At 41.9% G+C, this 123886-nt stretch overlaps 1 protein-coding gene and 1 pseudogene across 2 annotated transcripts; one reads left to right on the forward strand and one right to left on the reverse strand.

The window, feature by feature from the left end:
- Window positions 1–14798: 14798 nt before the first annotated feature.
- Window positions 14799–68315, forward strand: LOC307094698 (nicotinamide phosphoribosyltransferase-like; annotated as a pseudogene). The gene is made up of 6 exons: window positions 14799–14811; window positions 15449–16192; window positions 63994–64007; window positions 66240–66960; window positions 67141–67742; window positions 68137–68315. The product of its transcript is annotated as a nicotinamide phosphoribosyltransferase-like (transcript).
- A 20036-nt stretch (window positions 68316–88351) lies between these two features.
- LOC307094699 (putative coiled-coil domain-containing protein 144C) lies at window positions 88352–121012 on the reverse strand (the record flags this gene model as incomplete). Its single annotated transcript, XM_079763752.1, has 8 exons — window positions 88352–88567; window positions 89146–89391; window positions 100994–101920; window positions 105421–105558; window positions 106070–106247; window positions 110445–110605; window positions 110702–110878; window positions 120077–121012. The coding sequence occupies 8 exons, from the start codon at window positions 121010–121012 to the stop codon at window positions 88352–88354; spliced, it is 2979 nt and encodes a 992-aa protein (XP_079619878.1).
- Window positions 121013–123886: the final 2874 nt, after the last annotated feature.

The following is a 123886-nucleotide window of genomic DNA, read 5'->3' on the forward strand; positions in this document are numbered from 1 at the left end:
GATTGCTTTTTTAGTCTCTCTTTCTGTAAGTTCACTATTGGTGTATAGAAATGCCATAGGTTTCTTGGCGTTAATTTTGTATCCTGCTACCCTACTGAATTCATTTATTACGTCTAATAATTTTTTGATGGAGTCTTTAGGGTTTTCTATGTACAGTATCATGTCATCTGCGAATAAGGACAGTTGTACTTCTTTTTTTCCGATTTGGATTCCTTTTATTTCTTTTTCTTGTCTGATAGCAATGGCTAGTACTTCCAGTACTAGGTTTAACAGGAGTGGTAAGAGTAGGCATCCCTGTCTTGTTCTTGTTCTTAGGGGAAATGGTTTTAGTTTTTGCTCAATGAGAATGATGTTAGCTGTGGGTTTTTCATATATGGATTTTATGATGTTGAGGTATGATCCTTCTATTCCCACCTTGCTGATAGTTTTTATCCAAAATGGGTGTTGGATTTTGTCAAATGCATTTTCTTCATCAATTGATAGGACTATGTGATTTTTATCCCTCAATTTGTTTATGTGATGTACCACGTTTATTGTTTTATGGATATTGTACCATCCTTGCATCCCTGGAATAAATCCTGCTTGGTCATGGTGTATGATCTTTCTGATGTACTGCTGGATCTGATTTGCTAGAATTTTGTTGAGGATTTTGGCATCCATGTTCATGAGTGATATTGGCCTGTAATTCTCTTTTATTGTTTTGTCTTTATCTGGTTTTGGTATTAGGGTGATGCTGGCTTCATAGAATTAGCTCGGAAGTGTTCCTTCCTTGTGAATTTTTTGGAATAGTCTGAGGAGGGTAGGTTTTAGTTCTTCCTTGAATGTTTGGTATAACTCTCCTGTGAAGCCGTCTGGCCCTGGGCTTTTGTTTGCTGGAAGCTTTTTGATGACTGCTTCAATTTCTTTCCTAGTTATAGGGCTATTGAGATTTTTAGATTCTTCCTGATTGAGTTTTGGAAGGTTGTATTTTTCTAGGAATATGTCCATTTCCTCAAGGTTGTCTAGTTTGTTGGAATAGAGTTGTTCATACTATTTTTAAACAATCCTTTGTATTTCTGTGGGGTCTATTGTTATTTCAATTCTATCATTTCTGATTTTGTTTATTTGAGTCCTCTCTCTTTGCTTCTAGGTGAGCCTGGCTAGATGTTCATCAATCTTGTTTGTCCTTTCAAACAACCAGCTCTTGGTTTCATTGATCTATTGTATTTTTTGGTCTCTATCTCATTTATTTCTGCTCCAATCTTTATTATCCCCTTCTTTCTGCTCACTCTGGGATTTTCTTGTTGCTCTCTTTCTAATTCTTTGAGTTGTAGAATTAGATGATTTACTACCAGTTTTTCTTGTTTTTGAGCTAAGCCCGTAGAGCTATAAACTTCCCTCGTAGGGTTACTTTCATTGTGTCCCATAGGTTTTGGATTATTGTGTTTTTATTGTCGTTAGTTTCCAGGATGTTTTTAATTTCTTTGATCTCATTGGTAACTCAATCAATATTTAATAACATACTATTCAGCTTTCAGGTGTTTGAGTGTTTTGTATTGTTTTTATTGTAGTTTATTTCTAATATTATGCCATTGTGGTCTGAGAAAATGCTTGGTATGATTTCAATCTTCTTGAATTTGGGGAGACTTTGTTGTGACCCAGTATGTGGTCTATTTTTGAAAATGTCCCATGTGCACTTGAAAAGAATGTATATTCTGTGGGTTTGGGGTGAAATGTTCTGAAGATGTCACTTAAGTCCATCTGATCTAGTGAGTCATTTAGGATTGCTATATCTTTGTTGATTTTTTGTCTAGAGCAGTGGTCGGCGAACTCAAATATCAACAGTACAACAGTTGAAATTTCTTTTCTGAGCCAAAATTTTTAAACTTAAACTTCTTCTAACGCCACTTCTTCAAAATAGACTCACCCAGGCCATAGTATTTTGTGGAAGATCCACACTCAAGGGGCCAAAGTGCTGCATGTGGCTTACGAGCCGCAGTTTGCCGACCACTGTTCTATAGGATTTCTTCAGTGAAGTCAGTGGTGTATTAAAGTCCCCTACTGTGATTGTATTTTTGTCGATCTCTCCCTTGATATCTTCCAGGAGGTTTTTTTTTTTTTTTTATGTATTTGGGTGCTCCTGCATTGGGTGCACATATGTTTATCAGGGTTATATCCTCTTGTTGTATTGACTTCTTTAGCATTATGAAGTGGCCTTCCTTATGTCTTATTATGGCCTTCACTTTGAGGTCTATTTTGTCTGAGATAAGTATTGCTACCCCAGCTTTTTTTTTTTTTTTCATTTCCATTTTCCCTGAAGATATTTTTCCATCTGTTCACTTTCAGTGAGTCCCTTGTTTTGAAGTGGGTCTCTTGTAGACAGCATATATATAGGTCATGTTTTTTTATCCATTCAGCCACTAGAGGTCTTTTGATTGGAGCATTTAATCCATTTACGTTTAAAGTTATTATTGAAAGGTACTTGTTTGAAGACATTTTTATTTTTTTGAGCCTGTGTTCCTTCTTACCTTTTAATTTCTTCTTTTTACAGCAATCCCTTTAGCATTTCTTGCATTGCTGGCTTGGTAGTGATAAACTCCCTTAGCCTTTTTTTGTATGCGAAGCTCCTGATTTCCCCTTCAATTTTGATTGATAGTCTTGCTGGATAGAGTATTCTTGGATTCAGATCCTTGCTTTGCATCACTTTTTATATCTCTTTCCATACCCTTCTAGCTTGATGTGTTTCTGTTGAGAAATTATTTGATAATCTTATGGGGGATCCTTTGTAGATATCTCTCTGACTCTCTCTTGCAGCCTTTAAGATTCTCTCTTTGTGATTAACATTTGCCATTGTAATTATGGTGTGTCTTGGTGTGTGTCTTTTGGGATTGATCTTCCTTGGGACTCTCTGTACTTGTGTAACTTTTTTCTTCCCCATAACAGGGAAGTTTTCTGTCATTATTTCTTCAAATAAATTTTCTAATCCTTGCTGCTCATCTTGTCCTTCTGGCAGCCATATTATACGTATGTTATTTTGTTTTGCATTGTCCAAAGCTCCCTTAGGCTCTCCTGCTTTTTAATTTTTTTCTCTAGTTGCTGTTCAGATTGGGCTTGTTTTTGTACTTTATTTCCTAATTCACTAATTCAGTTCTCTGCTTCTTCCAGTCTACTGTGGAAGCCTTCCATGGTGTTTTTGATTGTAGCTATATCATTTTTCATTTCTTCTTGATGTTTGCATAGGTTGTTGATATTCTCATCCATCCGGTGTATGAACTGTATGACCATTACTCTGCATTCTTTTTCTGTCATGTAGTATGCTTCCATTTCACTTATTTCCTTTCTTGGTGATTCCTCCTTTTCTTTCCTCTGGGGATTGTTTCGTTGTCTCCCCATTTTGACTATCACCAGAGGGTTCAAATGTCAAGTTGCGGGGGCCTGGGCCATGTGCAGTGGGGGTTTTGCACCCCCAAGTGTCACTGAAGACCTCTGACACCACAACATGTGCCTGCTATGGGGTGGTGGGAGCCACACTCGCCCTGGGTCAGAGTCAAAGGCGCTTAGTGTGGCCCGTGTGTGCACTTAGAATCTGGGACCCTGCCGGCATCACGTTGAAACAGAGAACCTGCTGAGCTGTGCAAAAAATTAAAGTTCCCTAGTGCGTGTCAGGAGTCAGATGTTCCCTGTGTCCCCGTTGAGAATCGAGTATCAGAGTCTCTGTTACTTGGTGCTACCTCGCACAGAAAATCAGGGTCCCTGTGTGTGCAAACAGAGTCTAGTCACTGGTGCTCATTGCTGCCTCTTGCATGGAGATTCAGGGTCCTCGATCTGCTTGGGAGACCAGGTTGCACAGTTGCACTGTGTTGGCAGGATGTCCACTCTTGCCCTGTGGTAAATAGTCTCTGTGTGTGCTTGCCCTGAATCAAAGTCGGGTGGCACTGCCGCTCAGTGTGGGTGTGGGATATGGTCCTGTGGGTGTGTACTGTGGGAAACAAACTCCCCGTGTCCATGCACCCAGGCTGAAATTCAGTGCTGCTCCCTTATGTGTGCACAGGTCTGGTCTTGGGGAATAAATTCCCCAAGTTCTCACGTTCAGGTTCAGATTCAGTGCATTCTCCCTGCTTGGGTGCAGGGTCTGGTCTTGGGAAACAAACTCCCTGGGTTCACACCCCTAGGCTCAAATTCAGCACTGTCTCCCCCTGAGGGTGCGGGATTTGGTCACAGAAAACAATTTCCCCAAGGTTGCATACCTCTGCTCAAATTCAGCCCATCCTCCCTGCCTGGGTGAGGGAAACAAACTTTCTTGGTTCGCATGTCTAGGTTCAAATTCAGCGCAGCCTCTCTGCTAGGGAGCAGGGTCTGGTCGTGAGAAACAAACTCCCTGGGTTTGCACCCCCAGGCTCAAATTCAGCACTGTCTCCCTGCGTGGGTGCAGGATCTGGTCGCAGAAAACACTCTCCCCAAGGTCACGCACCTATGCTCAAATTCAGCACAGCATCCCTGCCTGGGCATGGAGCCTAGTTGCGGGAAATAAATTCCCCTATTTTGCACATCCAGGCTCAAATTCAGCACTGTTTCCCTGCTCCGCATGGGCACGGGATCTGGTGGTAGCAAACAATCTCCCCAAAGATGCACACTTAGGGTCAAATTCAGCAGTCTCCCTGCCTTGGCACAGATACTGCTTGTGGTAAACAAACTTCCCGTGTTCGACACCAAGACTTAAAGTCAGGTAGAGCTGCCCCTGCTGTGTGTGTGCAGAAAGCCCTATTGTTAGTCTGGGGTCTGGCAGTTCCTATCCGCTGCTGCGGGGGTGGAGGTGGAGGGGTGTTGGCTTTGTGACTCACAGAAATCTGAAGCCGGGGTTCCTGGAGTCTTGGTGTCTGCAGCTGTGGTCGCAGGTCTCCTACCAAAGTGGCTGTATGGTCCCAGTTTGCTACCAAGACCAGAATGGGTGGTGGTGAGGCTAGGATCCTAGTCTCAAGCAGTTCTGGTTTTCAAGATGGCATGGTTTCTGTGCCGCCAGATACATGTTTTACAAATTGATTCTATTAGCTTCTTAGATAAAGGAAGACAGGCATCACCTGAGTTCAAATGATTTAAGACAACTGTTTTAAAGGATGGCTCTATATTTAATGCTATGTTCTTCAAAATTCAATACCTTATTTTTTTCTTTTTTAATCTTCAGCCAAGGATATGTTTATTGATTTTTGAGAAAGAAGAAGAGATAGAGAGAGAAAGGAAACAATGATGTGAGAGGAACATGGATCACTTGCTCCCTGTACATGCTCTGACTAGGGATCAAATTCACAATCTTTTTGGAGGGTAGCGTGTTATGAGATGATGTGAGCTTGGACACCCAGGAACATTGGGATGAGGAGAGAAAATTAGGCCTTGTGCTCTCTTCAACCAGCTGAGCCAGGAAACACTTTAATTCTTAATGTTTCCTTCAAACAGTGTATTAGTAGGACTCAGCATTTGAAAGTTTCTGTTGCATGTGTGGGTATTGGTTGTATATGTGAATTTGCTGCTACTTTGTGTGTGCCTGATTGTATATGTGTGTGTTTTTATTCTCTTTGTGTCACTCTTCTGTCTCCATGTATATCTCTTCTTGTGTGTGCCTGTGTGTGTCCACTGTGTGTGTTGGTGTGCCTTGTGACCTTGTCTTGGTGGCCCCATGTGTTTTTATCTGTGTGTTTGTGTGTGTTTCCCTCAAAGCGATATCCGAGTCTGTAGTCTGAGTCTGTGTGAGCCTGGGCACAAGCTCATCACCTGAGAGCCAGTCTTTGCCTGGGGGTGTTCTATACCTGTGTGTTTCTCTGCTTATGGTGTCTGTATGTTCCCTGTGAGATTGTGTATGTGTGCACCCCAACAACAGGCAAATGCATAGGCAATCTCCAAAGGGTTGATTTAGAGGATAATATGTTCATCTTCCTTGCTTCCCAGGCTGAGCCCCTTTTTCACCTGATCTTCCAAGCCTCTGTTTTACCCCTTTGGGTCCCATGTCAGGCTTATGGATGGATGAAGTGAAGGGTCATAGAACCCCAGGCTGAACAAAGGTGGGGAATTTGGGAAGACTGATGGCAGAAAGAAGGTATATAATATGGAGGTGCTGTTTTGGAAGGTCTCTAAGCCTTCGGGGATGATCGGGGAGATCTTGGATCCTTGGAAAGGAATCATTGGATGCATGTATATGGGGGGAAGAATTCTAGGTCCCTGATTCCCGCCTAGGAATGAGTAACTGGATACCCCTGGAGAGGCATAGGGGAGTTGAGTGGTCCTCCTAGTCCCTGATGAGCAGGTCAATCCCTTGCCCATGTGTAAGCTAGGCTGACACTGAATAGGGAATGTGCCTGGGGCTGCTCAGAGCATCAATTTCTGACATCTGGGCTCTCATAATTTACTAGGTGAGCTTGGACACCCAGGAACATTGGGATGAGGAGAGAAAATTAGGCCTTGTGCTCTCTTCAATGGGGATGGAGAGAACCATGGAGCGGCCACATTTAGCACAAGTTCAGGCATGGAATGAATGGATACCTAGTATCAACATTGGTGTTAATGTCACCATTTTGACAGTTAGCTCCACCTGAGGGAGCACTCACCAGGCCAATGCAAAAGATAGAGACTTGTAGGTAGAGTAGTGACTGATGTTGATTTTAAAGAACATGGATACTGGAATGCTTCAAGTCCTGTATCCTTCCCAATCAACATTCTTAATATGTGGGTCTTCACTTCAGCAATAATGGGGGAAGCGAGACAGCCAGGAATTTATCAAAGGTCACGCTCAGAAATGGGTTCTGAGTTTGCTGCCAATGATGCTAACCAGTCTCCTTTTATTGAAGTTCACTCCTTTGAATCTTGACAGTGATGGTTTTGGGCAGCACTCGGCCAAAGTCCACGTGGATGAAGAAAGAGAGAACCATACTGGCTGATTTCCACTGTCACTTCCTACCAAAACCCACCCATTTCCTTTGCCTCTGCACAGCTCCAAAAGAGGTGGTCACATGTGATCACATAAATGAGGCCCATCAAGTAAGTCAAGTTCTCATCCTGACCCCCTGAATTTGGATGCAGTCCTGTGATGTGCTTTGATCAATGAAATATGCTGGGAGTGAAGCTGTCATTTCTAACAGAAAAATCTGGAAGCACTGAGAGTGGCCACTGTCACTGTCCATCTATAAGTATGTAGGAGGTATGTACATGGTGGGTTCCTTTTATACCAGTCCCAGGAGAACCAGGGAGGATATGTAGCATGATCAAGAAAGATACCTTCTTTAGTTTGTTATTCACAATAATATCTAGCCCATCCTATTGGTTATACATTGCTAACTCTACTCTCTAGGAGGCAGCAGAGCCTAACATTAGAAGCCAGAGCTCTGTTGTTAGAGACACATGGGTTTGACTTCTAGCCCTTCCTTTTATTAAACTACACAAGCAGTCGATTTACCTTGGACTTGCATGGTTTTTTTCTTGCCAATATCAGGAAAGTTTTCTGTCATTATTTCTTCAAACAGGTTTTCTATTCCTTGCTTTTTTCTTCCTCTCCTCTGGTACCCCAATTAAGCGAATATTGTTTCGTTTTGTGGTGTCACAAAGCTCCCTTAGGCTCTCCTCTTGCTTTTTAAGTCTTCTTTCCAGTTGCTACTGTGTTTGTGAATTTTTTCCTACTTTGTCTTCTAATTTGCTGATTCGGCCCTCAGCTTCTTCTATTCTACTTTTAAGCCTTCCACTGTGTTCTTTATTGCAGCTATGTCATTCTTCATCTCCTCTTTGTTCTTTTTCATGCTGGCGACATTCTCATTCAGCTCCTTATAGTTCTCATTGAGTTGTGTGTATTTGTCATTGAGTTGTGTGTATTTGTCATCCGTCCGTTTAAACATCCTTATAACCATTACTCTGAATTCTTTTTCTGATAAGCTGCTGGCCTCAATATCATTTAACTCTCTTTCTGGTGATTCCTCTTTCTCGTTCCTTTGGGGATTGCCTTTTTGTCTTCCCATGTTTTTCTGTAATGTTTTAGTTGTAGATCTGCTTGCTTTGCTACCCAGGTTCTTTTGGGGATGGTGCTACTGGTGTAATCTCTCAGTTCTCCTGGACCTGGTAATCTAATGTAGCTCCCTACTTGAGCTATTTGGGTTCTCTTGATGGAGGACTGCAAGCTTGAGAGGCACAACTGTGGTGTCTAGAAGTCAGCAGCTTTGGAGGGGAGTGTCCCAGTTTTTGCTGTTTTGCACCCTTAGTTGAAATCGCGCGTGTCCAGTGGGGACTCACAGTGGCACCCAGGAACCGTCTGTTGGGAGAGCTCACAGTGTGTCCCACTAGCGCCCTGAGTGTAGATGGGCTCAGGGTGCCTGCCTGTTGGAAATTCACTTCTGTGGAGGTGTGTTTGCAGGCGCAGAGCTCTGATGCACTCTGAGGGGTCCTGGCATTGAGGTTGATCAGCTAGGGTGAATGTGGCCTGTTATTCAGGAAGAGGGGTTTTGGAATTTCTGCTGCGGGGCAGCGCGACCTTGTCTGTACAGAATCACACCCAGCAGGGGCTTGAAGCAGCTCCCCAGAGGTCCCTGTGGATATATGGGCTCAGGGTGCCTTCCGTTGTCTGTGACCATGAGTTTGTCGGCTTTGGAAGTGTGCGCACGAACTGGTGGTGCATTTGCCTGCGCAGAGCTCTGACGCACTCTGAGAGGCCCTGGCACTGATGTTAAACAGCTAGGGTGTATGTGGGAAGTTATTCAGGAGAAAAGAGTTCAGAGTTTCTGCTGTGTGAAAGCGCATCCTTGTCTGTACAGAATCACACCCAGCAGGGGCTCAAAGCAGCTCCCCAGAGGACCCTGTGGATATATGGGCTCAGGGTGCCTTCCGTTGTCTGTGACCATGAGTTTGCCGGCTTTGGAAGTGTGCGCACGAACTGGTGGTGCGTTTGCCTGCGGAGAGCTCTGACGCACTCTGAGGGGCCCTGGCACTGAAGTTGCACACCCAGGGTGTCCATGGGCAGTTATTCAGGAAGAGGCAGTTCAGAAATTCTACGGCAGGGCTGCACGCCCTTGTCTGTGCAGAATCACACACTTGGGGGCTCTCAGTGGTTCCCAAGCACTGCCTGGATAGTGGAGTGCCCGGGTGCCTATGGGCTGGGAACTCGGCGAATCCTGAGTTCTGGCGCTGGGGAGGGGGAGGTTGTACTTACTGCTTTCAGCGGCGCACTTTTGGAGGTGAAGGTCTCAGGGTCCACACGTCTGCAGCTGGGGTGGCAGGTCTTCTACCAGAGTGGCTGTAGTGTCCTGGTTTGCTTCGGAGACCAGACTGGGTGGTGGTGAGGCTAGGATTCTAGTCTCAAGCAGTTCTGTTCTTCAAGATGGCGGGGTCTCTGTGCCACTGGTGTCCTCCCTGCAGTGTTTGCAGCAGCCGCGGGGTTTTACCAACCAAGACTGCCTGGATTGGAAGCCCCCTGGAAGAACTGCAGGGTCTAAGTGTCCCTATTTCACTCACACACACACCCACACACATCCACACACACCTGTATCACTCCTTCACTCGATCACACACTCTCCCTCCCTACCTTCCTGCCGGTCACCATCCAGCACTTCAGCAAGCAGTTGATTTACCGTGAAATAATAATGCAAGTGAAGCATTGAATCCAGGGCTTGGCACATGTAGTAAACATTCAGTAACTCTTAACTCCATAGCTTCACAATGTGTACTGACTACAAACATGTAGACAATGTAGGAAATGTCAACTTGTTCACCTATGTATGTTTACAAATTTTGTTTTTAAACAAATAGGATAGGATTGTGTATATTTTATCTTAATAATGTGATATTTTTTGTTAAAACTAAAAAAATGTGACAACTGGAGTATGTCTCTGGTTGAGCATAGTCCCATGAACAGAAAGGCTATCAGTTTGATTTCTGGAGAGGCACAAACCAGGCTTTCTTTGTGGATTCCCAGGATGTGGGAGGGGCCATGCCGGAGGCACAAATTAGTGTTTCTATCTTTTCCTTTCCCTTCTACTCTCTATACTGAAAATCAAATAAAAAACGTAAAAACAATATATCCATTCAGATTTGTGGTCTTGAGGAATAATTGAAATAATGTTTTTCACCTCAGTGAGCATTCTAAAATGCTCATGGAATCTGAAATAATATCTCCAAATAAGAGATCAGTTGCACTTCCCAGAAACCTGGGACCAGCCACCAAATCCTAATGTTATCATTTCCCAGTGCCACTGGGGCACCCCAATACCAATGTTTGCAATGATCAGTCAGTGACTGGGATCTTGATGCCACCTGTTGGGCCAGAAAAACTAAGTTACCCAAAGGGCAAGGCGCCCAATGATGGCTGTGTTTAGCCAATGAAAGCTCAGGACAGGTGTATTTACCCGTGGTGATTGGCTTGGGTATTACTTTCAGCTTCTTTCTCAAGGTGGGCATTTTGAGCAATTTGTTCTGTTAACATATTCTTAAGCTCCAGTGCTGGATCACAAGAGGATGAGGCATCAGAGGCAGAGCCCCCCTTGTGCAGTGGTTTGTCTATAGCTTGTTGAGCAGCCACAGCTAGTATTGAGGCCTATGTGCCTCTCTGACTCTGTTTTTCTTGCAGAGTTCTATTCATCCTCATTCCATTTACCCTCCATCCTTGGGTTCCTGTCAGGTCCTGAAGCCCAGATCACAACATCCAGAATAGTGAGTCACTTGTAGGTGATACATAGTGTGATGGATGAAAGAGGGTGACAGGCTGCATGCAATGCCCCCCTGTAAGGTTTCGGTTGGTGCAGCTGAGCTGAAAGAATTCAAGAATCCTGAGCTTGTTTTGTATCTAAAGGCAAACAAACAAACAAAAGAAAAAAAAGTGAAATATTGTGTGAGAAGTTTTAGTTTCATTCTCAGGAACCTAGGGCCATTGATGGTGGAGAATAAAAGAGGGACATTATCTGAAGTAGGGTTCTAAACTTCCCAAATCCTCAGAGGAAGAAGAAACTAGAAGGAAGAGGATACCAGTAGGGGTCAGGAATGAGAAGTCCTTTGAAAGATAGCAAACTAGGCAAGAGTGTGCCTTTAGGACTGAGGCCCTGATGTAATGTGGTCATCTCTGGGTCATCTGGCCCTGGGTCTAGGGAAAGGTACTGAGCGGCCAGAGCCCATGGATCTGGCAGTGTTTGCAAGGCTCTCAACAGACCTTTGCTTTCCACAAATTCCTGCAAATGTAACATCGCTTAGGGGTACTGGTTTGTAGAGCTTATTTCAGGGCCTCACACTCTTGTGGCCTCTGAGTTAGTGGAGTCCTGGGACTCTCCTGCCACTCTTCCAGCCTTTGAGCCTGGGAAGCTTGAACAAACACTAAGCCCAGATCCTAAGTTCAGGTCTAGGGTTGTATGAAGTGCTCCCTGATTTTGGCAATTGAATGAGATGTGAGAGGTCCTCCCAGAATGTGTAAACACATAGAGTAAAGATCAAACCAGTTCAGAGACTTGCAGGCATCCTCTTTTTAAAAAGAGTTAGGTAGCCCTAACCAGGTTGGCTCAGTGGATAGAGTGTCGGCCTGCAGACTGAAGAGTCCCAGGTTCGATTCTGGTCAAGGGTGTGTACTTTGGTTGTGGGCACATCCCCAAAGGGACTGTGCAGGAGGCAGTTGATCGATGTTTCTCTCATTGATGTTTCTAAACTCTCTATCCCTTCCCTTCCTCTCGGTAAAAAATCAATAAAATATATAAAAAAGGAAGTTTTTAAAAAATAAAATTAATAAAAGAGGGAATTATTAAAAATGGGAGAAAATCAGATCTAGAGGAGCTTTGTGACAACTTTGGAGTCTGCTCTGCAGGTGATGGGAGTATGGCAGATTTGCAGCAGTGGTGGCAGGTGTTCTGAACCAGGTCTCATTAGACTCCTGGTGGCTGCAGCATGATTAACAATATGCCTGTGAGGGAGTAGGTAGAAAAAAAAAGGAAGGAAGCAGCTGTGATAGATTGGGTGCATGTGATGATAACTGGCTCACGATTGTGGCTGTGGAGATAGAAGTCGCAGTTGCATTCTGGATTGGTGATTTAGGTGTGGCCACCTGGATTTTCTAATGTTGGGGTTGAGAGAGACAGAGAGGTAATAGTCAGAATTGAAAGTAAGGCTTGGATTTAGCACCTGAATGTATGGAAACATCATCAACTCAGATGGAGAAATTCATAGTAGGAAGTGTTATGTTCATAGGAGATACAAAAACTTTTATTTTCTGGCCTGTTAGGGTATTTCAGAGAGCAGTTCAAGAGTATCTAGAATTTTGATGGGCAGTTCAATAGGAAGACTTTCTTAAATGTAGTGGAAAATGTATAGACCACATAGGAGTTGTAGATCACCTTTTTTGTTTGTTTGTTTGTTTGTTTTGAATTGGATGCCGAAGAGTATTTCAAAGAAGATGAGACTGTGGTTGGTGCTTATTTTCTTCTCTAAACACTTACCAGTTTTTTTTTTTGTTGTTGTTTTTTTTTTTACCATTGCTGTGGCTGGGTTGTTGCAGTCAGTTTAGTGCAGTGGTCGGCAAACTCATTAGTCAACAGAGCCAAATATCAACAGTACAACGATTGAAATTTCTTTGGAGAGCCAAATTTTTTAAACTTAAACTACATAGGTAGGTACGTTGTTATTAACTTAATTAGGGTACTCCTAAGCTGGCCTTTGCTAAAACTCAAGGGGCCAAAGAGCCGCATGTGGCTTGCAAGCCGTAGTTTACCTACCGTTGGTTTAGTGGAATAGCTTAGGGGCATGAGTGGTCATCTCTGAGCTCACTGGGCATGGGGTAGAGGGCCACAAGTGATCGGATGTAAGTGATGAAAGGCTGAGACTGGTGAAGAGACATCAAGTGCAGTAACAGTGAAGGTGGGCTCTGAATATCTAAGATCTGATGTGGTTCACATTAGGTGAGGTGGGAGGGAAAGAAAACAATCAAGGATGGAGACCTTCAGAGCAGCACACAACACTTCCTCTATGGTTGTGAACTATGATATTATGGGAGTATATCACCCAGTTTGAATTTTCTAGGCATTCTTGGGTTGTACCTGCTCAATAATGAGTATGAGGCCAAGGAGATGACTATGGGTGCTTAGGATATGGGAGTGTAGGTGTGAGACAGGTGTGGTAGAAAAAAATGTTATGCACTTGGAGAGGGTATGTGAATTCATGGCTGCAGGGCCCTGACATTGACATAAGAATGAAAGAAGGGTGAGTCCGTTTCTGTTGGGGACTGGATGGTATGACATGGGGAATTTAAGGGTAATTCCTGAAAAGAGAAGTTGTTGTGGTTCTACATGCCAGATGAAGAGCTCACATTACACACACACACACACACACACACACACACACACACACACTCAACTGCCATTTCTTGTTGAGGGCTTCCTCAGTGATGAATAGGAATGAGATAGCATACATCAGTGTCACCTGAGCTTGAAAACCTCCACTGACATGAGCAAGGGAGACGATAAGAGGGAAATACATTATAGAGGTGATAAATTAGAATTTTGAAAGAAGAAGCTAATTAGGAAACAACCTGTCCTTGTCACAGCATTTTCGTATTTCCAGTGAGTTTGTGCCTCTTGGAATGAAGCTGCATGAGAGGAGTGTGGTTCAAAGAATTATGTGACGAAAAATGATGTAGTGAAATGTATTGGCCTCAGCAATCTGGGTTTGGAGTCAGAAGGGTGAAGTGTGATGCCATGTTTTTTGGTGTCTTGGAGGGAAATTGAGAGAAAACAAGCATATTACCCAACAAGACCAGTGCCAAATCACTCACACTCCCTTTATGTGCAACAGCTCTTTTTACCCTAAGTTCCTAACACCCACTGTTATTGAGAAGGAACAGTGTTCAGATTGAGGCCCAGAGCACAGGTATCTTCTATCTGCTCAACTTCCATTATTGTTGTTGGAATACACAGCATCAGTAGAAATATAAGGAAAGATTGACTTTGATGGGACCAAGGCCTGGTATCTTCTCTGATGTGGGGAGTAGCCCTCTACCGATGGATGTGGTGAGTTAAGAATATGACAGAATTGGAATATTAGAAGAGAATCTGATCATGGCTGTACTGTCCCCATTATGACAGGATATGCACTTTGAGGATGTGGTCATTGCCTTCTCTCAGGAGGAGTGGGTGCTCCTTGATGAGGCTCAGAGACTTCTGTACTGCGATGTGATGCTGGAAGTGTTTGCACTTGTTGCATCTGTAGGTAAGACCTTCACATCTCTCCTAGTGTCCTGAGGGGATGGTCTCTCTTACTTTATTCTCCAGGCATAGACTCTCTCTCTCACAACCAGTCCATGGGTTCTGCAAATATTCCTGTCTTTTCAAATGTGGTATCGCTGCCAGTGCTGAGCACTGTGGAAAGCCCTGAGCAATAGACTCTACAAACTTCTCTTACAACATTTGCTTCAGTAAGTGCTTGAAGTTTCTGGGAGTAAGGGGGTCTTACAGACAGCTTAATTGATCCCACCTGCTGTTTCTACCTGGGACAGTGACTATATTCAGATCCATGGCTTCCATTTCTACCCCTATAGCTAAATTCCTGGGTGACTATCTGTGCCAGATTATAGTCTTTACTTTCATGAACCATGCACTGTTCTTTTTTTAAAAAAATATATTTTATTGATTTTTTACAGAGAGGAAGAGAGAGGGATAGAGAGCTAGAAACATCGATGAGAGAGAAACATCGATCAGCTGCCTCCTGCACACCCCGTACCGGGGATGTGCCCGCAACCAAGGTACATGCCCTTGACCAGAATCGAACCTGGGACCCTTGAGTCCGCAGGCCGATGCTCTATCCACTGAGCCAAACCGGTTTCGGCCATGCACTGTTCTTGTAAGACCTTCCTTCATACCAGGTACCAGTTCTTTTCCATCAGTGTTCAGATGCAGGTGCCACTGGCTACACCACATTTCTACCTTATCTTTTACCTACTTTACTCTTTCTGACATGTCATTTCACCTGTGAGTTCCTGGCTTTAGGCTATGTTAACCTTTATGGCATTTTTACATCATCTGCTCCTCGGCATTGCTGCCTCTGCTGTATTCTTTAACACTGAATTACACATGTGTTATGAATTCCCCATACATGCTTAAGTAGGTTTCAAACACCAGCTACTCGTTTATTGAATTTTTCTGGAAATAAGACATAAGCAAAATTCTGCAGAGCTTGCTTATGTCACCTGCAGCAAGCCCTGCTGAATACTCTTAGCCCAAGGAAGGGCTGGAAGTCTTACCTCTCTTCCAGGTGGTGCTTCCCATCTTAGTGTCATATTCCTGGTGTGGTCTTCCTTCCTTTATGATATGCAGAGGCCCAGAAATTCACAGAAGAATCTTATTAATGCTTCCTTCACATCTCTTCTTATCTGAAAATTGCATGGAGCCCAGGTGTCATGAGCGACACACTTTTGTAATGGAACTTCCCCCTGTCACCACAGTCCTCATTCATTTCCTCACCTTTTTTCTGTTTTCAGGTTTTGGGCATAAAAAGGATGAGGAGGAGGCCTGTTCTGATCAGGGTGTATCTGTACAAGGAGAGTCACCCGTCAGGGCTTCTCAGACAGCTCCAGCAATCCAGAAGTTGCATTCCTATAAGCGGTGTTTCACAGTGTTGAAAGATATTTTGCACCTGACTGAGTTACAAGCAGAATACTTTGAGCACAAATGCTTCTTCAGTGACTCATGTGTGAGAGACCTCTGTTTCAGTGAAAACCCTCACCAGCAACAGAAGGATGTCAGTGGAGAGACCTCCTGGAAAGAAGCTATGGACAGTCCCTCATTTGTTACCAGGTGTAGCTTCTATTTATCAGAGGTTCCTTCAAACAACAGGAAGGTTAGGGAAGATGTCCATTCTTCCTCAGAGCTTCTCCAGCCCCAGACCTCTCAGAACACTGAGGAGCCACATAGTGGCAGTGAGGTTTCTCAAGAATATCTCAGTGGAAATAGTGATCACCAGTGGGCTGAATGTGAAAAAGCTGCCAGCAAGAAACAGAAAGTTGTTGAATGTCACGGTGTCTGTTCTGGAGAACTTATTTATGATTGTGACAATTGTAGGAACGTTTTCAGAGGAATCTTTAACCTCAATCAACATAAGAGAGTTCACACTGAAGAAAAGCCATATGAGTGTACAGATTGTGGCAAGTCCTTCAGTCAGAGTTCTAAACTGATTCAACATCAGAGAATTCACACTGTGGAAAAGCCTTACAAGTGTAGTGAATGTGGGAAGTCCTTCAGATATAAGTCTTATTTCAATAGACACCAGCGAGTTCACACTGGAGAAAAGCCATATGAGTGTACAGGTTGTGGGAAGTCCTTCAGTGAGAGTTCTAAACTGATTCAACATCAGAAAATTCACACTGGAGAAAAGCCTTATAAGTGCAGTGAATGTGGGAAGTCCTTCAGAAGTAATTCTGAGGTCAATAAACACCAGCGAGTTCACACTGGAGAAAAGCCATTTCGGTGTACATATTGTGGGAAGTCCTTCAGTTAGAGTTCTAAACTCATTCAACATCAGAGAATGCACACTGGAGAAAAACCTTATAAGTGTAGTGAATGTGAGAAGTCCTTCAGATATAAGTGTGATGTCAATAGACACCAGAGAGTTCACACTGGAGAAAAGCTATATGAGTGTACAGCTTGTGGGAAGTCCTTCAGTCATAGTTCTAAACTCATTCACCATCAGAGAGTTCACACTGGGGAAAAGCCTTATAAGTGTAGTGAATGTGAGAAGTCCTTCAGATATAAGTGTGATGTCAATAAACACCAGCGAGTTCACAATGGAGAAAAGCCATATGAGTGTACAGGTTGTCGGAATTCCTTCAGCAAGAGTTCTAAACTTATCCAACATCAGAGAATTCACACTGGAGAAAAGTGTTATAAGTGTAGTGATTGTGGGAAGTCCTTCAGAAGTAACTCTAATGTTAATAAATATCAGCAAGTTCACACTGGGTAAAAGGCTTATGAGTGTACAGATTGTGGGAAATCTTTTGCCAAATAATGTAGCCTTAGACACCTGAGACTTCACAGTGGAGATAGGCCTTAAATGTGTAGGGAATGTTTCCTTTTTCTTACCCAGAATAACAGCACTTAGGGAGAATCTATTATACACTTTTATCTTAATCTGATCCCTTTTTATCAGGACATACACTCTGCTAGATTCCCCAAGTTTCAGGTACGAGTGAGGCTTTCAGGAGCTGCCTACACTGGCTTTCCTGCCCAGGTCTACTATGTGATTGATGTCACTGTGAGGTTTATGGCTGAAGTGATTTCTCCTCTACCACCTGGCTCACCTGATCAGTGTGAATCAATCACAAACCCTGCATGCTCTTTTGTGCTTGAGTAAATTCTCAATACTCTGAACACACCCTAGGAAGTTTGGCACAGTGGATAAAGTGTTGGCCTGCAGGCAGAAGGGTCCTGGGTTTGATTCTAGTCAAGGGCACATGCTGGGGTTGTGGGCTTGATCCCCAGTGGGGTGCATCGAGGAGGCAGCTGATCAATGATTGCCTCTCATCATTGGTGTTCCTATCTCTACCTCTCCCTTCTTCTCTGAAATAAATAAAATTCTTTTTTATAAAGGAACAACTGGCAAAATTTAAAGTCACAGATTTGCAAATAAGTAAATACATAAATAAATACAAAAAGAAATACTCTGAACTCTTGGCAGGATATTCATTCCTTCCTCTCTGACCAGGAATGAGCCTGACTCAGGGTTTGTCCAGAATACTCATCTACAGCAAAGAAATAGTCTCTCTTAAGGTGGTTCTCACATTGTGCTGTGATGATTGACTTATGTTCTAGTTCACCAATCTGAACCCCACTGGCTCTGGTTTATGATATTTCAGTAAAGGTGTTTTTTCTGTTGTACCTTTCCTTGTGTTGGTTCTATTTACTGCATGCCATGATTTGAAAGCACTGTTGTGATCTGTCAGCATGTAGATGTGAACAGATATTGTGGGGACGTCAAATCTTCACTGCTTCTGAAGGGAGAGCATGATGGCAGAAAATCACTCTTTGTCCACAACCTGCTTATCTTGTGTTGCTGCCCAAGGCCTTGAAAGAAAGAAAGCATGGCTTTGTAGTTTTAATTTACATCCCAGTACCTTGGTTGTTGGTGAGGTCAGTGGTCACCCAGAAGAGGAGGATTTTGCTGTCCTTCTGTTCACAAAAGGAATTATGTTCTGTTCACAGTATGTGTTGCATACGTATCAGCAGTGTTTAGGGCAGTGATGGGCAACCTTTTGAGTTTGGTGTGTCAAACTTCGACAAAAAACTGAGCATAACTCGGGTAGTGTGTCACTTTGAGGAAAAAAACTAACTCCAAGACTCTAGTCGCAAATGTTTCATCCTCAGGAGCAGCAAATGTTTCATCCTCAGCATGTGGCTGCGTGTCATCAGAAATGGCTATGCGTGTCAGTGCTGACACGCATGTCATAGGTTCACCATCACTGGTTTAGAGGAACTCCTCCCCACGGACTGCAAAGGAGCCATGTGCCATATAGTACAAAATTTCATAGTCTTGTGATATTTGTTTTAAGACTCTGAGGTTAAACTACTATTGAGACAGAAACACTATATTCATAGTGATGGGAGGGACTGCAGTAAATTAGATCGAAAATGTCTCTTGAACGTAAATCCAAAAATATTCCTGTGCCTATAGCTGTGTCCTTTGTGTAAAGACATTCTTAGCACCTCCAAAACTTTTCCTGTAGCTGAAGTCATTGGCAGAGAAAATAATTTAATTGTTTTGAGGATTCCCCTGGTTTCTATAAGGTGTTCCCCTCAAGGTCATTTCTCAATATGTAAGAACTCAAGGCTGGAGGAAGGATAATCCTGTAATCAGTCCCAGGATGTGTCTTTTGTAACCAGTCAGCATTCCTGTTGATTCCATGGCAGTAGTGTTCACTGTTTGGCACTATTTATTGCCATTGAGGCAAAGCTGTTCCTCTCAGGAAATGAGCACTGACATGCAAGAAAGTTAACTTTTCTAATGTGTGTTATTTTGTCAGCCTTGACCTAGAAATAAAGCTTTGAAACCACAACAGGTGAAATCTGTCACTGTATTCAAGGAGTGGCAAAAGTAGACTTTCAGTTGTGAGTACACAAACAACACCGCTTATGCTTTTAAAAAATATTAAAAATACCATCTATTTATTTATTTATTTCTAGGAAAAGAGGAGGGAAGGGGGAGAGTGAGAGATAAACATACGTGAGCTCTCCCTGCACTACACTTACTGGTGACCCAGGAGGAGCTGTGCACTGACCTGGAATTGAACCAGGATGTTTCAGTGCACTGGATGACACCCACCCAGCTGAGGTGCCCAGTGGAAGCAGAGTTTATTCTGATATTTTTACATATTAATTATTTTTTTATACCAACAACTCTACTCCTACATTTCCTACACTTTACATTTTCCTTCTGTCCTTTTATAATCTCTCTTTCTGACTTTCCCAGTCTTCCATGCAATCATTCATTTTCCATCCTTTAGATTATTTCATATTTTTCATAATTTTATATGCAGTATAAGCTGTATACTTTTTTACAAATACTGATTTCCTTAATGCCACAGATATTTTGAGATCAAATACAAATGCTTATGTGACGATTGAATTTGTTTTGTTGCTGAGTAGTATTGTATTCTATTGATAAGCACTTATCTACTGATCTCTCTATAAAATTGGTTAGTTCCAGATTTGGGGTATTATAAATAAATCTGGAATATTTGTGTTCATTTATTTTTATAGATCTTTACTAATCAAACATTTGCAGTCTAGGTTAATATTTTACATTTTTTAAAAAAACTTTTATATACGTATATTTTTTATTGATTTCAGAGAGGAAGAGAGAGGGAGAAAGAGAGAAACATCAATGATGAGAGAGACTCATTGATCGGTTGCTTCCTGCACTCCTCCCACTGGGGATCAAGAAAGCAACTCAGGCATGTGCAATTGACTGGGATTGATCCCAGGACTCTTGATTCCGCAGGTCGACTCTCTATTCACTGAGCCAAATCGGCTAGGGCTAATGTTTCACATTTTAACATTTGCAGAACTCTGATCTAAAATGCTCATGCACTTTGCCTTCCCACCCAGGCAGTATATAAAAATTCACTCCAGAGTTTTGTTCAACTCTGGCATCACATGTGATGGTTAATCTTTTAAAACTAGAGGCCAGTTGCACGAACAGATTCGTGCAATAGGCCTTCCTTCCCTTGGCTTCCAGCACCGGTTTCCCTACGACACCTGGGACCAGGCCTTTGCTTCTTTGCTTATATGCAGTATAAGCCACAGATATTTTGTCTGCCACCTTTGCTGCAGACTCCGGCCAGGGTCTGCCTTCTTCATCTTCGCTGCAGAGTCTGGCGAGAGTCTGCCATCTTCACTGCAGACTCAGACCAGAGTCTGCCATCTTCGTCTGTGCTGCGGCCGGAATGCCGCTCCTCTAGATCCCTTCACCCCTCCCCCCCGCCCTCTCTCTCATAGCAGGTGTCTTGCCCTGCCTGGCCACTCGGTGCCTGGTGCAGCTGGGTGGAGGCCATCTTTGTTCTTCTGATTTGCATACTCCTGATTGGCTGGTGGGTGTAGCGGAGTGATGGTCAATTTGCATGTTTCTCTTTTAGTGTAGATAGGAGGCCTGGAATCGCCTATATGTGAAATTGCTTTTCTTTTAATTCTGTTCCATTAGAATTTTTGATGGTGAACATTTTTTCATGCATTTATTTATATTGTTTTATCTCCTTTGTTAAAATGTTGGCTCAGAATTTTTGCCTATTTTAAAATAATTTATTTAACCAATATGAGGACAGTTCACAATCTGAGATATATATTTGAATTTCATTCATTCCTCTATAACTCAACTGACTTCTTTGCTATATGGAACGATAAGTTTTGAATACTCTACAGAAAACTGGTTTTCTCAATTTTTATTCTATGTACTATTTAAACCCACATGTACCTTATACTTACAGGTTTTACATGCATGGTTAACATTCTACACCACTCTTTTATAAGTCTAAGCATTCAATAATACATTAAATGAAGTCTAAGTTCATAATTTTTGTTAATTTCCCTCATGTAAATACCCTTATTGTGGTTAGTTTCAAACTGCCAAAATGATGGCACTGAACAAGGATATGATAAGATATTTCAGTAGCAAATGATTATGTTCAACTAGAGGCCCAATTCATGAAATGTGTGTATGGGGCAGGGGTGGGGGGTGGGTCCCTCAGCCCAGCCTGCACCCTCTCACAATCTGGAACCCCTCGGGGGATGTCTCACTGCCAGTAAGGTCAAATTGTGCCTAAACTGGTGGTCAGGCATCCCTATTTCAATTCAGGACTGCTGGCTGCTAACTGCTCACCTGCCTGCCTGATTGCCCCTAGCCACTCTGCCTGCCTGCCTGAAATTATGACCTCTGAAATTGTGGTGTCCTGGGACTGTCTTACATCTGTTCTAGTCCTTGGACCCGGGGACACTGGAACCTCTTATTAATCTTTCCTGCATGCTGCTTACTTTCAGACAATTGCATGGAAACAGTGTGTTATGTAGAATACATGTTTCTATCAGATCATCCCCATGGTACCATCGACAACATTCATTTCCTTATCATGCTGTGTTTTTAGGTTTTTGTCATACAATGGAATAAAAGGTGGCAACTTCTGAGCAGAGTGTATCTGTGGAAGGAGAGGCACAGATCAGGGCTTCTAAGACAGCTCCAGCAAGCCAGAAGGCCCTTCTGTTGTAAGCATTGTTTCTCAGTGTTAAAATATATCCTGCACCTGACTTAGTTACAAGCAGAATTTGTTATACAGAAAGCATTCTTTGGGGATTCATGTGTGAAAATCTTCTCTTTCAGTGAAAATCCTCACCAGCATTCAACACCACCGAAATCATATGGGAGAAAAGCCATATCAATGTAGTGACTGTGGGGCATTCTTTAGACAAAAAGTTACCCTCATTCAGCACTACAGAGTTCACACTGGAGAAAAGCCTTAGGAGTGTAGTGATTGTGCAAAGTCCTTTAGACAACGTTCTGCCCTCAGTCAACACCGCAGAGTTCACTCTGGAGAAAAGCCTTAGGAATGTAGTGATTGTGGGAAGTACTTCAGTGATAGCTCTAACCCCATTAAACACCATAGAGTTCACACAGGAGAAAAGCTTTAATTGGGCAGGGAGTATTTTATCTTTCTCACTCAGGATAACAACACCGAAGGAGAAGGTTTTAGACACATTTATCTGAATATATAAGCCCCTTTTTGTCAGCACATACCCTCTGCTAGAGTCCTCATAAGTTTCAGGTACAAGTGGGGCTCTAAGGAGCTGCATTGCCTACAAGCCTACTGATGTCACTGGGAGTATTTGTGCAGAAGCTATTTCACCTCTACCAACTGCCTCACCTGAAGAGTATGTAGCATTTACAACCCCTGCATGTTCAGGAGTTGTGCTTCAGAAAAGTACGAATACTCTGCGCTCCTGGCTGGATCTTCATTCCTTTCTCTATGACTGGAGGATTGATCTGAACCAGGTTTCATCCAGGGCACCTGTCCTAAGTCAAGAAGTGCTTCATCTGTTAGGGAAACTGTGCTTTTCACATCATGTTGTGATGAATTGTTTTAGGTTCCAATCCACTAACATGCAAACCTCTTGCTGTCCTTTGCTCTGGTTTATGATCTTTTTGTAAAGGTGTTTTGTTTTGTTTTTCCTTTTGTATCATTAGTTTTGTTGGTTCTATTCACTCCTTGGGATGATTGTGAAGCATAGTAACCTCCATCTTGTATAAAAACTGCTGTTTGAAATTCTCTGCTATTGTTACATAGTCCCTTGTCCTGTAAACTCTGTCATTATAAACTATGTCCCTTTAAGACAGTCTCTTATTCTATTAAATGACTTTGTTTTTAGTTGGAATAATATAAAAAGATAAACTTAAGTGTCTAACCTTGCAATGTAACAGACTAATACTGACAATCCCATATTCTTACACCAAGTACTAACTCATTATGTATTCAAGGTTACAACTGTCTGTAACAATAACATACACAGAGCCCTTTGTAAAATCTCCAGATAGAGAAACTCAAAAGGTATAAATGTGAAAAACCTCATGTGTGACTTCACTCAGAGATCTGGACGTAACACCTCCCTCTGGGCCGAGCACAATAAACACATCCTAATTAATTGGCTAATTAAGGCGTCTTGTGTCTCACTCACTGGTTTACGATACAACAATTGAAAGAAAACTTGTGATCTGTCAGCATGTAGAAGTAAACAAATATGGTGAGCTCCCAAACTTTCTGTGCTTTGGAAGGCACAGCATGATAGCAGGAAATTCCTCTTTGTCAAATGTTAGCTTCTTTTGTATTGCTGCCCAAGGTCTTGAGAGAAAGACTGCATTACTTTGTGGTTATAATTTGCAATCTGGTGCCTCTTTTATTGGTGAGGTCAATGTTTTCCATGAAGAGGAGGACTTTGCTGTCGTTCTGTGAACAATGTGACTTGTATTCTCTGTCACAGTATTTATTATATATTTCTAATAATGTTTAGCAGAAATCCTCCCCACATATTGGAAAGGTGCCATGTGCCATGATGTACAGAATTTCATATGCTGGTATCATTTGTTGTGAAACTCTGATGTTTAGATGGAACCAGCATTAGAACAGAAACATAGTATTCATAGTGAGTGGAAAAACTACAGACTTCGATGAAAAGTGCTTCTTATGAACGTTTTCCACAAATGATCAAAGGTCTGTGGCTTGTGTGATCTTTGTGTACAGACATTCTCAGGACCTCCATACCTGTTTCCTGTGGCTGAAGTCATTGGCAGGAAAACATAATCTAACAGTTTTTTGTGTTTTTATTCCCCTGGCCCTTCTAGTTTGTTCATCTCAAAATTTACTCAACAGTGAAGACCTCAAAGCTAGAGGAAGGATAATCCTGTAATCAGTCTCAGAATATGTATTTTGTAGCCAGTCAGAATTCCTGTTGGTTCTGATAGCAGTAGTCTTTACTGCTTGCCAGTATTTGCTGCCACTGAGGCAAGACTCTTCCGCCCAGGAATGAGAATTGACATGCAACAAAGGGCACTTTTCTAACGCATACTACTTGGTGAGCTTTGACATAAGGATAAAACTGAAACTGTCACACATGAAATACGATTATGTGTCACCAATACACCGGGGTGGGGTAGGGGGAGACAAAAGCTGACTTATAGTTCTGAGTACACTACTAAACACAGAACTGAAGACTGGTCCTGGGGCGGAGAGTAAGAACAGCTGAGATTCGCACGGGGAGTGTCTGTTAGCAAGCTAAGGGACAGCTAAACTCCGGGAGAAGGTGGAGGAGTGCTAGGCAGGGTTTCCACTAACCTTGCAGCACCCACAGCGGCTGGGTTCCCTCCCAGAGCTGCGGGCTCAGAGGAGTAAACCTCGCCATCTTGCAAAGGAAGAAGGGTTTTATTGGAGGCCTGACTTTCTGTGACAACGGCAAACACTGAACAGCTGTGAGCACCAGAACTCCGGTCCCTAATCTGCGCAAACACGCGGATTCAAAGGAACTCTTCACCGCACCAAGAAAAGGTCAGATTTTGCGGGGATAAGGTGAGGTTTCTCCTCCCGGCGGCGGGAGAGGGAAATGCGTGAACGGTGGGAACTGCAGGACCAGGGAAGTCTGTGCCTAAAAAAATCCGCGGCTGTTGGAGCTGCCGTGACCCGTGAATGTGGAAGGGGGTCCTCTGAGCTGATAACAGAAGGGATCTCTAAAAAGAAACCCACTTTGATCTGACAAGGAGGGTCAGACTAAGAATTTTTCAAAGGAGTGTAGGCTGCTTAGTCTTGCGCGGAGATCCACTGTCCGCACACTTGGGCTTTTTCTGATTCTGATTACTAGGCCCTATACATAGGAAAACCCAGTTGGGGAATACCCTGAGAGACTGCAGGGGGAAGTTGTTTCTCCGGAACCTGGGGAGCGGAGCTGGGAGTGACCATCAGAGAGGCAGCTCTGAGGCGCACACTTCCACAAACCGGTAGTGAGTGCCAAAGGAAAAAAAAAAAAGCTAGAGAGGCCCAGAAGTAAATCCAGAAACACTGCCACCCAGGGGCTGAAACACAAATTGTCTCTGGTTTAATAAAAAATAATTACGAGAAATTAAGACACCACCTGCTTAAAAATCAGGACTGGCTTACAACACTGCAGTGGAACGAAGGGAACTGCAATACAGCCCGGAATGGGAAACAGGCATACCAAACAGAACAATAGAGGAAGTGAATGACCTCCGCTACTGCACATTTTATTCTTATTTTTTATTTTAAATGTTTTTTTTAATTTTTTAATTTTAATGTTTTATTTTTTATTTTTTGCATCTTTTACTTAAGAAACTAAATTTTTTTTCTTTTTCCCCACTCGAATTTCACCTTTTTAATTATTACATTTTTATTTTATTTTTTCAATGTAAATATATTTTATTTTTTTTTCTTTTCAATTTTTTTTATTAAGGTATTATATGTGTACATATCTTACCATTGCCCCCCCCACCCCACTCCCATATATGCCCTCACCCCCCAGAGTTTTGCGTCCATTGGTTATGCTTATATGCATGCATACAAGTCCTTTGATTGATCTCTTATCTCCCCCATCTCTCCCTAACCTTCCCCCTGTAATTTGACAGTCTGTTTGATGCTTTACTGTCTCTGTATCTATCTTTTTGTTCAATTTTATAATGTTCTTTATTATCCATAAATGAGTGAGATCATGTGGTATTTTTCTTTCATTGACTGACTTATTTCACTTAACATAATGTTCTCCAATTCCATCCAGGTTGCTGCAAATGATGAGAATTCCTTCTTTTTTATGGCAGCATAGTATTCCGTTGTGTAGATGTACCACAGTTTTCTGATCCAGTCATCTGCTGATGGGCACCTAGGCTGTTTCCAAATCTTAGCTATGGTGAATTGTGCTGCTATGAACATAGGGGTGCATATATCCTTTCTGATTGGTGTTTCTAGTTTCTTCGGATATATTCCCAGGAGTGGGATTACTGGGTCAAATGGGAGTTCCATTTTCAGTTTTTTGAGGAAACTCCATACTGTTCTCCACAGTGGCTGCACCAATCTGCATTCCCACCAGCAGTGCACGAGGGTTCCTTTTTCTCCGCATCGTCGCCAACACTTGTCGTTTGTTGATTTGTTGATGATAGCCATTCTGACAGGTGTAAGATGGTACCGCATTGTTGTTTTGATTTGCATCTCTCGGATAATTAGTGACGTTGAGCATGTTTTCATGTGTCTCTTGGCCTTCCTTCTGTCTTCTTTTGAAAAGATTCTATTTAGGTCTGTTGCCCATTTTTTTATTGGATCATTTATCTTCCTTTTATTAAGTTGCATAAGCTGCCTGTAGATGTTGGAGATTAAACCTTTATCAGTGGTGCCATTTGCAATGTTCTCCCATGTAGTGGGCCTTCTTGTTGTTTTGTTGATGGTTTTTTTTTGCTGTGAAAAAGCTTTTTATTTTTATGTAGTCCCATTTGTTAATTTTCTCTTTAGCTTCCACTGCCCTAGGAGCAGTGTCAGTGAAGAATTTCTTTTGGCATATGTCTGAGATTTTGCTGCCTGTGGACTGCTCTAGTATTTTTATGGTTTCCCGTCTTATGTTTAAGTCCTGTATCCATTTTGAGTTTATTTTTGTGTATGGCGTAAGTTGGTGATCAAGCTTCATTTTTTTGCATGTATCTGTCCAATTTTCCCAACACCATTTATTGAAGAGACTGTCTTTATTCCATTGTATGTTCATGCCTCCTTTGTCAAATATTAATTGAGCATAGTGGTTTGGGTCAATATCTGGATTCTCTATTCTGTTCCATTGATCTATATGTCTATTCTTGTGCCAGTACCAGGCTGTTTTGAGAACAGTGGCTTTGTAATACAGCTTGAAATCTGGTATTGAGATCCCTCCTACTTTATTTTTCTTTCTCAGGATTGCTGTGGCTATTCGGGGTCTTTTTTTATTCCAGATGAATTTTTGGAGAGTTCTTTCAAGGTCTGTGAAATATGCCATTGGTATTTTAATGGGGAGTGCATTGAATCTATAGATTGCTTTGGGTAGTATGGACATTTTAATGATGTTGATTCTACCAATCCATGAACATGGTATGTTCTTCCATCTGTTTATGTCTTCCTCTATCTCTTTTTTCAGTGTCCTGTAGTTTTCCGTGTATAGGTCTTTTACCTCCTTAGTTAAGTTTATTCCTAGGTATCTTAATTTTTTTGGCGCGATGGTAAATGGGATTGCCTTTTTAGTCTCTCTGTCTGTAAGTTCACTATTGGTGTATAGAAAGGCCATAGATTTCTTGGCGTTAATTTTGTATCCTGCTACATTGCCGAATTCCTTTATTAAGTCTATTAGTTTTTTGACGGAGTCTTTTGGATTTTTTATGTACAATATCATGTCGTCTGCAAATAAAGACAGCTTTACTTGTTCTTTTCCAATTTGGATGCCTTTTATTTCTTCTTCTTGTCTAATTGCAATGGCTAATACTTCCAGTACTATGTCAAACAGGAGTGGTGAGAGTGGGCATCCCTGTCTTGTTCCTGTTCTTAGGGGAAATGGTTTTAGTTTTTGTCCATTGAGTATGATGTTTGCTGTGGGTTTATCATATATAGCTTGTATTATGTTGAGGTATGATCCTTTTATTCCCATCTTGTTGAGAGTTTTTATCAAGAAAGGGTGTTGGATTTTGTCAAATGCTTTTTCTGCATCAATTGATATGACTATGTGATTTTTATCTTTCAATTTGTTTATGTGATGTATCACGTTTATTGATTTGCGGATATTGTACCATCCTTGCATTCCTGGGATAAATCCTACTTGGTCATGGTGTATGATCTTTCTTATGTACTGCTGGAGCCGATTTGCTAGAATTTTGTTGAGGATTTTGGCATCTATGTTCATGAGGGATATTGTTCTGTAATTCTCTTTCATTGTGTTGTCTTTATCTGGTTTTGGTATTAGGGTGATGCTGGCTTCATAGAAGGAGCTTGGAAGTGTTCCTTCCACTTGAATTTTTTTGGAATAGTCTGAGGAGGATAGGTTTTAGTTCTTCCTTGAATGTTTGGTAAAACTCTCCTGTGAAGCCATCAGGCCCCGGGCTTTTGTTTGCCGGAAGCTTTTTGATGACTGCTTCAATTTCGTCCATAGTTATTGGCCTGTTGAGCTGTTTAGATTCTTCTTGATTGATTTTTGGAAGGTTATATTTTTCTAGGAATATGTCCATTTCCTCCAGGTTGTCCAGTTTGATGGAATAGAGTTGTTCGTAGTATTTTGTAACAATCCTTTGTATCTCAGCGGGGTCTGTTGTTATTTCACCTCTTTCATTTCTGATTTTGTTTATTTGGGTCCTCTCTCTTTGCTTCTTGGTGAGCCTGGCTAGAGGTCCATCAATCTTGTTTATCCTTTCAAAGAACCAGCTCTTGGTTTTGTTGATCTTATGTATTGTTTCTTTGGTCTCTATGTCATTTATCTCCTCTCTGATCTTTGTTATTTCCTTCCTTCTGGTTACACTGGGCTTTTCTTGCTGCTCTTTTTCTAGCTCTTTGAGTTGTAGGGTTAAGTAATTTATTACCATTGTTTCTTGTTTTTTGCAATAGGCTTGTAGAGCTATGAACTTCCCTCGCAAGACTGATTTCGCTGTGTCCCATAGATTTTGGATTGTTGTGTTTTCATTGTCATTTGTTGCCATGATGTTTTTTATTTCTTCCTTGATCTCTCTGGTGACCCAGTCCTTGTTTAATAGCATGCTGTTTAGTCTCCATGTGTTTGATTTCTTTGGATTGTATTTATTGTAGTTGATTTCCAGTTTTATGCCACTGTGATCTGAGAAGATACTTGATATAATTTCTATCTTCTTGAATTTGAAGAGATTTTGCCTGTGACCCAGCATATGGTCTATCTTTGAAAATGACCCATGTGCACTTGAGAAGAATGTATATTCTGTGGCTTTGGGGTGAAATGTTCTGAAGATGTCAATTAATTCCATCTGGTCTAGTGAGTCATTTAAGATTGCTGTTTCTTTGCTGATTTTTTGTTTAGAGGATTTGTCCAGTGGTGATAGTGGGGTATTAAAGTCTCCTAGTATGATTGTATTGCTATTAATCTCTCCCTTGATATCCTCCAGGAGTTTTTTTATGTATTTGGGTGCTCCTATATTGGGAGCGTATATGTTTACCAGAATTATTTCTTCTTGTTGGATTTCTCCCTTTAGTATTATGAAGTGGCCTTCCTTATCTCTTGTTATGGCATTTACTTTGAGGTCTATTTTGTCAGATATAAGTATTGCTACCCCTGCTTTTTTTTCATTTCCATTTGCCTGAAAGATATTTTTCCATCCCTTCACTTTCAATCTGTGTGAGTCTCTTGTTCTGAGGTGGGTCTCTTGTAGACAGCATATACATGGGTCGTGTTTTTTTATCCATTCAGCTACTCGATGTCTTTTGATTGGAGCATTTAAACCGTTTACATTTAAAGTTATTACTGAAAGGTATTTGTTTGCAGTCATATCTATTTTTGTGTCTGTATTCCTTCTTACCTGTTTATTTCTTCTTTTTACAGTATTCCCTTTAGCAATTCTTGCATTGCTGGTTTGGTGGTGATAAACTCCCTGAGGCTTTTTTTGTCTGCAAAGCTCCTGATTTCCCCTTCAATTTTGATTGATAGTCTTGCTGGATATAGTATTCTTGGATTCAGTCCTTTGCTTTGCAACACTTTGTATACCTCCTTCCATTCACTTCTAGCTTGTTGTGTTTCTGATGAGTAATCATTTGACAATCTGATGGGTGTTCCTTTGTAGGTAACTCTCTGTCTCTCTCTTGCCGCCTTTAGGATTCTCTCTTTATCATTTATATTTGCCATTGAAATTATGACATGTCTTGGTGTGGGTCTTTTGGGGTTGATCCTGCTTGGGACTCTCTTTACTTGCGTAACTTTTATCTTTCCCATATCCGGAAAGTTTTCTGTCATTATTTCTTCAAATAGATTTTCTAATCCCTGCTGCTCTTCTTGTCCTTCTGGCAGCCCTATTATACGCATGTTACTTTGTTTCATGTTGTCCCGAAGCTCCCTTAGGCTTTCCTCCTGCTTTTTAATTTTTTTCTCCAATTGCTGTTCAGCTTGAGCTTGTTTCTGTACCTGATCTTCTAACTCACTAATTCGGTCCTCTGCTTCTTGTAGTCTACTGTTGAAACTTTCCATGGTGTTTTTGATTGTAGCTATATCACTTTTCATTTCTTCCTGATTCTTGCATAAGTTGTTGATTTTCTCATCCATCCATTGTATAAATTCCACGACCATTACTCTGAACTCCTTTTCGGTCATGTTGCAAGCTTCAGTTTCACTAATTTCCTTTCTTGGCGACTCCACATTTTCTTTCCTCTGTGAGATATTTCGTTTCCGCATTCTGGCTATTACCAGAAAGCTCAAGTTTCCGTTTGCGTGGACCTGGGCCGTGTGCTGTGGGGACTTCGCTCCACCCGAGTTTCACTGGAGTGCTCTGACACTAGGACGTGTGGCTGCCTTTGGTTGGTGGGAACCAGACTTGCCCAGGGTCAGTGTCCCCAGTGTTCTGTGTGGTCTAGTGTGCACACTTGGAATCAGGGGCCCTGTCTGCACCACATTGTTGGTATGCGCCGAAAATGAGATCCTTAGGATGTGCCAGGAGTCAGAGTTTCCCTGTGTCTGCACCAAGACTCGAGTGTCAAAGTCTCTGTTGCCTTGTGAGGTTTCTCGTTGAGAATCAGGGTCCCTGTGTATGCACGTACCAACAATTGGGGTCGCTGGCTCTTAGTGTGAATGCGCTGTGAGTCAGGGATCCCCGGCAGCTGTGTCCGGCGTGCCAAATTCCCTGAAGTGGAGCTGCATCCTGTGTGTGCTCTCTCTACTGAGCCAAACCGGCTAGAGCGCACATTCTTAAAATCCTGAAGGTGAGCTGACTCCGTGGTGCACTCTCCCAAAGTCCCGGAAGGGGGGCGGAGTCCGTCCTGCGCGCCAACTTCCCCGAAGGGAAGCCCTTCTGTGCACGCTCTAAGATTCCCAGAAGGGGAAGCTGTCACCCGCAAGCCAAATTCCCAGAAGGGGAGCCCTCTGTGCGCACTGACAGATTTCCCCGACCGGGAGCTGCTTCTGTCCCGTGCCGCGCCAAATTCCCTAGTGGGGAGCGCGTCCCTGCCCAAAGCTTGGCAGCTTGGGGGAGGGGCGGGTCTATCAGTTACTATGGCGCTCGCGCGCCTGCTGGGAGTGGGGTAGGCTCTTTGACTCAGGGAATTCTGCTGAGAAGTCTGGATTCTTGTTTGTTGGTCTGAAGCTGTGATAGCAGTTCTCTGTGCCCAGTGGCTGCAGGGTCCTTGTTTGTGTCAGAAGCCAGGATCCGTGTCTCAGGCAGCTCTGTTTCCCAAGATGGCGTGGTCTCCGCGTCCGCACCAGCCGCTGAGAAGTGTCCACTTTGTGCGCGGGGCTGCGCCGTCTAGGACTGCCCAGTTAGGGAGCCCCTTGGAAGACGTGCAGAATCTAACTGACCCTAGCTCACACACACACACACACCACACACGTCTACACTCTCCTCTATGGGTTCCTCACTCGCACTCTCTCCCTACCTTCCAGCCGGTCGCCATCTTTCCACAGCCAAAAACCTGTAAATATATTTTAAACAAAACACTAAAGGGACGGCCCTTCTGGAAGTGGGGTAAAAAAGAATGGAGTCCCTTGCTGCAAAAATGATTTCTCTCATTGATTCTTGTCATCTCTTTTTGACATTTTTCTTCTTTCTTTGAACAGATGACCCTAAAGCCATTATTGCTAACCTCACGGTCTACATTTTTATTTTCAATCAGCATTATATTACTATTATTTTACTTTTTTTTTTTAAGTGTCATTTAATTTTCTCTCTGTTATTTTGGGATTAGTGTCCTACAGTCTATTTGCATCTTTCCTTTAGTATCGTTTTACCCTATCTCAACGCTAACTTTATGCCATCACTCTCTTCCTAACCTTTTCCCTTTTGGTCTCCTGTTTATCTTAACCCTTTCTGGCTTTAGATTTTCCCTACTCTTTCGGTTTACCCTCTGCTAAAATTTCACCCTACTTATATATCTAATTTCCAACCCCCTGCTCCAAGTCCATACACACCTCTCTCTATGCTACCTTAAGAAAAAAATAATTTCTCTCTGGCCTTTTGTTGTTGTTTGCTTAAATGTTGATTAGATTGAATTTGTATGCTTTTTTATGAGATTGTTTTGCTTATTCTTTTTTTGTTTGTTTGGTTCTTTTGCTTGCTTTGTTTTTGTTTGTATTTTACTTCTGTTTTCCCTTGCCTCACTTGATATTAGTTGGTGTTGTAGTTTGTATTAATCTCCAGGGTCATGTAGCTGGCATTTGCTGGGATTAGTGGTTGTTCGATTGGAGTTTACTCACCATATTTATAGTTTGTTCCCCTTTTCTCTCTTAGTATCGTTCTTGTCTCTCTTATTTTTTCTTTTCTTTTTTTCTTCTCTTTTCCCAAGTTCATTTTCACACTCCTTTTTTGTTCTTTCTTTTTACTCTTCCTATTCCTTTCCTATCCCCTAATTTGTCTTTCTCTGGGGGACACCTTTATTGGAGGTTATTACTATTGTGAATACAATTCTGTTCAGTGCCTTGTGTGTTGTACCTGGTTGTGTTGTATTTTGTACCTTTAAATCAACGCAGGAGAGAGAGAACTATATAACCAGACACCCGGAGAAGAGAGACCCTAGGGAGACAAAGAAACAGCCCCCATAGGAAAGAAAAGCAGGCATCACCAGAAAAGGAAGTAAACAAAATGGAGGCAAGCAACATGTCAGAGAAAGAATTCAGAGAAATGGTCATAAGGTGGCTAAAAGAATGGAAGACAAATTCGACAATATGAGTAAGAACCAAGAGGAAATGAAGAAGAACCAAGAAGAAATGAGAAATGACATCGCTGCTGTAAAGAACTCAATAGAAAGTATCAAGAGTAGACTAGAAGAAGCAGAGGACCGCATAAGTGAGCTAGAAGACAAGATGGAAAAAAATACCCAAATAGAACAGCTCCTAGGAAAAAAAATTAGAAAGCATGAGGAGAGCCTAAGGGAACTTCGGGACAACACGAAACAAAACAACATCCAAATAATAGGGGTACCAGAAGGAATGGAAACTGAGCAAGGAATAGAAAACCTGTTTGAAGAATAATAACAGAAAACTTCCCTGATATAGGGAAGAAAAACCCCACACAAATCCAAGAAGCTCACAGAGTCCCAAGCAAAATGAATCCCAAAAGACCGACGCCAAGGCACATTATAATTAAGTTGGCAAACACCAACGACAAAATAAGAATCTTAAAAGCGGCCAGAGAGAGACAAAAAGTTACATACAAAGGAACCCCCATCAGACTAGCAACTGATTTCTCAACAGAAACTCATCAGGCCAGAAGGGAATGGAATGAAATATACAAAGTCATGCAAAGGAAGGGTCTCAATTCAAGAATACTGTACCCAGCAAGGCTATCAATCAAAATTGAAGGTGAAATCAGGAGCTTCACAGACAAAAAAGGACTAAGGGAGGTTAGCACCACCAAACCAGCAATGCAAGAAATGCTAAAGGATCTGCTGTAAAAAAAAAAAAAAAAAAAAAAAAAAAAAAAAAAAAAAAAAAGAAAAGAACTAGAAAGCGAAGAAGAAACACAGGAGTATAGAATAAAAATGGCGACAAATAAGTGCCTATGAATAATAACTTTAAATGTAAATGGATTGAATGCCCCAATCAAAAGACACAGGGTAACTGATTGGATAAGAAAAGAACACCCATATATCTGCTGTCTACGGAAACCCATCTCAGAAAAAAAGACGCATACAGACTGAGAATGAAGGGATGGAAAAAGGTTTTCCAGGCGAATGGAAATGAAAAACAAGCTGGGGTAGCAATTCTTATATCCGACAAATTAGATCTCAAAGTGAAGGACATAACAAGAGATAACGAAGTCCACTTCATAATACTAAAGGGAGCAATCCAACAAGAAGAAATAACTCTTGTAAACATATACGCACCCAATACAGGAGCACCCAAATACATAAAAAAACTCCTGGAAGATATCAAAGGAGAGATTGACAGCAATACAATCATAGTAGGAGACTTTAATACCCCACTATCACTATTGGACAAATCCTCTAAACAAAAAATCAGCAAAGAAACATCAATCCTAAATGACTCACTAGACCAGATGGAATTAATCGACATCTTCAGAACATTTCACCACAAAGCCACAGAATATACATTCTTCTCAAGTGCACATGGGTCATTTTCAAAGATAGACCATATGTTAGGACATAGGCAAAGTCTCTCCAAATCCAAGAAGATAGAAATCATATCAAGTATCTTCTCAGATCACAGTGGCATAAAACTGGAAATCAACTACAATAAATACAATCCAAAGAAATCAAACACATGGAGACTAAACTGCATGCTATTAAACAAGGACTGGGTCACCAGAGAGATCAAGGAAGAAATAAAAAACATCATGGCAACAAATGACAATGAAAACACAACAATCCAAAATCTATGGGACACAGCGAAAGCAGTCTTGAGAGGGAAGTTCATAGCTCTACAAGCCTATTGCAAAAAACAAGAAACAATGGTAATAAATTACTTAACCCTACAACTCAAAGAGCTAGAAAAAGAGCAGCAAGAAAAGCCCAGTGTAACCAGAAGGAAGGAAATAACAAAGATCAGAGCGGAGATAAATGACATAGAGACCAAAGAAACAATACATAAGATCAACAAAACCAAGAGTTGGTTCTTTGAAAGGATAAACAAGATTGATGAACCTCTAGCCAGGCTCACCAAGAAGCAAAGAGAGAGGACCCAAATAAACAAAATCAGAAATGAAAGAGGTGAAATAACAACAGACCCGGCCGAAATACAAAGGATTGTTACAAAATACTATAAACAACTCTATTCCAACAAACTGGATAACCTGGAGGAAATGGACATATTCCTAGAAAAATATAACCTTCCAAAACTCAACCAGGAAGAATCTAAACAGCTCAACAGGCCAGTAACTATGGAAGAAATTGAAGCAGTCATCAAAAAGCTTCCGGCAAACAAAAGCCCGGGGCCTGATGGCTTCACAGGAGAGTTTTACCAAACATTCAAGGAAGAACTAAAACCTATCCTCCTCAGACTATTCCAAAAAATTGAAGAGGAAGGAACACTTCCAGGCTCCTTCTATGAAGCCAGCATCACCCTAATACCAAAACCAGATAAAGACAACACAATGAAAGAGAATTACAGAACAATATCCCTCATGAACATAGATGCCAAAATCCTCAACACAATCGTAGCAAACCAGCTCCAGCAGTACATAAGAAAGATCATACACCATGACCAAGTAGGATTTATCCCAGGAATGCAAGGATGGTACAATATCTGCAAATCAATAAACATGATAAATTACATAAACAAATTGAGAGAAAAAAATCACATAGTCATATCAATAGATGCAGAAAAAGCATTTGACAAAATCCAACACCCTTTCTTGATACAAACTCTCAACAAGGTGGGAATAGAAGGAGCATACCTCAACATAATAAAAGCTATATATGATAAACCCACAGCAAACATCATACTCAATGGGCAAAAAGTAAAACCATTTCCCCTAAGAACAGGAACAAGACAGGGATGCCCACTATCACCACTCCTGTTTGACATAGTACTGGAAGTATTAGCCAGTGCAATTAGACAAGAAGAAGAAACAAGAGGCATCCAAATTGGAAAAGAAGAAGTAATCTGTCCTTATTTGCAGATACATGATATTGTACATAAAAAACCCAAAAGTCTCCATCAAAAAACTAATAAACTTAATAAATGAATTTGGCAATGTAGCAGGATACAAAATTAACGCCAAGAAATCTATGGCATTTCTATACACCAATAGTGAACTTACAGAAAGAGGGACTAAAAAAGCAATCCCATTTACCATCGCACCAAAAAAATTAAGATACCTAGGAATAAACTTAACTAAGGAGGTAAAAGACCTATACACTGAAAACTACAGGACACTGAAAAAAGAGATAGAGGAAGACGTAAACAGATGGAAGAACATACCATGTTCATGGATTGGTAGAATCAACATCATTAAAATGTCCTTACTACCCAAAGCAATCTACAGATTCAATGCACTCCCCATCAAAATACCAACAGCATATTTCACGGACCTTGAAAGAACTCTCCAAAAATTCATCTGGAATAAAAAAAGACCCCGAATAGCCACAGCAATCCTGAGAAAGAAGAATAAATAGGAGGGATCTCAATACCAGATTTCAAGCTGTATTACAAAGCCACTGTTCTCAAAACAGCCTGGTACTGGCACAAGAACAGACATATAGATCAATGGAACAGAATAGAGAATCCAGATATTGACCCAAACCACTATGCTCAATTAATATTTGACAAAGGAGGCATGAACATACAATGGAGTCAAGGCAGTCTTTTCAATAAATGGTGTTGGGAAAATTGGACAGATTCATGCAAAAAAATGAAGCTTGATCACCAACTTACGCCATACACAAAAATAAACTCAAAATGGATACAGGACTTAAACATAAGACGGGAAACCATAAAAATACTAGAGCAGTCCACAGGCAGCAAAATCTCAGACATATGCCAAAAGAAATTCTTCACTGACACTGCTCCTAGGGCAGTGGAAGCTAAAGAGAAAATTAACAAATGGGACTACATAAAAATAAAAAGCTTTTTTACAGCAAAAGAAACCATCAACAAAACAACAAGAAAGCCCACTGTATGGGAGAACATATTTGCAAATGCTATCACTGATAAAGGTTTAATCTCCAACATCTACAGGCAGCTTATGCAACTTAATAAAAGGAAGATAAATAATCCAATAAAAAAATGGGCAACGGACCTAAATAGCATCTTTTCAAAAGAAGACAGAAGGAAAGCCGAGACACATGAAAACATGCTCAAAGTCACTAATTATCCAAGAGATGCAAATCAAAACAACAATGCGGTACCATCTCACACCTGTCAGAATGGCTATCATCAACAAATCAACAAACGACAAGTGTTGGCGAGGATGCGGAGAAAAAGGAACCCTCGTGCACTGCTGGTGGGAATGCAGACTGGTGCAGCCACTGTGGAGAACAGTATGGAGTTTCCTCAAAAAACTGAAAATAGAACTCCCATTTGACCCAGTAATCCCACTCCTGGGAATATATCCGAAGAAACTAGAAACACCAATCAGAAAGGATATATGCACCCCTATGTTCATAGCAGCACAATTTACAATAGCTAAGATTTGGAAACAACCTTGGTGCCCGTCAGCAGATGACTGGATCAGAAAACTGTGGTACATTTACACAATGGAATACTATGCTGCCATAAAAAAGAAGGAATTCTCATCATTTGCAGCAACCTGGATGGAATTGGAGAACATTATGCTAAGTGAAATAAGCCAGTCAATGAAAGAAAAATAACACATGATCTCACTCATTTATGGATAATAAAGAACATTATAAAGTGATGAACAAAAATATCGATACAAAGTCAGTAAAGCATCAAACAGAAAGTCAAATTATAGGGGGAAGGTTAGGGAGAGGTGGGGGAGATAAGAGATCAACCGAAGGACTTGAATGCATGCATATAAGCATAACCAATGGACACAAAACTCTGGGGGGTGAGGGCATGTATGGGTGTGGGGTTTGGGGGGGGGACAATGGTAAGATATGTACACATATAATACCTTAATAAAAAAAGTGTGGAAAGATTAATAAAAATAAAAATAAACACAGAACTTATTATTTTTTAAAAAATATTTTAAAAATTACTTTTATTGATTTTTTTTGGGGGGGGGGACTGGGAATAAAAAGGATGAGGGAGATACATTGTTCTCTTGCCTCTTCCCTGCCCTCTACCAGAGAGGAAATGGGCATGTGCCCTGACCTGGAATGGAACCAACGACCTTACAGTGAATGGGATAACGTGCAATCAGCTGAGCCATACTGGCCAAAGCAGAGTATATTCATGTATTATTATTTATTAATTATATTTTTATACCATCAAATCTAAATCTACTTTTGATACCTCCTGCCCTTTTACAATCTCTTTCTGTTTTCCTCAGCCCTCAATGAAGTCATTGATACTCCTTCCTATACAATAGATTGGTTCATATTTTTCATAATTTTATAGGCACTATCAGGTGTGTTATTTAACAAATAGTGGTTTTCTTCATTCAGTGCAGTTATTTTGAGATTCAACACTTATCCTACATCTTCTTGGAATATTTGTGTTCAGTTATCTCTATTTATGTAAATGTTTTACTTATCAAACTGTTGTTGTGAACGTGAATGTTTCACACGTTAAGATATGTGGAAATGTGGCCCAAAATAGTCATTGCTTTTTTCTTCCACAAAACCACCTTATAAAATAAATCCAGTTTTATACAACTCTGCCAGGACATTCAATGGTTAATTTTTTTTTTTAAAGAGCACCCAGAATTGAGTCTAGTGTTAACTCACTTTTGTTTTAATTCTATTTACCTAAGAGTTTTTGATGGTGAACAGTTTTTCACACATTTATTTACACTGTCTTTATCTCCTTTGTTAAAAACGTCAGTTCATAATCTCTTTCATATTATTTAAATAAATTCATTATTTTAACCTGAAGGAGGACTGTGTAGCATCTAAGACATATGTTTGAATTTCACTCATTCCTCAATGACTCAAGTGACTTCTTTGCCATATGGAACCATAGGTTTTGAATACTGGAAGGAAACTTCTTCATTTTTATCCTATGTTCAACTTAAGCCAACTTGTAGCATATACTTATACATTTAATATGCATTGTTTACATTCTCCAGTACCCTTTTTTTTTTAAAGTTTAAGCACTAAATAATACATTAAGTGAAGTCTAGATTTATAATATTTGTTACTCTTCCTGGTGTAAATACTCTCATCATTGTCAGTTTTAAACTACTAAAATGATGGCACTGAACATAGACATATTAAGCTATATCAGTAGCACATTATTATATTTTATTTAAATATGCTGATATAGTAGGTACGAATATGCTCAAGAACTCTCATAATAAAAGAAATTATTTGGAACTTTCAATTTTTTATACTTTCTTAAAGTTCCATGTAAGTATATTTGATTTAAAGTATATATTGTTACGCATATACTTTTATGTTTCCATGCATTCCTGCATGGCTGAAACCAAGATCCCCCTGCCATTATCAGTGCTTCATTCATGGCATATAAAAGAACTGATGCAAAAATACAGCCTGTCTTAGAAATAGCTTACTCGTAATATATCCATGTAAATAGACACTTATGAAACCTCATGAATCCTATCTTGCTTTCCACCACTCTCTGTCATCATGAGGTTTTTGTATCTATCTATTCATAAATGATTGGGTATTTTACATAAAGTGCTGCATATGTCTTGTCATGTCCAAATAGCTCAGTGGGCCGGAGAATCATCTCAATACACCCAGGTTGCAAGTTCCATCACCGACCAGGGCAATTACAAGAATCAACCGCTGAAGGTATGACAGTAATGGAACAAAAGAACTGCTGTGTGTGTGTGTGTGTCTCTATCCCCATTTTCCTCTCACTCTAAAATCAATATATGTGCCCTAGCTTGTTTGGCTGAGTGGATAGAGCCTTGGCCTGCAGACTGAAGGGTCACAGGTTCGATTCTGGCCCAGGGCACATGCCCGGGTTGTGGGCTTGATCCCCAGTAGGGGGCGTGCAGGAGGCAGCCAATCAATGATTCTCTCTCATCATTGATGTTTCTATCTCTTTATCCCTCTCCCTTCCTCTCTGAAATCAATAAAGAAATATATTTAAAAAATAAAAAACAAGATAAATATATGTATTTATTCACCAGGCAGTCCACACACGTGTGAACACCAGCACAGCCCAGGGGGCCTGTGGTGACCAGCAGTCAGGGTTCTCATGAGGGTAGAGCAGGCAATGGTCCAGAGAACAGTATGGGAGGTGCTGTTGCTGTAATTGTGGCAGGTGGGGAACCTGGGCTGAGCTGCACCATCACCCACAGGGGATGATGGCATCCCTGGGACTAAAAGCAAAGAAGCTGGATGAAGCTTTGAGCTAGGACCTGCCCCTGTGGTCTCTGCACATTACAGTCAGGTTTAGGCTGAGTTATTGCACACTCAGATGGTTGAGAAGCCCAGATTCCTCTCAGGTGGCAAGGCTGGGAGCAGCAATGTTAGCTGGGCAGGTGTGTGTGTGTGGGCAGGCAAAGCCCAGGACAGTTGCAGGGAGAATTGGTGCTGGGCCATGTGTGTGGCTCTGAGGCCCTCCCTAGTCACAGTCCAGGCTGATGGTCTCTGTTCTTTGGGACCATGGTTAGTGGTAAATGGAGCAAGCTCTGCTGCAGGAGTTCCTGGGGGGTCATGACTTGGGAGTCACAATATGCTCCAGGCAGGGCCAACCTAGTCTACTGTAATCAATAGCTCCATCCATTGCCCTGCCCAGGGAGGGAGAGGAGCTGTCTCTGCAGAGGCGATTCCCTATCTGCCCAGCAGGAGGGTTGCAGGCTGCTGAGCCAGGTCCTGTCCTGGTTTACAAGTGTCTTAAAGTTTAGCCACTAAAAGAGGTTCTAGATGTTTATCACTCTAGAGAGAGAAAGTGGCCCTGATCTTTCCTTCATGGGTAAACATCCACCTTGCTGGACTGAGGCTGGTCTACTGCTTGCACAGCCCACCCCTCTACACTCTTTCCTGGCTGTGCCTGGGATGTTCCTACTGAAGGTGAGACATGCTCCTCAACTAAGTTGATGGACCCTGAACTCTGGGCATAGTGTGCTGCTGGGGTGTGTGGGTGAAGGAGCAGAGAGGTTGAGGTCTGGGACAGGGCTGGAGAGGGGCAGGGTCCTTGAGAGGGTGGGCTGAGGGAAGGCTCTAGGAGTGAAAATTGGAAACAGACTGGATGCAGAGACAACAGCCAACGGCGGGCACATCTGAGACCTGTAAGGACTGAGGGCATGGACAATGTTCACCCAACTGTTCCAGACTCCGGAGATACAGGGTTCCCTCCCCTTAGGAGCTGGTGTCCTAGTGCAGGACAGCCCACAGACAATGAACTGGATAGCTGTGACAGTTGATAGGAGCTCAGGCATAAGGTGAAGTCTGTGGTGGTCAGTGTGGGCCTCCCTGAGAAAATCTGAGAAGGCATGGTAGAGTCTAGTTGGAAGGCCTGCTTGGAGTGTGCCTTCCCTCTCCCCATTTGGGAGATGAAGAGAGGTCACTGTGGCTGCTTTGGACAACTGAAATTAGAAAGGGGGGTCCTGGGTGCATGTGGGGGCTGTGGCAGGACTTGACCTTCTCCTCAGGAGGCCTCACAGTTTGCCTCCAGCCCCAGGCTGCCTTCAGAAGGCTGATGGGCAGTCCCTTCAGAAAAATCATTGCCAAAGGGAAATTTACAGTCCTGAAGGCACATAAAGAATCCAGGGGCTAAAACATGTTTGCTTATTTATGAGTAAAAGTATCTGTAAGGTGCTTTAGTTTACTCACCACAAGGATAGTTCTCCAGAGGAAAATGACAAACACAGAAATGTACAAGGAGACAGTAATGATGGTAAGCTTCCACAGAAGTTCAAAAAAGGGCTGGAGAACACAGTAATGGGGCAGGATATGCAATAGATGGAATACTATTTGAGATTATGAGGATCCTTTGACATTTACAATACATGTGTCTCAACAAACCATCTTTCAAGAAACCATCAACAAAATGGCAAGTAAGCCCACTGCATGGGAGAACATATTTGTCAATGATATTTTTGATAAGGGTTTAATCTCCCAAATTTATAGGTAACTCACAAAACTTAACAAATGATCCAATAAAAAAAATGGGTACAGGATCTAAATAGACACTAAATCAAAAGAGGACATACAGAAGGCCCAGAGACACATGAAAACATGCTCAAAGTCACTACTCATCAGAGACATGCAAATCAAAACAACAATGAGATACCATCTCACACCTGTCAGAATGGCTATCACCAACAAATCAACAAACGACAAGTGCTGCCAAGGATGTGGAGAAAAAGGAACCCTCCACTGCTGGAGGTAATGCAGACTGGAGCAGCCACTGTAGAAGACAGTATAGAGTTTCCTCAAAAAGTTAAAAATGGAACTCTCATTTGACCCAGTAATTCCACTTCTAGGACCATATCCCAAGAAACCAGAAACACCAATCAGAAAGGATATATGCACCCCTATGTTCAAGCTGCACAATTTCCAATAGCTAAGATTTGGAAACAACCTAAGTGCCCATCAGCAGATAAGTGTATTAAAAACCTGTGGTACACCTACACAATGGAATACTGTTTGGCTATAAAAAAGAAGGAACTTTTATCATTTGCAACAGCATGGATGAACTGGAGAGCATTATGCTAAGTGAAATAAGCCAGTCGGAGAAAGAAAAATATCACATGATCTCATTCATATGTGGGATGTAATCATCAACATAATTTAATGAACAAGAATAGATCCAGAGACAAATGGTAGGGGAGGAGGAGGTTAGAGAGCAACCAAAGAACTTTTATGCATGCATATTAGCATGGCCAATGGACACAAACACTGGGGTGGTGGAGGCTTGCTGGGGTGGGAATGGCTGGGGGGTTCAATTGGGGAAAAAGGAGACATAAGTAAAACTTTAGACACTGAGCCCACCAAGCAAGGCAGCACCTTAATTCTTTATGTTTCCTTTAGGAGAGTACATTAGTATAACTCAGCATTTGTGGGGTCCCAAACTTTCTGTGCTTTGGAAGGCACATAATAATGGCAGAAAATCACTCTTTGTGCAATATTGGCTTATTTTGAACTAGTGGGCCGGTGCACGAAATTCGTGCACATTAAAAGGGGGGCCCAGAGTCAAGTCCCCACCCACCCACTTGCACCTAAAAATCGCATTAGACCCAGACCCGACCGCCCCCCACCATTGGCTAAATCCAGACCCGGCCAGTCCCACCCTTGTCAAGCCCCGCCAGGCAGGGGGCATAGCCTCAGGTCCCCTGGTCCAGTGCCAGGATGGGGGGCATGGCCTTAGGTCCCCCAGATGGGGTGGGGGACGTGCCTTGAGGTCCCTCATCAAGCCCCTCCAGGTGGGGGACACGGCCTGAGATCCCCTGTCAAGCCCCGCTGGGTGGGGGGCATGGTCTTAGGTCCCCTGTCAAGCCCCGCCAGGCGGGGGGCACAGCCTCAGGCCCCCCAGCCTGGCACTGGGAGGTGGCACAGCCTCAGGTCCCTGTCAAGCCCCACTAGCACGGGGGCGCAGCCTCAGGTCCCCAGTCAAACCCTGCTAAGCGGAGGGCACAGCCTGAGTTCCCCCAACCCAGCACTGGGGCTGCACCTTGGGGTCCCCCGTCAAGCCCCGCTGGGTGGGGAGCACAGCCTGAGGTACCCTGTCAAGCCTGCCAGGCAGGGGGGTGTAGCCTCAGGTCCCCTGGCCCGGTGCCAAAGAAGGAGGAACAGCCTGAGGACCCCCAGCCTGATGCCAGGGCGGGGGGCACAGCCTGAGGTCCCCTATCAAGCCCCACAGGGGCAGGGGAGGGAGTAGCCTCAGGTCCCTGCTGATTGCTCATTAAGGCTCCTTAAGGGAACTTGGCCTCAGCTGTGGGTGCAGCCATCTTTGTGACGGAGTGATGGTCAATTAGCATATTCCCTCTTTATTAGATAGGATTGCTGACCAAGGCCTTGAAAGAAAGTCTGCATGACTTTGTGCTTCTAATTTGAAGCCTGGTGCCTCTGTGATTGGTGAGTTCAATGGTGATAAACAGTGGGAGTTCTTTGTTGTGCTTGTGTGAACAATATGAATCATACTAGAGTGCTGGTGTATGAATTCGTGCATGGGTGGGGTCTCTCTGCCAGCCGGCAATCTGGGCAGTCTTACCCAGCTCAGATTGGCTGGACATCAGCAGCAAGCTAACCTACCAGTCTGAGCATCTGCCCCCTGGTTGTCATACCATGTCATAGTCAGAAACTTAGCATATTTGGCTTTCATATATATAGAAGACTAGAGGCCCGATGCATGAAAATTTGTGCAAGAGTAGGCCTTCTGTTCCCTGGCTGCCAGCACCGGCTTTCCTCTGGCACCCGGGACCCGGGCTTCCTTCACTCCGGCTGCCCGCAGTCACCTAGGACCACAGGCACCTGGTACCACTGGTGGCTTCCTCAGGAACCTGGCTTTGTGAGAAAGGACATCCAGATGTCTAGAAGGTCGTTCAGATGTCTGGTATAATTGCCATATTACCATTTTATTGTTATAGATTCTCTGTTTGCAGTAAGTAATACATAATTTTAAGCAATGTTTAGGGGAACTCCTCACCACAGTCTGCAAAAGAGCCATATGCCATGAAGTATGAAATTTCATAGGCTGGTGTCATTTGTTGTAAGACTCTGAGGTTTAAATGGAACCACGATTAGGACAGAAAGACTGTATTCACAGTGAGTGGGAAAGACTGCAGTAAACTGGAAGAAAAGTGCCCTTCTGAACATTTTCCAAAAATGATCAAAGGTCTGTGGCTTGTGTGATGTTTGCTTAGAGACATTCTCAAGGCCTCCATATCTGTTTTCTGTGGATGAAATCATTGGCAGAAAAAAATAGTTTATTGGATCCACTGGCCTCACCTCAATGTTTCCTCAACTGGCAAGACCTCTGAGCCGAGGAAGAATAATTTTATAATCAGTCCCAGGATGTATTTTTTGTAACCAGTCAGCTTTCCTGTGGATTCCGATGGCAAAAGTCTTCACTGCTTGCCAATATTTGCTGCTCCTGTGGCAAAGCTGCTCCTCCCAGGAAATTAGGAGAGAGATGGTAAAGCCCATATACAGTTGAGATTTTAATTTCCTAACAAGACAGGAATACCCAGGTCTTTATTTGGAAGTTCTTCTTAAGGCTTTATTATGTCTATTTATAACTGACATGCAACAAAATGCACTCTTCTAATGTGTATTATGTGGTGATCTTGTACATATGGATGAAGCTGTAAAAATGTCACATGTGAAATAATCATATATTTCACCCCTGTGCAGGTTACAGCTGTGAATATGCGAATCACAGAGTTTATTCTCTTATTTTGTATGTCTTTTTTCATTTTTAAAAGTAATGTCATTGACCTTTTAGAAAGAGAGGAAGGGAGAGAGTGAGAAATGGAGATTTGAGGTATTTTAAATAAATTTTCAGGGAATATCAGGATCAATTCTTCATACTTGTATATATAAATGTATGTTTTCCTTATCTAACTATTACAGTATAGGTGAGTGTTTTACTTTTGAAGACATGAAGGACTGTGACCTAAAATGGTCCTTCCTTTGCCTTCCCAGACACCCACAATAATGAAAATTCTAGTTTTTCATTTTCCCTGTGAACACATGCGATGTTTAATATTTTTAAATTGTAGGTCTGAAAATCAGTAGTGTCAACTTGTTTTGTTTTAATTCCATTTTCCTAAAAAATGTTTATGGTGAGCATTTCTTTAGGCATTTATTTACACTGTCTTTATTCCCTTTGCTTAAAAGTCTGGTCAGAAACTTTTTCCAACTTTTAAAATGAATTTATGACTCAATCAATAGCAAGTCATTTCACCATCTAAGACATCTGTTTTCACCTTACCCATTCCTCAAGGACTCAACTTCTTTCTTTTTCATTTGGAACTATATATTTTGAATATTTGGAGGAAAATTGTTTTTCTAAACATGTATCCTATGTATAATTTAAAGCCCACTTGTATGATACACTTATAAGATTAACCTACATTGCTAACATTATCCACCATTCAGTTTAAGTTGTAGCATTCAACAGTATATTATATATATATTTAAAATATATTTTATTGATTTTTTACAGAGAAGAAGGGAGAGGGAGAGAGAGTTAGAAACATTGATGAGAGAGAAACATCGATCAGCTGCTTCCTGCACACTTCCTACTGGGGATGTGCCCACAACCAAGGTATATGTCTTTGACTGGAATCGAACCTGGGACCTTTCAGTCCACAGGCTGACACTCGATCCACTGAGGCAAACCGGTTAGGTGAGCCAGTTATTTTTATTTTAAGTCATTGTCGTGGCTACAAAATGGAATCTTTTTTAAATTTAATAAATCTTTATTGTTCAGATTATTACAATTGTTCCTCTTTTTTCCCCCTATATCTCCCTCCACCCGGTTCCTACCTCACCTTCTGCCCTTACCTCCCCCCTACTGTCCTCATACATAGGTGTACGATTTTTGTCCAGTCTCTTCCCACAACCCCCACACCCCTTTTCACCCGAGAATTGTCAGTTCACTCCCTTTCTATGCCCCTGATTCTATTATATTCACCAGTTTATTCTGTTCATCAGATTTTTTATTCACTTGATTTTTAGATTCACTTGTTGATAGATATGTATGTGTTGTTCATAATTTTTATCTTTACCTTTTTCTTCTTCTTCCTCTTCTTAAAGAATACCTTTCAGCATTTCATATAATAATGGTTTGGTGTTTATGAACTCCTTTAGCTTTTTCTTATCTGTGAAGTTCTTTATCTGACCTTCAATTCTGAATGATAGGTTTGCTGGGTAGAATAATCTTGGTTGTAGGTTCTTGCTATTCATCACTTTGAATATTTCTTGCCACTCCTGTCTGGCCTGCATAGTTTCTGTTGAGAAATCAGCTGACAATCGTATGGGTGCTCCCTTGTAGGTAATTAACTGTTTCTCTCTTGCTGCTTTTAATATTCTCTCTTTGTCTTTTGCTCTTGGCATTTTAATTATGATGTGTCTTGTTGTGGTCCTCTTTGGATTCCTTTACAAGTGCACTTCCTGGACTTGTAAGTCTATTTCTTTCACCAAGTGGGGGAAGTTTTCTGTCATTATTTCTTCAAATAAGTTTTCAGTATCTTGCTCTCTCTCTTTTACTGGCACCCCCATAATTCGGATGTAGGTACACTTGAAGTTGTCCCAGAGGCTCCTTACACTATCTTCATATTTTTGGATTCTTTTTCCTTTTTGCTTTTCCAGTTGAGTGTTTTTTACTTCTTTGTATTTCAAATCTTTGACTTGATTCTTACGGTCCTCTAGTCTGCTGTTAGGTCTCTGTATAATATTTTTTTATTTCAGTCAGTGTATGTTTAATTTCTAGTTGGTCCTTTTTCATATCCTAGAGCAAGGGTCCTCAAACTATGGCCTGCAGGCCACATGCAGCCTGCCGAGGACATTTATCCAGCCCGCCGGGTGTTTTTGCCACCACTGCCTCTCCTGCTTAGCAGCCGACTCGTCCCGGGCCCGCAGTGCGCATGTGTGGAATGTGCGCCACACTCTCCGATTCCCCTCCAATGGTCTGAGGGACAGTGAACTGACCCCCTGATTAAAAAGTTTGAGGATCCTTGTCCTAGAGGATATCGCTAAATTTATCGGCCTTTTCTAGGAAATTCTTTAAAACCTTACAACTGTGGTTTTGAACTCTATATCCAGTCATTTGTTTTCCTCCATTTTTTTTCATTTGTGACCTGTGTCTTTTTCACTGCATTTTCACTGCTTCCATGAGTTGGTAGGATAGCTTTGTGTGCTAGATGTCCTATAGGACCCAGTGGCTCAGCCTCCCCAGTTACCTGAGGTGGACACTCTTGATGCACCCCTTTGTGGGCTGTGTGCACAGTCTTGTTGTAGTTATGTCTTGATTGTTGTTGGTATCACTGGGCAGAATTGATCTCCAGGCCAAATGGTTGTGAAGATCAGCTGTGTCTACACTGGGAGAACTTCTGTCCTGGAGACACCCTTATGAGACAAGACTTGCAAAATTACAAAAGCCTCTGTGCTCAGCTTGGATGGGGCAGAGTCTCAGGGCGGAGAAGACAGCCTTGGCTTCCTGTCAGCCCTGCCCTTTGAGGCCCCTGGGACTCAGTGTCGCTCAGTAATCACTTCAAGCACCTCTGAGAGAAAGTTGCCCTCAAGTTTTGCCCACTGCCAGACAGTCTAGTTTCTCCCCTAATGAGTCTGGGTCCCCAGAGTCTTGGCTGGAAATGGAGTTCAGCGCAGTTGGGATCTTCTCTCTCCCTCCCACCTGAGAAAGCCAGCCGCGCACTTAGCAGTCAGTCCTCTCTGTGCGTGCGTCTCCATACCTCAGCCTTTTGCAGATCCTCTGAGTCTTAGTGTGCTTTTATCTTTCCTTCTAGTTGTAGAATTTCCACTCAGTTAGCTTTCCTGTGGTTCTGGATGATGACCTTTCTGTCTTTTAGTTGTAGTTTTGAATTGTTGTGCAAGGCAGCAGTTTAGGTGTTTACCTATGCCGCCATCTTAGTTTCTCTCCCAACAGTATATTAAGTGAAGTCAAGGTTTGTAGTATTTTCAATTTTTCTGGTGTAAATATTCTCATCATTATCACTTTCAAACGTCCAAAGTGATAGTACTGAACATGGGCTGATGAGATATTTAAGTAGTAAATAATTGTATTTTATTTCCAACTTATTGATACATTAGGTATAAACATGCTCAAGAACTTCCATAATAAAATAGTAAAATAATTGGAAAGTGGCAAGTTTTAATCATTTTTTAAACTTTGATGTAAGTATAATTGATTTAAAACATATATGCAAAATAATATTTTTATTGATTTCAGCGAGGAAGGGAGGAGAGAGGGATAGAAACATCAATGATGAGAAAGAATCACTGACAAGCTACCTCCTGCATGCCTCACAATGGGGATCCAGCCCACCACCTGAGCATGTGTCCTGACTGGGAATGCAACTATCACCTCCAGTTTCATAGGTCAATGCTCAACCACTGAATGACACATCAGCCAGGATCTCCTAAGCTTTTAAGGGATCCCACTTGACCTTCCACCTAGGTATCAATGAGCAACAACAGCTCATCCCAGGCTAAACCCCTGTACCTGTGCTCAAGGCCTTCTTTTCTCTGATTCTCTAGTGAGCTCACAGTAGTGTTTCTAGAGAACCAAAGGAGCCCCACCTAGTCTCTCTGCTGTTTCTTGTTCTATTCTAAGCCCTAGATTTTTTCATTATCCCCATCTTTAATAAATGTTCCTCAAAATCTCTGAACTCCTGTTGTGAAATCTTTTCTACATGAAGTCAAGAACTCAAACACTATAAGCCAATCTGAGGCAGACTAGCTCCAGGCTGGTTCCTGTTACCTAAAAGGTATGCCTGGGACATCCTGTATAAAGACAGAACAAGGCATGATTTTGCTTACAAGACTTGGAAGAAAATATGGTGGCCCACAATCACTTCGTTGTTGAGTCAAATCAATCTTAACACTGTTCATTTTTTAAATGTCTTTATTGATTTTTGAGAGAGAAAGGGAGAAGAAGAAACATCAATGATGAGAGATAATCATTGATAGGCTGCCTCTAGCATTCCCCTTTCTGAGATGGAGCCCACAACCTGTGTATGTGCCTTGACCTGGAATCGAACCATCAATATGTTGGTTGATGAGTAAATGCCCAACCACGGAACCCCACTGGCTGTGCACACTATTATTTTTTATTGTTGACTCTATTACAGTTGTTCCCAATTTTCCCCATACTCCTCCCTCTTTTCTCCGTCTACCCTGCCCCCACTTCTTCTAGTCCCTCACCACATTATTGTCTACGTCCATGGCCTATGCATATATGTATATACTTATTTTAATATATTTCTGTTGATTTTAGAGAGTGTAATGGAGAGGGAGAGATAAAAACATCCATGGTGAGACAGAATTGCTGATTAGTTGCCTCATGCATGACTCCACCTACACACCAGAAATTGAGCCTGCAACCCATGTATGTTCCCTGACCAGGAAAAGATCCAGTAACATATGATCTCATCATTTGTGGAATATAATGAACAGCATAAACTGATGGACAAAAATAAATTCAGAGACATAAAAGCATCAAGCAGACTGTGTCAAACTTCAGAGGGAATTCAAGAGAGACAGGGTGGGTAAGGGATCAGCCAAAGGACTTATATGCATTCATATAAACATAACCAATGGACACAGACACTATGGGGGGTAAGGGCATGTGCTGAGGTGTGGGGGTGACTGGGCAGAGCTCAATGGGGGAAAAACGAGTTATATGTCATATTATATGTAATAATTTAAATAATAAATAATTTAGAAAATAAAAAATAAGAATAAAATAAAAAGTACCATAGCCTACTGGTTCATAGGCCGAGGCTCAACCACTGAGCTACACAGCTAGGCTATATTATTTTAAAATTAAAAAAAATACATATATTTTTTATTGTTGATAGTATTATAGATGTCTCCCATTTCCCCCTCTGTGTATATGCTTTGGAGGATCTCTTGCATTCCTCCCCACTTTCTTCCCCTTGGAGATCTGTTTGTCTGCTCCAGTTAGCCAGGCCTCTGGTCCCATCTAGTCCCTCCCCAGGTGTCACTTGCTGGGGCACAAAACCTTTACTCACCTGTCATTGGCTGGGATGCTAGTACTCCCCTGGGTGGTTAAGAAAACTGCATTACCCAGAAGAAACTGCACTCATGTGGGCAGTGCTAAAGGGCATTTTGTTTCTGGGCATTCATTTAGGGCGGGACTTCCGCCTACCTCCTCAAGGTAGTCAATTTAACTTTTTAGGTCTTTGTTCATAGGTTCACAGGCTTCAGGGCATGGTTGTGAGTAGGACAGTGATGGGCAACTTTTTGAGCTTGGTGTGTCAAACTTCGCCAAAAAACTGAACATAACTCGGGTAGTGTGTCACTTTGAGGAAAAAAACATTATTTCACGATATTTATAGATTAAATAACATAAATGTATAATTGCTATATATAATTGTATTTAAGAAACCAAAAACTAAATATTTAACTTACCTGCTTAGTGACTTCTTTGTTCATCCGTCAGTCGGTTTCTTTTATTGGTCTTGATATTATTTAGCTTGTGTGGGGTGCCGTGAACTAAGATAAGTGAGGGGGAGGGGAATTCTTTAACTAACCTGCCTATTAGTGACTTTTTTGTTGCTGAATTTCATTGGCTAAATCTTCAATTGAAGGTTGATATTTTGTACACTTCAGGCCCAAGCAAGCGCTAGTAACTTCATCTGTCAATCTGTTTCTTTTGTTGGTTTTGATATTATTTAATGCTGAGAATAAGGCCTCACAAAAGTATGTAGAGGGAAAAATTGTGAGTAAAGCCATTGCTATATTTTTCAGGGTGCTAAAAGTGTCTGGTAGTCGGTTCCAGGCACTCCAAATTTCCTGTTCGTAGTGGCATTCCTCTTGATTCTCCAAGCGGCACTTTTCCAGATTCTCAAGCTTTGACCGCAAGTCGACAAACACCTGAGCCCAGATACTGTCTTGAAATTCTGCAAGTTGCATCTCCAAATCATCAATTTGCATCCATTGGAAACCATTTAATTCCAAACTACTACATCAGGATACTTAATTATTTTCATGGTCTGTTCTAGACTTCTAAATTGACTAAATCTATCACTAAACTGGTCAAGTAACGAGTCTAAAACATGGTGGTACTTCATATGCAAGAGTTTCATTTCATTTTGTACAGTTGCACTGGCCTTCTCAAAATACTTTGTTACTCGAGGAAAATACTTACAAGTTTTAGTTTCTACATCTCGCTTGAAAATTTTAACTTTACTTTCAAAAGCTTTTATGTATCCAAACATAACGTCAATACTTTTGACAAAACCTTGTAACTTTAAGTTCAGTTCATTAATATGAACAGAGAGATCTGTAAAAAATATCAGGGTGCTGACCCACTTATCATCATTAAGCTGGGAAAGTTTCCCAGATCCTTATCGTCAAGAAATACCTTAATTTCTTCAAAGCACTCCACAAAGCGCTCAAGAACTTTGCCTCGGCTCAATCATCTTACATTATTGTACATCAGCAGTCCACTTTAGGTGGAATCAACCGCCAGTAAAAGTGCCAAAAATTCTCGCTTGTGAAGGGGGCGAGCAGGTATTAAATTAACTATTTTTGTAACAACTGACATTAAGTCGGTGAATCCTGCCTTGGCACATAAAGCCTCCTGATGGATAATACAACAAAAAGGCACAATCGGATGTCCAATAGCTTCTGTAAACAATTTGACAAATCCGACTTTTTCCCCCACCATATTTGGTGCCCCATATGTCATCACTGATGCAACTTTAGAGATATCAATGCTTAGGTCACGAAATGTTTGTATAACAACCTTACATATTTCGCTTCCTGATTTACTTGTTGACAATGATACTAACTTCATCAACTCTTCTCTTATTGTGAGACCATCAGAATATCGACCAATAATGGCCAACTGAGCATGTGATGTGACATCAGTAGTTTCATCAAGAGAGATTGAAAAATATTTACACTTCCTTATGTCTCTCTTTAATTGATGTTGTACGTTTGTGTTCAGTCTCATTATTCGGTCTTTTATGATATTTCTACTGAGTGGTAATTCAGATATTCTCTTAATAATTGCATCTTTATTCTGCATATCGTGAAATAGAACTGGTGCACATCTTAGGAGAGTTTCTTTAATAAATTCTCCCTCACTGAGCGCTTTTCCATGCTGAGCTATAGAGTGAGCAATGCTCAAACTTGCAGATGTTAAATTTGTAGAGCCTTTCATAAATTTAAGGATGGAATTAGATTGGCTCTTATAAAGGTGTAGCTGCCTGGAAATGTATTCCTTCCTTTCATCCTCACTTTTTTTCAAGAGCTGGGAATAATTAGTTTCAAAATGTCTATTTATATTCCACGTTCTGCTTACTACCGTTTCAGTACATAGAACGCAAAATGATCTGCCATTTTTTCTATAAAACCATACATCTTGGTCCATGTCTCTTGAAAGGGTCAGCCACTGCTACTACCACTTCCTTTACTTAACCTTAGTTTTTTATTTTTTGGGTTCTCCATCAGGGGGTCAGTGACAGAAGATAGAATTATAGATAGCTTGTTAGTCCTGCAGGCAATTAGGGGTTGACTAGCCTAACTAACCACAAAATGGTGCATATAACTGTCTTTTAGGAAAGGGCAGGGTTAATAAGCAGAAATAGGGGTTACCAAGGATGCACAACAGTAATAGTGGTGAAATGGAGTCTGCACTATGGAGCAAGATGGTGTTCCTTATGTGAATTAAAATGGCTGCCACTATTTCTAATGGCGGGAAATGGCACCCATAGCACGCCACAAACCCTCGCCTCTCCCAGCCTCCCCCCCACTTATCTCAGTAATGATGGATTAGAAATCCATGACACCCCAGAACAGTAGATAATGGTTGCTGTGGTTAACTGTTATTTGGTTACTGGTAATGGTAGGGCCCCCATAGATGTGTCCCCTGCTGTGTTCCGCTGCTCCCTGCTCTGCTGGCGGAAGTGAGGGCAAAGATCCCGGCTTAACCGGAAGTCCCAGAACTAGACACTCTGTGCCAGACTTCTGTTGTTTTGGCCTACAGACCTCCAGCACAGAGTGTCTAATAGGGGAGGATGAAAGAATCTAGTTGCAAATGTTTCATCCTCAGGAGCAGCAAATGTTTCATCCTCGGCATGCGGCCGCCTCAGTGGCCGCGTGTCATCAAAAATGGCTACGTGTGTCAGTGCTGACACGCGTGTCATAGGTTCACCATCACTGGTCTAGACCATCATCACAATCTCTTTGCACTATTAAGAATTATTCAGAGGGGGAAAAGATGGTGACCGGCAGGAAGGTAGGGAGGGAGAGTGTGTGATCAAGTGAAGGAGTGATAGAGGTGTGTGTGGACGTGTGTGGGTGTGTGTGTGAGTGAAATAGGGACAGTTAGACCCTGCAGTTCTTCCAGGGGGGTTCCAATCTGGGCAGTCTTAGACGGAAAAACCCCACAGCCGCTGTAAACACTCTGAGGAGAACACCAGTGGCACAGAGACCATGCCATCTTGAAGAACAGAACAGCTTGAGACTAGAATCCTAGCCTCGTCACCAACCAGTCTGGTCTCCAAAGCAAACCAGGACATTACAACCACTCTGGTAGAAGACCTGCCACCCCAGCTGCAGACGCGTGGACCCTGGGACCTTCACCTCCAAAGGTGCACCGCCTGACAGCAGTAAGTACAACCTCCCCCTCCCCAGCACCAGAACTCAGGATTCACCGAGTTCCTAGCCCCCTAGACACCCAGGCACTCCACTACCCAGGCAGTGCTTGGGAACCACTGAGAGCCCCCAAGTGTGTGATTCTGCACAGACAAGGGCGTGCAGCCCTGCCGTAGAATTTCTGAACTGCCTCTTCCTAAATAAATGCCAACGAACACCCCCACTGTGCAACTTCAGTGCCAGGGCCCCTCAGAGTGCATCAGAGCTCTGCGCAGGCAAACGCACCACCAGTTCCAAAGCCGGCAAACTCATGGCCACAGACAAGGGAAGGCACCCTGAGCCTATATATCCACAGGGTCCTCTGGGGAGCTGCTTTGATGCCCTGATGTGTGTGATTCTGTACAGACAAGGACGCGCTGCCCCACAGCAGAAACTCTGAACTCCTTTCTCCTGAATAACTTCCCACATACACCTTAGCTGTTTAACTTCAGTACCAGGGCCACTCAAAGCATGTCAGAGCTCTGCTCAGGCAAATGCACCACCAGTTCGTGCACGCACTTCCAAAGGGCAGGCACTTCCAAAGTTCGTGCTGGCACTTCCAAAGCCCATCTATCCACAGGGCACTTGTGGGAGCTACTGTGAGAACTGGCTCGGTGTGATCTTGGACAAACAGAGACAGACTGCCCCTGGCAGTAGAAATTCTGAATTCACTCATCCTGGACACCTGCACAGACACCGCAGCAGAGTAACTTCAGTGCCAGGGCCCCTCAAAGTGTGTCAGAACTCAGTGCCAGCAATCTCACCACCACAGATGTGCACGTTTCCAAAGGGCAGGCAGCCTGAGCCCATATATCCACAGGGTCCTCTGGGGAGCTGCTTTCAGCCCCTTCTTGGTGTGATTCTGTACAGACAAGGACACACTGACCCACTGCAGAAATTCTGAAACCCCTCTTCCTGAATAACTGCCCACATTCACCCTAGCTGCTCAACCTCAGTGCCAGGACCCCTCAGAGCGCATCAGAGCTCTGCACCTGCATACACACCTCCACAGAAGCGAATTTCCAACAGGCAGGCACCTTGAGCCCATCTATACTCAGGGAGCCACTGTGAGCTCTCCCAACAGATGGTTCCTGGGTGCCACTGTGAGTTCCCGCTGGACACACGTGATTTAAACTAAGGGTGCAAGACAGCAAAAACTGGGACACTCCCCTCCATAGATGCTGACTTCTAGACACTACAGTTGTGCCTCTCAAGTTTGCAGGCCTACATCAAGAGAACCCAAATAGCTCAAGTAGGGAGCTACACTAGATTACCAAACCCAGGAGAACTGAGAGATTACACCAGTAGCACTATCCCCAAAAGAACCTGGGTAGCAAAGCAAGTGGATCTACAACTAAAACTTCACAGGAAAACATGGGAAGACAAAAAGCAATCCCCAAAGGAAAGAAAAAGAGGAATCACCAGAAAGGGAGTTAAGTGAAATTGAGGCTAGCAGCTTATCAGAGAAAGAATTCAGAGTAATGGTTGTTACTAAAGGATGTTTAATACATATGAATGTTTAAACGGATGGATGACAAGTACACACAACTCAATGAGAATTTAAGGAACTGAATGAGATTGATGCCAGCATGAAAAAGAACCAAGAGGAGATGAACAATGACATAGCTGCAATAAAGAACACAGTGGAAGGCTTAAACAGTAGACTAGAAGAGACTGAGGACCACATCAGCGAATTAGAAGACAAAGTAGGAAAAAACTCACAAACACAGCAGCAACTGGAAAGAAGACTTAAAAAGCAAGAGGAGAGCCTAAGGGAGCTTTGAGACAACACAAAGTGAAACAATATTTGCTTAATAGGGATACCAGAAGGAGAGGAAGAGAAGCAAGGGATAGAAAACGTGTTTGAAGAAATAATGACAGAAAACTATTCTGATATTGGCAAGAAAAAAAACATGCAAGTTCAAGAAGTACATAGAGTCCCAAACAAGTTGAACCCCAAAAGACCGACACCAAGACACATCATAATGAAATTGGCGAACACTAATAACAAAGTAAGAATCTTAAAGGCTGCCAGAGAGAGACAGAATGTTACCTACAAGGGATCTCCTATTGGAATATCAACTGATTTCTCAAAAGAAACACACCAGGCCAGAAGGGAATGGAATGAAATATACAAAGTGATGCAAAGCAATGGTCTGAATTCAAGAATACTACACCCAGCAAGGCTATCATTCAAAATTGAAGGTGCAATCAGGAGCTTCACAGACAAAAAAGGGCTAAGAGAGTTTATCACTACCAAGCCAGAAATGTAAGAAATGATAAAAGGGACTGCTGTAAAAAGAAGAAAGAGAAAGGCAAGAAGAAACACAAACACTAAGGAAAAATATGACAACAAACATGTACTTGTCAATAATAACATTAAATGTAAATGGATTACTTGCAATAATCAAAAGACATAGGGTAGCTGAATGGATAAGAAAAAATGACCCATATATTTGCTGTCTATAAGAGACCCACCTCAGAGCAAAGGATTCACACAGACTGAGAGTGAAGGAATGGAAAAACATTTTTCAGGCAAATGGAAATGCGAGAAAAGCTGGGATTGCGATACTTATTGCTGATAAAACAGACCTCAAAGTAAAGACCATAATAAGAGATAATACTAAAGGGAGCAATTCAACAAGAAGATATAACTCTAGTGAACATATATGAACCCAATGCAGGAACACCAAAATACATTAAAAATCTTCTGGAAGATATCAAGGGAGAGATCGACAACAATACAATCATAGTAGGGGAATTTAATACACCACTGACATCACTGGATAAATCCTCTAGGCAAAAAGTCAGCAAAGAAACAGCAATTCTAAATGACACAATAGATCAAATGGGCCTAATGGACATCTTCAGAGCATTTCACCTCAAAACCACGGAATATACATTCTTCTCAAGTGCACATGGGACATTTTCAAAAGTAGACCACATATTGGGTCACAAGCAAAGTCTCCCCAAACTCAAAATGATTGAAATTCTATCAAGCATTTTCTCAGACCACAATGGCATAATATTAGAAATAAACTACAATAAAAACATTCCAAAAAAACCAAAACACTTGGAGGCTGAATATCATGCTACTAAAAAATGATTGGGTTATCAATGAGATCAAAGTAGAAATTAAAAACATCCTGGAGACTAATGACAATAAAAAAACAACATTGCAAATCCTATGGGACACAATGAAAGCAGTCCTGAGAGGGAAGTTTATAGCTCTAGAGGCCTACCTTAAAAAACAAGAAAAAATGGTAATAAATCATCTAACTCAACAACTCAAAGAAGTAGAAAGAGAGCAACAAGAAAAGCCCACAGTGAGCAGAAGAAAGGAAATAATAAAGCTCAGAGCAGAAATGAATGACATAGAGACAAAAAAACAAAAAACAAACACAATACAAAAGATCAACAAAACCAAGAGTTGGTTCTTCGAAAGGATAAACAAGATTGATGAACCTTTAGCCAGGCTCACCAAGAAGCAAAGAGAGAGGACCCAAATAAACAAAATCAGAAATGAAAGAGGTGAAATATCAACAGACCCCACCGAAATACAAAAGATTGTAAAAAAATAATATGAACAACTCTATTCTAACAAACTAGAAAACCTGGAGGAAATGGACGCATTCCTAGAAAAATACAACCTTCCAAAACTTACTCAGGAAGATTCTAAAAATCTCAATAGGCTGATAACTCTGGAAAAATTGAAGCAGTCATCAAAAAGCTTCCAGCAAACAAAAGACTGGGGCCAGATGGCTTCACAGGGGAATTTTACCAAACATTCAAGGAAAAACTAAAACCTATCCTCCTCAGACTATTCCAAAAAATTCAAGAGGAAGGAACACTTCCAAGCTCCTTCTATGAAGCCAGCATCACCCTAATATCAAAACCAGATAAAGACAATGCAATGAAAGAGAATTACAAGCCAATATCCCTCATGAACATAGATGCCAAAATCCTCAACAAAATTCTTGCAAATTGGATCCAGCAGTACATCAGAAAGATCATACACCATGACCAAGTAGGATTTATCCCAGGGATTCAAGGATGGGACAATATTCGCAAATTAATAAACGTGATACATCACATAAACAAATTGAGAGATAAAAATCATATAGTCATATCAATTGATGCAGAAAAAGCATTTGACAAAATCCAACACCCTTTCTTGATAAAAACTCTCAGCAAAGTGTGAATAGAAGGATTATACATCAACATAATAAAAGCCATATATGACAAACCTACAGCCAACATCATACTTAATGGGCAAAAACTAAAACCATTTCCCCTAAGAACAGGAAAAAGACAGGGATGCCCACTCTCACCACTCCTGTTCAACATAGTGCTGGAAGTACTAGCCATTGCAATCAGACAAGAAGAAGAAATAAAAGGCATTAAAATTTGTAAAGAAGAAGTAAAACTGTCCTTATTTGCAGATGACATGATATGATATATAGAAAACCCTAAAGACTCCATCAAAAAATTATTAGACTTAATAAATGAATTTGGCAATGTAGCAGGATATAAAATTAACGCCAAGAAATCTATAGCATTTCTATACACCAATAGTGAACTTACAGAAAGAGAGACTAAAAAAGCAATCCCATTTATCATTGCACCAAAAAAAATTAAGATACCTAGGAATAAACTTAACTAAAGAAGTAAAAGACCTATACATGGAAAACTACACAACACTGAAAAAAGAGATAGAGGAAGACATAAACAGATGCAAGAACATACCATGTTCATGGATTGATAGAATCAATATAATCAAAATATCCATACTACCCAAAGCAATCTATACATTCAATGCACTTCTCATTAAAATACCAATGGCATATTTCACAGACCTAGAAAGAACTCTCCAATAATTCATCTGGAATAAAAAAAGACCCCGAACAGCTGCAGCAATCCTGAGAAAGAAGAACAAAGTAGGTGTGATCTCAATACCAGATTTCAAGCTGTATTACAAAGCCACTGTTCTTAAAACAGTGTCAAGACAGTCTCTTCAACAAATGGTGTTGGGAAAATTGGACAGATACATGCAACAAAATGAAACTAGATCATCAACTTTCACCATACACAAAAATAAACTCAAAATGGATAAAGGACTTAAACATAAGACTGGAAACCATAAAAATACTAGAGGAACCCACAGGCAGAGAAATCTCAGACATATGCCGAAAGAACTTCTTCACTGATACTGCTCCTAGGGCAATGGAAGCTAAAGAGAAAATAAACAACTGGGACTACATCAAAATAAAAAGCTTTACACAGCAAAGGGAACCATCAATAAAACAACAAGAAATCCCACTACATGGAAGAACATATTTGCCAATGATATTGGTAAAGGTTTAATCTCCAACATTTATAGAGAACTCATATAACTTAACAGAAAGAAGATAATCAACCCATTCAAAAAATGGGCAATGGATCTAAATAGACACTTTTCAAAAGAAGACAGAAGGAAGGCGAAGAGACATATGAAAACCTGCTCAAAGTCACTAATCATCAGAGAGATGCAAATCAAAACAACTATGCAGTACTATCTCACACCTGTCAGAATGGCTATCATCAACAAATCAACAAACAAGTGTTGGCGAGGAGGTGGAGAAAAAGGAACTCTTTTGCACTGCTGGTGGGAATGCAGACTGGTACAGCAACTGTGGAGAACAGTATGGAATTTCCTCAAAAAACTAAAAATGGAACTCCCATTTGACCCAGTGATCCCACACCTAGGAATATATCCCAAGAAACTAGAACCATTCATCAGAAAGGATATATGTACCCCTATGTTTATAGCAGCACAATTCACCATAGCTAAGATTTGGAAACAGCCCAAATGCCCTTCAGCAGATGAATGGATTTAAAAACTGTGGTACATCTTCACAAAGAGATACTATGCTGCGGTAAAAAAGAAGGAGTTCCTACCATTTGCAACAACATGGATAGAGATGGGGAGCATTATTCTAAGTGAAATAAGCCAGGCAGATAAAGATAAATATCACATGATCTCACTCATTTGTGAAATATAATGAACGGCATAGACTGATGAACAAGAACAGATCTAGAGACTGAGAAACATTGATCAGAACCTCAAACCTCAGGGAAGGAGGGGGTCGGTGGGAGAAAGGGGGAGAGATCAACCAAGGGACTTGTGTACATGCAATAAGCCTAATCAATGGACACAGACAACAGGGGGGTGGGGCACGAATTGGGGATGGGGCGTAATGGGGGAATAAGGACACATATAAAAAATAATAATAAAAATAAAAAATTAAAGAAATTAAAAAAGAAATTGTGAGGTAATCAGAACCCCAAGGATGCCTGAGAACATCTTTCTTGCCATTCTAGCAGTCACCAGCTGTACTGTAAGATTACCTGGGGCAAATGGGGAAGTGTTTTGGACTTATGTTCCTGACTCTTCATGGGTAAGGGCCCTTACGAGGGATGATCCATCTCCTAATGTAGTCACCAATAATACCAAACACCTTGGTCATCCAGGAGGACCATGGTTGGGGCAAGGAAGTATAATTACACAGGGGTCTCCAACCAGCTTCCCTTTTGTATTACACCAAATCAAACCATTGCTCCTTTTTTGTAAAATTAAAGAGAGGTTTCTGGCTTGTGTGGATAACAAAGAAAGGGACTATCACTACTTGCTCCTGGGAGAGGTGCAGAAAATGTAACTAAGACCTATCTATACAAAAAGAAATTGTCAGCCAGTTTGAAACGGAATTGCCATGGCCTAGAGCAAAGAATATCCTTACATGATATTATTCTACAATGTCATTATATTTTTTCCCCCCAGATTTGTGTTATCCCCAATACCTATAATAGTACCTCGCACCCTTAGGTATCAATAAAAAATAATATTTTTGGTGCTTGGAGACAAAGGTAACACATCTGTAGATATTTTAGAATTACAACAGCATAATATATAATTAACCCAAACAAACTTACAAACTAATTCTTTGAATGTCTGGCAGCAATTTAAAAAGGACATGAAAGGGTTTAATCCCTTCCATTGTGTAGAGGGCCCCCTGGGAAGGCACCTGAGCATTCTATATTGGCCCCTCTTGCCCTTTTGGCCAAGAGGGACCCTCTTTTCACAATCCAATTGTCCACAGCTGTTGCCTGAGCTTTCTGTTCATGCCAAGGTTGAAGCCTCATGATGGCTGGTACCATGGATCTGTCTCTCACCCGGTGGGGTGAGCTGGGCCTACCTGGAGAAGAAACCTGGGTTCTATAAGATATGTGATCAGTGCTGAGGGGATCCCAAGGCAGGTGCTGGGCGTGGAGGCCATGGGGACGTAGGCGACCAAGGAGACAGAACTAAACCTCACATCACCCTGCTTGGCCCCGAAGGATGGCTGGTTAGCCAGAGATGGGTAAGATTCCTCAAGGAAGGAACAATCTAAGACAGGCACAGTCGCAAAGGGGCCATCAGGAGAGAACTTGGGGGTCAACAGAGGTGGGGCACAGACCTTCACCCCCCAAGTTTGCAGGGGCCTGAACCCTCACCCCTGCTGAGGGAGGTCCCCTGCCCCCATGGCTGCTTAGCTTCCCATGCCCAGCTCAAATCGGGACCCAGGTAACAGAGACTTGGCCGACAGCAGCTGCCCTCTCACTGAAACAAGACTTGATGGAGATGTCTTGTACCCATGATGCGGGGAACTGGAGTCTTTGATATCTAAATCCAGCCTAGCACCAGGAATGCTCAGGGCCTACTCAAGAAGGCAAATAATCCTTTCCATTAATATCTACAGGGTAAAATAAGATGGTTGTTAGAGTATTAAATTTGACAGTAAAATAGTAGTCAAGTTTTCAGACTAATTTAAATTGGCTAATCGAAATAAGTGAATATTCTAGAAAAATCAATTGTACTGGACAGAAAAGCTGTTCCTAAAGTGTTAACTAAAATATTTATTGGTAGTTCATCTCATGGTAAAATTGTGTAACCTATAATGAACCTAAAGCAGTCACATTTTAGTGCAAAAAAGTAAAATTTAAAAGCTATCAAGATTACAGCACAAAATTTCCAAAAGCCTCCTAATATTTAAACCAAAAAAGGGGAGATAGTAGAAGAATATCATGTAAGGAAAAATATCATATAAGTAAATTACATCTAGAAAATTTTTACTTTAGAAAATTAACTTTCATTTGTAATGCTAATAGCAAGACACCCAGGTAAAACATACATGGTGTCAAAACAAGCCAAAGGAAATCGTTTGGGCAAAAAATGAAAAAGGATCGCAAGTCAAATTTATAGAAAAGATTCCTTTATTAACTTTTGGTCGAGAATATGTTTGTATATTTTCAGAAAACAATTCCGAGACCATGTGGATTTCTGCAACAGAAAGGAATTGACAGGAGTGTTCCAGCCATGAAGACAGAAGAGAAACAGTCCAGAGATGGAAGACGCTGTTGATGCCTTGCCATACTAGCAGTCAGCAGCTGTGCGTCACTGCAGGTTGCCCAGGACCAAACCAGAGAGGGTGGGACCTGCATTACCACCATTTGCCCACCATCCAGAACTGAAATATCATTGCTGTTATGTACACATAAGGAACTGTTGGGCATAGAAATTGGGACTCAAAAGAACTGTTGGCCCAGAAAGAAACTCACTATAGACTGATTCGTTTGCCTCTCAGCATAACCATTATTGCTTGTCTCATTTTTGGTTCCTATAAGTGTATTTCTAGTATCACATGAGCTCACTAATCTAGGGGAAATGATGAACAACATAGACTGATGAACAAGAACAGCATCAATCAGACTGTCAGACCTCAGAGGGAAGGTAGGGGAGGGTGGGAATAAGGGCGATAGACCAACCAAAGGACTTGTGTGCTTGCATATGAGCCTAACCAGTGATCACGGACAACAGGGGGTTGGGGGCATGCGTGTGGAGGGGTTTGGGATGGGAATGGGGGCGGTTTGAGGACAAATATGTGATACCTTAATCAATAAAGTAATTTAAAAAAAAGACCTCAGAGGAAAGGTAAGGGAGGGTGGGAATAAGGGAGATAGATCAACCAAAGGACTTGTGTGCTTGTACATGAGCCTAACCAGTGATCAGAGACAACATGGGGGTGGGGCCATGCGTGGGGAGGGGTTTGGGATGGGAATGCGGGAGATGAGGACAAATATGTGATACCTTAATCAATAAAGTAATTTTAAAAAATGGGAAAAAAAGAATTATTCAGAATACCCAATAGATATTTTTTTACATCAATCATTTCTACTGATACTTAGCATACTAAAAGCTAAAATGAAAACTTTTTAAATTATGTTAGTAATTCATTTAAATTTATTATAAAACTATTGTGTTAACATTATTACTATTTTATTTTATTTTTTATAATAATCTGACTTTTTTCTTTTTAATATATTATATTGATTTTTTAGAGAGAGAAAGGGAGAGCGACATAGAGTCAGAAACATCGATGAGAGAGAAACATCGATCATCTGCCTCTTGCACACCTCCTACTGGGGATGTGTCTGAAACCAAGGTACATGCCCTTGACGGGAATCAAACCTGGGACCTTTCAGTCCGCAGGCTGACGCCCTATCCACTGAGCAAAACTGGCTAGGGCATGATTACTATTTTAATGAAAAAAATAATTATATTTGAAAAATAAAAACATTGAAAAAGATGGCACTTAAAGATTTTTATCATATTTATTGGGTTGACACTGGTCAATAAATGTATATGTTTCAAGTATACAATTCTATAATAGGTCATCTGCATTCTGCATTGTGGTCACCACCCAAAGTTATCTCGTTTTGTAACCACACATTTTAACTCCTCTACCTGTTTCTACTTCCCCAGCTCCCCTTTCCATCTGGTAACCACCTTACTATTGTCTGTGTCTATGAGTTTCTGTTTGTCTTCTTTGTTTATTTGTTGTTTTCAGCTTATATCCAACATGTAAGTGGAATCATACAGTTATTGAGGTTTCCATCTGACTTATTTCACTTAGCATGATATTGTCAAGATCCATCCATGTTGTTGAAAATGTCAGTATTTCATCTTTTCTTGTGGCTGAGTAATATTCAGCTATAATATTGTATATGTACTGTAAGGACAGAAAATAATGTTGAATAGATACTGTCAGGACAGAAAAAACGACCTTTCTTTTCCTTTGCTGTTGAAGCATCCATCTTATATAAAAACTGCTGCTTGAAATTTTAACCCTGCTATTTTGGCTTCTGTAAATGCTTGCTTGCTTAAATAATAAGGAAAATAAGACTACTCCCATTTCAGAGAGGCCATGAACTATGCCTCAGACAGAGTTGTCAGTGCTGACACCAGGCCAGGCCTTGAGATATGGTCTTATGGCCCCTTCCCGGCATGCAAGCCTTCTTTCTTAGAAGGCCTGGAAGTCTCATTTCAAATTTGTGAGACAAAAGAGCTAGAAAACGTATAAATAGAAAAAGTTTCCTCCATGTGGGGGCCCCAGAATTTGAAAGGCACATTTTTCTCTGGCCCTGCACATAATAAAATGTAACTCTCTTTCTCTAAGCGTGGCTTGGTTTTTCTCTGGTCTTCTGTAACACTGTAGCTTTCCACAATTTATGAGATGCATCCTTGTAATTAATCCCCAAGATTGTAGCTCCTCTGATTCAAACAACCCCTCTGTTCAAACTGCAAGACAAGTTACTCTCAAGGCTACATTCTTGCATACATCTCCTCCTTGCTGGTTCATAACACAGGGATAATTACTAAAAAGTTCCCTTTCCCCTCTCCTTCAAACAAGCTGCCTTTGAACACTTTATAACTTTTACTCTAAGCATGTTTTATAGACTTGGGGATGTTGTATCATAAGTCAGCAAATGAGATACAGACGCCTTAATGAGCCAATTACTTAGGAGTCGATTATTTCAGGTGGCCCAGAGGGAGGTGTCTCTTCCAAATCTCTGAGCAACACACACAGGAAGTCTTCTGTATTTATACTTTTTAAGCTTCTTTGTTTGCAGATATTACAAAGTGCTCTATGTGAGTTATTGTTACAGACAATTGTAACCTTGAATACATAATGAGTTAGTACTTGTCATAAGAATATGGGAATTATTATCAGTATTAGTCTATATTAGTCTATTATATTTGATGGCTAACTTGCAAGGTCACACAATTAAGTTTATCATTTTCTATTATTTGAATTAAAAACAAAGTCATTTTATAGAAAGAGACTGTCTTAAAGTGACAGAGTTTATGACAGAGTTTATAGTACTAAGGGACTATCTAACAATAGCAGAGAGTTTCAAACAGCAGTTTTATAGAAGATGGAGGTTCCTATGCTTTAGGGAAAATACTGATAAGACACCTCCCTAAGACATCTATCTGGACTGTCTCCTGAAGGATCAATGGACAATGCCCCTAATGAATGCTCAATTTCAGCCCAAACCCTTCCTTGTCACCTAGCAACAGCAGACAAGGCTTTAAAAGTGGGGAGGGGTTAAGGAGGGAAGTGTTTGTTCTTTGCTTATGTATTGATTAATAATACAAGGGCTCTTTCTCTTTGGGAAAAGTAAAAATTACTTCTTCTTTTAGTTGTGAATTCCTTCACAGTCTGCATCACTGGCCAAAAACCCTAACATGTGCCACATTGAAAAAGGTGACATTTTTCCTACAAACCTCTGTAATGTCTGCCTTAATAGAAGATAGTGGATTCTCACATATCCACTTCTGTACTCAATCTTTTGTAATTTTCTGTTGTGCTTGAGTAGATAAAGAAAATTCTGCCACATCCCACATATGCATAGTTGAAAAACAGAAGAGCTTATATAGCCTTATCAGATCATTGTGGATATTCTTTGATACCACACTAAAACATAACAAGTGGTAGTTTTTTTAAAGATTAGCAGCCATGTAAAACCTGAAAAAATGTTATGAATGTTTCCAACTCTTACATCAAAATCCATTGGTCCAAATATTTATCATCAATGCATTTGGTCACTAAAAATTAGGCCAGGGAGCTCAGGTGAGGCCATCCTACTGCCAGCTGCATGCGCCTTAGCCCCTGCCACCCCTGTCACTTCAAGCCACTGGCCCTCGTCAGGCCCTGCCTCTAAGCTCCTTTTCCCCCTCACCTCTCCTTCTGACCAGCAGTGACTTAAGGGACAGAGCAAAGTAAAACCCATTTTTTCTCCCTCCTCGCAGAAGTGTCAGGCAGCCCCCTTTATCCGGCCAGAGGTGAATGCTGAGGCAGAAGCCAAGTTAAACATTCTCCTGGCCACCGACTCCTACAAGGTTACTCACTATAAACAATACCCACCCAACACAAGCAAAGATTATTTCTACTCTGAATGCAGTGAAAAGAAGACAGAAAACTCCAAAATAAGGAAGGTGAAATGCAAGGAAACAGTATTTTATGGGTTGCAGTACCTTCTTAATAAGTACTTAAAAGATAAAGTAGTGACCAAAGAGAAGATCAGGAAACCAAAGAGGTGTCCATAGAGCATTTCCCAGATGATGCATTTAATGAAAAGGATGGAATTGCATTCTTGAGAAATACCATGGGCATCTTCCAGTAGAAGTAAAAGCTGTCCCTGAGGGCTCTGTCATTCCCAGAGGAAATGTTCTCTTCACAGTGGAAAACACAGATCCAGAGTGTAGTTGGCTTACAAATTGGGTTGAGACTATTCTTGTTCAGTCCTGGTATCCAATCACCGTGGCCACAAATTCTAGAGAGCTGAAGAAAATATTGGCCAAATATTTGTTAGAAACATCTGGTAACTTAGTTGGTCTGGAATACAAGTTGCTTGTATTTTGGCTACAGAAAATCTCTTCCCAAGAGACTGCTGGCATAGGAGCTCTGCTTATTTGGTTAACTTCAAAGGAATGGATAGAGTAACAGGAATTGTTTTAATTAAAAAATACTGTGCCCTAGCTGGGTTGGCTCAGTGGATAGAGCATTTCCCTGTGGACCACAGGGTCCCAGGTTTGATTCCTGCCAAGGGCACATGCCTGGCTGCTTGTATGAGGCATCCAATCAATGACTCTCTCTCATAATTGATGTTTCTTTCTCTCTCCCTTCTTCTCTGAAATCAATAATATATACTGGGAACAAGAGATCCTATTCCAGCCTATTTTATTCCAGCAGCAGAACATAGTACCATAACAGCTTGGGGGAAAGACCATGAAAAAGATGTTACTTTTGAACATATAGTAACACAGTTTTCATCAGTGCCTGTATCTGTGGTCAGCGATAGTTATGACATTTATAATGGGTGTGGGAAAATATGGGGTGAAGCTCTATGACATTTAATAGCATCAAGAAGTTCAGAGGCACCACTAATAATCAGACCTAATTCTGGAAATCCTCTTGACACTGTATTAAAGGTTTTGGATACTTTAAGTAAGAAATCCCCCATTACTAAGAACCCAAAGGGCTACAACTTGCTGCCACCATATCTTCAAGTTATTCAAGGGGATGGAATACATATTAATACTTTATAAGAGATTGTAGAAGTCCTGAAACAAAACAAATGGCGTATTGAAAATGTTGCCTTCGATTCTGGTGGAGCTTTGCTACAAAAATTAACAAGAAATCTCTTGAATTGTTCCTTTAACTGTAGTTATGTTGTAACCAATGGCCTTGGGGATAATGTATTAAAGGACCCAGTTGCTGATCCCAACAAAAGTTCCCAAAAAGGTCAATTATCCTATATAGCAAAAGGCTAATATGCAAATTGTCCCCTCAACCCAGAGTTCAACCAGGGCGTGGTTGGCTAGCCAACCACCCATGGCCCCACCCCCTGGCCAGCCCAGCTGATCAGCCCTGATCAGGGCAGGCCTGTGGGACCCCACTCATGCACGAAGACATGCACTGGGCCTCTAGTCTTTATAATAATAAAAGCATAATAAGCAAATCGACCAAACGGCCGAACAGCAGAACAACCATCCAGACGTCCTTCTGAACGATCTTCCAGATGAATTTCCAGATGAAGCCAGGCTGCAAGGGCTTATGCAGTCAAAGTAGTGGCCAGGGCTGCGAGACAGCAGCCGGGGGTACGAAGGCCGACCCTTGCACAGATTTCACACATTGGGCCTCTAGTCTTTACATAAAACACCAGCAGCAGATTTTGTTACACTTGAGGAAGGAAGAGGAGACGATGAGGAATGATCTTCTCCATACTGTCTTCAAGAATGAGAAGGTGACAAAAAGCTAGTCATGTGATGAAGAAAGAAAAAAATGCAAAGCTGAATATTGAACTGGAAGCAGCACCTCATTAGGCTTTGTTTTATGACTGGGTGTGTGCCCTTGCCTCTACGTGTGCCTGTACATGCACACAGGTATACTCCGGTGTGGGTGGATGTGTGATACATAATGTTCATTGTACAGATGTGTGGGGTTTCTTTATTTTATGATACATTACAACCAAATTATTTCTTGGTTTATGGACATACTGCCCCTTTTCCCCATAGTGTTTAGGTAATCTCAATTAGGCAATGCACTTGACCACATAAAAGGTTAATGCTAAAGCAAGCTTTTTAGGGCTCTTTGCCAAAAGATAGCAATTTAATCTGGTATTGATATTTTCTCAACAGACCTGAGAAACTTTTATAAAAAACAAAAGATCACATAAAACAGATTTGCATAAAATTATCATGATGGCTTTATGTTTAACTTATACTGTACTTTTGTACAAACAAGATTGTGGATGACAGATTTAAATTTTAAGTGATTTAACAGTCTTTCCAACTTTTCATGATTTTTATTAGCACAGACTTTCAAGAAAATACTTGAAGATAAATTACATTGCCTTTTGTCCATTAATCAGCAAATAAAACAGGGCCTTAACAAAGTTGTGTTATTATACAATTTTAAAATTATGTTGGGACACACTCTGTAGAATTACTCACCTCACTGCCGCTTGTAGAATATATATTAATAATTCTACATTAAAGAAAATAATGGTTCTTACTGGAATGTCTAGGCACTGTACAGTGATTATATATGTTGGTCATTGTATTGTACCAGTGAAATGCCTAATTTGAAAGGCTTATACTGAAGTTGTATACGTCAAATATTGCCTGTGGCTATAATATGCAACTCAAGATTTTAAGGAGATAATGTTTTTAGAAAGAATTTCTGCTTCTGCTATAGAATATATACATAAATGTGAAATATTGACAAAAGTGGAAGTAGTATATTTTAATGTAATTACTCTACTGAATTTATTTTTCCTATTCTATAGTTGCTACAAGTTAATACTGGAATGGGTAGTGAGTGTACTTTAAATTTTTTGATTCTGTTATAATTTCATTAAGTTTTTAAAAATTAAATTGAATATTTAAAAAAAAATTAGGTCAGACCTGGGTTAGATAATCCCTCCAGAAGAGATAATTCCATCAGACCAACATCCATAAGAAAAACAATAACCGATCAATATGATAGTCTTCCTTTTCTCTTCCTTCCTTATAGCTCATCTTTCATGTTCCTTCTTCCAATCTTAAACATAGTTTCTTGAGCATGTTTCCCCAGGTCACAGCATAAAATGAATGATGGTCTCCTTAAAAGTCACTAACTTCTGAATGTTTACACTTGTCTATCCTGATTTCCCCTCTCAAACCTGGCCTGATATTCTGTAGCCTATTCATGTCTTTGTCCCACTAAGTGATTGGAGGGCCCTCCTTGCTCTCACTAGGGAGTCTTTCTGCAGCTTTCAGACACACCCTGTAGGGATCACTCTATGCAGCTGGAATCCTGCCTCTCTTCCTCACTAAATTTGATGGGGCTCAGGCACTCTATCTGATCTAGTAACAATGAAAACACAACTCATTTCCCCAAACCCTGTTTAAAAGCAGGAGCATCATTCACATGTGTCTATCCTGGCCTTACAGAGCTCAATCCCCCTTCACTTTGCTGAGTCTGAACCTCAAACTTTTTGCCTTTCTCATGAGGGAATCTGCTGCTTTGTCCAGCTAAATCAACCTTATTTTTTTCATTGCATTCTTCTTCTTATTCTATTAGAAGCCTGGTGCATGAAATTCGTGCACGGCGGGGGGTTGTCCCTCAGCCCAGCCTGTACCCTCTCCAATCTGGGATGCCTGGAGGGATGTCCGACCGCCCGTTTAGGCCCGACCCTGATGGGATCGGGCCTAAACGGGCGGTCGGACATCCCTCTCACAATCCAGGACTGCTGGCTCCCAACTGCTTGCCTGCCTGCCTTCCTGATTGCCCCTAACCACTCTGCCTGCCAGCCTGATCACCCCCTAACCACTCCGCTGCCAGCCTGGTTGATGCTTAACTGTTCCCCTGCCAGCCTGTTTGCCCCCAACTTTTCTCCTCTGCCAGCCTGGTCACCTCTAACTGCCCTCTCCTGCAGGGTTGATTACCTCCAACTGCCCTCCCTTGCAGGCCTGGTCCTTCTCAACTGCCCTCCCTTGCAGGCTTGGTCCCTCACAACTGCCCTCCCTTGCAGGCCGGGTGCCTCCCAACTGCCCTATCTTGCTGGCAATCTTGTGGTGGCCATCTTGTGTCCACATGGGGGCAGGACCCTTGACCACATGGGGGCAGCTATATTGTGTGTTGCAGTGATGATCAATCTGTATATTACTCTTTTATTAGATAGGATAGAGGCCTGGTTCATGGGTGGGGGCCAGCTGGTTTGCCCTGAAGGGTGTCCTGGATCAGGGTGGGGTTCCCTTGGGGCATGGGGCGGCCTGAGCGAGGGGCCTGTGGTGGTTTGCAGGCCGGCCATGCCCCCTGGCAACCCAAGTGCAGGCCTTGGTATCTGGAATTTATTTTCCTTCTACTTTATAGCCTGGAGCAGAGCCAAACCTGGGGCTCCCTCCGAGGCAGGCAGCCATTTCTGTGGCAGTTAATTCACCTTCTACAATTGAAACTTTGTAGCCTTAAGCAGGTGAGCCCGGCCAGGGTGTGCGGAAAGCTTTGCTTCCCCTGTTGCCGCAGGCAACCCTGGCCTGCTCTCTCAAGCTCCATTCTGCCGCCATTTGTTTGAATTTGTTTACCTTCTATTATTGAAACTTTGTAGCTTGAGTGGAGGCTTAGGCCTTCAACGGTTATGGAAAGCTTGACTTCCTCTGTTACCTGGGAAACTTTGCTCTCTGTGGCTGTAGCCATCTTGGACGGGGTTAATTTGCATACTCGCCCTGATTGGCTGGTGGGCGTGGCTTATGTAGCGGAGTGATGGTTAATTTGCATATTACCATTTTATTAGAGAGGATTGCATTTATTCTTATAACAAGGCAAACAACATAATCTCATTTGGCAAACAACATAATAATTGATTCATGTAAGGATCATCATTGGATGCTAAATTGAGTAGGTGAAATTGTGAGGCGTAACAAAATGTTTGCAGACACTCAAAGTACCTCCACATAAGGTATTTGTGACACACAAAGTAAATAGTACCTTTACTCTGGACAAAAGTAGCAGACACTTGTTAACCACATGATCACAGTCAACACTGGCAGTAAGGGAGCTGAGCATGTGCCTACAGATTTGCTGCATGGGCAGAAGTCAGCATTGCTTGTGTGACATTCCTGCCCACATGGCATAACGTGAAGCAACATGAGGAAACTTCAAATAAACCTAAGCAGAAAGTCTACAAATAACTGGCCTATACTCTTCCAACTGTGAATCTCATGAAAAGCAAAGGAAACCTGAAGAACTGCCCCAGATTAAAAGAGACTAAAGAAACAGGACAATTGGACATAACACATCATCTTGGATTTACTTGGACGATAAAGGTTATTATTGAGACAATAGCAAATATCTGAATAAGATCCAAGATTAAATATTAATACTGAACCAATTTTAATTCCCTGACTTTGATAATTATACCACAGTTATATAAGATAATCCCCTTTTCTTAGGAAATGAACACTAAAGTATTTAGGAGTAAAGAAATACCATGTCTGCAACTTGCAAAAGGTTCATATATTATATCTAACCAACCTTCATTTACATTTATTTAGGTAATAGACAAGATGGGAGAAAGGATAAAGTAAATGTAGTAAAATGTTAACTTTCAGAGAATGGTTTCCAGGAATTCTTTGTACTATTCTTGTAACTTTTCTATAAGGCTGAAACTTCCAATACAGAATATTTCTAAAAGAAATATTCTAAAATTAATTTTAACAAATTACAACCCATTAAATGAAATAAACCTTGAATTTGCATTAATAAATCAAAAGCTTAATGAAGAGGAGATATTTACACTGACTCCATAAAACTTCCCTATAAAGCAAAACTTGTGAAGTGAAAAAGGAAACATTACAGAGGAGATACCCAGCAGATAATACCTTCACTGATCAACATTAACATCGCCAAGAATGGCAAATCAAAATTGCAGGTCACATCACAGGATGCAATGAGGAGAGTGTAGGACTACTTCTGTGATGTTCTTGCTAAAAATGTCTGATCTAAATATTATCATAGGAAACATCAGGAAAATCCACATTGTAGGACATTCTACATGCATTAGTGGAACTTCCTCTTCAAAAGATTCAAGGTCATGAAAGTCAAGGAAAGGCTAAGGACCTGTTCCAGACTGAAGGAGAATAGACACTACAGCTCAGTGTAGCCCATGGATCTGAACAGGGTCTTTATGCTATAACAGATACTACAGACAAGTGGCAAAAATTGAAAAGAATGCGAGGATGAAATTATGGAATATATTAGGGTGAATTTTCTGACTGTGAAGGTGGTATGGTAGGACAAGTGGAATATACTAAAGGAATAAGGCAAGGTGGCATGGAGTCAACAGTTTACTCTCAAATGGTTCAGGGCAAAAGAGCGCTTTTTACTGAAACTTGGATCTTTCTATACTTTTAAGACACTTTCTAAAAAAAAAAAATCAATCAGTAAATGGAAAAGTAGAAAAGCAAACTTTATTTCTCCCAGGAGGAAAGATTTTGGAATCAGTATTTAAAATTACATAAGTCTAATGGCACTATAATAATTTTAATACATCAATTTAGTAGCTATAGAAGCAGATATCAAAATCTTTAGGACCAAATATTGTGATAAAATTGGAATATATAAAAAAATCAACCAGTATCACTAAAATATGAGTGACAAGTTGTTTGTTTGGGAGTTGTTTGAACAGCTGGTATTTGGGCAGTTTGAGTATGTAAAACTCAATAGTGCTGGCCTTCGTGTACAAAATGTGCTTAAACCTTACTTAGATGCCCCCAAAAAAACACAGTTTAAAATACTATGTAAATTTTCATCAGACACATATGATCAAAATTTTTTTCTTCAATAAAGATCTCACATTATGTGTAAAATGGAAACAAAATGTTATACAAACAGTCTGGTAAATAAACTTTTACTGTTTATGTTTTAGATCATGTACTTTTTCAGCAAAATCTCTTTATATTCTTTTTGTGCTTTCAAAAGTAGATCTTGGGTTGAACTTGACTGATAGATTGATGCCACAGGAGAAGCTCTATAGGATTCAGTTTCAAAGTTAGCAGCACCTGGAAAGAAAAAGAATTATATTCTTTGTCTAAACTACAACTAAGAATAAGTGTTAAGTAGGATAAAAACATCTATATCTGACTACAATACACAATACAAGAATACTATGAAATATAATTTGCCAATGGTTGCACACTGAATTAATTGGTATCATGGCTAAGTATCAGACATTCTGTTTTTCCTGTCCTTCATTCATTAATTAAACACCATGATTAAAGGTAATTTGATAAGCACTGTAGTTACAAAATGAAGATGACACAGAACCTTGAACAGTCATCTATAATAATCTATAATAATAAAAACATAATATGCTAATTAGACCAGACAGCTGAATGACCTTCTGAATGTTATTCCAGATGTCCTTCTAGATGAAGCCACCACAGGGTGGCCAAGGCAGAAGTGGTTAGGGGCAATCAGGCAGGCAGGTGAGCATTTAGGGTCTATTAGGCAAGCAGGTAGAGTGGTTAGGGGTGATCAGAGAGGCAGGCAGGAGAGTGGTTAGGAGCCAGTGGTCCTAGATTGTGAGAGGGATGTCTGACTGCTGGACATCCCTTGAGGGGTCCCTGATTGTGAGAGAGAGCAGGACAGGCTAGGGAACCTCCCCACTCTTGGGCACAAATTTTGTGCACCAGGCCTCTAGTCCTATATAATAAAAGGGTAGTATGCAAATAGACCAAACGGCAGAACAACAGAACAACCAATCAAAGCGTAATATGCTATTGATAATGGGAAGGCTGTTCAACCACTTGCTATGATGTGTACTGACCACCAGGGGGCAGATGCTCCAACCAGTAGGTTAGCTTGCTGCTGGGGTCCAGCTGATTGGGACTGAGCAAGATGTGGGGGACATGCCCTGGATCCCTCCCATGGTCCCTCTCTGGCCAGATCGTGCACCAGTGTGGTCCCTCAGCCTCACCTGCACCCGCTTGAAATCTAGGACCCCTCGGCGGATGTCAGAGAGCCAGTTTCAGTCTGATCCCATAGTCTGATACCTTGGGAGGGTGTCAGAGGTGGGGCTCATGGCTGGCAAGCACTGCTGTGGCAGTGTGAGCCTCTCCCAATCAGAACTGACTGGGCACTATCCCAAGCAGGCACCATGGGGTTGGGATGAGCGGGAGGGGTAGGTAGGAGCTGCAGGCGGCATTGGACCGAGGGTTTTGGCCTGATCCCTGCAGGTCACCCAGAGGGACCCTACCTGTGCACCAATTCGTGCACTGGAACTCTAGTCCTATCTAATAATAGAGTAATATGCAAATTAACTGTCCCTCCATGACAAAATGGCGGCCTCCATAGCTATAAGATGGTGGCGCCCAGTCCCCTCAGCCCCGCTGCTGCAGTGTCTGGGCCTGTCAGTCCTGCTGGGGTTCATGGGGACCAAGCAGCGAGGCTGGATCTGCCCCCAGACACGTCAGACAGAGCCTGGACAGCAGGGCTTGGGCCTTGCCTTAGCGCAGCGGCAGCGGGGAAGACAGATCCTTTTTGCAGACAGATCCTTTTTGCACAGCAGACAGAGCCTGGGCAACAGGGCTTGGGGGATTCCTTAGCATGGAGGTGGCATGAGCTCCCCCAGGCCCAGCAGACAGAGCCCAGACAGCAGGGCTTGGGGGTTTCCCTTAGCATGGCTGCAGCGGGGAAGACACAGGCCCTGCAGACAGAGCCCGGACAGTAGGTCTTGAGGTCTTCCTTAGCATGTTGGTGGCAGCAGCACCCCCAGGCCCGGAAGACAGTGCCCAGAAATCAGGGCATTGGGGCTTCCTTAGCACAGAGGTGGCGGGAACACCCCCAGGGTCCCCAGACAGCACCTAAAAAGCAGGGCATGGGGGCTTCCTTAGCACAGAGGTGGCAGGAACACCCCCAGGGCCAGCAGACAGAGCCTGGACAGCAGGGCTTGGGGGCTTCCTTAGTGTGTTGTTGTTGGCGAAGCCCCCAGGCCTGGCAGACAGAGCACATTGCAGGGCATTTGGGCTTCCTTTGCATGGTGCATGGCAGCTGCAGGCAGAGAGCAACCAGCAGGGCATGAGGGCTTCATCTCCATGGCTGCAGTGAAACCCGCAGGCCCTGCAGAGAGCAGAGAACCATGGGGAGTGGGCCTAAGCTATCAGTAGGACATCCCCTGAGAGCTCCTGTATTGTAGAAGGTGCAGGTTGGGCTGAGGGATTCCCGTGCACGAATTTCATGCACCAGGCCTCTAGTGTACTATAAACTGAAAAACAACAAACAAACAGGCAATTTCTCTCTGAGTCATAGATACCACCACCAAGTATAACACAGGGCACTATTGGAGCATACAGAGGAGACATCCCAGTTTTGTGTTGGTTTTTGGTGGACGTGATATGTAAGTTGATATCTGATGAACAAACAGATGAAGCAGATGCCAGGACTAGACATGAGGAAGAACATTTGTGGACCTAGAAATGTCTAGTTTAGCTAGCTGCTAGAGCAAAGGGGCAGCGTAGTGGAAGTAGCAAAGATAAGGCTGAATTATTTGCCAAGAACTAAGTGGATTTCAGTGTTTTTATGCCATCCAAAGGAATTTGGAGTCTTTCATGAGGGTAAAGGTAAAACAATGACAAAGTCAATGACTGGAGTTTTAAATATTGCCCCTCAGCGGGCAGTTAGATGAACTGTAACGGCTTGACTCAGTATTACTAGATGAGTCTGGTTATTTGGCCTTATATCACTAGCAAAACATGAGAAGTGGATGAAGCCAGTTTTCTGACTATAGTTTCAGTGTGCAAGTCAACAGTACATAGGAAGAGCAGAGGGAAGGAAGGGAATAGCCAGAAATGAAGAGAGATACATGGACTTCTGAGATCTTTAAAGAGCTGTAAAACATGATGATTCCATGTGGAATAAGTATATTCTTCCTCACGACTGTTTATATTTCACATTTTTCATTTGCATAGATAATAAAATATTGAATGCAGTATATATTATCCAAACATGGAAACAGATGCCATTTCCTATTTTCAGTTTGTTTACAAAATCAAGGATATCTAAAATTATTAATAAATTTAGGCAACATACCTTCTTTTTCTTCTCTAGTTAGAATTTCTTCAAACTCCCGCCACATCTGAAATAGGTCAAATATTATTATTAGTATTTAAGTTAAAAGGAGACATTATTAGAGGAATGACATATATATATATATATATATATGCCTTATAAAATGTGTCCTTTAAATACCACTTTTAGGGACTAGAGCAATCGGGATTGAACAAACAGAAAAATAATCAAATAAATAAAATTAATTCATATTCATTTTAATTATTGAGAACAGGCATATATAATGCTATTTAGATCAATCTGAAAAAAAATACAATTGTTATTGGTCTATTGAATAAGCATAACTTCAGAAAAGTGATATTTGATACCATTGGTTCAAAGAGGTTTAAGCAAGTCAAGTCGCATTTCACACTGAATGGATTACTTTATAATTCCAATAAAAACGGCTATTTATAAAAGCTTAGTTTTTTTTTACTTAAGTTGATTTTTCTTTAAAATGAGTTTTCTATTCTTATACTTTTTTAAAATTAAAATCTTAAGGCATGTTCTATGCTATTAATTTTTCAACCTAAAATGAGAAAAGTGGTACTGTCATAAGGTCACATGAGAATTCTACTGGCAAAAAATAAGTAAAACTATGTTGCTGTTATTATGACTAGACATTTCTTAACTCATATGAACAACAAAGGTTTCAGAAAATCTTTGAGAAATAAAAAAATCAATACATTGCCCCAGCCGGTTTTCCTCTGTGGTTAGAGCATAGGTCTGTTGATCTAAGGGTTGCAGGTTTGATTCCTGGTCTGGGGCACATACCTGGGCTGCGGGTTTGCCCCCCACCCCCAGTCTGGTTGCACGCGGGAGGCAACCAGTGGATATGTCTCTCTCTTACGGATGTTTCTCTCTCTCTCTCCCCCTCCTTCCTCCCTTCCACTGAAAAGCAGTGGAAAAAATATCCGCAGGAGAGAATTAATAACAACAACAACAAAAATCAATATATAATGCTGTAATTGCAATATTGTTTCATTTCTGGAAATGAGAACTAAATTTGGAAACTCAACCAATTATAATTACAGTCTTCTTAATTATTAAATGTGTGGGAATACTTCAAATTATATTACAACTAGAGGCCCAATATGCAAAATCCATGCACGGGGGTGGCGGGGAGGGGAGAGGTGGTGTCCCTCAGCCTGGCCTGCACCCTGTCACAATCCAGGACCCCTCGGGGAGGGTCCCTAGCCCTGGTCAGCAATTAGGGCCTATTGGGGCTTTCCTTCCCCTGGCTGCCGCCAGCTGGCCGCCCCCCCCTCCCCCCGGCCACTGCCACTGCTTGCCATCTGTGCTGCACTGTTCCCGCTCCACCACCACTTGTAGCCTCTCTCTGCAGGCAACAGGTATGCGCTGGATCACTTGGCTGGCCTTCGCCTCCTTCTGCGAGTCAGTGGCTGGCCGAACCTGCACACCCGCCACAGTGTCCTGGGCTGGTGTCATGCGCCTCCCTCTGTGGGGCGATCGATTTCAGGGCCCCCAGATTGATAGCCCCGCAGAGGGAGGCCCTGCTCACATGCCACAGCGCCACCAGCCGGGTGGCCTGGGTCTCCCTCATTAGGGTGATCCTGGGGAGATGGTAGGGTCCCTGGAGCCATCTCATGGCACCTGCCTTGGCTGGCCTGGCGCCAGTGTGTGTCACAGCGTGGTCATCTGGAAAGTCGTCCGGATGGTCCTTCTGGTGTTCAGTTGTTCAATTTGCATATTACACTTTTATTATTACAGACTGTCCTGATCTAGAGTGTTTTTACTAAAAAACTTCTTATAAAAGGTACCCTCTCACTCAATGCCCGACACAGGGTTTAAAATCGTACACTAAACATTAATCACTGTGGTGATCCTTATCATGTGATACCCAATGCCTTTACAAATGTTAGGCGTGAAGACCAATTTGTTGACTAACATGTTCCCCAGTGTTTTCAAAGACTGTTTCCATAACACTTTTGACGATAGCATGATAGACAGGACTTCTTAAATGGATGATGTGATAACAACACTAGACAGACTTTGTAAAATAAATAGCTCCATACCAGATAAAGACCGAGGCCTTCATTGAATCAATTTTATATTACCATTAATAAAATAGGTATTATTTTATTGGACATGGGAGTGGCAGCCCATTTTTATACAACTTGAATTAAGAAACTACCGATGGAACATTATTATCTGTTCCCACTAAAGCTCCTTTCCTAAATATTTACTTCTGTGATGTTTATGCTTATTTCTAGGTGAGCACTGTGTCCAGATGGAGGAAAGAGCCTGAAGTTCCAACGATAATAAGGAGAACACATCTGACATTTTATTTCTATTGTGTCATTTTCAACAATATAGAAAGGGGAGAACAGTATACACGTGAAAACAATGTGCCAGCAACTTTCAATTCAAAGGATTTGTCATTAGAAGGACTTTCTCAGAACTGGTCGTTCCCAAACTCTGTCCCATAGGAATCTGTTTCCCCTGGGGGCACCTGCAGGATTGCAGAGCTTCAGAGTCTCCATCCCCCTTCAGTTGGGCAGTTTGATTTGTCTTATTATATAAAACATTTTCATGCAAAATTTATAATAAAAGTTCAAGTCTGAAAAACAATTTAAGGTATGAAAATCACTGATTTAGTCCAAGTGCCCAATTTGACCTAAGAAGCAACAAAGTCTCAGAGAGATTAGAGGTTGCCTGAGGTCACAAACCAATGAGCTGCAGGCCCAAAGTGGGCCCTAAGACTTCTCCCTGAGCATAAGGTTCTGTGCCAGCTCCTTCCTCATATTCAAGAAAAATAATAAATTTTTAACTATAACTCAGAGAAAAAGAATATGTAAAACTGTCATGTAACTCAATAATGTTTTGAATGAGACACAAAATAATAGCTTCTAAGTCAATTTCAAGTTTTAAAGCAATGAGCAAAAATTAAGGAACAGAAATTAATATCATAAATCCTATTAGTAGCATTCATTACACTCAATTTATAAAGCACAAATTATTTAGCCACAGGACAAGAAACTTGAAGGAGAAAATCTTTAGTTAAACTAAGGAAATTCTTCCTTAAAGGAACTATCTATTCCCTCCAAATAAAAGCTGGTTTACCAAAATCAATCAACAAATAAATTAACTGTGTTGGGGTTATCTATAGCAAAATTTAAAACACAAAACAGATTTTCTTTACCGTCTAGCATACTTCTGCCCAACCTCTTTCATACTTAGTTGGTCTGTACACAAGCCTTGAAATTAATTTCCATTATGATTTAACCCCATCACAAAGTATAGGAGCACCTTCACTTCTCTGCCCTGCAGTCTCCACATGAGGCCTTAGACTCCCTCTACCTTCCTCAGGAGAGGACACGAGATTTACCTGATGTGTGCAGTTGAGAAAAGGAACAAAGGATGCTTGCTTAGCTCCAAAACAGTTCTTTGAAAAGACATGTCTGCCCACAGTCACATGAATTTGGGTCTGCTCTCTCCTTGCAGGAAGCAGCCTGACCAGGGACAGGTGTCAGGTATTTCTTTCCTCTACTCACAACTGGAAGTGAAACTGCCTGATTTGGGATGAATGTTCAGAAGCCCTGTGACCCCACATCTAAAGCCCATTTTCCTATGCCTTACCATGTGTGAGTAAGCAAGCTAGTAAGTCCATCTCCATCTGCCTGAGTCCTCTGATCTAATCTCAAAAGGGAAACAGGGCTGTCATTTGCCCCCTACCCCACCACAGCTCCATCAAGAAAGGTGACTACTCTACACTTACAGAAACGTCTTCTCCTTCCTTGACTTATACTTAATGCACACTGTTCAAAGCAACCCCCACTTTAAAGAGGGGAAGTTATATTTTTGAAAGAAAAATATAGAGAAGCCAACAACACAGCAAAACACAACAAATACAAATATATGTCATTCATTTAAGACTACTTTATTGATAGGCTACCATCCAATTATATTTGATATTACAGGTTAGAAAATAATGTTGCCTTCTCTTTTTGAGACCAATTTGATAAACACATATAAACCACACACACAAGCACATTCCCATAATGTAATATATTTGTAGTAAATATTGATACTTTTAAGTTAAATTTTGATATTCTTAATTTAAATGTTATAAATTAAATGTAATATAAATGTAGAAAAGACAAGTACATTTGCCCATTTTCACCATAGCAATTCATTATCCAACTATAAATATGTTAATGAGTGAAGGAAATACATTATCAGTTTGTAATGTTAAAAACATGTATTTTGCTACAGAGAAAGGAACTGAGGAAAAATTTACTGACCAGAGAGCTGAAAAGTTGAGTACAGAAAAAAAATGAATGAAAAAAAAAAGATAGAAAGAAATTAAGCAATATCTGTATCCTTTAAAAGATAAAATGACTATAGGACAATTTCTAAGTGGACAAAATAAGTGAAGACATGAGGAATTATCTAGAGCATATAATTGATGTGATACACAAGTTTTTTAAGCTCTTTTTCTGCCTTCTGAGAAACTAGCATACCTGCTAGTGAATAGAGGTAAAATGCAGAGAAGAAAGGCACTGCCTTGGTGTTGTAAACATGAGGTCTGTGTTTCCTCAGGAAGCACTGAGACTCAACCTTCTGTTGAGACACAGTGTTCTATTTGCCATCTACAAGGTTATAGACTTAGGAATAGTAACTGTTTTAGCTTTCATGTATTTGTGTACAAAGAGTTGCTAACTGAATACACATTTGAGAACTGGAAAACTATTACTTAAATAAATCATTAGAATTCTAATATTTTCTGAAAGTGTTAGAAGTGGACCAAAACTCCAAAATCAATTAATGTAAAATTGAGTCTCCCTATGTAATAGAGATTTAAAAAAACAACGAGGGACTGTCATGACACCCATTGTGTTAGGAAGACAAATACAGGAAAAATTTTGAACATAAAAAATGTTGAAATTAGAGGAACTGTATCTGTTATAAAATTGTCTGGAATAAATTTTTACGTTTTCAGTTCTAAGAAAACAATTCTATGAGCAAGAAAATCTAGTGATATGTCTGCTCAAGCTAATTTAACTTTTATAATTTATCATAATACTAGAGGCCCGATGCACGAAAATTGTGCAAGGGGTACAGCTCTCCCATCTCCTCACAGCCTCCACCGCCCTTTGCAGCCCGGCTTAGTCCACAAGGTCTTCCAGATGTTTGTCTAGAAGGATGTCCAGACTGTCATTTCACTGTTTGGTCTAATTAGCATATTAGCTCTTTATTATATAAGATCATTAAATAACACAGTTAAATAAAACTGTAAAATCACTTCTGATGTATTGGGCAAACATCAAGAATTAATCTAGAATGTGAAAACTAACAGTAAGAATTAGCAAAACAGATATGTAGCAAGCTATACCAGTACAGATTCAGTGGAATCAGTACAATGGAATCAGTACAATGGAATCAATCAGGCAAGGCTAAATTTCATGTAATGATGACAAAAGCAACAAACCTAAATTTCATGAACATGGAGAGAGCTGAAATCACAGATTAGAGCGATACTTTGTTATACAAATCATTGTTCTTAAAGTTAGAAAAACAATGCTGAATAACACAGAACTCCACAGTAGGAATAGTCCAAAGTGTTTAAACTTTGCAAATAAAGGGGATTGGTAAAAAAATTTAACATTGATGTATTTTTAACACAATTCTTTAGAACCATAGTTTAAAAATCTTTAGAAGTCTGTTGTTTTGTAATGTCCCACCCAAAACCCACCCCTTTTTATTATTTTAGACAACATGCTACCACTTCTCATACAATTCGTTGTTTTCCTAATGGCAACAATAACATTTCCAGCAACTCTAAAAACACCTCCTTCCTTTAGGTCTAAGAATTTTGTAAACAACAATTGCTATAGAAATTTTGTGAACCCATCTTTATATCTTGTTAGATTGGTGCTTCATACTCTCTATTACTGAGTCTAGCATGATTTGGCAAACCAATGCCCTTCAAGGAATCTATGTCTATCTTTAAACTACAATGTTACGTTTAAAATCAACTATTTTCTTCAATTTATATTGAAATACTAAAAGTAAACACCTCATTCCTCCCAAAAAATTAATTAAACAAACAAAAAAAATCCACAAAAGTCTTCCCTTGCATTGCTTCTATGTCTACATACTCATTCCTCTTCATTTTGTAAAACGACACATTTTCCGATTTTCTGGTGAAAACACTTTAGCTCTGCATCATAGTTTTGATTAACAATTTACAAAAGCATTTGATTTTTTTGTTGTTGTACCCAGTAGCCCAGTTTCACAAATTTGGTACTACTGAGACCTTCTTAGCCCCAAAGGCTGTCTAGAAATTCTTAACTTTGCTCTTCTATGATATGTTATGATGAAGCAAAATGAAAAAACTGGTTGAAGTCTCATTTAGAACAGGCCTGTGCTACCTTTCTCTGCATGAAAAAGACCATAAAAACATCATTAAAACCATAAACCATCGTGCATTGATTGAAATGGATATTTCAGAGTGTGACATCAGCATCTTGACAAAGTATGTCTCCCCTTAAATCTACAACAAGTGGACATCTAGAACCCAACAAAGGCTCCTCTGCTCAACCTGGAAAGTGGGCGTCTTGGGATGTGCAGGAGAAGCAGGATGGAGAGAAGAGCAGGACAGGCCCCTACTGCAGTTCTCCCAGGACAAGGCTGAAGGTACAGCCCTAGCACACACAGTAGCAGTGGGGAGGCAGGGTGCAGTGCCCACACCACTGCCCAGCAGCATTCCCTCCCGCTCCCCAAATCCAGGTCCCTCCCCAGTTACAGCTGTGCTCATACCACCACAGACCAGTAGCAGCAGCAGAGCCAAGTCTCCAGCCTCTAGGCCACAGCACAATGCTGCCGGTGGCCAGAGAAAAAGGTAGCAGCTCAGTGGGCTCACAAACTGGCTCCCCTCAACTAAACACACCCACACCTACCACCATGGGGTGCCCTGAAACCCAGGTGACTAGAATGCGGCATTGGCACCCACTACTCTGGTTACCCAGGCTGCCATTCCCATGTCCAAGGGTAAGCCTCACACACCTTGACTCACTGCACACCCTCCCCAGGCTTCAGTAGTACAGGTAAGAGAAAAGAAAAACTGCACTATACCACCATCTACTGGAATACAAAAGAAAGACCTGAAACTATCAGCCTGCTGAATTGTGAAAATCACCACATTCTTAAGTAAGAAAAGTGTTCACCACTTCAAATGTGCCAGCAGAGGAACAACGCATCAAGCAGGCTGGACCACCGTAGTAACACTAACACAGAAAGAAAATGACAATTCTCTAGAAAGAAACTCAAAATAATGGAGGATTGTGGTCTAAATGAACAGAGAAATCAAAATAGCCAAATAGTCATGAAGAAACTCAGTGAGATATAAGAAAACTCAAAAGTCAGTCCAATGAGCTCAGGAATAAAATTAATGAACAGAAGCAGTACTTTACCAAACAGATGAGAAGTATAAAAAAGAACCAAACAGGAATTCTGTTGCTGAAGAACTCAATAATAAGATGAAGAAGGAATATTTTAATAGAACTGATACACAATGAAAGCTAGTTGCAATTTCAAGACTCCCTATCATTGCCATCTTAGTCATCAATCATTCAAGTGCTATCAAGATAAACAGACATAAGTAAACTTCATTTAAAAATTCAAATATTAATACATAAATTTTAAAATAAAATCCAAATATTTGCTAAATTAACTATTTTATGAAATGTACAGCTGCTCAGCAAGACATTTTATAACAATTGAAATAAAAATGCTGAAGTAAATAACAATTAACACTGTTTTCTGAACTAAGAAGGTGACAAATATTTTCACTTAAGACAGAAAGTAATCCTTTTATTGCTACAAGTTTACTTAATTCATAAAAAGAGTTTATCTCCATTTCATTTAAGTAGCAACCATCCATGTTTGGGTAAGTATTTAGACGTCAATCACTCACTTGTGCTTAGGGGTGGAAATGTTGGGGTTCAGCAAAACTTAAAAATTGTTAGGAAGCATCACCAATTTAAAATCCATTAGGAAGTAAGCCAAAGCAGCTCCAAGTATACCACTGGTTATTAGACAATCCTACCTAATAAAAGAGTAATATGCAAATGGACCCCACCTTCGCTATGCCAAAGCCACACCCACCAGCCAATCAGGGTGAGTATGCAAATTAACCCAACCAAGATGGCAGTTAATTTGCATACATAGATGCCCTGAGTGGACCCCCTGTGACAGATCGCAGGGAGCTGGGTGTCTGCTGTGGCATCAGGCTGAAAGCCTCCGGCGGAGCCTTTTGGCCTGGTGCTGGAGCAGACCCCTGCAATTGATCGCAGGGAGCTGGGGGTTGTTTCAGCCTGGTGCCACAGTGGACCCCCTGCGATTAATTGCCTGGGCAGGGAGCTGGGGGTCTGCTTTCGGCCTGGGCAGGAGGGGACCCCCTGCGATTGATCGGCCTGGGCAGGAGGGGACCACCTGCCCAAGAGGCTTTCGGTCTGGGCAGGCCTGGGCAGAGGCTTAGCTGGTGATCAGAGGCAGCTCGAGGGGCCTGCCCAGGTCTACAGTTTCGGCCAGAGGCTTTAGGCCTGGGCAGGGCCCAGCCATCGATTGGTGTGAACTACAGAGGAAACACCTTTTCTGACTGCACATTGGCTAAGCTTCCTGTATTCCATTGGTAATATTCTTTGTAACTTGGGTAATAAGAATCCAAAAAGGTGATCTAGGGTTTTTCCACCACACTTCTGGAGAAAAAAATGAAGGTCAGCTGCTGGAGGGCTATGAAATGTCATATCCTGCCCTAGCCAGTTTGACTCAGTGGATAATGCCTGGGCCTGCAGACAGCAGGGTCTGGGTGTGATTCTGATCAAGGGCATGTACCTAGGATGCAGGCTCATCCCTGACTGGGTCCCAGATCAAGGCTCATGCAGGAGGCAACCAATCAAAGTGTTCCTCTCACTTTGATGTTTCTCTCTGTCTTTCCCTTTCTCTTCCACATTCTCTAAAAGTCAATGGAAACATATCCTCAGGTGAGGATAAAAAATAAATAAATAAATGCATATCCAATGAAAGACACATCTTGAAAATGCCTAAACAAGGTTGTCATTTTTTCATGGTGAAGGGACTGGAGTCCGTGTTGATAAAAATACCTTGGTGGCTGTGGTGACTGGCAGTGGCTGCAGCAGCGGGGTGATGGGGCTGGTGCCTTCCCCTGATCAGCCCGGTTGCCTCCCACAAAGGGAGGCCAAACTGCAGCTTTGGCCTGCTCCCCGTGGGGCATGGGCCTAAGCCATCAATAGGACATCCCCTGAGGGCTCCCAGTATGTGAGAGGGGGCAGGTTGGGCTGAGGGACCCTTGACCCCCAGTGCATGAATTTCGTGCACCGGGCCCCTAGTCCTATATAATAAAAGGCTAATATGCAATTCAACTGAAAGGAGAAACTGTTTTAGAAGACCAAAGGAAAACCAAGCCATGCTTTAAAGAAAAGAAGGGACACTGTTTAATACGCCAGTGGACTCAGGGAGCAGCAAGCCAAGTGGTAAGGAGTATTGAGCAGGCAGGCGGTAAGGAGCGAGTGTTCCCAGAATGCAAGAGACATGTCTTACTGCCAGCATAGGCCCACTCCCCTCCATCAGTAGGGCATCCCCCAAGGGCTCCCAGACTGCAAGAGGACACATGCTGGGCTGAGGGACCCCGGCCCCACCCCCCACCCCAAGTGCACAAATTTCATGCACCGGGGCCTATAGTAATACGTAATTTCTAAAATCAAACTGAAATGCAGCTTTTTAAAAATATATATTTTATTGATTTTTTACAGAGAGGAAGAGAGAGGGATAGAGAGTTAGAAACATCGATGAGAGAGAAACATCGATCAGCTGCCTCTTGCACACCCCCTACTGGGGATGTGCCCGCAACCAAGGTACATGCCCTTGACCGGAATCAAACCTGGGACCCTTGAGTCCGCAGGCCAACGCTCTATCCACTGAGCCAAACCAGTTTCGGCTGAAATGCAGCTTTTTAAGAAGTTTAAATTGTGTCATGTTAGTCATATTTATTGAATAAAGTTACTGATAGATATCTTTTGAAAATGAGAGATCCAGGGATTTAAAAGTGATTATGAAATTTCTACCTCCTTTCTATATTAGCACAATAATTAAGATTTTTATTTAAGCAACTTTAAGCAATTTTACTTAAGTCAATTAAGCAACTCAGAATTTCACCCAATTAAACACAAGAATTATATCAGAAATCTAAAACCCAAGGGGAAAACAGATAATATAGCTAACCTTTTGGTAATTTAAAGTATGTGATCTTGAGGTAGGACTGTCCAAGTTTTCTCTTCTAGTAGAATTTCTCCTGGGCAGAAAACTATTGTTAAGATTTCCAACAGAAGGTGCTTCCAGAACTGGCCTCATCTTAGCGTTGAGCAAAAGTTTGTTCTGCTGTTCCTTTTGGAGAAGTTCGGTGCTGACCTCAGCTAGCCTCTCCTTAGTCCAGTGAAAACTGTGAACAACAAATGCTTAGTATTTTATTTTCCCTAAGTGATTTGCATTATTTTAAAGTAGCCAGGATAGTAAATGGAATTTCCCATTAAATAGCATTTTAGCAATGAAAATGTATCAGAGCAGACTTACTCAATTTAAGTATAGGTTTTTATTTTTTCTTAAAAAGCACTTAGGTTTCCAGGCAGTAGGAAGTTGGGGTCCCAGCTAAGGAAGCCAAAGTAGAATGCTATCAGTGATGCAGACTGCTTATCAGGTAATACTTGCTGCCTCTGGAAGTGCTGTACTTACAAGACCCTTGAAGATGCCCTTGGACACATTTAGTAGCCACTTTAGAGATGAAAAAAAATATCCCTCAAAGACATTGCCAAGATTTGCCTTCACCACCTTGTACAATACACTCATTACCTTGGAGATAGTAATCATTTGACATCAAGGCATAACTTAGAGCAACAGCCTCTAAGGGAGAACAAGATAGGCTGGCTGGTGATCAAATGACCCAAAACAGCTCCAGAGGCCACTGCTTATAACATTGTTACCAAGGCGATGGAGGTGGGATCTGCCCTTTCTGTCTTCCCCACACCCTCCTCCTGCAGATCACATTATTTTTAGCTACTTTGTCAATTACACTGCCCCTCACCCCTATGTGAATATTTCTCGATCCTATATAATAAAAGCCTAATATACAAATTCTCCCCTCAATGGGGGTATGGGGAGGGGGCGCGTGGAGTCTACAAGCCAACTTCCCGAGTTCCTTCCTCCCCACCCGTGCATACATTTGGGCACAGGGCCTCCAATTTAACATGCATGTCTTTTTATAGAGTAGAAAAACTGTAAAGGATAGTTTGTCTAAAGGTGTCCTCTAGTGTTAATAACAAAGGGCACAATCAAGAAAGTAAAATTACCAAGTACCAGAATGTGTTGGTGTCACTTAACTCTTTGTGTTTAAGTTATCTTAAATATTTCTATTTAGGGGCCTTGTGACAAGCAGTTTTATAGTAATATCACCTTCTAAATTTTAGAGCTTCGGGACACTGACCCGGTTAACTACATGGAAATATTAAGGGGAAAAGTAAAGGCATGTAAAAGCAAAAAAGGGGGAGAGATAAAACTTGACTTAGAATAACCTTTGAAAGGTAAGTTTATTTACTAACATCCCTTTCTAAAGTTAAACTATTTAGTTAGCTTTCATGTCCTGCTAATCTCATGAACCTGGCACAATAGTAATTATATTTTAAGTTTAGAAGCTAATTAATGAGTTAAATTTATTTTCTCTGATTCTGAGTTTGACTTACTCAGTTACTTTGTTTTCCAATTGCTTTCTTCTTTCCAACTGTTCTTGGTAGAGTTGCTTATATATTTCCAATTCTAGTTTGCTATCATCTCGAGAAGTTTGCACTCTGGAGAGTTCTAATTCCAGCTCTTTATTTCTGAGTTCCAAAGGTCTTCTTATTGAAGCCTGTTTATTTATCATCTGCTCTGACTTTTCTTGAGATTCTCTTATTGTCTAGAGCAAATAAAAAGGATACGTTTTTAAAGTAAGTATACCCTGTCCAGTTACATCTGTTTTCTTTAGTTTTGAGTCAATGACTCAGAGATCAGCTTTAAGTGTGAACAAAGCTGAAATTTTAAAAAGTTATCAACAATGTCCACTGAATTTAATCTGAGCTATAAAATTAATATTCTTCTATTAGTACACATGTAATCTGATCATTCAAAGAATAATAGCATTAGCTTAAAATTTTAAAAGTAGAACATATAACTTAATCACGTTTTTTACCATTTCTTCCTGGTAGTCTTGTTTTACATCAACTGGTCTTAAAAATAAAATGATCCTCTACTTCGAATCATTTGGAAATATCAATTTAGTGATAATAAGGATGGAAACTGAAATACTGTAAAGGAAAAACAAATGCCACCTTCCTTCCAGAAATATACACAATAAATTGCTATTAATGGAAGAAGAGGAAAGGCAAAAATACTGTATTTATCCAAAAGGTAATTTGCAGTGAAATGAATTAAAGCACATTAAATCAATAAATTAACCTGTAAAAATGAATTGACTTGTTTAAATTTGTCTGCTACATCCTGTCTTGCTCTTTCTTCAATCTTCTTTTTATACTCTTCTGCTTCACAGGATTCTACCATATTCGTTTCCATATGTGTTCTGAGGTTTACTGTTTCTTGTTCCCACTTCTCTGCTGTATTCTTTAGTTCTTCACATTCCTTTAGAAGTGCTTCCATTGCTAACTGCTGTTGAGGTGTCTTTTCTTCATCCTGATCTATACATTTTGAAGATGCAGGTTGCAGTTTTTCTATAAGCTCATCATTCTGCATGAATAAAAGAATATAGTTTGATTATGAAGGTGTGGACACCAGTATGAAATTTTGAAATGAATTCAGTTGCAATAAAATGTTATCTGTATATTGGTAGAGTCTTCAAATGTGGAACCTTAAATTATTCAGAATCAAGACCAAAGTTAAAATGACCAGGAGTCACAAAAGTATATTTGTTGTTGTCATCTTTGCCACAAAACGTCTGCACTTAGTTTTATAATTTTTTTTTCTATGACTGTTTCATGTCTTTCCTCCACAAAATATCTATATGTGGCCGTTTAGGAGAAAGTCCCTTTCCTCTTCCCCCATCTTAACACTTTGTAACCTTTAAAAAAAGCTTTAGAGATATCATGTTGAGGTATTCAGGACTGAATCAACACATGCCTCCCAAAGAAAGACTTTCAAAATGAGACTAATTAATTAGTCTTATAAATATAGACTCTAATGCCATAAGTCTTGTACTGAACTACAAATGTTTGATGCTCATTTGAATTGCATTCCAAGAAGAAAGGATTCCCTGGGGTACGGATAAATTACATTTCTCACTGTAAAACTCCAGCAAGATGAGGCCTACATTTTTTAGAATAAAAAAAAAAATAGGGGTGGGGGCTTAATCCAATAGTCCTATCTTGAAATTATCTGTTACTTCCCAAAATAAGGGAACATAGTAAACAAAAAAACATCATCATCATCAACAACAAACCTGCTGGAATGTCAGTGATCATGACCTGGGAGGAACTACTTTTCTTCAGATACAATGGTTATTGGTAAGACAAGGTGAGGGATGCCAAGTTTTTGAAGCACATCTCCGGATTCTTTGGCACTTGTCCATGAAATAGGAGCTGGCCTCAGTGCTAACTGGGTTCTGGTGAATAGGATATGGTGACTGCTGTGTGACTTTTATGTCTGGATGCCATCTGACTCTCTCTCTAAGGAAGCTCACCCTGAGAACCCAGCCACCATGTTGTGAAGAAGGAAGCAGCCCATGCCACGTGGCCAGTCCTCATACTGTGTCCAGCTGAGACTGCACAGCGAACCTCCCAGATAAAAGCCTGCTGCACCTGACAAACCCGTGAATGAACAAGCCTTTATGATTCCACTTCCCAGCTTCAGGTCATCCCAGCTGGTGGCAAGTGGAAAAGGAATGAGCTGGCCTCCCTGCAGTTTTGTGAACAAGAAAATGCTGCTTTAAGACACGAGGTTTGGAGGTGGTTATTAAGCAGCAATAAGTAACTGGCACAGGTACTGACATTAAAAACAGGGTATTGACACTAAAAAGAAACACACACACGTGTGGGAGTCCCTTTTAACATGAGGCCGGGGGAACCTGACATAATGTAGAGAAGTGTGAGAATGAAAACCAAAAGGGCCTCTAAGAAACGCTGAGTGGAGGCCTGATGGCCCCTGAGGAGGCTGACAGCAAGGGCTTCTGGGGAAGTGAACACAATGACACTGAAATGAGGGTGACAGGTATTCTCGCTAGGAAGCTGGTTAAAGTGAAATCAAGGAGAAAGATAAGCTGAAGAAGGACAATTATAAAAAAATGAACCTGGATTTATGGGTTTCAAATATCCATTTCCCATTTATACCTTCTTCCAACTGTCCATTTGTCAAATAATGCTAAAATAAAGAAATGGCTCTGGGTAACATCAAATCCAGGGTATTCCAGGAAAACATGGTCTCAGGATGAAGCCAACATTTACAAAACTCCTTAAAACCTCAGAAACATTTATGTAGAGCCTCAAAGTCCTTTAAGGATTTTCAGAATGTAAGAATGTTAAAGACACTGTGCTATAACACCTCCAGGAAGCCCAAGGTGAAGAGCTTATCTGAAAACTAGTTGTCAGGTGGCTTTTCTAATGCCATGAATCCCCAAAAAATTAACTGGACACTCAAAGCTTCTAAGAGAATTTTAGTAAGGGAAACCCTGCCTGCTAGCTCCGCCTCTTTAAGGGAGACCAAGACAATACACAATCAAAAGAGCCTGTGGGCCTTAGATGTTCCACAGGGAGGAAGCAGGCTGCAAAAAGAGCTGCAAGCACAGGTCATCTATCGATATAATAGAGGAATATGCAAATTATCCAGGACTCTATAACGTCACGACCAAACAGCAGGGACCTGAGGTTGCATGGAGCCTGGGCAGGCAGAGGGATTGCAGGCCATGCCCCCCTGCACTGCAGGGCTTGACCGGGGACCTCAGGCCCTGCCCCCCACCCCAGCGCCAGGTCAGGGGACCTGAGGCTGTGCCTCCACTCAGCACGGGGTTGGGTGACCTGATGCTGTGCTCCTGCCTGTAGGGGCTTGACGAGGGGGGTGGGGCACACCGGGTCTGAGTCTGACCCAATGGGAGTGGGGCAGGCCAGGTCTGGGTCACCTGCATTTTCAAAGCGAGTATGGCTGGTGAGCCCGTCCTTGACTCTAGGTACCACAGCGCACCCTAGACTCTGACAGGAGGGAGATTTTCATGTACATTTTACTAATTTTCTTTCATCTCTGACACTTCTATTATAGAGAAAGGCCAAATAGCGATATTAAAATATTTCCTCTAATTAATTCCCTTTTAATGTGCATGAATTTCATGTACCAGGCCACTAGTTTCTTATGAAAAGAACAAAGCAGAGTCTCAGAGCCAAAAGCCAAGGGCTACAGAGAAGCACTCCAAAGTTAGGACTAAGCTTTCCTTTCCTCAGTGAGGAAACATAAGATTATAAAACCATTTTCATCTCAGTGGCAAAACAACTACAATGCCTTTTGGCACCATTTAAATACATTTTCTCCTCTAGCTTATTTCAAGCTTGCTTATGTTATACCACAGTTTTTCTCCATGGGAAACAAATTGGCTTAAAATTTTGAGATTTCAGCCCTAGCTGGTTTGGGTCAGTGGAGAGAGCATCAGCCTGCAGACTGAAGGGTCCCAGGTTCAATTCAGGTCAAAGGCACATGCCTGGGTTACAGGCTCAATCCCCAGTAGGGAGTGTTTAGGAGACAGCCTATCAATGATTCTCTCTCTTCATTGCTGTTTCTCTCTCTCTTATTCTGAAATATATATATATATATATATATATATATATATATATATATATATATATATAACGATTTGAGATTTCAAGTTCAGGTCTTTCTAAAGAGTAAAGGTAGCAGTCCAGATTTTAACCTACTCCTCCCCAGGCAGTGAAATCTACTGGCAAGTCTATGAATTATGAGTTAAACACAATTAAGGAAATGGCTAAGCCAGAAGATCCTGTGACCAAGATTTCATGGAAATGGAAGTGAAGTGGGAGGCACTGGGTTAGAGGTTTAAGGTTTGAATGGAGAAAAAAGGCTTATATTTGTAAGCCTACTTTCCCATCATGTCACAGAATCAGCAAAACATAAGCTGACCATAGGCTTTATCAAGAAACAAGACATCTCCATAAAAGTAGAGGTAGAAACATTCCACTACACTGACTTTTTTTTATTATTATTACATAAAACAGCTGGTACTATGCAAGATGACTGGGAAAGATACTCATAAAATTTGATTTTTTACTGGCATGAGGAAAGACTTATTCATCAGTGAAGTAGAAGGGGGAATTCAAACATTAACCCTCACCTTTATGGCCAAGTGTTTTTTGACAATGGTGCCAAACAATTAAATCAGATATGAATAGTCTTTTTAAACAAATTATACTGGGACAGCTGGATATCCACTTGCAAATGAATAAAATTAGACCTCTACCTCAGACCATAAATAAAAATTAACTCAAAATATAAAAGCTAAAACTATAAAACCTTTAGAAGAAAATATAGGTGTATATCTTCATGACTGGATTTGGCACCATTTAAATACAATGTTTCCTCTGCCTTACTTCAAGCTTAGATGTGAAACCAAAAGACAAAAATAGATGAACTGGACTTCATCGAAATAAAAAACTTCTGTGCTTTAAAAGGCACCATCAGGAAAATGAAAAGGTGAGCTACTGAATGGAAGAAATGTTTGAAAATTCTTTATCTAATAAGGGATTTGTATGTAGGATATTTAAACATCTCTTACACTTCAATAATAAAAAGACAATCCAATAAAAAATGGGTGAAGGAATTGAATAGATAGTTTTTCAAAGAATATATGCAAATGGATAATAAGCATGTGAAAAGATGGTCAACATCATTAATCATTAAAAAAATTGCAAATCAAAACCAATAATAAGATGCCACTTCACACCCACTAGGATGACAACGATAAAAAAACAGGTAATGGCAAGTGTTGGCAAGAATGTGGAGAAATGGGAACACTCACACAATGTCAATGAAAATGCAAAATGGCACTGCCATTGTGGAAAACACTCTGTCAGTTTCTCAAAAGGATAACAATCTTATTCAACAATTCCATTTGGAATTATATTCCCAAGAGAATGAAAACATATGTTCACATAAAAAGTTGGACATGAATGTTCATAGAAGTATTAGTAACAACACCAAAAAGTGGAAGTAACCCAAAGGTTCATCAAATGATGAATATATTTTTAAAAATGTGCTCGCTTCAGCCCTAAGCAGTTAGGCTCAGTGGATAGAGCGTTGGCCCTCAGACTCAAGTAAAAAAGATTCAGATTTCTAGAGAGCAGTCTATTCCCTTCTTATAATTTTCTCAGAGATCCTTAAATCTCAACACTTCAAACCAGATTTCCTAATCAACATTTCTGGCCTTGACCCCTTAACTGAGGTCATCTGTACTTTTCTTTCTCCCTTCTTGCTCCTCATAAACAATATCCTCAACCACACACTCATAAACCATGAATGACATGGATCGTCCTGATAGATAACAAATCCTGTCCATATTATGTTGATTCTTATTGGTGTTACTTTGAATGTACTACTGTTATGTTCTGAGTTTGGGGGCACCTTCACCCTTAGAATATTGACCAGCATTCTCTGTCTTATTTTCCTCTTACAACGCAAACGTTTTTTTGCAAGTGTCAGATTATCAATTATTTGCCTTTAATAATAATAATCATTTCTTATTTCATAGAGACCTGACCTATAAAAATCTTCTGAAGTTCTTTCCACAGGTATACTCAATTATATTGTTTGAAGGCTTGGGAAAACTAGAGCTATCTTCTTCTTGCCAATTCAGACTCTTTACCTCAACATTGTGTTCATCAAATATCTGGGTTTGAATTCCAAGACCCCCAGTGATATAAAGTTTTTAATTGTATCTTAACAATAGTTAAGCTCAAATATGTTCAGTTTATACAAAGATAAGTACCCTTATCTATAATAATAAAAGGGTAATATGCTAATTAGTCTGGACATCCTTCCAGACATCATTCTGGGTGTCCTTCTGGATAAACCTGGGTCTGGAGGGAAGTCTAGGTGCCGCGTGCCTGCAGGTGGGTGGAGGGAAGCCAGCCCAGGTCCCAGGTGCTTGCTGGTGGCTGGAGGGAGGAAGCCCAGGTCCCAGATGCTGGAGGGAAGCCGTTGCTGGCAGCTGGAGAAAGGAAGGTCTACTCTTGCATAAATTTCATGCATTGGGCCTCAAGTATCAAACAATATGCCCCACAGACAAATTAATACATAGAAATACAAGATTATCTCTTGTGAAGAAAATTAAGACAATGGGGAATTAAGGGCTAAAATATTCTGCAGAGATGAGATGACAAGTGCTGAAATGAATGAGGTAAATGAGAGTTGGAACAGAGAACACTTCATGGAGGGGAGATTGAGAGCCATGTCCAAATAGATATAGGATTAGGCACGAGGAACAGAAACTGCAAAAACAGAATGGACAGCATGAGTAAAGTCTGAGAGATGCTGAAATCAGCCCAGGTATCTCAGAGGATAAAAATCCCATGACAAGAAAAGAAAAACATATGTTCACACAAGAACGAACAATAGTGCTCATAGTTGAATTACTAACAGCCAAAAAGTGAAAAGAATGCAAAGTTCCATCAAGTGATGAATGGATAATTGGAAGAGCCACACAATGAAGTATTGTTTGGCAATAAAAACAAACAAATAAATAAAATATTGTTATGTGCCATAATGTGGATGAACCTTTAAAATATTTCATTAAGTGAAAGAAGCCAGTCACAAAGGACTTTAATTTGTGTGGTTGCATAAACATGAAATATCCAGAATATCCAGAATAGGCTAATCAATAGAGACAGAAATGAGACTGTTATTTGCCTGGTGCAGGGCACGATGAGGAGCTGGTAGTGACTGCTAAGTGGTGTGGAGTTTGTTTTTGGAGTGATAAAAATATTATGTAATTGACTGAGGTGGTAGATGCACAACTCTCTGAATATGTTTAAAAATATTGAATTGTATAATTTAAATAGGCAAATTGTATAATGTGTGAATTATATCAATACAGTTTTAAAAAATATATCCATTAGTGGATATAGGTTTAATTTTCTTAATTATTGGTTGTGGATGTACATATTACAATGATCTGAACATTTCCATGTTTTCATAATATTTCTAAGTGAGAGAAAATGAAGGATATACCTATATCAAGTGGTTTGTAGAATAACCTTCTCATACAAATTATTCTGAAATCTATTGCATATCCATTCACCAAAATGAAGAAATAAAAAAAATTCCAGAACATTCCATTAAGCATCATCCTCTGATTTTGTCTGGATGCCTCATCATGATAATGGAGATGTCACTAAAACTATTATTTAGTAGAAAAAAAACCCTCTTGGCTTTTATGAAGAATGACGCATAATTATCAACTTTCTTAAGAGTAAATATTATAAGAAAAACATAAAATACAAATGACAGAATAATAGCTAGGTTTAAGAAATAAGTTAATTATAAAGATAATACAATTATACTAAATTAAGCACAATGAAAATGCAAAAGAAAGTTGTCCATGCAAAGTAGTATCCTAAAACACTCTATATTATTTAACCAGCTATACATTAACTGATGACAGATTAAATATCATACATACTTGACTTCTGCTTTGATCTAGTTCCTTCTTGAAGTCATGTGTCTTATCTTGTACATGCACAGGATGACATGATTCAACCTCCAGTGAAGCCTCTATCATAGATATTTTTTGTTGAGGTTGTCTCACAATGGCCAGTTCTTCTTGAAGTTGTCTCACAATGGCCTAGTGAGATATTTCTGTTACTGATTTTATTAATCACGTTATTATTACATTATGTTAATAATATACTGTATAACGTCACATAAAGAATTGGGCAAAAGGTTTACAGAGTTTATTCTTGTATTGTTATTGACTAATTATTATACTATTCCCCATACAAACAACTATAAACCACCTTTTTGCCATACCCTGGATGTACTTCGTTAGAGTCATATATTATTATCTACCATAGTAAAAGTGTAATATGCTAATTAGACCATACGTCCTTTAGGATGAAGCCGGGGCTGCCAGGAAAGCCCAGGTCCCAGGTGCCTGCTGGCAGCTGGAGGGAGGAAAGCCCTGGTCCCAGGAGCTGGAGGGAAGCTGGTGGTGGTAGCCAGGGAAGGAAGGCCTACTCTTGCATGAATTTCATGCATCGGGTCTCTAGTTATAATATATAACTGGAAAAATATCACAGTCTACATCAATTTGCCTTCTTTTCCTCATATGGACATACTCCTGTTTGCTTTTGCTTTATTAGGTTAAAGACATAGAAAACGTAACCCTTCTGCCTAATCAGTATTTATTTAGACAGCCCCACTCTCTGTTCCCCCTCCCACCCCACCATGAAATCTCAAAGCTTTACATCTACTGACATCTCAAAGAGAATAGAGCATGTAGATGGGTCAACTGGTAGTAAATTCAATAATGTGGAAACTATTCTCTTTTTATTTAGTTTTCAACCAGAGGCTTTAATTAACGTCACATATTCAATCCCCTGCTCAAATCCTCCCAATAGGTTCCTATCTTAGAAGAAAACTGAAGTCATTCCAATGGCCTTCAAGGTCCTAGCTAACCAGGCCTTCACCAAGACTCTTACTACACACAAACCCTGCCACTCCTCCCTAGTCTAAAATAGAGACCCAATGCCAAAATGAGGAAATCACAGAGAGCTACAATTCTCTTTGTTTTGGAAAAATTTATCTCCAAAAGATAGTAATTAGGCCTTGAAATGAGAAATAAGAGCAAATTATTTGTAAAAATATTCAAAGAAAATTGAAACTAGTAGTGGAAAGATTAAATCAAGTAGAGTTGCTAAAACTCATCACATTTGTCCCAAATTATGATTTAAGTAGATGCCTTTAAAAGGGTTGAGAGGTCATCCTATCTAATAAAAGAGTATTATGCAAATTAACCATCACTCCAAAACAAAGTGGCGGTGCCCATAGCCACAAGATGGTGACGCCCAGTCCTCCAAGCCCTGCCTGAGTGCCCCAGTCTAAGTGGCCTGGCAGAATGCTGCCCAGAGGCCCTCCTGACCCTTTAAAAAAAAATCACTCCCCACTGCGCAATCCCCTTTGAGCAGCAACAGCCTAGGGTCTCAGCCTGGGAGGGGTGTACACCCCCACAGCATGATCCCCCTGCTAGCGGCGGCAGCCTGGGGTATCAACCACTGAGTCACAACAGCCAGGCAGATATGGAGGAATCTTAAATGTTTCTTTTTTTAAAAAAATATACTTTATTGATTTTTTACTGAGAGGAAGGGAAAGGGATAGAGAGCTAGAAACATCTATGAGAGAGAAACATTGATCAGCTGCCTCCTGCACACTCCCCACTGGTATGTGTTCCCAATCAAGATACATGCCCTTGACTGGAATGGAACTTGGGACCCTTGAGTCTGCAGGCCAATGCTCCATCCACTGACACACAACAAACAGTTAGAGCTGTCCAATATGTTAAAGAAAAAAACCCTATCTAATAAAGAGGGAATATGCAGGGGAGGGCATTTGGGGGTGACCAGGTTGTCAGGGGAGGGCAGTTGTGGACGATCCGGCTGGCAGGGAGCAGTTAGGCATTGATCAGGCTGGCAGGGGAGTGGTTAGGGTGTGATCAGCTGGCAGGCAAAAGCAATTAGGGACAATCAGGCAGCAGGCGAACAGTTGGGAGCCAGCAGTCCTGAATTTGAAAAGGATGTTTGACTGCCTGTTTAGGCCCGATCCCTGTGGGCCTAAACAGGCAGTTGGACATCCCCCAAGGGATCCTAGATTGGAGAGGGTGCAGGTTGGGCTGAGGGACACCCACCCCAGTGCATGAATTTTGTGCACTGAGCCTGTAATATGAATATATTACTTGAGTCTAAAATATTTTGAAATTTTATTCAAATTGGCATGAATAAAAATAACCTTATACCAACTGAAATGTATCAGATGCTACAGAGGAAAGATACTATGAGATACAGCATCTACACTTCAGTTCATCTGAGAAATCAGAACTTAATTGAATCTTAATTTCAAAATACTCAGTTTAGTTAGAGCATTTTCTCGCTTTCTAATGGTATTGAAATGTGGTGACAGAAAGATTGAAATTATTATTATGTCAGTGTAAAACTAACTTATTAATATCAATCTATATCTATTAACAATCTATAACTTAACCTCTTCAAGTTTCATGGGCAATTCACTGTCTTTACTTAAAACAAAACAACTCTCAGGCACAGCCTCCCCGCTGCCAGGACTGCCCGCTCTATGCAGTGGCCCATGCCGAATGCTGCGGGGCTGCTGGGCTGTGGTCAGGGCTGGACAGAGGACTCAGGCACCGGGTGAACACAGCAGCATGAGGCGGAGGGTGAGCTGATGGCAGCCGCATGCATCACTTACCTATGAGCCTCCCCCTCCCGCGTCCCTAACTGCCTCACCAGACCTTGCTTTTGGAGGTCTGCATGGCACATTAGAAATTCCTTCTTTACAAATCACCCCAAGGAGCCCTGTACCTAGATCAGAGGCTCATCGGGGGTTAGCAGGAAGCAGGTGCTGTGGCAGCCTGAGCTGTGGGGTTCTGGGTGGATGGGTGGATTTGGCCCACAGCTCATGGTTTGCCTAACCTGAGCAACTGGTGATGTTCAGGTGTGACATGACCAGAAACTGGGACAAGATGTTGGTGATAGAAATAGAGAGGAAGGAACTTGATGCCAGAGACTTTTGGAGAACACTGATCAGATAGAGAGACAAGGAGAGACTGTGAAGATAAACATCTGCATTCTTCAAGGAGACACTGGGACATGCTTGTGCTTGTCAAAGGCTTAGAGATGCAGTGTGGTCTGAAGGACACTGCAGGTGCTGGTTACTTTATACTTTGTCATGAGGATAGTAAGTAGAGATGAGCATTCAGGTAGTCTGGCATAGATCTAGGTAGGGGTCATTAGTGATGAGGTGGGGTGGATGGTGGGAAGCCAAGGACCAAAACCAGCTTTAGGAAGGGGAATCAATAGGGAAACAAGGAGGAGTCAAGTCCAGAAGAAGAAGCTTAAAGGGAGGGTAGCAATAGCAATGTAAAAAAAGAATAGAAATAAAATTAAGGAAGAGTACCCAGCCCTCGCCAGTGGCTCAGTGTTAGTGTCTGCCCACACACCAAAGGGTGACGGGTTTGATTCCCAGTCAAGGGCATGTACCTGGATTGCAGGTTCAATTACTGGCCCCAGTTGCTGTACATGTGGGAAGCAACCAATCAATGTGTCTCTCTCACATCAATGTTTCTCTTTTTCTCTGTCTCTCTCCCTCCCTCCCTCTCTCTCTCTCTTCCCCCATCCTCTCTGCCTTCTACTCTCTCTAAAAAGCAATGGGGAAAAATATCCTCTGATGAAGATTAGCAACCAAAAAAGAAAAAGAAAGAAAGAGGACCCAAAGGGAGCCAGAATAAAACCCAGGGAGTAAGAGCTCCCAGTTGTTCTCAGTACCAGCTCAGTGCCCTCAGGGGCCTGGAGGAACTGATTGGGCTCTGTTTTTCCAGAGCTGGAGCCAGAACTAAGGAGCACCCTGGGAATAATGCCACAGTGGTGCTAAAGCAAATCAGACTGTGGACGGATTTCAAATTAACTTCCCAGGGCCTAAGAGTTTTTGTGGAAGAAATACCTCAAGGAGAATTTATCAGACAGTTTCTTACATTTGAGCTGATACTACGAATTAAAAACCCACTCCCTTTTCAAAGATAATGTGTTTTATGAAATATATAGGTATTTTCTGTAGCTTTCAAAACTTCCATCTGTAGGAAAATCTTTTTGCAGGAGAGTCTAGATGGCCTCTGGACTAGCAGATGCTTAGGAGTGAGGTCACTGCAGGGTTATACTTTGTTCCCACACATATGCATTGAGCACTTTTTGAGTAGTAAACACTGGGAATATGGTAGCCGTGAACCATGAGGGCCAGAGCCTTCTCAATCAGACCTTGTGGTTACATTTTCAGGAATTTTGCAGCCATTATTAAAAATGAATCCAAAAACTATAATTAAATAAATTATATTAAAAATAACGGTAATAAATACTCAGAAAAAAAACACACAAAAACAACATTCTTAGGTCCAATGTTCATTTGCTGGATACAATACCTGCTTTTAAGCTGATAGAGCAAATACATTTATAATCTATACATTTTTAATATTCAACTAGATTTAACGTTTAGCCATCATTAAATGTTACTTTGAATTTTCTCTTAGGAAACTTGAAAACTATTTATTTGTCTGGATACTTACATCTCTTTCTACATTATCATTTTCATGCTGATGTATTCTTTCTTTAAAATGATGCCATTCATTGATTAACTCGTTAATTCTGTCATTCAGCATAATAATTTGCTTTACACTTTCAGCATTAAATATGCTTATTTTATCCTGAATCTGATCTTGGATATTAATTACTGTCTTTCCTTCCCTGTCAGCTTTGTTGTGAGCCTGGTCCAGTTGCTGTCGAAGCCCCTTATTTACTCTCTGTAGATGAGATAGCTTCTCCTGTAAGGATTTCTGCTTTCCAATGTCTTTATCCACTTTACCTTGTTCCTCTTGATACACATGTTCAGTTTCCTCCTGTTGACACTGTTTTTGACTGACGACTCTTTCTAAAACCAATGTCCTTTCTTGGAGAGCATCTCTTGTGTGATGAAGCTCAATTTCTAAGTTATTGCTTTTACTTTCCATTTTAGAAAGTTGTTGAGAAAGAATCTCATTATTATGTTTTAGGTTAGACATATCAAAATTCATTTTGTCCCATAAACAAAGCCATTCATCTCGTGCTCTCTTGAAAGCAAGTTGTAGGTTTCTTTTTGATGTCTGACAATGCTCATGATCCTGTACAGCAGTAGCCAGTCTAGACTGGTATGATTCAACTTCTGCTTCCAGTCTTCCTCTGTTTTGTTGTTCATTCTCCAGTTTAGAGTTTAGCATTATAAGCTCAGCTCTCAGAACTTCAAGCTGCGCATTGTCTTGAAATACTGCTTCTCTTATTGTCTTTTCAAGACAGTCATTCTTTTCTTTGACAATTGCAATGTCCTCAAAATATTTTTTCCCCATTTCCTGGGTCTGATTTTTTACTGTGTCTATTTCCAGTCTTAGCTTGGCAATTTCTTCCCACAACATGCGATTTTCATGCAATAGACTTTTTTCTTTGTCAGAACTCTCAGAAACCTAAGTAATACAAAGGAGGTTTTTAGCTAAAACATTGAAATGACATGTCATGATAGCCTCTGAAACTAAAGAATAACCTATTTTTATAATAAAAAGTTGCAACAAGTGGATATCCCACTGGAAAAAATATAGTTGGATCCTAACCTCTAATATTATCCAAGCATAAATTCTCCAAAGTTCAAAAATTTAATATAAGATTATGAATTTTTAAGTGAAAAAAATCACAAGAGAATTTTAAGAGTCTCAGAATTAGGAAGAGTTTTTCTAAATTATCACAAGCCCAGAATGCATTTAAGTAAAAGATTAATAACTCTACACTTATAAATTGAGATTACAGTCTGAACATATAGCTACCCCACAGTAAGAGTATTAACCATGCTTATATTAGGATAAACTAAATTTCCTAAAATTATATTGCCCCCAATATTAATCCATAGATATTCCAATTTTTTAATACTTTCATAGTTAGTTATAAAAACTACCTCTGCTAATAACTAATAACCAAGCATTTTCCTAAGCACTCCTACATCCATCAATGAAGTCATTCAGTTATCGCAATCTAGAATCTATAAAGATAAGCAAGTTCAGGATTTTTTCCAGGTTTTCAGACTCCACAATTCATGCTCAATAACTAATCCATAGTTATTCTCCAGTGTGGATATAAAACACAACGGAAGCTTATGTTTCAAAAAATTAATGATGAATAAGATAAAATTTACAGAGCTCTTCTTAGAAAATCATGAGATGTTTTTGTTGATGTAGTAACAGAACAACTTTTATTTCTTCTTCATGATGTTTAAAGTAGTAATAAATGTGAAATGCGGGGGAAATACACTGAGCTACTGTACTAGGAATAAAATACCTACCGATAAATTATCACTAAGTATATATTATGGCCTGTCATTCTCTTCAGAAGCCCCTTGTATTAAAATGGGATACTACTAGGAACAAATTGTTACGTTTCTCAAAAGTAGAAGACATATAAAATATTATCTCTGAACCGGTTATACCCTCCTCCATTCCATCAATGGAAGTGAAAACTAACCTCTCTACTGATACATCAAGAAAATAAAATCACTGCCCAAATTTGGAACATCTGTTGTTAGTGACAATGCCTTTGAGATCATGGACAATGGAAAATATTAAAAGCCTCCCCTTTGAATGAGGCCATTGTAAATGTCACTACTTGGCTGTGAGAGACAAATGGATTTGAATTAACAATATCACTCGGATTTGTGTGGGTTTTTTCTTCCCTATATCAGGGAAGTTTTCTGTTATTATTTCTTCTAACAGGTTTTCTATTCCTTGCTCCGTTTCCTTTCCTTCTGGTACCCCTATTATCCTGATGTTGTTTTGTTTTGTGTTGTCCCGAAGTTCCCTTAGGCTCTCCTCATGCTTTCTAATTTTTGTTTCTAGAAGCTGTTGTAATTGAGTATTTTTTTCCATCTTGTCTTCTATCTGGGTGTGGGGTGGGGGGGGGGTAATGGTAAGATATGTACACATATAATACCTCAATAAAAAATTAAAAAACAAACAAAATAAAACAAAACAATATCATCCTATATAATAAAGAGGTAATATGCAAATTGATCCTCAGTTCCTAATGCCCTGCCCAGCCCCTCCTCCAGCCCTACCCCTGATCAGTGTGGGGCAGCTAGCCAACCCCCCACACCCCCTCAAGGCCCCTCACTCAGGCTGGCCACGCCCCCACACCTTCCTGGAGCTGGGGGTACTATAGGCAGGCTGTAGACAGGGCATTGATCAGAGCCAAAGGTCCTGGCTGTCCCTGGCCTAGAGAGTCCAGAAAACCTCAGCAGTGACTAAAGACCAAGACCCAGTGGAAAGGTCCCTGCGAGCACTTATGTCTCAAAGTGCCAGGAGGAGGCAGAGCATCTTGAACCTGCAACCCTGGCATCTGCACACCAAGCCTCAGGGCACACCATGCTGGTGGTGCTTGTGGGTGAAAGGGGGAGAGCAGGGAGCTGAGATGCGGAGTTGGGAGGGGCCTAGCGTTTTTGGGAGCAGCCCACCTGCCCAGGTTGCTGTGACCTGTGTGCTCAGTCTTGGTCAAAGCCCCTGGTCAGCTCTGCTGCTTGCCTTCCAGGTGCGGCTAGCCCTGAGAGGCTGGCGTTGTGCTCAGAGAAGCAGCTGTCACTGGGCTCAGTTGAATAAGAGAAATCAAAGAGCTGAGAGTAAATATCCTCCCAGCCCCTTCCTAAGCCTCAGGGCTAGGAGGGCTGGGGATGGGGGTAATGGAAAGTGGCTGGTGCTTTGCATTTCATAATGAAAAGATTCCTGCTATGTAGAGAGGAGAGTGGATTTGTTTCCCACAACACCTGGCATGTTCCCTGCCCCAGCCCTGAAGCCTGACAGCACCTAGCAAAGGTGTGTCCACACAGCCATGTTGGCCTGGCTTTTGGAACATTGGGAGCAAGTTTGAGCTGCATTGATTAAAAAAAAAAAAAAAGTAAAGATTGAAAAACACCTCTTTGTACTCAAATGGCACTATACAATGCAGATTACAGCATCTGATTTTGTCTTCTGTGTTGATTTTGAGACAGAGCCCAAATAAGTTCATGGGAAAAGCAGAAAATCACAAAGGGAAAGGGAGAGGATTCTGCTGTCCACAGCACTGAATTTTGTTTTTTGTTTGTTGTTTGTTATTTTCCTTCTGTTCTTCAAGTCAGTATATTCCATTTAAACCACTTTATGGCATTAGGTAATGAGCTAATGCTTCCTCTAATAAGAGCAAGCAGCAGTGTCTATCATATGAGTCACAAACATTTAATCCATTCAAATGAACAATACTGAGTGGAGATAATGGTATGTGTCATTATATAACAAACTTGGCATTATGATGCTATCTGGCGAAGATCTTATTTATTTTGCAATTTAGAGAACTTAGACAAATCAGGCATTGAAAATGAATGTGCATGCTTAAAGGCATGACTTTACTTCCATCCATAATGACCAAACAATGGGTCACCAGAAGGTGCATTGATGGGTCCCGTGGCATGGTAGGTCTGGGTGAAGCTGCTTGGCAAGGGCCAGGGCCTGGGGACCTGAGGCCGAACCCTGCATCCTGGCACTGGGGCACCTGAGGCCCTGCCCCCTGCCCTGGTGCCAGGATGTGAGGCTGAGTCCCCCACAGGCTGGGCTTGATGGGGGTGGAGCCGGCCGGGTCTTGGTGTCTCCTAATGGGGGTGGGGCCAGTCAGACACTTCTATTATAGAGAAAGGGCAAATAGAAATATTAAAATATTTTCTCTAATTAATTCACTTTTAATGTGTATGAATTTCATGCACTGGGCCACTAGTTTTATCCAATGGACCCAAAATGTCACCCCTATCACATGTGCGCGTGCGCACACACACACACACACACACACACACACATGCTTTTTAAATTCTCTATAGTTTCCATATGTACACTATTGGTTTCTTAAATATATACACACCCACACATACTCACACACACTTGAAAATGTCTAAATAAAGTACCTTATAATTCATTTTCTCATGAGTTATTTCTATCTCTTTTGGTTTGCAAAGGTGTTTGGTCAGAATTCCATCTTGTGATATTCTGGCGTTCTGTTCTTGAGAAAGTTGGCTCTGAGTGTAATTTTGCTCTTCTATAACCTAGGGACACATTTCATTTAGATTTTGGTCTCATACTATTAAGAAAAGTCCAAGGCTTAGGAGCAGTACCTTAAAAAACTGCGAAAAGGAAGTCGCCTGTTTAAACACAAGGATCTTTCCTCTTCATGAAAAACTCAAATTTTAAGTATTTTTGCCATAGAGCAAAAATACAGTATTCTGAAATAAAATTTCTTTATCAACATTTGAATAGTTCCATCACAGCCTCAAGGCAATTTAACTTGTATGTTAACATTATTTAAAAGCCAAAATTAACATTTATGTTAATGATTAGGCTCAATTTACTTTCCATTTCTTCATTTGGAAACTATACACAGATTATCTGTTAGATGCCAAGGATAATTATAAATTAATAATTTTAGTCATAAATGTCATAATTCACATTTTGAATGAGATAACATTTTATGATTTGTTTTAAACATAATAATATACATTAAAATCAAAGGGATATAAAATGTAAGAAATAAGAAATTTTTACCAAAGATAAATTTACCTCATTCTCTCTTATAGCCTCTGATACAATGTCTTGTGTTCTAATGGTGGTTTCAAAATATGGGTTCATTTCAACTTCTTTAATAGAGTGCTCTTCTTTATTTCTTAACAGCACCCTATTTTTTTCATATAACAGATCAACTTTTGGTCTCTCCTCTTTTTCTTCTTCTAAGGTAAATCTGCAGTTAAATATAACCAAAGCTGTGATGGACATAAGATAGTCTGTTATATTTATATGATGTCTTATGTAAATCTATGGTAACCACAAAGCCAAACCTCTAGCGGATTCACAAAAGATAAAGAGCAGGAATCAGAGCACACTATGGAAAATCTTCAATTCACAAAGGAAGGCAGCAAGAGAAAAAGAATGGAATGATGGAACTACAAAACAGTCAGAAAACAAGATGGCATTAGTGAGTTGTTACCTGCAGTAATCTGTACTAATAAAAGGGTAATATGCTAATTAGACCAGACATCTTCCAAACATCCTTCTGGATGTCCTTCCAGACAAAGCCACGGTGGCAAGGGCCGGGGTAGAGTCAGTTAGGGGCAACCAGGTCAGCAGGGGTGGACAGTTAGGGCTAACCAGGTGGGCAAGGGAGTGCAGTTAGGGGCAACCAGGCCAGAAGGGGAGGGGATTTGGGGGTAACAAGCTGGCAGGGGACAGCAGTTAGTGGCAACCAAGCCAGTGGAGAGGGCAGTTAGGGGCGACTAGGCTGTCAGGGGAGGGCAGTCAAGGGTTACCAGTCCTGCAGGAAATGGCAGTTAGGGGAGACAAGGCTGGAGGGGAGTGCAGTTAGGGGTGACCAGATTGTCAGGGGAGGGCAGTTAGGGGAGATCTTCCCGACAGGGGAGCAGTTAGGGGTTATCAGGCAGGCAGGCAGAGTGGTTAGGGGCAATCAGGCAGGCAGGTAGGTGAGCGGTTAGGAACCAGTGGTCCCAGATTGTGAGAGGGATGTCCGACTGCCGGTGTAGACCCAATCCATGTGGGATTGGGTCTAAACTGACAGTAAGATATCCTCTAAGGGGTCCCAGATTGGAGAGGTTGCAGGCCGGGCTGAGGGACCACACTGCCGTGCACAAATTTCATGCATGGGGCCTCTAGTTACTTCATAAATGGATTGAATTCTCCAGTCAAAAGGCATAGAATGACTTGGGGTAGTGAATACACAATGCAGTGTACGGAGGCTGTGTTGTAGAATTGTGCAGCTGAAACCTGTATAATTTTGTTTACCAGAGTCACCTCAATAAATCCAATAAAAAAGAAAAAAGGCATAGAATATCTTTGTGGATTATATAAGAATCAACTATATGCTGCCTACAAGAGACTCAATTAATTCATTTTCTTAAAAATTTGTAATGCTTACCTGAGCATATGCTCATTGGTTTTAGAAAGAGGGGAATAGAAAGAGAAAAAGACACAGACAGACAGACAGACAAACATCAATGTGAAAGAGAACAGTGATTGGTTGCCTCCCATATATGCCCTGACAATAGATCAAACCCACAACCTAGGTATATTCCTTGACTGGGAATCAAACCTATAAACTTCTGATATAAGGTATGGTGTTCCAAGCAACTGAGCCACACATGCCAGGACTCAATTCATCCTTTTTAAAAAAATTCTTTACTGTTGAAAGATTATTTATGTCTCCTTTTTCTCCATTGACCTCTGCCCACCCACCCGCTCCGCCCCCAAGCACATGCCCCCACCCCCTATTGTCTGTGTCCATTGGTCATGCTTATATGCATGGATATAAGACCTTTGGTTGATCTCTTACCTACCCATCCCCCTTATTCCCTCTGAGGTTTGAAGGCCTGCTTGATGTGCTCTAACCAACTGAGCCATACAGGCCAGGGCACAATTCATTCTTAAAGACACTTAAAGGCTCAATGTGAAGGGATGTAAAAGGTATTCCTTGCAAGTGGAATCCGAAAAAGAACAGCTATAACTACTATATCAGACACAACAAAATTTAAGCCAAAAACTGTAACAAGAGACAAGGAAGGTCTTTATAATGGGATCACTTCATGAAGAATATATAACAATTGTAAATATGTATACACCCAACATTGGTTCCCCTAAAAACATTAATCAAATGCTAACAGAACTAAAGGTAAAATAGACAACAATACAATAATAGCATGGTCCATCAATACTTCACTTTCAGCAATGAATAGATTATCTAGACACAAAATCAATAAGGAAATGCTAAACTTGAACAAACATTAGACCACATGGACATAACAAACATTTATAGAATAATCATACATTTTTATCACCACCTCAAAGAGATAGCTGCACTCCCATGTTCACTGCAACCTTAGTCACAATAGCAACATATATAAACATCTTTATTCACAATAGCAACATATAAAAGTGCTCACCAATAGATAAGCAAATAAAGAGGATGTGGTATTATGTATATACTAGAGGCCTGGTGCACGAAATTCGTGCATGAGGGTGCTGGGGCGGGGGGTGGGGGGAGTCCCTCAGCCCTGTCTTGGTCTGCACAGACACCAGCATCCCTCACCCAGGGCTCTAGCTAGAGGTTCCTCCTCTCCTTCTGCACAGCCTCTGGGAAGTTGCTTGTCCTAGGGCCTCCTCAAGGCCCTGGCCCATGACGCCCTGCAGTTCAGGTACCCGGGGGCTTGGGCTTTCAGGTCTGCCTCACCTGGCATGGTGAGCATCAACTGCCATGGGAGCCTTGGACCATACTACTTGCATGTGTGTGTGTGTGTGTGTGTGTGGGTGGGTGGCCTCAGTGGCAGTGATTTGATGTCTGTAGCATGCCCGCTGACACCCACCACCGCGGTGCAACACTAGTCCCCACTGGACTGCTGGCAGGGAGCTTCCTGTCTGCGACTGGGGCTGATGGGCTGCGACTGGTGGCTGCCGGTGGAGGACCCCAGCACCCATAGGGCTGTCAGCATCAGGAACTGGAATGATTCATTTTTCTGGTTCCTCCCCTGCCGTGCGGATGCTGAGCTCTGGGCCCCACAGGCCCGTTCACTCTCGCCGCAAGGCTGGCCAGGGTGGGGGCATGGGCTCACTGCCCTAGAGGCCTTCTGTGCTGCAGCACAGCCATGGAGCAGACACTGAGCTCGAGCCGCCTCTGGTGACGCGAGCTCAGTGTCCAGCCAGCCCCATTCGGCCACGCCGATGGCATCAGGACAGAGGCAAAGGGCAAGTGCGGGGTGGCGGGGAACCTCCGTCCCCGCCCCCCGCCCCCTTTGCCTCTGTTTGCCTCCGCTCATTTGCCTCTGCTGCTCCGCGGAGTGGGGGGCCGATGGCGTCCAGATGGAGGCAAGGGCGGGGGGCAGGGAACCTCTGTCCCCGCCGCCCTGCCTTTGCCTCCTGCCGGCCCAAACGGCTACCCCAGCCACCCCGAGTCCCGCCCCCTGTGCCTCTCACTGGCCCAATTGTGGGCATAGCAGAGTGATGCTAATTTACATATTACCCTTTTATTAGGTAGGATGTTTGTATGTACATGTGTATTGTGAATGTGTGTGTGTGTGTGTGTGTGTGTGTGTGTGTGTGTTTGTATGTGTGTGTGTATGGTAGAGACTCGGTGCATGAAATTCATGCACAGGGGGGGTGTCCCTCAGCCCAGCCTGCAACCTCTCCAATCTGAGACCCCTCGAGAGACATCTGACTGCCCGTTTAGCCCCGGTAGGATCAGGCCTAAACAGGCAGTCAGACATCCCTCTCACAATCCAGGACTGCTGGCTCCTAACTGCTCACCTGCCTGCCTTCCTGCTTACCCTTAACCGCTTCTGCCTGCCACCCTGATCACCCCCTAACCACACTCCTGCAGGCCTGATTGATGCCTAACTTCTCCCCTGTCAGCCTGTTTGCCAATAACTGCACTCCCTTGTAGGCCTGGTCCACCACAACTGCTCTCCCGGGGACAGCTTCTGTCAACCAGTCATTGGGCCATTCAGTCCTTTGGTTGCTTAGGCTTTTGTATATATAGATAATACATATAATGACTTACTGCATGTTTTATATACATAATAATATATAATTAATGTCGTTAGAATGTGTATGTGTGTGTTTATACAAGTCATGTTTTCCTGTAAGATCTAGTTCTATAAGTGAAGCTACTGGGATAAAAGAATGACATACTTGAAATTTTGAAACAAATTCAATTACCCTTCTAAAAGCGATGTGCCAAGTTCATCTCCCAATAGTGCACAAGAATGCCTTTTCCTCCCATGTGCCAATTCTGGTTGTTATTTTTTTAAATAAAATAATTATCATTATTAGTTCCAAAATGGTATCTCATTGTTTGTTGATCTACATTTTTTTGATTACCAAGCAAGGTTCACTCAAAAGAATAATCACCTACTGTTAAGTACTGCTGTAGGCTTACCTGTAAGAGTCTTCATCCTCCATAATAGAAACCTGCTGCTTATCAGTTTGTTCACTGTTGCTCTGCTGACTCCATCCACCAATGTCACTGTCATCAGCACCATCATGCACCTTTCCTGACACTTCCCTTTTACTGTTTTTCTGCTCCATTTTTACTTCAACCTTTGATGAAAGAATAATTGTTATTACCTTATTCATTAAAATGACTGATTTCATTCATTCTATCATTTGGCTTTTATAATTTGGCTTTGTTATTACCTTATTCATGAAAATGACTGAGTTTTCATTAATTTCATCACTTGGATGCTGGTTATCAGTGTGTTCACTGTTACTTTGCTGACTCAGTCCAATGCTGTCACTGTCATCATCAGCACTCGCACACACATTTCCTGACGTTTCCCTTTTACTGCTTTTCTGCTCCAGTTTTACTTCAACCTTTGATGAAAGTTTGATATTAAGGATATTGTGATCATGTTACTCATTAAAAAGGCTGTATTTTCATTAATTTTATGAAATTGCTATGGCTTGAAGCAATGAAAATATTTTGTGTGTTTAAGTTTATTAATAAAGGTCATTGAGATTGTCAATTCTACTTTATTTCTGTTTCAGTAAAGAAGACGACATTTCCAAGTTTTCTAATAGGGCTGTCTTAATTTTGTGCTCCTATTCACATCACATCCACTTTGTTACCTAACATTTCCCTTACCCACCCCTACCCCATTTATCTAGCAAAGACAGAGAAATAAAGGGACAAAGATGCAAAATGTGTCCTGTCTTTCCCACCTGGGTCTTGCATTACCCACCAGATTTAGAGGAAGTGAAATTGTGCAGCAGTAACAAATAGGAAGCTTTACTCTTTCTGCAGGAAGCTATTCCTTCCCCGGTTCCCTTTTACAATTCTTTTTTTTTTTTTTTTTTTTTTTTTTTTAGATCTTTGAGGGTATCAAAAAAGTGGTGGCATCATAAAATATATTAACCATAGTTTACCACAACACCCGAGCAGAATGAAACCAATGAATTGTTGGTTAATGTATAACTCTGGAAAATGAGTAATACAATAACTATAAAATCATATAACCAGAGGATATACAAGTAGTTATCTACTCACTTTATCCCCATAGTTACTAATAATGGAAATAAAACCAAGGTTAAATGACCTGTCCAAACTTGGTAAGGATGCAAGTTCTACCATTTTATGGCACCAAAAGAAAGGATATCCTATCTAATAATAGACAAATATGCAAATTGACCATACCTCCAACACATCCACAAGCCACGCCCACCATCCAATCAGAGCGAGTATGCAAATTAACCCAAAAGAAGATGGCTACAGCCACAGAGAGCAAGGTTTCCTAGGTAACAGAGGAAGCCAAGCTTTCCGCCTGCCCTTGCCAGGCCTAAGCCTCCCCTCAAGCTACAAAGTTTCAATTATAGAAGGTAAACAAATTCAAACAAATGGCGGCAGAATGGAGCTTGAGAGGGCAGGCCAGGGTTGCCGGCGGCAACAGGGGAAGCAAAGCTTTCCGCACACCCTGGCAGGGCTCCCCTGCTTAAGGCTACAAAGTTTCAATTATAGAAGGTGAATTAACTGCCACAGAAATGGCTGCCGCCCCGGAGGGAGCAGCAGGCTTGGCTCCGCTCCAGGCTACAAAGTTGCAATTGTAGAAGGAAAATAAATTCCAGATACCAGGGCCTCTGCTTGGGTTGCCAGGGGGCGTGGCCGGCCTGCAAACCACCACAGGCCCCTCGCTCCGGCCGCCCCACACCCCAAGGGAACCCCCACCATTATCTGTGACACCCTTCAGGGCAAACCAGCTGGCCCCCACCCGTGCACCAGGCCTCTATCCTATCTAATAAAAGAGTAATATACAGATTGATCATCACTGCAACACACAATATAGCTGCCCCCATATGGTCAAAGATCCTGTCCCCATGTGGACACAAGATGGCCACCACAAGATGGCCAGCAGGAGAGGGCAGTTGGGAGGCACCCTGCCTGCAAGGGAGGGCAGTTGAGAGGGACCAAGCCTGCAAGGGAGGGCAGTTGGAGGTGATCAACCCTGTAGGAGAGGGCAGTTAGAGGTGACCAGGCCGGCAGAGGAGGGAAGTTGGGGGCAAACAGGCTGGCAGCAGAGTGGTTAGGGGGTGATCAGGCTGGCAGGCAGAAGCGGTTAGGGGCAATCAGGAAGGCAGGCAGGCAAGCAGTTGGGAGCCAGCAGTCCTGGATTGTGAGAGGGATGTCCGACTGCCCGTTTAGGCCCGATCGGACATCCCTCTCACATCCCCCTAAACGGCCAGTCGGACATCCCTCCAGTAGTCCCATATTGAAGAGGGTACAGACTGGGCTGAGGGACAACCCCCCTCCATGCACAAATTTCGTGCACCGGGCCTCTAGTAATTCTATAATGCTCAATCAGATAAGTAAACAGAAAATTTCATCAAATTTATCAGGTAATTTAAGTATGACTTTTGAAAAGTAATTTAATGCCTTAGTGCCATGGTCGGCAAACTCATTAGTCAACAGAGCCAAATATCAACAGTACAATGATTGAAATTTGTTTTGAGAGAAAAAATTTTTAAACTTAAACTTCTTCTAACACCACTTCTTCAAAATGGACTTGCCCAATCCGTGGTATTTTGTGGAAGATCCACACTTAAGGGGCCAAAGAGCTGCATGTGTCTCGTGAGCCGTGGTTTGCCCACCACGGCCTTAGCGTAATGAGAGGCCTCATACACTTTTACTTATAAAGGAACATAATGTATTAAATATTTTCCACCTCAAAACTCAGGTTCTCTTTGAGACAAATATTGAGTTCATGGTAAATAATTTAGGTGATCTATATGATACATACTTGTCAAAATGGTAATTGCCATGCTTTTATTTTTGGAAGGTATTCTCTGTTTCTATATTTTTAATCTTTCAATTACAGTTCACATTCAACATTTTTTGTATTAGTTTTAGTTGTGCCACATAGTGGTTAGACAATCAGATACTTTACAAAGTAATCCTTCTGATATTCCAAGTGCCCAACTGGCACCATACATACTTATTACAATACTAGAGGCCCGGTGAGCAAAATTTGTGGATGGTGGGAAGGGTTCCCCCAGCCTTGCCTGCACCCTCTCCAATCTGATACCCCTCAGGGGATGTCCAACTGCTGGTTTAGGCCTGATCTCTGGGATTGGGGCAGTCAGACATCCTTCTCACAGTCCAGGACCACTGGCTCCTAACTGCTCACCTGCCTGCCTGCCTGATTACCACTAACTTGTCCCCTTCCAGCCTGATCATTCCTAACTGCTTCTTCCTGCTGACCTGATTGCCCCTAAATGTGCCCCTGCCAGCCTGGCCACCCCCAACTTCACCCCCCCACTGGCCTGGTCACCCCCAACTGTCCCCTGCCACTGGCCTGGTTGCCCCTCACTGCCCCCTTCTGCTAGCCTGGTTGCCCCCAACTGCCCCCCTGCTAGCCTGGTTGCCCCAACTACCTCCCTACCGGCCTGGTCGTCCCACGCAGCCCGGTGTTCTGTTGTTTGGTCATTCCTCAATAACCCCCCTGCCAGCCTTGTCACCCCACTCAGCCTGTTTGGTTGTTTTGGATGTGATGGCCCCTGGCTCTTTATATACAGACTAGAAGCCCGGTGCACGAAAATCGTGCACGGCGGGGGGTTGTCCCTCAGCCCAGCCTGTACCCTCTCCAATCTGGGACATCCCTCTCACAATCCAGGACTGCTGGCTCCCAACTGCTTGCCTGCCTGCCTTCCTGATTGCCCCTAACCGCTTCTGCCTGCCAGCCTGATCACCCCCTAACCACTCCGCTGCCAGCCTGGTTGATGCTTAACTGCTCCCCTGCCAGCCTGTTTGCCCCCAACTTCCCTCCTCTGCCAGCCTGGTCACCCCTAACTGCCCTCTCCTGCAGGGTTGATCACCTCCAACTGCCCTCCCTTGCAAGCCTGGTCCCTCACAACTGCCCTCCCTTGCAGGCCTGGTCCCTCACAACTGCCCTCCCTTGCAGGCAGAGTGCCTCCTAACTGCCCTCTCCTGCTGGCCATCTTGTGGTGGCCATCTTGTGTCCACATGGGGACAGGATCTTTGACCATATGGGGGCAGCTATATTGTGTGTTGCAGTGATGATCAATCTGTATATTACTCTTTTATTAGATAGGATAGAGGCCTGGTGCACGGGTGGGGGCCAGCTGGTTTGCCCTGAAGGGTGTCACAGATAAGGGTGGGGGTTCCCTTGGGGTGTGGGGCGGCCGGAGCGAGGGGCCTGTGGTGGTTTGCAGGCCGGCCACGCCCCCTGGCAACCCAAGCAGAGGCCCTGGTATCTGGAATTTATTTTCCTTCTACAATTGCAACTTTGTAGCCTGGAGCGGAGCCAAGCCTGCTGCTCCCTCCGGGGCGGCAGCCATTTCTGTGGCAGTTAATTCACCTTCTATAATTGAAACTTTGTAGCCTTAAGCAGGGGAGCCCTGCCAGGGTGTGCGGAAAGCTTTGCTTCCCCTGTTGCCGCCGGCAATCCTGGCCTGCTCTCTCAAGCTCCATTCTGCCGCCATTTGTTTGAATTTGTTTACCTTCTATAATTGAAACTTTGTAGCTTGAGTGGAGGCTTAGGCCTGCAACAGCTATGGAAAGCTTGGCTTGCTCTGTTACCAGGTAAACCTTGCTCTTTGTGGCTGTAGCCATCTTGGATTGGGGTTAATTTGCATACTCGCCCTGATTGGCTGGTGGGCGTGGCTTATGTAGCGGAGTGATGGTTAATTTGCATATTACCATTTTATTAGAGAGGATGATTGACTACATTCTATATGCTGTACTTGACATCCCTATGACTATTCTGTAACTACCATTTTGTACTTCTTAATCCCTATATTGTTTTTGCCCAGTCTGCTGACACCCTTTTCTCTGGCATCCATCAGTCAGATTTCTGTCATCTATGAGTTTTTCTTAAATTTCTTAGTTCATTTACAGTATTTTGCTCTTTACATTCCACATATAAATGAAATAATATGGGAATTCTTTTTCTATCTGACATATTTCACTTAGCATAATGCCCTCTAGGTCCATCCATGCTGTCAAAAATGACAAGGTTACATTTTTTTATGGTAGTACTACATTTTATTAAACAACATAATGTAAAGCTTTGACTCAAAAACACATCTGAGAGTGGTGATAAAAATATGTGTGGAAGTAGAGAAACCAAGATGGCGGCATAGGTTAAACACCTAACCTACAGCCGGGCACAACAATTTCAAAAACACAACTAAAAATCAATACGGACATCATCCAGAACCACAGGAAAGCTGGCTGACTGAAATGCCCACAATTAGAAGGAAAGAGAGGACCACAAGGAAAATCAGGGAAGCCGTAAAAGCTTGAGGTATGGAGACATGGGCGGAGACACGAGCCCGCGCGCGTGCGGGGAAGATGGAGCCGGAGAGGAAGGGGTGGCTGACGGCCTGGCTGGCGTTCTCTGGAGGGAAGGAGATAAAAGCGCCAGATTGTGCTGAATCCCAGCTCCGACTGCACTGAACCCCAGTTCCGGGCGAAACCCTGGGAAGCCGGGCTAATGCTGGGGGAGTCTGGGGTGTGGGGCGGAGACACGGAGGAGTTGCGCCGGAGCCGCGCACGGGAATGTGCGCAGAGGAGGGTCTGTTGCCTGTGCTGCTGGATTGCCCTAGCGGGAGGGAGACAAGGGCTCCGGACTGTGCTGAACCCCCAGTTCCAACTGCACTGAACCCCAGTTCCGGGAAAGACCCGAGGAAGCCAGGCTCATACTGGGGAAAGCTGGGCTGTGGGGCAGAGGTGCAGAGAGGCGGCGAAGAGCAGAGCACCGGAGGCGCACAGGGGATTGTGCGCGGAGGATGGGCTGTTGACTGTGCTGCTGAGTCGCCCTGGAGGGAAGGAGACAAAAGCGCCAGACTGCGGTGAGCCCCAATTCTGACTACACGGAAACCCAGCTCCGGGCGAGAATCTGGGAATCCAGATTCATTGGGGGAGAGACTAGACTGTTTGGCAGTGCGCGAAACTCCAGGGCGCTTTTCTCTCAGAGGTGTTTGCTGGGAGTACAGAGGGACACAGGAACCTCATAGGGCGGGGCTGACGGGAAGCCAAGGCGGTAGGCTCCGCCCTGTAACTCCGCCCCATCCAAGCTGAACACAGAGGCTTTTACAATTTTGCAAGTCTAGTTGAATGGGGCCGTCTCCCGGCATAGACACAGCTGATCCTCACAGCCAATTGGACTGGAGGTCACATCCTCCCAGTGTACCAACAGCAATCAAGGCTTAACAACACCAAGACTTTGCACTCAGCCCACAAAGGGGGGTATCAAGAGCGACCACCTAGGGAGATTGGGGAAGCTGAGCGATAGGGAGGCAGCCAAAAGGGGAAGACACCGAAACAGGTCACGAATATAAGGGATGCTGTAATTCATGCTGAGGGGCCACAGGCAGTAGCTGACCTACACTCCATTGGAGACCCAGAAACGAAGGCATCTAGTGGTCGGTGTGAGATGACACCAGATTTCAACCACTCCCATAAGGGACACATTCAAGAGGTAGACGCAGTGAGCGCCAAAGCCTTGCTGCACCAAGACCCGGCACATAAACGTGTCTCCCGCACAGCAACTCTTCCTTTATAGACACAGAGGGTCCGCACGGCCAATTGGCCTGGAGGACAATTCCTCCCAGTGACACCAACAACAATCAAGACTTAACTATACAAACAAGGACCAAGATGGAGGCATAGGGCAGAAGCCTGATTGCTGCCTACCACAACAATTTTGAGACTACGACGGGAGAGAAGAGCAGACACCATCCAGAACCACTGGAGGGCTGACTGAGCAGATGCTCTACAACTAGAATAAAAGAGAGGGGTACGCGGGATGAAGCTGATGCCGGTGACCCAAAGACCACACTTTAAAAACTACGGCTCAGGCGACACAATGGCGGCCTGGATCGTGCTTGGCGCAGTTCCCCCAGCGGTCTCCGGCTGAGGGGAAGGCTTCACTCGCTGCCGAGCACGGACAGACGAGCCCCTGGGAGACATGGGGTGGGAGACTACGCGCTTGCTGACCTCCGAGTCCTTCAAGAATCTCAACGCCCCGGAAGCGGCCAGGTGCGCACGCTCGGCGACCGGCCACCGCTGTAGACCCAAGGGCTGACGCAGCCATACCGGACCAGCCCGCCGCCGCGCACCGGGCACACTGGAGCTTCGCTGAGCCCGCCGCCCAACGAGTTCTGCGGTGGCTGCCCTGGAACTCTGAGAAAATGGCCGAAGGAATTGCTGAGAGGGAATTGACCAACAGGAATTGGGATCAAGAAGAGGAAACCCCGCTGGGTCCCGGATCCGGGTGAAGCCGCGTTCCCCTGGGTCCGCGTGAGGCTGGGAACTGGGTCAGGGTGAGGCTGGGCCCCGGGTCCGGGTGAGGCCACGTGCCCCTGGGTCCGGGCAAGGCCATGCGCCCCTGGGTCCGGGTGAGGCTGAATCTTGGGTCTGGGCGAGGCCGTGTGCCCCTGGATCCGGGTGAGGCTGGGTCCCGGGTCTGGGTGAGGCCGTGGGCCCCTGGATCCGGGTGAGCCTGGGTCCCGGGTCCGGGTGAGGCCGTGGGCCCCTGGATCCCAGTGAGCCTGGGTCCCGGGTCCGGGTGAGGCCGTGGGCCCCTGGATCCGGGTGAGCCTGGCCCCGGGTCCGGGTGAGGCCGTGGGCCCCTGGATCCGGGTGAGCCTGGCCCCGGGTCCGGGTGAGGCCGTGGGCCCCTGGATCCGGGTGAGCCTGGCCCCGGGTCCGGGTGAGGCTGTGGGCCCCTGGATCCGGGTGAGCCTGGGTCCCGGGTCCGGGTGAGGCCATGGGCCCCTGGATCCGGGTGAGGCCGTGGGCCCCTGGATCCGGGTGTGTCTGGCCCCGGGTCCGGGTGAGGCCGTGGGCCCCTGGATCCGGGTGAGCCTGGGTCCTGGGTCCGGGTGAGGCCGTAGGCCCCTGGATCCGGGTGAGGCCACGCGACCCTGGGTCTGGGAGAGGCCACGCGCCCCTGGGTCCGGGTGAGGCCATGCGCCCCTGGGTCCGGATGAAGCTGAATCCTGGGTCTGGGCGAGGCCGTGTGCCCCTAGATCCGGGTGAGGCTGGATCCCGGGTCCGGGTGAGGCCGTGGGCCCCTGGATCCGGGTGAAGCCGTGCCCCTGGGTCCGGCCGAGACCAAACCAGAGGGAGTCGGACCTGCATTACCACCATTTGTCCACCATCCAGAGCTGAGGGGTCAGTGCCGACATGTACTCATAAGGAACTGGTAGACATTGATATTGGGTCTCAAAAGAACTGTTGGACCAGAAAGAAACTCACTACAGACTGATTCATTTGCCTGTCAGCATAACTATTATTGCTCGTCGCACATTCAATTCTTATAAGTATATCTCTAGTGACACATGATTTCGCTCATCTAGGGGAAATGATGAACAACATAGACTGATGAACAAGAACAGAACCAGAAACAAGGAGGCATCGATCGGGCTATCGGGCCTCAGAGGGAGGATAGGGGAGGGTGGGGGGAGGGGGGAGAGATCAACCAAAGGTCTTGTGTGCATGCATATGAGCCTAACCAATGCTTAAGTTCAACAGAGGGTTGGGGCATCCATGGGGAGGGGTGTGGGATGGGAATGGGGGGATGAGGACAAATATGTGACACCTTAATCAATAAAGAAATTAAAAAAAATAGGTGTGGAAGTATAAAGTATATGTTTCTTATTAGAATACTTCAATAAAATTGCAATGATGATGTACAGTCCAAGTGGATACTTGAAATATTGGGGAGACCAATTTATAAAGTATATCTAACCACTATGCTGTACATGTGAAACTAATACAAAATAATATTGAATGTAAACTGTAACAAAGATGAAGTAAAAATATCTTGAAGTGATCATATTAGAATTCTAAGTTCCAAGGTTTTGAGTAAACCATAGAAGATTGTACAAACTATAGCACAAAATAGATGAGTTCAGCTTGGGATATTTGTTTATATCCCTTATCCCACTCAGAGCTTCCTTCCATTTTTTTGTTTCTGGGATGCAGTTTATGGTTTTTTAAACTTGATTTTAGGAAGAGAGCATGGGAGTGGGATAGAGAGTTAGAAACATTGATGATAGAGAAACATGGATTGGATTCCTCCTGCACATCCCATACTATAAATCCAGCCTCAGCACTGTGCTCTGACCCTGAATCCAATCAGGGGCATCTTGATTCATGGGTCAATGCTCCACCAATGAGCCACACTTCCTGAGCTACAGGATGTAATGTAAATTTAAGCAAATGGACTTAAAAAGCAACAGTATAGTACTTATTACATATTTTAAACAATTTCCTTTATACTTTTCACTGGTTCATAGTACATAGGTCACATGATACATAGCTAAATTAGTTGCCCAATTCAGAAGAAAGACTGACAGAGAGACTTAAGTCAAAGAACAGGAGAATATTTTCCTAAACTCTTATTATTTACTTGACAGAATCTATTTATATACACAATTACATATTTAGACAACCTCATTTTTCGTACAATATATTTTTCAGAAGTGGAAAATCAGAATGGACCAGAGAATTGATAAAGAGAAAAAACAGAGTAGCAGCAAATGAAATTCTACCTCTTTTTGAAGTTGAACAATCATTTTTTTCCAAGCCAGGCGCTCTTCTTTGACCATGTCTACGTCATTCTTAAATGTTTGTAAATCTTGCTGTAGTTCTTCAATTACATATACTCCAGGTGTTGTGTCATTGTGCAGTGCAGAGGAATGGTCATCTTTTAATTTAGAGTCCAAGCTTTTACAATAATTAGCACTGAAATGATATGCACATAATGGCTTCTGGAACAAGTCTTGATTTGGCTTAGTTTCCATATAAGTATTTGTAACAGCAGGCATATCATGGTTTTTTATTTCAATCATGGGTTTTGATTCATTGCCGCGGACAAGCCACAAATCAAAATGGCTTTTTGGATCACTAGACTGAGGTGTAGGTCCCATGCCTAATTTCCAATCTGTGGTATTTGGGTTCATATTTTTTGTCCTCTGCATAGCAAACTCTTGGTCTTCTCTCATTTCCGACGTAACTACTGGGGTCCTTACTTTTTCACTTTCTGTATCATTATAAAAACTCTCCTCATTTTTGTTTAAACTGTGTTCAGTATCAGGTTTGTGATCATTTTCAGAATGTAATTCCTTTTCTCTTAAAGAAAGCTCAGAAGAAGAGGACCAGGAAGAGTCTTCCGGGGACCCACAGTCTGCATGAGATGGAGAAACAATTTTGAGAGTGGGTTCTTCTCTTTCAGGAAATGTGTGTAATGCTGCAGAGATAGACTTTCCAAACGCATCTTTCCTCTCACAATCAAGCATTTTACTTGTCAAATTAGAAGGCATTTGTCTTAATCTTGCTCCTCCTTTAGAGTTATCACGTAGTGGCTCTTCCTCAGGGCACTCAGTCATTTTGAATTTTCCAGAAAATTTAAGTGACTTCTGCTTTGACTCATCTTTGGAAAGTTGTAAGTTCTTCCTCTGCTCTAACGTGCCTTGTTTGATGCACATTTCCTCATCCTTTTGCACAGAAGGGTGTCCTAAATATGCAGATCTATCCTCTTTATCACATGCCCTATTTATTTGTGATTCTTGAGTCATTTTTTCCAGATGCAAAGTTGCAAGATGAATATGCTTGCTTTGATTTTTAGATGTCTTTGCTGTCCGGGTATGTGTTTGTGAACTAACTTTATCCTTAAGCAATCAAGAATGGATGAAGAAAAATTAGAATGTAATTTAAAATTAACTGTTAGAATTCTTAATCTATGACTATCTATTCCCCAAATCAATGAATTGTAACTGAGGAGTAAAGAAAAGAAAGGAAGAAAAAGAAAGAGAGAGAGAAAGAAAGAAAGAAAGAAAGAAAGAAAGAAAGAAAGAAAGAAAGAAAGAAAGGAAGAAAGAAAGAAAGAAAGAAAAAGAAAGAAAGAACTTGCCTTGGTCTAAATTAAAATAAAAACATGTGCCCTCAAACCTAATTATAACACTATTGGAATCAAAGAATTCATTAGATGTTAAATCTATCAGAAATAAATTAGTAGCTGAATTTTAACATTACTGAGCCTCCCTCTCTTGAAATATTTCACCTCACCATATCCTAAATTGTGAGCCCCTGCAGTGCATTTCAGAATTTTTTAGGGTGATACAAGATGGAGGCAAAGGAGGTGAAAGTTGCGCTCACTTCCTGCTTGGACCAGATTGGAATTACAACTAAATTATATAACTACAAACCTGAATAACGAACTGAAGACTAGCTGAATATCATTCTTATAACCAAGGATCTACAGAAGAAGCCTCAGCTAGACTAGTAGGAAGGACAGAGATTCAAAAAGGGCTGTCCCTGCAACCACTTGTGGTAGTTGAGAATGCAGAAGCATGTCTCAGTGCAATGGTCCCCCTGAAGACCATGTGTTCTCAACCCCAAGCTGGGCTCACAGCCCTGAGAATCAGAGCCTGGAAGAGGAGCCCACAGGACATCTGGCTGTGAAAATCAGCAGGGATTCTGCCTTCCAGGGAGAGGTGGGAATCTGATAGAAAAACAGGAGCCCTCTTAAAGGGCCAGCACACAAGTATCCTTCCCACCACTCACCCTGGGGCTATGAAGAAAGGGTGGCTCAGAGTGCATTGGGAGCCATGTGAGGAGACTGCTTTCTGGGGCTCTGGCAGGGAGCTGAAGGGATAGCCTCTGGGTGCCCTCCCTGTGCTGAGTCCTTCTCCTACATGCCCACAGATGCCATCACCCCTGGGTCAAGCCCTCCCTTCTTTATGGCCTCAGCCTGGGGAATGTACTATCCCATCGTCCTGAACCCTTGTCCACAAACCTGTGGATTTACACACTGCAAAGGAGTGTGGGCCCATGGTGTACACTTTCATGGAGTCTCTTAAGCAGGTCTAGGTGGACTCAGGGGGTGTCAGAGACTGAGTTGTGTGACTTTGGATTGTGGGTCTTTATTCCCTTGCTTGTCTAACTAAAGCCACAGTTACAGCCCTCCCTCCATACAGCCAAATCTTGGTCTTTGGGCCCTGATGAATTTTGATGACCTTCCCCTAATGTCTCCCTGAGGCTACACCCTTCCACAACAGTCCATGGGTACCTGGTGGGGGATAAGTGGCATTTGTGTAACCTAGGACTTGTGCTGAGTGGCCTCACACCCAGTAATGAAACCGAGTTTAAATCTGTATCAACATGGTAAACACCACTTGCACCTACCTGATGACTCACTTACCTCATGCAACTCACATATCAACAGGAGCTATTTTAGTGACTGACCCCAGCAAGAAAGCTTGTAGGCAGAGGTAGCCCGAGTCTCCAAGTGACTTGCGCTTTTGCTCAGCTGTCCCATGGGCTTGATGCTGTGGAAGGAGGCACCCTTCTGGGTGCACCCAGGCCCAGCAGAGCAATCACAAATATTGAATCTTTTTATAGCTCCACACAGCCAGCCCAAGGAAATCACAGGCAGAGACTGACATTGCCTTTCAGCAGAGTGCCTTCCAAGAGGCGCCAGAACCAACACACCCAGGGGTTGGTTTGGGGGACTTCAGAGCATGACCCAATTAGATTCACAAGCAGAACACCCAAATGAAGATCTGGGCAGACCAGCAAACTGAGCTGGCATGAATTAGTCAACATTGGGTCAGTCTTTGCACAGCAGCTTGTATATTGTGTGTACTTGGCCAGCCTGAAGATCAACCCCATCCAAAAACAGCCCAAAAGCAAGGAGGGTTCAGAGAACACACACAAGTGACATTCCAGGAGCATCTAACTGATGTGATCAGAAAGATTGTGCCAATGAGATTCAAAGACACTTAATATATAAGGCCATTGTACCAAGACTAGGATGCAAAGCAGATCTACCTAATATACAGAAACAAATAGCAAGAGGCAGCCAAAATGGGGAGTAAAATATACCCGATATGAAAGAACAGAAGAATTCCAAGAAAAAAGAACTAAATGAAATGGATGGAAAATATGCATAAGGCACAGAGTTAAGAAGATTGTTAAAAAGATGCTCAAGAACGTAGTACTTACTTCAACAAAGAGGTAGAAGTATAAAAAAGGACAAAGCAATCACATAAAATAACCACTCAGAAATGAAGAATACAATCTCTGAATGAAGAATACACTAGAATGAATCAACAGCAGACTAGCTGAAGCAGAGAATAGGATATTTGATTTAGAAGATAAGGAAGCAGGAAGCACCCAATTAGAGCAGCAAATATATTATATTAATGAGCTAGGTTTCAATGACTTTAGGGGACAACACAAACCATAGTAACATCTATATTGTAGGGGTATGAGAAGAACGTGAAAAATTGAGAACCTATTTGAAGAAATAATGACTGAAAACTTCCCTGACCTGGTGAAAAACAAGGACTACGTATGCA

Source organism: Cnephaeus nilssonii (assembly GCF_951640355.1).
Source record: "Cnephaeus nilssonii genome assembly, chromosome: 23".
In the NCBI taxonomy this organism is placed as follows: Eukaryota; Metazoa; Chordata; class Mammalia; order Chiroptera; family Vespertilionidae; genus Cnephaeus; species Cnephaeus nilssonii.